Genomic DNA, 121896 nt, shown 5'->3' on the forward strand with positions numbered 1-121896 from the left:
TTCAGGGGTTCGAGGGCTTCCCAAGGTGAGGAACTGTGGAGAGAGTGTTCTTGAGAGTTTACAGAGATGGGTAGTATATGAGGAGTATTCACTGAGGGCAGCACCCTCTGTGGCGGGCAGATGTAAAACCCAGAGCCTTGGGTCTAGGGGGCTCTCAGTTCAGCAGAGGTGACTTTGCAGTCCAGTGGCATCACATAGTAATAAGATGGAGTAGCTCATCGTGGAGTATTTGGAAGTCTGTGGGAGGTGACACTTCAAGAAGGGTCATGGTCCCTGTAGCCAACTGAAGGAAGACAAGATTGGGGCCAGGATGAGGAGTGCTTCAAGCTCTCCTTCCCAGTGTCCAGCTTTCTCCCCCTGAAGCTCTGGCTCCTACGCATCCTTCCTGCCTTTGCCTGCTCTCCTATAAGAGGCTGTCAAATGAATCTTCCTCAAACACTGCTTAGAAGGTGGCATTGACCTGCTCCTAGCTCCCTGCAAAATAATACCCGGACTTCTTGGGTTGGCCTTGAAAACCCCGCAAACTCACCAACCCTGTCCTTCCCCAGATGCACCTTGGAGTTCCTTCTGGAGGGAATGTCTTCCTTCTCAGTCGAAATCTGACCTCGTTCAAGCTTGAGTTCAGGTGTGGCCTCAGTAAAGCCTTCCCTGTTCTGGCCTGTTAGACGTGACCCCTCTTTGGGAGAGGCCCCTTTCTGTCTCTCCTGGAGCCTCATACTACTCCTTTGTAGTTTAGTTATTCATTGTGATTTTAGATCCTTTCTGTTTCTTGAGGACTGAGGCTTAGTCATTCTTGTGTTGTGGCAGCATCTAGCATGGCACTCTGCACCTACCAGGCTCTTAAAAGACACTGTGCAGTGACCTGACGAATGTGTGGCCAGCTCTGTGGAGCTGCATTCAGGCAGGAGTCCAGGACAGGGCTTTCTGGAGCTACCAGCCTTTTGCTGGGTCTTGCTGGGGGACCAAGGCGAGTGTAGAGGGACTCAAGGACCCCAGAGCATTGAGTGCCCTGGGCAAGAACCTAGAGGTTGAAAATGAGCACCTATGGGTAGGGACTATTTGACACGCATATTCCTCCTGCAAACATTCACTCTGCAACAAAAGAGGAATGGCCTTTTTTGGAGAAGTTTCCAGGGAAAGTGCTGATCACTGGGTCTGAGAACATGGAGATGGAGACAGCTTTCACAGAAGAGGAGAGCTGAGGGGCTTGCTCGGAACAGTGGCCCAACTCTCTCAGAAGGCAGGGGCCAAGGGTAATCAACTAGGGGTTAAGGGGTGCAGCCTGATGAAAGAAGGAAACCCATAGTAGGGCACTTCTTCTGTGTCTTGCTGATGTGCCCTGTCCAGCTGAATAGTCTGTCATGGTGGTTGAACACCGATTTTCTTTCTCTCTTTTTTAATATTTATTAGTTGTTTTAGTTATAGGTGTACACAGTATCTTTATTTTTTATTTGTATGTGGGGCTCAGGATCGAACCCAGTGCCTCAGGCATGCTAGGCAAACTCTCTACCTCTGAGCCACAACCCCAGCCCTGAACACCGATTTTCATAACTCTGATTGAAGGGACCTAAAGCCTTGTCTTTGCAGTGTTTCCCACTTTTTTGTGGGGGGATACTAGGGATTGAACTCAGGGGCACTCAACCACTGAGCCACATCCCCAGCCCTATTTTGTATTTTATTTAGAGACAGGGTCTCACTGAGCTGCTTAGCCCCTCGCTTTTGCTGAGGCTGGCTTTGAACTCAGCATCCTCCTGCCTCAGCCTCCTGAGCCGCTGGGATTACAAGCCACCGCCTCTGGCTCTCACTTTTTATCGTTGTACATGTTTTGGTTCCTGCCTGTGCCTGTCTTTAGCGTGACCAGGTTGTGTTGAAGTGCTGTCTGTTTCCCCATCAACATGCTTAGCTCTCCAGGACGGGGTGTGCTGGATAGGGACCTGTGGAAGGGAGGGGCAGTGGGGAATGGTGCCGGGAGGACCTTGGAAAGTGATGGAGACAGTGCTTGTGGGTCATGGAGAGATGTTCCTCTTCTCTTTGAAAGGCTAGAGTGGAGTGCCTCCTCCAGGGCCTCGTGCCCACCCGACTGGCACATCACAGGAGCGTGGGGTGTTTGTCCCTGGGAGAGCCGGTGGTGGAGCTCATGGTCATGGAGCCCCACTGAGGTTGTGGCTCTGCTCTCTCTGCAGCGGGAACCCAGCATCGACCTGCTACAGGCCTTCGTGGAGCACTGGAAGGGCGTCACACACTACTACATCGAGAGCACAGGTGGGGCCGCTTCTCCCCAGCCCGGGGGGCTCCTGGAGGAGGACTTGGTCAGAGGGTCACAGTGTAGCTGACATCCACTGCCAGAGTTGGGGCCAAGCCCGTGGAGACAGGGAACAGACAGAAGGGGATACAGAGCCCTGGTTGCCTATCTTTGTGGCGTGGTTGCAGACTGCATCCTCACCTTTTAGGAGAGGAGCTGTGTGTGGGATGAGCAGGGACACGGGGGTTGGGGATCTCGTTGGCCTGACTGCAGGGTGAAGGTGGCTTCACTTGCCTCAGCTTCCTGCTAGGTAGAACCTCCAGGCCTTTATCCCCCGAGTGCTTGTGCCTAGGGTTACTGGTGAAAAGAAATGGAACGCATTCCCCTTTCCCTGGGCCAACCTAGGGACATGTCCCTTGTAGAGATCTGGGACAGGAAGAGAACCAAAACCAAGGTCTGGCCTATGCCTGGGTCCTTTTCTTTAAGCTGACACCTTAGAGGGCCAAAGCCTTGGGTCATTTGGCCTCTAAGATCACTCACTGAGGGGCAGAATCTGATTGGTTGCTTTGTAGTCAACATGCCTGGATTGGTAGATGCAGAATGGTTGCCAGGTAACCAGATCCTGCATCCTTAGCTTTCCACCTCCCAGCGTTCAGACTGTGTGATTCCAGGCTACAGTGTTCCGAAAGCTTTTTTCCAGCCTGAACCAGCCCAAGAAATTACAAAGTGGCCTTTGGGCACTCTTATGACCCTCTGTTAGCTCAGGGTTCTCAGTGTCAGCACAGTTGACATTTGGACAGTATTGTTCTTGTAGAGGGGGAATGTTTTGTGCAGTTTTGTCTGTCGAGCAGCAGTTCTAGTCTCCACCTCCTGCCCCTCCATCATAACAACCATAACTGTCTTCAGACACTGACCCCCCCATACACACACACCCAGTTGGGAACCACCCCTTTACAGCTCTCTTAACAGATCTGCATCCAATTTTTAATTTCCAAAATGGTTCCTAGACCTGAGGCATCCTGAGAGGATGAGGTAGGCCACCTTGCCGAAGAACCTATGCCTTAGAGGAAAGCTAGGGGGTGCTCCAAGGCAAGTCCCAAAACTTTCTCTATAAGAACCCAGCACCCTGTGAGGCTGACTCCTGAGCCCCCACCAACCAGCTCCTCCATGATGGTGGAACAGGTTGGGGTGGTGTGCAGACTGATTTATGCTTTGTAAAAAAAACGGTACTGTCCTTTGTGAGTGGAAAAGGGGCATAAACAGGCCCCAGGAGGTTGTCACTCAGGAAGCTGCTAGAAATAGCCTTATATGTGACAGACCCCTAAGCCCTCAGCTGCTCACTGAAGCCCAGAGCAGACAGGCAGGCAGCTTCTAAAATGTCTGTGGGCCCATGATGTGTCCTTGTCTCGGATTTTGTAGGAAAATTACCCTGTGATAAAGTGCTGGGGCCATATCCTGGGCCTCATCCAAAAGGACTTTTAAAATATATGAACTGTAAACTTCCATTTCCTGATTGTCCCCAACCCCTTCCCTCATCTCCCAGGTGTGACCTCCCCCTTCCGGGTTCTGCAGGAGAGGGTACAGTTTTTAAGACAAGTGCCCACTTTCATCCCACTCACCCTTGCTTCCTAAATCTCAATTAGATGAAAACACCCCAGTCAAGAAAACAGATATTCCCTGGCGGTTGAGGCAGATGCTGGACATCCTGGTGTATGAGGAGCGGCAGCAGGTGGCGGCTGGCGAGGCAGGGCCCTGTCTAGAATACCTGCTGCAGCACAGGATCCTGGAGACCCTATGCACGCTGGGCAAGGCCGAGGTGGGTATGCCCAGGGAGCCTCCAGAAACTTCCACTCTAGCCAGCCCCTGGATTCCAGGCTTTTCTACCCTGTCCCACCCAGTACTCACACACACTAAGGGTGAGTGAGCCAAAAGGAAGGGGTTACTGTGGCTGTCTTACTTGGGACATCCCACCTCCTCCCAGGGACTCTTATTCTTTTTATGCTCATTCAGCAAAGATACACTGAACACCTGAGGTGTGCCGGGCTGTGTTCTAGACACAGCAGTGACAAGAAGAGAGGAATCCTCATGGGTGAGGGGCCGGATAACTGTGTACAGTTGGCCCTTGTTATCCTAGGGGGATTGGTTCCAGGACCCCACTCCATCTCCCCTTGAATACCAAATCAACGGATGCACAAGTCCCTTATTCTAGAAAGGGGTCCTGGATCCAGTGTCCCATGGATATACCAAGGGAGGACCATGTTTGCATATAACCTATATGTATCCTCTTGTACCTTTAAATTGTATCTGGCCAGGTGTGGTTGGTATACATGTGTAATCCCAGAGACTCTGGAGGCTGAGGCAGAAGTTTGAGGCCAGCCTGGACAACTTAGCAAGACCTTGCCTCAAAAAATAAATAAATAAATAAATAAATAAATAAATAAATAAAAAGGGCTGGGGTTGTAGCTCAGTGGTAGAGGACCCCTAGGTTCAATCCCCAGTACTGGAAAAAAAAAAGTCATCTTTAGATTACTTACAATGCCTAATACAAATTTAAGTGCTGGCTGGGCGCAGTGGCACATGCCTACAATCCTAGTGACTCAAGAGGCTGAGGCAGGAGGATTGAAAGTTCAAGGCAGGTCTGGGGTTGTGGCTCAGGCCCTGTGTTTGATCCTCAGCACCACATAAAAATAAATAAATAAAAATAAAATAGTATTTAAAAAAAAAAGTTCAAGGTCAGCTTCTGCAACTTAGCAAGGCCCTAAGTAACGTTAGCAAGACCCTGTCTCAAAAATAAATTGAAAGGTTTAGGGATGTGGCTCTGTGGTAAAGCTTCCCTGGGTTCAATCCCTGGTATCAGAATCAAAATAAATGCTATAAAATTAGTTGTTCTGCTGCATTGATTAGGGAATAATGACAAGAAAAATGTCTGTACATCTGCAGTATAGATGCAATGTGGGATTTTTGCATTTTAATAGTTTTGATCTAAGGTTGGAGGATGTGGAGGGCCAGCTGTAGTATGTTTGATAACTTCTCAGTTATGAGAAAACTAAGGCAGGAAAGGGGGTTGGAGCACAAGGAAGGCAGGTTTGAAACATCATGCAAGGGAAGGACACTTTGTGAGAAGGCAGGCTCTGAGCTATGATGATGAGGAAGTGAGCCCATGGTTTTCTGGGGAGTAGCGTTCTGGGCAGGTAGCTGTGGCCTCGACTGACAGGGCGCTCTGTTCCCACCCCCAGTACCCCCCAGGCATGCGGCAGCAGGTGTTCCAGTTCTTCAGCAAAGTCCTGGCCCAGGTGCAACACCCCCTGCTGCATTACCTCAGTGTCCACAGGCCTGTGCAGGTGAGGGGCCAGGAAGCCAAGGGGTATCTGGGTAGGAGGCCCTCCTTCCCCACCACCCTACACCCCTGTTTCTGCCCTGTTACCCTTCCAGAAACTTCTCCGACTTGGTGGGTCAGTCCCTGGATCCCTCACAGAAAAGGAGGAGGTGCAGTTCACCAGCGTCCTCTGCTCCAAGATCCAGCAGGATCCAGAGCTGCTCACCTACATCCTGGAAGTAAGCATTTCTGCAGAGAACGGGAAGGGGAAGACCTGGAACCCCGGGGGCAAGCCCCCTAAGCCCTTTGAGCAAGCAGGAGAGGTCACAGGCAGCTTCTCTGTGACTCCAGGCTGAGGCCCTGTCCCTGCACTCTTAAGGGAGGTCCCAGGGGAATGTTCTCCACTGTGACCTGGCATCCCTCCTTCTTTGCAGGGTAAAAAAATCATCAGTAGGAAGAAGGCACCCAGAGAGTCTACTGCCCTGTCCAAAGACTCAGCCTGCCACACGGACAAGGACCATTTCCACAGCAGTGCTCCTGACAAAGGATCCCAGCTGGATGGGGAGCACTGTGGGGCCCAGGCCTTGAACAGCCACCTGCCTGCTGAGACTGAGGGGCCAGATAGTGGGACCGGGGAGAGCACCCTGATCACCTCCCTACTTGGACTGTGCAAGAGCAAGGTGCTGGCCATAGAGATGACAAGGGTGGAGACAGGAAGGGGTGGGGTGAGTTGTTAGGAGGCGATCTGGGGTTCAGATGCATGTTCCTGATGTATGTCCCCATCCCCTTAGAAGAGTCGAGTGGCCCTGAAGGCCCAGGAGAACTTGCTGCTCCTGGTAAGTGTGGCCTCCCCAGCAGCTGCCACCTACCTGGTGCAGAGCAGCCCCTGTTGCATGGCCATCGCAGAGCACCTTTGCCAGCTGTACCGATCCCTGCCTGCCTTCCTCGACCCCGCAGACATCGCAGCTCTAGAGGGCATCAGCTGGAGGTAGGTCCTTGGCCAGGAAGGCCGCTGATTTCTCTGGTTTTCCACATGGGATGGGAGTCCCTGCTGGCCACCTTCTTCTTGAGGTTACAGAGAATCCCCAAGGGCTTTGTCAGCCTTCTGGAAGCTTCACTTTTGCAGTCTTGATCACAAGGCCTGCCGTAGAACTGGTCCCAACAATAGCGGCTCCAGAGGAGGAGGAGAGGGCCCACTCCCAGCTGTCCTTGGGGAAGATCTTGAAGTTTTTCTCTCGCCCTCCAGACTTCCCACCTTCCACTTCCCTAGGTTACCCAGTGCCCCATCCGATGAAGCATCCTTCCCTGGCAAGGAGGCCCTGGCTGCCTTCCTGGGCTGGTTTGATTACTGCGACCACCTTATCACAGAGGCACACGCGGTGAGCAGGGGCGGGCCCAGCCAGGGCGCTCTCCCGGCTTCCCTTACCATCCCATCTCGAGGACAGGTGGAGCAGTGACTTGGTTGCCCAGGGCCAGGAGCCAGCAGGGTCCCTGTGAGCCCAGCCCTTCTGTCTGATATGTGGGCACTGTGAAGACAGAGATTCCCAGGGAAATTGTGATGGGTATGAACACAGTGGAGACACGCTCTTTGGCACTCAGGTGGTTGCAGATACCTTGGCAAAGACTGTGGCTGAGAAGCTGTTTGTGGAGACTCTGCAGCCCCAGCTCCTGCATGTGTAAGTATCTGTCCGGTTTCCTGGGCCTTGGCCCTGCTCTGCATCATGCCCACCACACCAAGCCCCTTCCTGTCCCTTTAAGACTAGGTAACTCCTTGGCTAGAGTTGGGTCTGTGTACTTCACTGGTTAAAGTTTGCCAGGCCTGCCCCTGACGGCACATCACTCTGAGTTACATGGACTGAATGACAGCCTCCCACCCCAACTATATGACATCAGTAGGCACAAGGACATAACCCAGGACACATGAACCAAAGAAGTAAGGAGAGCAGCCGAGGGTTCTGCAGCACTGCTCCCATTCCCGCCCCCTGCCCCTGTGCTCTCTCCACCTAGCTCAGATCCCCCCGCCTGGCTAAGGTGCCCTCTGCCCATAGATCTGAGCAAAGCATCCTGACCTCCACCGCACTGCTGACGGCCATGCTGCGCCAGCTCCGCTCCCCCGTGCTGCTGCAGGAAGCTGTGGCCTTCCTCCTGGGCCCTGACCAGCAGCCTGCAGCCCTTGAGGACAACCCCCGCACCCTGTGTTCACACCTCATCAGACACTGCGACCACCTCTCCGACGAGGTAAGACAGAGGGACGCCTGACTCTGCTCACCCCCACCCTGCCAAGGGGGTCTCCTGAGCACTTCTTCCCATCTTCATTAGCTTGCCCAGGAGATTCTGCCTCTGAGGCCTTGAGCCCCTCAAAACAATGACAAGGTGATTGGCGGCTGAGCTGTTTTTGTTACCCAGTAATTTTCTGTGACAATATACTCTTCGTGTTGCTGTGTGTTACCGTAGTTTTCCCATTTACTTGGCTTGTTGGAGGCTTAAACCCTCTGTGATGTAGGGGAAGCTGATAGTCCCATTTTTAGATGGGGAAACTGAGGCAGTGGCCTTGCCTCTGATAGCACATCAAATAAGTAACAGAGCCTAGGGATGTAGCTTGGTGGTAGATTGCCTGCCTAACATGTTTGAGGCCCTGGGCTCGATTTCCAGCCCCACCCCACCCCCACCACACAAGGTCACAAAATGAGGACTGTACCCAGCTTTCCTGGTTCCTGGGCCACCCTCCATAAACTTCTCGCCCCAAAGCCTGCCATCTTAGCCCCTGGCCAACAGCAGTGACCCCTGCCTTAGAGGACTTTTCTTTATCTGGGCTAGCAGTTCCTAGACACTGAGGTGGGGGGCACCCTGCCATCCCCTCTTGCTCCAGATCAGCATCGCCACACTGAGGCTGTTCGAGGAGCTGCTCCAGAAGCCCCATGAGCAGGTCATCCGTGACCTGGTCTTGTGCAACCTCGACGGCCGTCTGTACGTGGCCCGGGGCTCACCGGAGCCCGAGAGTTATGAGGACACCCTGTAAGTACAACTGGGAGGCCGGGGGCTGCCCAGGACCCAGCTCAGCCCTCAGCACACCCACGAGCAGCCATTCATTGGTGCCGCCTGTGTGCTCTGGCTGCAGAGACCTGGAGGAAGACCCCTACTTCACCGACGACGGCTTCCTCGACTGCGGCTTTTCACCTTCTGCAAAACCTCGTACCGCTCCTCCCACGAGTGCCCCTGGCAAGACTGCAGTTACGGAGATCGTCAACAGGTGGGGAGCAGGTTAGGCAGTCGGAGCCTCTTGACCTGTGTTCTGTTTTGGGGTCCAGTGAGCAGGGGAGCCCAGGGAAGCACCTCCACACCTAGGCTCTGTCTCCCAGTTTCCTCTGCCTGGTGCCGGAGGAGGCCAAGACCTCAGCTTTCCTGGAGGAGACTGGCTATGACACGTATGTCCACGATGCCTACGGACTGGTAAGTGGCAACTCTGCAGTAAGTACCCCTCTTGTCCTTCCGAGACCTTGGGTTGACAAACTCCTTTGGTGTCCTGCCCAAGGGGCCCCAGGCCCATCCCTCCTGCATTGGGTCCCTCGGCTGGGCCCTTCAACTGTCCCCCAACTCTCCTCCTTTCTGCTTCAGTTCCAGGAGTGTAGCTCCCGCGTCGCCCCCTGGGGCTGGCCCCTGGGTCCTGCACCCCTGGACCTCCATGAGCCCGAACGGCCTTTCTTTGAGGGTCCCTTCCTCCAAGTGCTGTTTGACCGCATGGCCCGGATTTTGGATCAGGTAGCCAATAGGATTGGGCCCCAGAAGAACTGCAGGTTGGGTCCTCTGAGTCCTTCAAGAGAGCAGGGGCTAGCCACAGGGCTTGACGCCCATCTCTGGGTCTCCATCTCCATGGCCCCTCGCCTTTCCCCAGGCGGGAAGCCCATCTTGCTTCTGCTTCACACGCCCTAACATGCTTTGGCCCTCAGCCCCAGGGAATCCATGACACACACACATCACGTGAGCCTCCCACCCCCGCACACGTTCACACCAGCCAGGCGCCTTGCTGGGGGAGTGAAAAAATGCTCACCACCCCCTGCCAATCCTCAGTATTGTCCATCTCATTCCCTACAGCCATACAGCCTGAACCTGCAAGTGACCTCAGTCCTGTCCCGGCTCGCCCTCTTCCCCCACCCCCATATCCACGAGTACCTCCTGGATCCCTACATCAACCTGGCCCCTGGCTGCCGGAGCCTGTTCTCTGTGCTTGTTAGGGTAAGAATGTTGGGGAACAGGAAGGAAGGGATCAGGGAAGGGGGCTGGGGGCTGGACACTCTTGCCAGTCAGGGAGAGATAGGTCCCCCTGCTCACCCCTACGGCACAGCAGGGCCAGGGGAGCCTGCAGAAATATGTCTGGTTCCCATCTCAGTCCTCTCTGGTTCCCATTCTAGGTGATTGGAGACTTGATGCAAAGAATTCAGAGGGTACCCCAGTTCCCAGGCAAACTGCTCCTGGTACGCAAGCAACTGATGGGCCAGGTCCCTGGGGAGCAGTAAGTAACCGAGGGTAGTGGTGCCTCGGGGAGGTAGAAGGTTCCTCAGGTCGGGAGCGTGTCTGGCCACTGGGTCAAGCCTTGATATTAGGTTGCCATGCTAGGCACATGCCTCTGCCACCCAGCCATGTCCCCTGTGCCGTCTCCCCTCAGGCTGGACCACCAGATCCTCCTTCAGGGTGTGGTTGTACTTGAGGAGTTCTGCAAGGAGCTGGCTGCCATCGCTTTCGTCAAGTTTCCCCCACATGGTCCTCAGCTGAACCTCTCCCCACCCCCTGAAGGGCAAGTCTGAGCCAGGAGCATGACGGGCAGGTGAGGAGACTCCTGTCCAAACCTCTGCTCAGAAGCTGCCTCCTGCCTGGCTCCGCTGCCACTGCTCTCCTCTGGGTTGCGGGCCTCAGCTCCCAGGCCAACTCTGGGAGGCCTTGACCTGTTGACCACATGGGCCAGGGTTTCAGGGAGTGGGCTTCTGAAGTGCCAAGGAGCAAGAGAGAGAGATGGCTTCCCAGGCATCAGGGTCCTCGGGCCTTCTCGGAGAATGTGAGTGGTGGCCAGTGAGCGCCCAGACCCTGACCCTTCTGTGTTATGGGACTGTTCCCTCAGTGCTGTCCCTGTGTGGTCAAGGCCATGACCTGTGACAGATAACTCCATGGGCAACGGGGACTGAGCTCCTGGCTCCCAGGAACCCAAGCCAGAGAGATGGGGACCAGAAGCCCTGTCACGAGGCACCATGGAAGCTGCTGAAATTTGTCATTTTTTCTTGCCTTCTTGGCTTGAGCTGTGGAGAAGGGGCAGAGAAGGGGACTGTGGGGGATCCCCCTCTTCCTGCCCTGCCCTACTGGAGACTGTTGCAAAATTCCCAACTGCTTCATGGCACATGCCCAAAGCATGCTCCGCACCCAGGCGGGGGCAGCCACTAATGAGAACCCCAGAGCCGTGGCAGCCAGGGCAGGTGGGCGCCTTGGAGCTGGGGAGCCAGGTGCCAGTCCACACAGCTCCAGCTGCTTCCTCTCTGGCGCCTTCTGAACCCGTCTCAGCAGGTCCACAACACCTGGGCAGAGAGGTCAGTGACCAGGGGAGGCCATCCTTGCTCTCCAAAATCCAACTCCCGCTCAATGCTCCCAGTGGAACAGCTGGAGCACAGGACCTCAGGGTACAGATGGGCAGGACACCCCTGCCTCCAGACCCCCGAGGCCTGGTGGGGAGGGGCCGAGGCACAGGCAGTTGGTTCTGGTGTTCTTCTCCCTGTGTGCACTCCACGGCTGGGTCTGCTACCCCGCCCGGCCGAATCTGTCTCAACCTGCAGGAACACGGGCGTAGCCAGGCATTACCTCACAGCGGGACTGCAGTTGCTGGCTTCGCTCCTGGGCAAGGAGGAGCAAGCCAGAGCCCCTTTCGCTTCCTTTTCCTGCCCATGCCGCTTCTAGAAGCCTGGCACAGGTTGCCAAGAGGTGACATGAAAGAGGAGGGAACTCAGTGACCTCTACCTCTCCCGCATTCCTCCAGCGGGGGAGGACTCTTGCTGCTTGGAAGAATGCCGTGCATGTGTGCACAGGGTGTTGGTGTGGCAGGAGAGCAGACAGTGGCTGGATCGGGTCTGGACACAGATTCTTAAACTGTTCGAGGGTCTGAGAGTCCCGGGCCTCTAATCAATGCACTTTGGCATTTGCACGGTGTCTTCCCCCAGGTAGCACAGCAATAAACAGTGTGACTGCGTGGACTCGATGGCTGTGTTCTTCTTCAGCCTTCTCATCCCCTACCCGGGCTTCTCTGCTAATTTGGGCCCATCTTCCACCCCTAAGAAGACAGGTTCAGTTCCTTTTCCAGCACTGGCGCATAGGTGGGTGGTAAATGGAGACAGGCTCTGGCCGCGCAAATCCGATATTCCTCCACACCTGCCAGGAACTACTCTCTTGGCTGAGCCACACAACACTGTTTCTACTCAGCTCATCTACAACAGCCTGCCAGCCTGGGAGGGACCAGGAGGGGACAGGCCATGTGGGAGTATCTGGATGCAGGTCTCCTTTTCCTGGATTTGTTGCGTGCTGCGTTAACTCTCCTCTCGTTAGTGAAGGGCAGGCCTGATATTTAACATACTTGTCCTTAGATGTGTCTAGAGGGGAGGGCTCCTCTGAGAGGTCACCAACAGCATTCCAGGGTCAGGCAGGCAGAGAACTTAGAGAAGGGCCCTCCTGTGGCTCTCAACTGGGTGCACATTAAAATCTAAGCTGGCCTTTTTTCTTCTTTTAAACCCCTGAGCTATATCCCCAGACCTTTTTTTTTTTTTTTAATTCTAAGACAGGATTTCACTAAGTTGCTGGGGCTGGCCTTGAACTTGCGATCCTCCTGCATCAGCCTCCCCATTTGCTGGGATTATAGGCATGTGCACACCTGGACCCTTTTTAAAATGCCAGTGCCCGGCCTGTCTCCCCCAGCAGTTAAGTCAGTTTGGGGGTGGGGCGGTAGGGTATGGAAGTTCTCTATGTGACTCTCATGTGCTCCTCGTGTGGAAAACGACCATGCTGAATAGTGGGTGTGGACTGGAGTGGCAGGGGAGGGAGGTGTCTCTCAGACACTCTGAGAGTGAACCAAAAAGGGTTTGGTTCATCATTCACAAGATGTGTCTCAGAGGGGCTGAGGATTTCAGCCTCTCTCCAGAGGCCAGAGAGACAAGATGGCAGCTGAGAGAAGGCAGGGGCTGGGAAAGGCCAGAGTTCCCCTGGGTAATTACCCAAAGGAAAGCCCATTCAAGTGTTCACCTGCATCAGAAATCTACTCCTTAGATGTGGTGATCAGCACAGGATATGTTTTCTTTGTTACTTTGGTTTTCCCCTAAAGTTCTTTTATTTGAAAATACACACATACACACACACACACCTCCTGCTATGATCTGGCAGGAATCTGAGAGGAATTGAAGAAAGGGTTTAATACAGCTTGGGCTGAAAATATAAGCAGGCAGAGGCGAGAGGGAGTGGGTAGGCTCAGAGCCTGGGAAGCTCAGGCAGAGGCAGGGGCGGTATTTCCGGCTCCAGACCCACCTGCATCTTCCCAAGGTCCCAGCTGCTCAACTTCTGGAGGGGTCTGAGCTGTTTTCATGAAGGGTGTGGCCCCTCCCAGTCACATTCTGCCCAGCAAGACAGAAGAGATGGCAAGAGCCCTGGTGGGCTTAGAGGTTGCAGTGAACAGCAGGAGGTACCAGCCCCAGCCACCCTGTTGGTGCACTGGGTGGAAGGGGGGACGCCTGGGTGGCTGTGGGTGGGACAGAGGAGCAGCAGGTCTCCTGAACAAGAGCCTCCCTCACTTCACCCCCCCAGAGACATTTAGGCAGGAAAGGCAAGGTGAGCAACATCTATTTACTCCGCAAGGGGCTCTCCCTCAAAGGCCTCCCTACACCCTCCTCCAAGTTGTAATTGCTTGAAAGAATCAGCATGCAGTCCTTTACCAAGGTGGGCACAGAAAGTGAGGAGATGCCATTTGGGGATCAGAGTGCTCCTCATCCACTTAGGGAGAAGCATTTGTGTACCCTCGAGGCAACTAGGTGCTTGCACTCTAGACTTGCTTAAAAGGCACTGTCCCTTTTAGTGCAGTGCAGGAGCCTGTGGCCTGTTCCACAAAGTTTCCCTGAGAATCAGGAAAACTGCCCCTGCTCTCTGTGCAATCAGACTGCCAGCCTCCTGCCTGCCTTGGAGGGAGGGAGGCAAAGTCTGATAGAGAAGTCCTATTGCCCAGCTCTTGCCCACTGCTGGCACCTCCCTATCTGTTTAGTGGGACAACAGAAGATTCCTGGAGCTTCTGTAGGAGCTGGGTTTGTAGGTCTCCCTCCATCACCTTCCACCAAGAATAGTTCTCACCCAGAACCTTCGGGGGCTCATCTTGGATCCCTGGGTTCCGAAAAGCCACTGTCACCAGCACATTCAGGCAGATGCCATCTGTATGTTCTTTGCCCAGGTGCTGCAGTCCCAGCAGCCCCTTGGTCTCCACTGCCAAATTGTGCAGGGTCAGACACTCCTGTAGCAGCCGCAGGACAGCCACCTTGATGCCACCCCTCTGCTCCATGGGGGTAAAGCCACAGGCAGTGATGGGCAAATGAGGCATCCCCACTGTGCCCACCAACACCCACACTGTCTGTACATTAGTAAAGGTGGCCACCAGCCGCTGGCAGACCACACTGCAAGGAAGCTCTTGGGGCAGGATGAGAGGATGCCTGGCTTGCTGGCGGTACTGGGCAGCTAGCTCTACCAGGTGCAGAATGTCATGGGCTCGTAGTGGAGTGGGCAGGGAGATCCGTGGGTACCAGGCAGCCTGCAGGGACTCAGCATCTGCCTCCTTGGAAGTCTTGAGAATCCCACCTAGGGGAGATTTGGGGCACAGGGAGGGAGGGAGGGAGAAGGTATTAAAAGAAGCGTGGGGACTGGCAAAGTAAAAGAACGCCCAAGAACTCCAGCCCCGATCTGGGAGGCCATGAGCCCTCAGGCTGCAATCAGCCAGCACCAATCTTGTACCAGTCAGAACAGGGCTGGCTGTGGAAGGGCTCCTCTCACCAAAGGACAAGCTGGGGGAAAGGTGGCAGTTGGCCCCTTCTCACATGCCACCAAGTGGGCTGTACCTGTGGGGCGAGCAAGGAACACGAAGCGGATCCAGGAGGGGCCCCGCTCTTCCACCAAGAGCAGTGTCACAGGCTCACAGTGCAGGCCAGCCTCCTCCTTCACCTCCCGCTGCAGTGCCTCCACGATGGTCTCCCCAGGCTCCATTCTCCCCGCAGGAAGGTACCATGACCCCCGGCACTCCCTCTTGGCCTCCTGGATCAGTAGCACCTCATCCTGAGGGGGCAGAGAGAATCTTCACCCCCAACCTGGCTGGCAGTCTGGGGCTCCAGAAGAGCAGCCCAACAAGCAACTTTCCCACCCAGGAGCCCAAGTGGATCTAAAAGGTGGAAGCCCAAGACTCCCTCAATGGTGGACACCTTCAAAATGCTGAGCTGTCCAGGACACTGGCCTTTGTGTGGCTGGGGGCTAAAGAAAAACTTTCTTTGTAATAATTTATGCCTCTGTGAATTCAGAAAGACTTCCATTTCAGCAAGGGGCTAAGATGCCTGGGAGCTGCTTCAGGGGCTGGAGATAAGGCCCTAGAATGAGGGTTCCACTTGTCCTGTACTGATTGGTGTTTATATATATCACAGTGTAGCTGTCACTTTCCCCTGGGGTTTACAAACAGCTTGTGGCCAGTCCCTACTCTGGGAACTGAGCTTTGAAGCTAGCAGTCACCCCCATCTCGTCCCATGTGACCCCTCCCTATGGCCTTGGCCACTTGTAACTGTCATTACATTGACTTGTACAGACATCAGCCCAAAAAAGAACTCTCAGAGCGCCAGAGACCTGAGTGTAAGGGCCTCATTCCATTCCTTGGAAGTCCTAGCCAGCCATTAGAGGGTCCCACTCCGTGTCACCCCATCCTAGACTCCTGGAATGGAGGGGGGATACCAAAGCCTCCCGGCAAGGAGCTGAGGCCTACTGAGTGGGACCAACAGCTCGCGGGCCTCAGTTTCCGCCTCTGTCTATCGGGACAATCGCAGGGCTCAGATGCAAGTGTGACAGTGCTTTGTAAAACTGGGAAGCGCCACGCACAGTGCAGTGGTGGCTGCGGCCGTTGGCTCTCGGTCCCCACCTGGGCTGGCTGCGCGCTCCCGAGGCCCAGAGGAGGGCCGGCGGGCGGACGCTCACCTGCTCGTTGAGGAACACGGCCAGCACCACGTAGCAGACGTTCTTCCGCAGCCGCACGGGCGCGGGCGGCTCACCGGCTGGCCCCGAGTCACAATTCTGTACGCGCAGCCCCTGGCCCCCCAGCACGGCCGCCAGCGCACCCGCCAGATCTTCCGAGGCCATCGAGTCGCCTGGCAGGCGGCGGCCGAGACCCCGCGGACTCCAGAGCCCGGTGGGCGGGACGGGCGAGCGGGGGCTCCTTCGCCCACGTCCCCTCCCCTGCAGCCTCCGCCGGCGCGAACGCGGAAGCGCCCGGCGAGCCCCGCCCGCTGAGAGTCTGCGTGTCACCGCGGCCCGCACGGATTGGCCGGCCCGAGTCGGTCACCGAGGGGGCGGGGACAGCCCGTTAAGGGGCGGGGCTCCGGCCCGGGGCTGTGGGGACCCTCGCCGCGCTTCGGCCGGCTTGCCGTTCCTGTCTCTCTCTCGGGCGGTCTCCCGCCGCCAACCCCTCTAATTCCTCCAGCACGCACTTGTCAGTGCGGGTTCCGACGGTGACGTCATCCTTCCCGCAGGGTGCTGAGCGCCCGGGCGGCCAGTGGCGGTGGCGTCACAAGCCCGATGACGTCACAGAGGCCGGGACCCGCCACTTGGACCCACTGTCCAACTTTCATCATAAACAAATTAGGGCAAATTGCCCGAGATGATCACCTTCCAAATAACTTTCTTCTTACTTCGGTTAATTGTGCTAAATGTCAGGTGGCCCGTGGACACAGACTAATGCCTTGGAGATTCTGATCTAGTTGGAGAGATGGACACAGACATTTCATAAAAAGTCAACTAAGGGTTATAGGCTAAGTGCTAAATCATTGGTTTGGGCAGAAGATTTGCCAGACGGAGGCTCAGAGGAGGGAGAGGGCAAGACTGGGATGGTCAAGGTGGGGCAGGGGTGGGAACCCGAGGCAGGGATTTGGGGCTGAGAAACAGTCTGGAATCAGCGGCTCAGCCTTGGTCAGAGGGCCCCTGCTCACCGCATTTCCTATGCCGTGTACTCGGCCTCTGCTGCAGACTGAACCCTCGGAGGGTACGGGCGGTGCCTTCCCACCCAGCATGCAGGGCCTGGCGCATGGGGAGCAGGGTGTGGGTTGTTTTGGCCAGCTCCTGCTTCTCTCCCAGCCTGACCTTTCCTCTTCAGAGCTTCCTTTAACCTTCTCTCAGGACAGGAAGGCAGAGCCAGCTGGAAGGAATCTGCAAGCAGGCCAAGGCTAGGCTCTGCACCCCATCTATCCGCCCCTTCCCTCCTCTCCCCTGCTGGCTTTGTACACCTCCCTTTTGAGGGGACAGTGACTTGGTGGTGCTGACAAAACTCTGGACTTCTGGATGGCTTGCTCTTGGCTGGGTTGGGCCTCAGTTTCCTCATCTTTAGAGTAGGGTCATAACAACCCTTGGTCCACAGGGTTGATGAAAAACCAGGACACCTTGAGAGGAGTTATGTGACCTGCCCAGCACTGGGCACCATCACCAGGCAATCCCACCAATGATCCAGGCTGAGTCCTTGCAGCCATATCACTTGTTACTCCTATACAAAGACCTGGCCTCGTGAAATGTGCATCTATGGCTGCCGTAGAGCGGGTCTTCACTCTCAGGAACACCCGACCTCCGTGGATGCTTCTTACATATTGGTGCTGACTGCAAGGTTCCTAGAGGCAGGGTGCTGTGTTGGCATGCCTCATGAGCTCACAATTTTTGGAAGCACTTGCTGAACACTGCTAGCCCCAGCCCTATCTGAGACCTCTCACCCTACAAACATTTGGACTTATGGGCAAAGTCAGGACCCCAGGGCAAAGTCAGCAGCTTGCCAACGCGCGTTTGCTGTATTTATATCCCTCAATTTTCCCATCTGTGAAGTGGGGGCAGCGTTGGTCATAGACTCCTTTCTGCCTCCCAGGGATGATTTGAGAGAGTGAGGTCATGTCTGGGCAGGGCTCTGTGAGCTTCGGAGCATCCTAAGATAAACACCAGGCGCCCCAACTGCCTGGAAGAGCAAAGACAGCCACAAACCGCATGTCCATTCCCCCACTGCCATTGGGTAAGCACTTCTCTCCTATTCAGTGGGCCTCATCAGCCCTATCACAAGTCACACTTGAGACAAGCCAAAAAAAAACTAAAAAAACCCCTTGTAAACTTTATTGTTGTTGTTGTTTTATTTTGAACCAGGGATTAAACCCAAGGACACTTAACCATTGAGCCACATCTCCAGCCCCTTTTTTATATTTAAAGTCAGGGTCTTACTGAGTTGCGTAGGGCCTCTTTAAGTTGCTGAGGCAGCTTTTAAAAAAAATTTTTTTTTTTAGTTGTAGATGGGCATAATGCCTTCATTTTATTTATTTATTTTTCTGTGGTGCTGAGGATCGAGCCTGACGCCTCATACATACAAAGCAAGCTGTCTGCCACTGAGCTACAAACCCAGGCCAAGGCTGGCTTTGAACTCTCAATCCTCCTGCCTCAGCCTCAGCCACTGGGATTACAGGCAGGTGCCACCATGCCTGGCGTCTCGTAAACTGTTAAGGGCACACAGGGGTGGAACCAGCCCTTCCAGGTCTGCTAAAGAAGACAGAGGTGGTGCTCCTCAAAGCTTTGGGAAAAAGAGAGTAGCCCAGCCGTCCGCCTGGGACAGAGGGGAAGAGCAAGTGAGGGAGGGAAAGAGGCTGACACAGGAAACTCCGAGGCCTCCGCAGAGTCTCCATTCCCAAAGGGGAAAATACTGCAGAAGTAGGAGGCTGCGCAGGGGTGTCCTGACGGGAGTGAGGCAGGGGAGGGCATGCGCACGCACGTGAGTGTATGAGCCCATGAGCAAAGAGGCTGGGGGACGTGGTCTCCTCTGGGACACGGGACTGAGATGGCAGGCTGTGGAGGACAAGGGTGTCTGTGACACTAGATATTACAGAGCAGCAAACCCTGTTTCTTTTCAGAACAGGGAGGGTGAGGAAGTGGCCCAAGCTACAGGAGGAGGAGGAGGTCTGGCTATAGACACTGGCTGCAGAGTGGGCTCTGCCACTCACTCCCCACATGACCTTGAGGGAGCCACGTCCACCCGCTAGGCCAGCTGTCAAATGAAGGCATTGTTGGATCCCAGAATAGAAAAGTCATGTTAATGGCAAACCTGGTGAAATCCCAGGGAAGTCTGTTGCTTTGCTGGTGGGCTGCATCAATATTAATGTCTCAGTTTTGATAAAGACACATGTTTATGTAAGATGTTCCCGTTGGGGGGAGCTGGATGAAGGATGACTGGGAGTTTACTGTGCTCTCTTTGTGAAGTGACTGCAAATCTAAAATGATTTCAAAATAAAAGGTCTGGGCTGGGGATATGGCTCAAGTGGTAGCGCACTTGCCTAGCATGCGTTCGGCCCGGGTTCGATCCTCAGCACCACATACAAACAAAGATGTGTGCCCGCTGAAAACTAAAAAAAATAAATAAATATTAAAAAATTCTCTCTCTCTCTCTCTCTCTCTCTCTCTCTCTCTCTCTTAAAAAAATAAATGGAAGTTTGCATTTAAAAAAATTAAAAAAAAAAATAAAAGGTCTGAGGATTTTATAAGGAAAAAGGGGAAGCGGGCCTCAGATGTGCACACCCCGAGTTCACTTCCAGCTCTGAGACTGGCGCATCTGTGGTGTGTGGGCCAGGGAGAGACTGAGGACAGAAGGTGGACAATGAGCTCCGGACCTCAGCCAAACAGAGGTCCCAGGGCCTCTGTGGGGGCACAGTGCCAGAGTACCCCAGGCCAAGGCTCAGGGTCAGTCTCCAACTGGGCTGGCTCTATTCCCAGGCCTACTCCTAGAACAAATGGACACACATCCACCTGCTGTTTACAAAGAATCGGACCACACAGGACCCCGAGGTGCTGGAACCCTCCGTGGGAGAGGAATGAATTTCAGAGGACACAAGGTCTTGTGGTGAGCCAGTGAGCAAAGAGGCCTGGGGTAGGTGGTCTCCTCTGGGAGATGGGCAGGCAGGGTGGCGGGGAGGGGTGGGGTGGGCAGGCAGCCTTCCCTGCTGATGAAGTTCAGAGCAACATCTTTCCCAAGAAGGACCCAATATTTTGGGTCCTGGGTTGACACGAGGACAGGGGTAGAGAAGGTGAACTACAGGTAGGAATGTGTCACTCAGTGCTACTTGGAACACAATCAGCTATAAAGTGTATATTTTCGGAGAGGACAGAGAAGAGGGCAAGTTCATTTTTAAACTCCAGGAAGGTCTAAGACTATAATATAAACGAAGTGACCTGAGTCAGAAAACTTGGTTCAAATCCCAGTTCTGTCGCTAAAATTGCTGTATGACCTTGGGTGACTTACTTAACCCAAACCTGCCTGTTTTTTTCTTCTGTAAAATGGAAAGAAATCATATCTATCCCAAAATAGTGATAAGGGATTAAATGAGATCATTTAAATGAAAGAGATTAAATATATTCAATGAAAACAACAGTACAGTAAAATATAGGAGTTCCTAATTTTTTCTTTCCTTTTCTTTTTTAATCCCAAGAAAAAGTGAAAATAACCAAACCCTCCAAACAATGAACAAACCTAACTTTTTTTTTTTTTTAAATGAAGGATGGTTATATAAATCATGACACAGCCGTTTGGTGGAATATAAGTAGCCATTTAAAATGAAGGTTAGGAAGCAACATAGAAAAATGATCACAACACAGTGTTCAGAGAAAGAAACCAAGTACAAAACACACCAATTCAACCACGTCCACAACAAATCCCTGGAGAAATACGCACAAACACTCATAGTGGTTGGGTTGGGGTGAGCAGGGGTGGGCTTGCAGGTAACTTTCTCGTTTTCTAGAATGTTCAGAAAGTAGGTTACATTTATAATAAAAAATTTTATTTAATAATAAAAAAAAAACAATCCCCGAACCACAGCAGGAACAATTAGGTGTGACAAGAGCTGGCTGAGATACACAGGGGAGGGCGGAGGGAGAGCCACACCAGAAGGGCCAAGGGAAGGGGCGGGCAGGGGCGGAATGGCAGTGAAGCTCAGCCTTGGGCACTGTAGCCACCAAGGGCAGTCAGCTGGGCAGGGCTTTCCTGGATTTCCCTCCAGGTCAGGGCAGACAGAAGAGGAGCGGTGGAGAAGCTGGGGGTTTGTCGGGAGCAGTGGGGCTCCAGAATCCACAGGCCAAAGCTGCCCAGGGAGGCCACTTCAGTGCTATGCCCAGGACTGTGTATCGCCTGCTGTCACAGTCAGGAGCATTTTCAGGGGGCAGCTCCCCGGAAAGCTCCAGGAACCCAGACTCCCGGAACAAAAGCAGGCAGTGGTATTTGAGGTCCCTGTCACTGGGTCCCCAGTCCCCACCTGCCCCTCTTGGCCTCTGCTCTAGAGCACATTTCCTTGTCTCCCCTCCCTCCCTAGGCCACGTGGCCTGCAGGAGCAGGGCCAACCAACTGGCAGCAGTCACAGAACAAGAGTTTAATGGAAATCACGAAGGTGGGAGGAGGGGGCAGGGGTGGGGGGCAGGGGTGGCATCACCGGTGTCCTCTCCAGCCAAGCCAGGCAGGCCCTGATGCCATCTCCTCCCCACACTTCACGGCTCTTCTGACAGGAGGGAAGAATTTTGGTGGCCCCTAGTCCAGCATGCCCGAAGTGGGAAGAGCTGCCCGGAGCCCAGGGGGGACACAGGTGTGATAAGCAGAACTGCAGGTGAGGCTGGGTGGCAGGGCACGAGGCAGCAGAAGGAAGTGTTGCTTAGGCCAGAAGCAATTCCCGAGGTCCCCCAAAGAAGGGCTGTTTGTCTCCCGTGCTGGGGCGCAGGGATTGAAGGGACTCAGTCACCCTTAATACGGGCCTGGTACCATGGAGGAGGCGTAGGGGTGAAGCAGGTGCCAGCCTGCAAAGGGCAAGTGTGAGCTTCTTCGGTGGCACTGTGGTTGTGGGTGTTAGGGCCCAGGCAAGGGTGAGGAGTGGTACCCTGCTGGGGCCACAGTGGTGTTTGTGGGATTGACCCAAAGTCCCTAATTCCCCCGGCGCCTTCCCTGGCTGAAGCTGTGCCTGGCGAAACTGCACCCAGGTGGACACCTGGATTACCTGCCTGCCACCTTGCCCCACCCCCATGTCCCCTATTTAGCCTCCTCTAATGTCCCCACAGCCAGCTTCACTGCTTGGAACACAGCCCAGTCCATCTAGGAAAAAGAGAGAGGACAAAGAATTTTCAATCACATTCCGGGGCCCACAGCTCCCCCTCCCCCCGAGAAAACCCTCTTTCTGCACGGGCAGACTGACTTCTGGCCTGGCACAGAGCCGGACCTGGCCTGTCCACCACAGCTGTGCCCCAGGGGGGTTTGGACGGCACACCCAGCCTGCTGGCAAGGGTCACACTCACTTGGGCATAAAGCAGGTGGCAGTCTGGAGGCAGGCTGGTTCCCTGGTGACAGAGCTGAGCAGAGAGGGCAGAGGTCTCAGGGGACAAGAAGTGCTGGGTGACGCTGACTGTGCTCACCAGGCCCTGCACCTGTGCCAGGGAGGGCGGGCAGGAGGGTCAGTGCAGGCTCAAGGTCATGCATCCTGTCCCTGCTTCTGTAGTCCCTGAGGTCCACTTCCTCTGATGACCCCACCCAACTCTCAGAGAGGAGAGGACAAGGATACAGCACCATGTAAACAGGTGTCCTAAACCAGGCCAAAGGGATGCCCGAGGGCCACTGAGGAGGCCAAGACCAGAGCACCCCTCTGGGGCGTGTCCCACTTGGACTTGAGGACCCAAGGACTCCACAGCTTCTCTGTCGCCTCCTCCCCACTGCAGGCCATGGCTCCTGCCCTCTCGCTCTGGGGCCTGGAGAGAATGCTATGTGACCCTGGGGGTTCTCTGTCCCTTGCTTCTGCTCCCCTGATCTCCCCACGGAGCCCTGCCCACAGGGGAAGCACCTGGTGGGGTGCCCCTGCGGGCACCAGCACGGCCTCTCCGGGAGCCTGCAACAGGGTCCAGCAGTTCACACCCCACTCCTCCCGCAGGCGCCGGCGAAGCCCCGCGTCCAGGTAGCAGCTGCCTGGGGCACCGGGCTCCAGGGTCCCTGCCTCGGCAGGGCACACCTTAGGGAAGAGAAGGGGAGATGAGCCAGAGGTGAGAGGGAGGGGGCCGCGGGAGGAAGGGGACATGGGCTTCACAGAAGCCAGGGTGCAGGAGCTCGGGGACAGTCAGATCTTGAGAGGCAGGCAGCAGAGGGCACGGGATGGGAGGAAAGGGGCTGGTGGTGAGGGCTGGGGCAGCTCAGGGTGTCACAACAAACATTCAGCTGGAAGGAGCTTAGAGGAAAGGATTAAGGACACTGGAGTTGAGGGTCTAATCCCTGCTTTCCTGGGGCCAGCTGCCTTTCCCAGCCTCTGTGGCCCTGGCTTGGTCCCTGGTCCTCTCTCAATGGTGCTCCTTTCTTCAAAACCCAGCAAGATGTCCTGCATAATCTCCCCTCCTCAACGGTCCACACCATGGCATCTGTGACTGGCCTGCAGTGGCTGCTAAGGTGGGGGACAGTCCTGGGGAGAAAGTCTGAAACACCCAACGCGTCCTGAGATCCTGGATCCAGAAGCGCAAGGCCACACAGAGGTTCTGATTCTCAGTGGGTGGACAGGCTTGCCTGCTCAGACCAGGGCCTCTGCGGCAGGAACTGCTATGGGGGCCGACACCAGCCCAACCAGAGCTCCTGGGGCAGGCAGGGACTCGTGGACGCCGCAGGAGGAGGTGCCCAGGGAACACCTGCTGAGGTGAATGCCAGCATCATGCTCCAACTGGCCACCAGCTAGATCCACCCCCTTCAGCTAGGACCTCAGCCATCATCCCTGGGCTTAGAGCTACCAGACTGGGCTGAGGGGGGGAGGGGAAGACTGGTGAAGCAGACTAGACCCTAGAGAGTGCCAGCCAGGTGCCAAAATGTCCTTGCCAAGAGATCCAAGTCCATCCTGGAGCCAGAGCTGTGTGTTCCCAGGCCACCCAGTGAGAACGTCCCCTCTTAGACCTCTCCCATGAATCATCGTGTTGGGCCATTCAGGACTGCCCACAGCCAGCCACACCCTGGCCAGACGAGGCCATCTGTTTATGACGGGTGCCTCTGTCTGCTCCCTTCTGGGTGTCCCAGCATCGGTGTGTGCCTCTGCAGAGGTGTGCAGGACGTGGTGGACAACACCCCCTTGGCCTCTGCGTGTCTGTGTGTGCCTCAGAGGGGTGACACTTTGTGGAAGTCTTTTCTCCAGGATAACTGGGGCTCAGCTGGACTCTGCAGCCATGAGGCCCCTGTCCGGGCTGGGTCTCTCCTCTACCTGCCCCTGGTCTACCGCCCTCAGCTCTCTACCTGGCTAGACCTCCCTTGGGCAGTCTCTTCTCATTTCCTGGTGGAGCCGTAAAAGGGGAGCAGCAGGGCTCCCCTTAGCCTCTGCCAGGCTCACCCTGCCCCAGAGCCCAGGAAAGGGAGGCCGCTGGCCCAGGAGGAGCAGAGAGGTGACCTGGGTCGGAGCCGACCGAAGCTCAGAGCTCAGCTTCCCCGTGAGCCTCCATTTCCTGTCTACAAAATGAGTCAGGGCAGGGGGAGAGTAATGGGCGGACATTAAGGTACAAGGCCTACCGTAGCACAATGCCCAGCCTACATCAGTAGGTCCCTGCTCTCCTGTCACACCACCTTCTCCTTTGGAGCCCCTCCACAGAATGGGGGTCCTCGTCTGCCTTCTCTGTACCTGTTTGAATGACTGGGGCAGGCCAGCTCCCCGTGGGGGCTGGGGTGGGGAGCAAGCACAAGAGACGGGCACGGGGTACACAAGACAAGCTCCCAGCTTCCCTCCTCACCATCTGGAGAAAGCGGCGGATGCGCTGGGCGTCCTGTGCCCGGAACACGTGCCACACGGTGCTCACCTGGCTACCGGGAGACCAGAGCCCCTCCCCGTCCAAGCCTGAAAGGAAATCTGCAGGAGAATGATGGCTCAGGTGGGCCCAGAGCAGGAGGAGACCGACACTTTAGTCACTAGCTTGTCCCTCGTCCTGTCCCCAGCCCAAGAGCCACCTCTTTTTTCTTTCTTTCTTTTTTTTCTTTCCTTTTTAAAAAAAGGTGCTGGGAGTTGAAACCAGGGCCTCTCACATGATAGGAAGTGCCACTGAGCTATACCCAAACCCTTTTGAGACTGGTCTCACTAAGTTGTGATCCTCCTGCCTCAGCCTCTCAAGTAACTGGGATTACAGCATGTGCCAAGGCACCTGACTGACCCACCTTTCTGTGCCCGGTGCCAAGCAGGAAGTGGTGCCTCTGCATGAACCAGGATGCTGACCAGGTCAGCCACCTCCACACAGAGGTTCTTGGTCCCCAGATGTCCACGGTGTGAGCTCACGCCTGTGTGGAGACAGAGAATGGATGGTTTGGAACAGAATAAAAGAGCACTATGGGCCTCAGGACCTTGGCACAGACACCAGTGTACCCCAAGATGACAGATACAAGGTGAGGGTAGGGAGTGGCCAGGACAGGCAGGGCACTGCACTCACCATGAGCTGCCCAGAGCTGGGGCTCCAGCAGATGCAGGGCAAGGCCAGGTGGGAGGTAGGAAGCCAGGTTGAGTTTCCCGCGGTGGGCACAGTACTCGGGGAGGGGCAGGCTGGAGGCGAGGTTCTCCACCCTGTGGGCAGCGGGCTTTGCGCTCAGCAGGTCCAACCCAAGTGCCAGAGGCCCCACTAGACACCCCACCACCACACTGAGTGACTCCCAGAGGGCAAGCTGGGAGCAATGAGGTCCCAGGGGATGGTGGGGGTGTTGAAGGAGGGGTGGGTGGATAAGGGACAGATGGTGGGGGAGAAGACAGGGCTGGCCCTTGGGATCCCGCACACCTGCTGGTGTCCTCATCTCCCAGAGCTCGGTGCAGCAGGAGGACAGAGCCCTCGTCTGACTTGGGGCGCACTAGGGGAGAAGACAGAGTGGCGCTGGCCTCGGAGGAGCTGGCCCTCGGGTCCCAGGGACAGCAACACATGGGTGCAGCCCCTGTGCAGGGCCCCACTGCCCGCCACCCCACATCAGGAATACTTACTCTCGGGCTGAGAAAATCCCTCCCAGAAGGCTGTGCTGTCCAGGCTGGTGGGCTTGGGGGGACCTCGGGGAGTCAGTGTCTGCACCTGGCCTCCAAGCGCCCCCAGCGCCCCCACGTCCCACAGGTGGCCTCGCAGTGTTCTCTGAATCCCTGACACCAACACGGGCTGCAGAGGGAGGGAGGAAGGCAGGGCGCGGGGAGGATGAGAGGCAGCCCTCCCGGAGCACTGGCAGCTCCAGGGCAATCCGGAGGTGCAAGGGGACAGTGGGCCTAGGGATGGGGGCCTGCAGGCGGGCGAGGCCCGGAGGGCCTGAGGGGAGAGGCCGACACTCACCTGGCCCTGCCTCCAGTGCTCCTGGAAGAGGTGGAAACCCCGCCGAGGCCTGGGCTCCTGGAGCCACAGCAAGGCCCCCGGGGGCTGCAGCCGCGGCCTCACTGGTGAGAGGGGCAGGCTCAGGCCCTTGCGCAGGCCTGGCCCTGCTCGGAGGCCCGGCCCCAGGGCTTTCTCCTGGATCTTGCGTTCCACCACTTGCGCGATGATACTGTCCAGGATGTTGGTGATGCGGTCATCCTGGGGGCAGGGAGGGAACGGGGCAGGAGGGCTCAGGACCTGTCGGCCCCACAGGGAGGCAGCCCAGTCTCTGGTCCCAGGCTCCCAGCCCTCCCTCCGTGCCCTGGCTCACACTGGGCAGGGCCGGAGTAACAGGGGCAAAGGCCATGTGGATCCGCTCGTGTCCCAGGCAGAGTTTGACAGCAGTCGAGGCCAGCAGTTCACAGAGAGAGGGACAAGGCAGGGGCCCTCGGCTGGCCCGGTCCTCTGTTGGGGTCTCAGTGGAGTCTGGGGTCTCTGTTGGGAAAGAAAATAGCAATGTCTGCTCTCCTCACCAACATCCCCCGTGCCAACTCTGCTCGTGCCTCCCACCATGACCTTCTGCCACAGGCAGCTCCAGAGCCTCTTGAAAAGGGGGCCTAGAACCAGAGTCTGACTGGAGAAGAGGCTGGGAGACCCATCTCGAGCAGAGTGATGGGCATTACTGGGAGTAGGGGTGGGAGGCTGCTTTCTTTCTTGTTTTGGGGGGGTGGGTACTGGGGATTGAACCAGGGGTGCTTTACCATTGAGCTACATCCCACCCTTTTTACATTTTATTTTGATACAGGGCCTCACTAAGTTGCTGAGGCTGTCTTCAAACTTGTGATCCTCCTGACTCAGCCTCCCGAGTTGCTAGGATTACCAGGATGTTGCCATGCCCAGTAGGGGTGGCTGTTTTCTAAAGCAATTGCAGATTGTTCCTGGACATTTCTGCTGCCTGCTGTCTCACTGCATCACTCTGTCCAAGGGGGGGTGGGGAGCCGCTCACCCTCTTTGATGTCCTTGGTCCTGTTGAGGTCCCCATTGCAGGAAGGTAGTGGAGTTGAGGGAGTTTTCTCTGTGGGCTCCTTCTGTTAAACCCCCAGTGCAACCAGAGATTTTTAAAACGGCAGCTACAACTCAACTCAACCCACAAGAATTAATGATGGACTCCTGAAAGTCCCCAAATTGTGTTTACAGGAGTAAAGTATTACAGGACATAATGTAAGGAGAGAAGCAGCTACTCATGGACTTCTCCTTACAGTATGATTTAAAGTACAAGAACATAAATGCAAATAAAAATATTGACAAAGGACTGGAAAGAAATATGTCAAAATGTTTATGGTGGCATGTGAGGTCATTATCGTTTTCTTCCTCATGCTTTGTACTTTCCCAAATTTCCACAGGAGTATGTGGCACGGGGTCTGATACACAAAACACGCTTAGAGAACTATTTCTTGAATGGATAAGTTTTATCATAAAAAACATGAACTTCATAAAAACTTTGTACCATGCTGAGCACCTGCTGCACTTGGTGCTGGGAAAACTGAACTAGAAGCAGCGTGAACTGGGGGGCTGGGGCTGGGGCTCAGTGGCAGAGAGCTTGCCTCGCACATGTGAGGCCCTGGGTTTGATCCTCAGCACCACATAAAAATAAACGAATAAAAATAAGATATTGTGTCCATCTACAACAACAACAACAACAACAAAATTTTTAAAAAACAAGCGTGAACAGGAAGAGGACTCGATGCAGGCAGGGAGTGAGGTGGGTGTAGAGGTAAGGTACCAGATGCTGGCGCTCACTGCTGGGATGCTAATCCCCAGGCGAAGTAGGGAAGTAGCCCAGTCCCATTGGCTTCCGAGTCCCTCTTCATCCCCATCAAGAGAGAAGGGCCAAACCCCTTGCAAAGGTCAGTCACTCGCAGGCACACTTACCCCACCCTGGGGCCTACTGTTAGTCTTTGTGAGGTGAGCCATGCCCTGGTTCTTACCTGCTGACCCCCATCTGCAGTGGCCCACACCCGGGCATCAGTTTGGCAGGGGCAATGCCCCCGGATGTCGAACTTGACCCAGACCTGGTGCATTGCAGTGCTCAGTTGGGTCAACACTGGGGGTAGAGAGGAGAGTAGGAGGTTGGGGGGGAGTGCAGACCAGCAGCTTGGCCTCAGCAATGGGAAGGACATGGCACCAGGGTGAGGGACAACCAGACAGGAAGCTGGTCTCCCTCAGGACCCACCCACTCCACGCTCCACCCCTCCATGATGGCTCACCCTGGCTAGAGACAAACTGGGTCAGCATCAGAGAACAGGCAGCGTGCCCAGCCTCCTGGGCACACTCCTCCGTGGACTGCTCCGGAGAGCCTGTGGGGTGGGAAGGGAGACACTGCAGGTCCAGAAAGCAAGGTAACCATGGGTTAAGGTCAAGGAAGAAGGCCAAGGACATGATATGAAATCAGGGGCTCAACAAGCCATAAAGCTTGTTGCTTTCTGGGAAACTTGGGCACACAGTGTCGTAGGATTCTCTGCCTGCCGAAAGCAGAGGCTTTCATATGCATCTTTGCAACAGCTCAAAGTGGTCATGTGGGAGAGAATGTTCTAGAATGTTTGATTCTGGAAATTTTTTTAGCCATATCTCTTGGAACACCGAGAAACTTCAAGACCTCAGGTGATTGGGTTGAGGCAAGGAAATGAAAACTGAGAATCATGAAAAGAACGGATAGAGTCAGAAGATCTAAGTCTAAATGCTGGCCTTAACACTTACTAGCTGCTCGGTCTTGGGCAAATCACTTAACCTTTCTGAGTTTTTCTTATCTGGAAAACGGAGGCAAAAATACCCACCTCACAGTGTTACAACAGGTTTAAAAAGATGCAAGCTGAGCAAAATGGGAGGCATAGAGTAGGCACCCGACTTCTCTTAAGGGTGGGCAAGGATACAGGCGTGGCCCTTGATCTGGGGAGAGGGAAAGTTCTGCTCTAAGGGGCAATGAGCCTCAGTGGCTCAGGCCAGGGCTGGGCGGGGCAGGGAGGCTCTTTGGAGAGAGGCAGCCAGGAAATGGCCACACACCCTAGAGCAGGCCCACAGGGCCTCCCTCCCCGCCCACCCACCACCCACCCCCAGCCCCTGGCCCCTCCCTACCTGCTTTGTCCCGGGCCCTCCCAGCACCGGACATGCGACCACAGGCCACACACAGCCGGTGGCTGCAGCGGGGGCATCTCCAGTGGGTGTTGAAGAGTCCATGGTGGCAACGGCTACAGCAGCGTGGGATGCCCGGGCTTTCCTCGGTCACGGCTGGCCCCAAGCCTGCTGACCACAGGAGAGATCAGGGTCAGGGGACTGAAGGCGATGTCCTTTCAGCTTCGTATGGGAAGCCTCCAGGCAGAGGGGGGAGAAGCAGGGAGCAGTTTCCAGCGAGAGCCACCTGGAGGAGGGAGACAGTCCCCTTGATTCCCCCCAACTTAGCAGTCCCTGACAAGAACGTCCCTGCAGGAACCACCCCCTCAGACAAGGCCACCCCCCCAGCCATGGCCCTAGCTTCCCAGGCCTGCCCCGGGGACCCTCTGAATGAATAATCCATGCCACTTCCAGCACGTGCCTTCAGCCCCGCTCCCTGCCTCCCCAGCCCTGCTTGCTACCAGAAACAGACAGACATGGTCACTGCTCCAGTGGCCTTTCCTTCAGGGGACACTGTATTTTCTTTTGAAGAGGAAATCTTAAGAGGCCACATCTGTCTTTACCCAAAGGAGTGGATTTTTTTTTTAAGAGCAAAATTTCAGATTAAGCCATGATTGACAGGTAGAAAAGGAGCGTGCACATTCAGCAAGCACCTGGGCTGGGTTGGGGACTCCAGGCTGCTCCGCACTGGGCCCCTGCCCTCCCAGCATTCACACTCCAGGCGGCGAGATGGACCCGCTGACACAAGATGACTAGGCACCACAAGGAAGGTGTGGTGGGGCAGCTCCAGGAGTGGGCCCCAAAGTATGAGTAAGTCTTCATGCACCAGGTAGGAAGGGAGGGGCAGGGTACTCCAGACAGGGAACTGCCAGTGTCAAGGCCCCAGGGGGTGGACGGCTCCGGTGATCCGGGAAGGGAAGGAGGGATGGGTGTGCATGCTGGAAATCCAGCCTGGGAACAATAGGAGCCAACAGGAGCAGACAGTGGCCCGCTGAAGAAAACATGGGGTGCTGGCCCTTTCTGGGGCAAGAGGAGCCACAAATGATCTCTACAAACACCCCTTCCAGTGACGGGCAGGCCCAGGGCTGCGTGATTACAAAGACCACTCTGGTGCTGTGAGAGGTGGGCTGGAGGGACAGCCTGAGCCTAGAACTCCACCAGGCGCCCTCCAGTCTTGATCATCAGCCTGAATCCCACCAGCCTCCTGGGCCCATGAGCCTCACCACCCCAGGAAGCCTCCGGGCCCGCCTCCCAGGGTTCCTGCAGACACTTGTACTTGGCCTTGTTTTCCCCACAAGCCCTGAGGCTCTCTGGGAATTGGGCTGGACCAGGATTTACACTTCCCAGCATCCCCCACCCAAGCCAGAAACCTCAGCGTTGACTAAGAGACGGACTCAGAAATAAGGACAGACGAGGCAGGAGCTCTTCTGAGGTCACAGGAGGCTTAGGAAGCCACGGCGGGGGTGGGGGATGGAAGGGAGGTCCAGCTCACCCTCACGCTGCGCCCAGGCCAGGGCCTCCCGCTCTCTCCGCAGCAGGCGGCACAGTCGGTCCCCCAAACCACTCAGCAGGTGCTTGGCGAGGCCCATGCTGAGTCCAGCTTCCAGGCCAGACCCTCCACCCTCCTCAGGGCTGCGCAGGGAGTCTTCCTCCGGCTGCTCCCCTCCCAGAGGCAATCTGCAGACCAGGCAGAAGCCCGTGAGGAGGGAGCCCCGGGCCAGAGGAGGGGATGCGGGGAGGCCAGGGCCAGGCTCACCTCTGTGCTCGCTGGGAGTGGCAGGTCGGCCCACCCACCTCTCCAGCTGCCTGGGCACAGCTTTGGCATTGAGCGATGCCCGTTGACAGAGACGGGCAAGGTATGTCCTGAAGCCCAGGGTCCTTGAGGCTGGTCCTGCCGTCTCGGGATCCTAAGGAAACAATGCAGCTGGTCAGGAGTTTGGGGTTCTGGGGCTCAGGCCAACCCTAGACCCCTGTTTCAGCACCCACCCTGTCCATGCATACAGTCCAGTCCCTTCCTTGCCCCAGGCCTGTGAGGCCTAATTCAGAACCGGCAAGAGCGGGCCAGGGAGCCAAAAGGTCCACACACGAGGCTGAGCAGTGGCCTGCCCTCCTCTGGCCTTCTTCCTGACTTGGCCTCTCATGCCCTGGCATGGACGGAAGCTGAGGGAAGGGGTGTCTGGTGTCGGGCCCAAGGCTTTGGGCAACTGGAGCGACGGTCCTCACACAAGTGCGGGATCCTTCCAGTGTCGAGTCTGGCTAGCTCCACGAGGGTTTAAGTGATACGGCTGGCCGAGTGACAGCGCGAGGAGACAATCCCAACGCAGACAGACGATGGAGGGCTCCAGAAAGTGAGAAGGCTGGAGGGTTTCAACACAGGCCACAGGTGCAGTAACCCAAGAAGGCGAGGAGGCCAACCACTTCCCAGGCCAGACGAGGCCTGGGGGGTGCAGACAGACCCGGGCCGGGCGCGGAGGTACTTGTTCAAGGCCACAGACAGTCCTGATCCACACCAAATAGTCCAGAAGGCGGAGAAAGTAGGGGATCCTAAAGAACTGAGGCCAGGCCAGCAGCGCCGGAACCCTCTGTGAAGGACACAGTGTAGCGGCAGCGTCCAGGATGTGCCCAAGGTCCTTAACAGTGAAGAGTTCAAGCTGAGCCTCCATGGTCCAGTTGGCCAACAGGCAGGACAGGGATCCTTCCGGACAGGTGACGCCAATCCAGGATTTGTGGCACAAATAATCATAGCCATGAACATTGATTGTTTATTAAGAGCCACCAATTCTATCATGCCCTTGATGTGGATTATTATAGTATTTAATCCTGGCAGCAGGCTTCGTGAGGTAGACACATCTTTATCCCCATTTTATAGATGACACAACTGAGGCCCAGAAAGGTGAAGTTATTTACCCAGGGTCACACAGCTACTGATCAGCAAAGTCAGGAAGCAAGCACTTTGAACCCAAAGCCCATGCTGCCATCAACACACCACGGCTTGGCAGGAGACAGGGAGATGGAAACCATTGGCTGGAAGGCGGTAGGCTCTGGCTGTAGATGCTGAGAAGCCCCAGAGAGCCACAGACACTGAGGCAGGAAACCTGACAGCTGGGTGTAGTCCAGCCTCAAAGCACCTATGGACCTTGTCCCCTGCAGAGCCCCAGCCCTGCTGCTGCTTGCTCCCCAGTCAGGCCACGGAGCCTCCACCACCCCTTACCTTTCTGTTCCTCCAGCTGTTCTGCCTCTGCCTTGCTCCCTATTGATGTGTCCAGCACCTCCTGCCACACTCCAGTCCCCTGCCCCGTGGTGCCTGGGAAAGGGTCAGGTGGACGTTTGGGGGTGGGGCCGCCTGCTGCTCCCTGGACCTCAGGGCTGCCTGCCCTCTTGAGGGCCCGGAGCCGGGCAGCTGAGCTCTTCTCATCCCCAGGACAGTCGCCTGGACACCCAAACTGCTCCGAGTGCCGTGTGAGCCATGTCTTCTTCAGCTTGGTGTGGTGGCTTGGGGGGCAGGCCCTGGGACCAGGCACCTTGTTCACTGCCTCTCTGGATGCGTGGGGCCCACTGGTACCCCCCTCCAGGCTCTCCTGGCACTTTCCACAAGAACCAAGATCCCCCTCTCTAGCGGGTGGGTGGGATGAGCAACAGCCCCCCTGGGTGGTAGGAGGCCTAGGAGAGGGGCACCTTGGGGTGGCTGGTGGCCCCAGGGGGTACCCAAGGCTGCCACTGCCTGGTATAGCCCAGACGTTGCCAAGAGTATGAACCAGGCCTGGGGGATAAGTGGGCCAGTGGGGCGGGGGAATAGTGTCTGGATGCCCCAGGAAACGTGGGCAGAGAGTCTGCTGCCTGCCAGCTCTGGTCTCCCCATCCCTCTGGGGCAGTGAAGGGCCTTCTGCCTCTCGGGCTCCCTGGAGGTGTCCACCAGGGGCTGAGCCCAGCAGGCCAGGTTCCAACGTGGCCACGGGTTCCTTTGCCACCCTGAGAGTGCTCGGATCCTTGTGATAAAAGCCCTGAGAGTGGAGAAAGAGTTCAGTTAGTGCTGGCTTGGTTCCCAGGGTTTAAAAGGACAGGCAGGACCAACAGCAGCAGTTGTCATGAACAAAATACTGCTGCTGTGAAACCACCGAACAGCTCACCAATCGGGTGATCAATGGCACTGCCCGGGGTCCCCTGAGTGGTTCCTCGTTGCCCTGGGATCCCCCTAGAGCCTCCTCTGGGATTTCTCAGACTTCACCACAATCCAACAACTAATGTCAGCTCATGGCTGACCCTGCCAAAGGGCATCCAGGACCTATTTAGGTGATTTGGTGCCTTGACCCATATTAGTTTTTAAGTATTTTAAAATCTTAATCTGGGCATGGGGTTGCCTATGGGTGAGAAACCTTAGGTACAAGTTATGAGGTCCCAGCATATCCCGTTCCTAGATACAGAGAGACCTTGCCTATCCTGCACCCCAGGACAAGGCCACGCATATGAAGGGCAGGGTTTCCAAGGCCTTGGCCTGGGTGGGCAAAGGGGAAGTCAGTGGCTGCAGAAGCCTGAGGGCAAAGGAGGGCCAGTAAGACGAGCTGCTGGGGCCGGGGGCAGCTGGTTGCACGGGCTGACTCCAGGGGACAACTTTGGACTCCTCCAGGTCATCAGATGGACCGGCAGAGTGGTATCATTAAGTATATTGTGTGTCCTGAGCCCCAGGTGACTACCCTCTGCTCCTGCACTCACCTTGCTGCCTAAGCTGAAGGCGGAGGGCACTTTGGGCTGGCCCCCGGAGTACACCCAGGGGGGTGGGGCCAAGGGCCAGTCACATGGACGCTCTGGGGGCAGACTGGATACGAAGTAGGGCGGCAAGCAGGTGGGCACCCAGAAGGGAGCTCGCTCCAGGATCTTGGTCTCCAGCAGGAAAGGGCAGTGCACAGGTCGGAAGGCCACAGGGTCACTCTTGGGATGGCCACCGCTATGCTCAGGAATAAAGGGGCCATAGCGAGGTGGGCATGCTGGCCCGCAAAAAGCTAGTGGATGGGCCAGCATCGCCTCTTTCCAGCGCAGTCCTTCCTTGCTGCCCAGCCAGCTGGCCTTCTTCTCCCCATTCCGGGGGCCCTCACCCTCTACCAGTGGGAGTGTGTCCTTGGGGCCCTGGGGGAAGCCAGGAGGAAACCAGGAGTCTGGGGTACTCAGGATGCCCCTCCAGAAGGGAGCGGGCTCTCCCAGGCACAGTGCCCCACGGCGCAGGCTATCCCGCGGTGGAGTACCAGGCTCCTGTCCCACGATGCCGTTCTCAGGGGCTGTCTTCTCCCAGGCTGGGGTGTCCTTCAGGAAGCTGGGCGTGCTCTCCATCACTCTCCTGCCCTCATGGGGCTCTCCCAGGGAGGTCCCTAAAGCATTATCACCAAAGCATGAGTTCCTTGGGCACAAGCCCCAAGCAATTTACCGCTGGCACAGAGCAGGCACCGCCCTGGCAGCACCGAAGTGGCTCAGACCAGTAAGGCAAGTACCAGTCCACAGCTGGGCACCATGCAACCTACCATGTGTGGCCTGAAGGATCATGTCTGGGTGCGATGCCCCAGCATGGGGAGCTCACTCCTTCCCCCAAATTCTGGTCCCCACCTGAATTTGAGGGGCCAAGTTCAGCAGAAACTACCATTTCTAGGGTGACGTGTTCTGGCCTCACAGAGCCAGAAATCTGATCATGAGCCCTGGAGAAGAACAGGGAGCAAGAACCCAAAAGTTCAACTCTGTGGAAGGCAGGAGGACAGACCATCGTCACCTGCTGTGTGACCTTGGGCAAGTCTTGTTGTTCCTCTAAGCCTCAGCATGCCCTGGGATAAAATGGGGCTTAGGTTTCAGGGAACTCTTCCCAAACTGCAGCTTGTGGTTTTGGGGGTGCTGCTTGCCAGCCTCCGCCTCCAGCCCCAGCTAGACAGGACTGGGACTCGGTAGACTGGAGTCACTGGGAAGGGCAGGTAGCCAGGGCTGCTCGCTGCAGTCTCCCTCCACCTGGGCAGCCCTGAATCTGCCTTCCGAGGCTCCAGTTTCTTGGCTTTCTCCAGCAGAGCCCCAGGACCACTGCCTGGTGGCTAGGATCTGTGGTGGCTGGGCTGGGGAAGAGTGAGCCAGCAGAAGATAGGGGATTAAGAGGTTGCGGCAGGGCTGGTTAAAGCTGCCCTAGCTCAGCCAGCAAGGCCAGCGCCGGGGTGCCGCTGGTAACTGCAGCCTGGCAGGGGGGAGGGAAAGAGGCGGGGAAAGCGGGCTGGGCCCCAGAGAGAGAGGCAAGGGAGGGAAAATTGAACGTGTGTGCGAGGGACCAGGATGACAGGTGGCACCAGAGCGGCAGCACTCTCTTAGCGCAATTCTTTCGGCCGGCGGGTGGAAGCCCAGCAAGGGAGATGAGGACCGGTGGCACAGGGCGCCTGGGCTCTCCGGAGCCGCCGCTCCCATCGGCCCAGCCCCTAACAGGGAGCATCCTAACTTTTCGATGTGTGGCCCGGCCCAGAGAGGCACGGAAAACCCATTCCCTGCGTGCGCCCCGGGCTCGGATCGGAATTCCCCCGCCGGGAGAGTACCCGGACATTAGGATGCCGCGGTGCCCCCCTGGCGCCCCCTTTCGGCGCTTACCTGGGCTTCACGGACAGGGCGCGGCGCGGGCGGCGGCGCTCCTGTTGGCCGGCGCCGGGCACCCGCTCCCCATGGGCCGGCTCGGGGCCTCCCGGCCGACGGGCGAAGACGCGTTCTCCGCTCTCTGCTCAGCGCGCTCGCGCTCTCTTTCCCCCCGGGCGGCGGGGGCGCTCTAGGGCCGCAGGTTGGAGGGGTCGGACTCCGGGATCTGCAGGATGCGGCACACGGCGCGGATCGGCCGCACCAGCTTCTGGGCCGAGGCCGTGGGTTGCGCCATGGGACGCCGAGACTCCGTGCTGCGCCTTGGGGAGGGCCGGGCCGGGGCTAGGGAGCGGGTGCCCCCGGAGGGAGAGAAGGAGCTGGGCCGGGGGGAACGCGCGCCCCGGGTCGGAGATGGCCGAGTTGGGGGAAAGGTCGAGGGGCTGGGGAAGGGGGTCGTGCCTGGAAGGGGAGGCCGATCCCGTGACCCAGGAGAGAGGCACCAGTGAGGGCGCAGCACCGCGCAGCGCGGCTAATGGAGGGAGAGCGCGGCGGAGAGCGCAGCAGGACCTCTGATCGCCATCGCCAGACGCGCAACTGAGAGTGGGGAAGCTGCTCCGCCGGTTTCCTCCTCCAGCACCCTGCGGGAAACAGGAGCCCGTGATTCGGCGGCCCCGCCTGGGCCTGCCCCCTCCTGAGCCCCGGGGGCTTCCGCCAACGCCCCGGCGATGCCACCGGCTGCGCACGGGGAGAATGAGCCCTTTGTTCCCCCCTCCCCCCGCGGCACCCGGGCGCCTGCCGAGAGAGGCTCCCCCGGGGCAGCGTGCCAGCTTCCCAGCCGCCCCACCCTCCCGTGGGCCCGGCCCCGGAGCCTGGCAGGCGGGCAGCACCCCCACTATAGGTGCCAAGCCCGGGAACTGGAGCAAAGGGCGGGAGGGGCCGGACCAGGCCACGGTGGGGCGGGGTGCCCCCCGGGGTGTTTGGGCGGGGCGGCTGGGAGGGGGCAGTGCCAGAGCTGGCAGGGGCAGTCGGGTTCTCACGGGTCAGCGATGGGCGCTCCGACCCACGCCAGCAGGGCCTGTGCCTGCTGGACCACTCTCTCCCGGTCCTCTCCAGCTCTGGCACGTGGGCACACCCCTCTGGTTGGTGTTGCTCTACCTCATCCTCACCTGGCCAAGCTACTCTTCACTGTCCCCCACCCAAGCCCCCTCCCAAGGCCCAAATGGCACAAAGTGCTGTCCTTAGAAGTCAGAGAGGGACTGATATCTAGTCTAAGAGCCGTGGTTTCACCAAGTGCCCAGAGAAGTGATGGACCAGAGAGGCTCCATCACACCAGGCACTCGGGTTTGTAGGGTCAGCCGCATCCCCGGTGTTCCTAGTGCTCCCAGGCCTGGTGCTGGAGAGGAGCCTATGGGAGTGGCTCCTGGGAGGGAGCAGCGAGTAGGAGAGGAAATGGGCAAACAGGGCACCCTCCACCCGAGGAAGCATCCCGGCTCCTCTGCGGGGGTGGTTCCAGAGCACAGACACAAACAGACAGATTCAAACACACACAGACAGATTCAGACACACACAGAAACCCACACGCCCAACGGGCGCTTCCCTTCCCCGCAGGCACCCACCTCCTGCCCCTGGACTCCCCTGCCTATGGAAGCCATCCTCAGCCTGCCTTCACCCACCCTGAAACAGAGGGGACACCCCCATCCCACTCCCCTGTCCCATGGAAGGGATGAGTTCTCGAGGCCTCTAGCCTGCTCCTAGGTTATAACACCACCATGGCTGGACAGGGGAGCCATGGGGAGCTCAGAACCTTCTTCTTAAGAGACTGGAGCAGAGGCAGGGAGCCTTTCACCAGTTGCAGAGAAGAGGAAGGGTCCTTGGGAGAGGGGATCCGGGGTGAGGGCACTAGACAGGACTTGGGCCATGTCTGCATGGATTCCCCAGCCCCTTGCCACCCCCAGAGGCTGGTTCTGTGGCAGAGTGAGCTGGTAGGGGTTGTTTACATGTCTGAGTTATTCTCACTCCCTCCTTCCCCAGCTCCCCTGGGGGCGGCCAGACCTAAGTGTGCCAGGGGAGTCCATGGCGGAGGGTCTAACAGGGACTAGGACCCAAGGCCCTGCACTTGGCGTCCTGCTTCCAGATTGGCTCCAGGTTGAAATGGTGGGCTGAGGTGCCTGTGGTCTGTCCCTCTGGCCTGCCTCCTCAGAAGCGGAGGCTTGTGGGAGAACCCGGGGGAGAGAGCTGTGGCTTGGGGCCTGGAAGAGTCCAGAGTGGGAGCTTGGGCTGTCCAGAGCCCTGAGGGCTTGTTGGCTTGGGCTCTCATCCCCAAAGGGGATGGGACTGTCCTGGGGGATCAGAACAGATACGCCCCCTCCCCACCCCCAGAGGCCATGTCTGTCTTGTCAGGTCACAGTCCTTGGACTGGACCAGGGCTCTCGGGCCGGCTCCTGGCATGCCCAGGGGCTGATGGGAGTGGGGCTGGGGGAAGGACCCCTTTTCCCACCCCCACCCAGGTCCCCATCCTGCCTCAGAGTCCATGCCACAGGCCACAGTCCTTGTGCCTGCCTGTCCTGAGCCTGAGGATGGAGCAGAGCTGGGGAGCCACAAAAAGACACAAACACAGAAGGAGAGCGACCCAGCACATGCACCGTGGACCTCGGCAAGCTGACCAGCTCCCCCAGACACCCGTGGGCCCAGCCCCAGCCCACACCGACCCCTCGCGCACTGACAGTCACGCTGACACACACACTGCTGCTGAGAGCCACCGCAGCGCCTCAGCCAGCTGCCCTTTTGCCACCCCAGAGCCCCTTACCTGGGCAAGCACAGTGCCCCTCGGGTGGAGCAGCCCCCTGCCCAGGGGTGGGCAGCAGGCAGGGCGGGGGAAGGAGCCCCGGAGAGTCAGGCCAAGCTGCCACTAATCCGGGCGGGGAGAGGGGGGGCACCCACGTCAGAGCGGGGACTGCCGGGTGGAGGGCATCTGAGGACATCCCCTCCCACACACGTGGCCGTCTGGGCACCTAGCCCTGCTTCCCCAGCCCCTCCATCCTTCAGACAGCTGAGGCCGGCCCCCCACCCCCTACCCCTGTGGCAGTGTCTGGGGTGGGGGGCCCGGGGGAGGGGGCTGCGGGAGAATTCTCCCAGGACCTGGGGGGAGGGGAAGGGGAAGGGAAGTGTGGAGATGCTCTGGGAGCCAGGAGGAAGCTCAGTGGCAGAGGCCACCCCCCTCTCACCCACCCACCCACATCCTTGACCTAATTCCTCTTCTGGGGCCCTCCTCCTTCCTCCAACACCCACCCCCCAAATGAACCTCCATTCTGCCCCAGGGCTCAGGACCTTCCTGCCCAGCGGCACCAGCTCTGGAGCCCAGGACCCCCGGCAGTGGGCATCCTCCTTCTGCCCAGGTTTTGACCCCCTCCCCAGCTCCTGGGTCCCCCAGGCCCTGGTGCCGGTGGGGGATGGGCGCAGAGGCTGAGTGCTCGTCCCCGCTATCCCTTGGTGGCGGACGGTGCCCACCAGGACTCCCCTGCTCAGCCTGGGCGGGGGCTGCCTGGGGGTAGAGGCCGAGCTTGCTGCAGTGACCGCTAAGACACAGCGAGTGGGCCAGTGAGCTGTGACATGGAGCAGGAAGGGGACCAGGCCACAGAGGTGCCACAGGCCAGAGGGACAGGGTGGGCTGAGGCAGGAGGTAGAAGAGCTACCTGGAAGGGCCAAGGGATGGAGGGAGGTGGGGCAGAGGGAGCAGGAGAGACCAGAATCCAGGGCCACCTGCCCCCAGAACTGGGAGGAAAGGGATGAGCCCTGGCAGCAGGCCAGGACAGGACCCAGCAGAGGGGCAGGGTGCTAAGGGGGCTGCCCTTGGTGGCTTCAGGTCCCTTCCCAGCCCCGATCCTGCCAGGCACACTGGTGGCAAGCAGACTGGGGGGTGTGGGCAGGTGAGAGTACTGACTACCGTCCCCCGAGAGCCCAGGCCAGAGGGCTGAAGGGTGGAATGGGGACCCCATCCAGGAGTGGCCGTGATGGGTGGTCCTCAAGAGGCATCTGGGCTCTGAGGGAAGCCCACCTGTACTCAGTGCCCCGAGCCTTGGTATCGCGCGTATGGCTGACCAGGAATGCCCTAGAACTTGGACTTCTCACTCCTTCCCCTCTGACCCCAGGATGTTGTATAACCCATACAACTGGAGTCAGCCATCCATCCACCTATGTCATGGAGACCCTGGTGAGCCCCAAGGTGACGTAGGACACAAAGACCAAAGCACAAGGCCACTCCCGCCCTGGAGGAGCTTATGGTCACTTACTGCATTTGTTCTTCTAGTAACACTCTTTCAGGCTGCTTAGCTGTCAGGCCCTATGCTGGGGCTGTAGGGTGACTACTAGGGAGAAGGACAGGTTAACAAATTATAAGATGTTTCTAATCCTGCCCTGGGAAAATCAGGGGGACTTCATGGAAGAGGTGATACTTGAGTGCAGAAGTCAGACAATAAGCAGCACTTCCCCACTGAATCACACACTCACAAAAATATTTCACTTCAGTTAAACCACTTGTTCTGGGCTGGGATACAGCAGTAAGATGTCTATTCTTCATGAAGTCACAACACAGTAGGGGAGAAAATACAATGTGCTCAAGGGGAAAAGAAAAGTACATGCAAGAACAGAAAGCAAGAGGTCCAGAGGAGCTAGCAAGGCAAGGCAGGGTGTGCCTGCGGAGCGCTTCCCAAGCAGGCAGGGGACAGTGGGCTGGGGAGACAGGGCACTCTAGGGGACAGTGGGCACCGGCTGGCTGTGCAGAGCCGGGACCAAGTGGAACACAGAAAGCTTCACCAAGTCTGCGGAGGGCCCGTGTGACCTGCCCACTGGGAGGAGCATGTCCTGGGAGCAGGCAGGTGAAGCCCCAGCCCCTGAAATGCCCGCACTTCGGCCTCCCCCGGCCCCCTTCTTCTGAGCCCCTGATTCCTTGGCCCCTTCACCATTTGTTCTTTGGTTTGGGTCTGCGGAGGCTGCCTCCACTTCTGCCTGCAGCAGGAGGCGTAGCCCCCAGCTCCCGGCAGCACCACCCGCTGCAGCTCTCAGACTCCCCGTTTTTCATCTGTAAAATGGGTACAGCCCCTACCCGACAGGGTGGCTGGAGCATTCAAAGAAACCATCCCTGTGAAATTCCCAGTGCAAGGTCAGGCATGCAAAACGTTCCATACACGTTAGTCTCCTTCTCCCTGCCTCCCAGGCAAGGAACAGCTCATTTACTTGGGTTCTGCATAGTGATTAAGTACATCGACTCTGGAGCCAGACGGCCTGCCTCAAAGTCCAATTCTGTCACTTACTAGCTGTGTGACCTTGGGCAAATCACTTGTCCTCTCTGTGCCTTTCCCCCCCCCCCCTATTTGTGGAATGGAGATGATAACAATGGTTCCAACCTTCTGAGAGGGCGAGGGCGAAGATTAAATTAATATGTCGGGGGCTTGAAGCAGCATCTGGTGTGCCATAGCCACACTCTAGCTGTGTGACCTTAGTCTTTGCATCCCTATCAAATCTAGCAATATGGCTGGTCCCAGGTAGAGGCTCAGTACGGATTTTTGGAATGAGTTAATGAGGTTAGACAACACTGTGGTGCCAGGTAAGGCCACTTAGGAAGCCACTGAGCACCCACATGTGAGGAGCTAAAGCACCCCAGGAGATTAAGTGCTTTCTCCCAAATAAAACCCAGATAATCCCACACCAAGAGTTAATCCTCCTCCTCTCAGGCCATCCAAGTTCTCAGCCCTTTCCCCTGCCCCTCATCCAGCACTCTCACCCACCTCTTTGCTTACTCAAAAGCAGAAAGGAAGAGCAGGCGTGGGGGTGGACAGGGGGTGTCACAGTGGTGACACCAGGAGGGCTGTCCCAGGGATCAGAGGGGGGGCGTAGAGCCAACCCAGCCAAAGAGCCTGGTCTCAAGAGAGCAGTGGACGCTCCGGGGATGGCGGGCCACAGACCAGCGACCACAAGTAGCAGGGAGGGCCATGGGAGGAGGCCCCGCTGGAGCTCTGCATCGTCTCTGCGGACGGCCGCCAGCAGCCAGGCCCTGGCAGGGCGAGGCTCTGGCCAGGCTCCCAGCCCCGCCCTCCTTGACCTGGAAGCTGGGGGCAGCCCAGATCCCGGCAGCTGCTGCCCTCTGGTGGCCACTGCTGAGAATGCCAGCTGCCCCTGAGGTACCTGTTGATGGAACTCAGTGGCTGGGGAGCTACTGGGAGGTGATGTGGGACACCCCTACCCCAAGCTCAGGACCTAGGACTACCTCCAACACCCCCCTCGCTGCCCACTTCCCCTCCACCCCTCCACTCCCATGGCTCCTCCATGGTTGTAGCTTCTTGGCCAGGCCCAATCCTGGGCTCCTCTTTTCAGACCTCTTTAGGTCTCGCCGTCACCCAGGACTCAGAGACTCCAGAGCTCATTCATGACACCAGTGACACCTCATGACTACTTGTCAAGACGGTCTCATCTGCACTGTGTGCCCTCGGCCTCGGCCTTGACCTTGGCCGTGCCTGGCTGGGCTATATGACTTAGAGTGTGGAGGGAGGGGTGGGAGATGAATCAAGAGAAGCAGAACACCTTTAGTATTTATTTATCAAAACATTCACAAGCCTGACCTCATTCACAACACAAAACACACAGCAAGGGCACACACCCGGGGCCTGGAGCAGGCTGTCAAGTACTCTGGAGGACAGGAAGGAATGAACAGCTGGTGGGCTTTTGATTTCATCTGTAGCGGTTTTGGGGGGCTCTGGTCCCATACCTGAGAAGGCAGAGGGCGGAGGAAGGCAATAAATAGAACCCTGGGCCCGGCCAGCTCTGGCACTGTGGGTGCGTCCACAGCAGGACGCACAGCCTCTGCCCTGGCTCTAAGGCAAACGCAGCAGCCAGGAGGGGTGGGACCCAGGTAGCCGGTGCAGGCCAGCCAGTGTGCAGCCAAAGGAGCCCTGCACCTAGCCCGGCACCTGCAGGGCCTGAGGTAAGACTGGGCTGACTCCGCAGATCCTAGCTGTCCATGTCTGAGGGCACAGTCTTTTTCCGTGTTCGGACCTTCAGGGAGCGTGAGGTGCCCTGGGGAGAGAGCAGGTATACTGTGGGAGGTGTGGGCTGCGGTGTGGCCCACCCACCACCCTTACACCCTCCTTGCCACTGACCTCCCGGGCCAGCGGCTTCCTCTTGACCACACGCAGGCTCTGGCTTCGGCTCAGAGGCTTCTCCCGGGGCCGTGCTGGTGGCTGGGGGACTACCTCGGTATCCGACCAACCCCCCTCCTCTGTGTCACTGTCCTGCAGGCCCCCTGCCCGGTACCCTGTAGAGAGGGGGGAAACAAGCCTGGCCATTTACACAGTCTGAAGGCCTGGGACCAAGCCAGAAGTCCCTAGCCCTGGGGAGGCCATCACTCTCGAATGACTCCCAGTCCCTCTGTTTACTCACCAATGGGTGGCCTCCGGCGGGGTACCTGATCTTCCAGGTAGAGGGGGTCCTGGTAGGTAGGGGCAGGGGTGTCAGGGATGGAGCGCAGGTCCTGCATGGAAAAGCTCCGCAGGCGACCGGCCAGTGCGCCCTGACTCTGTGAGGGAGGAGGAGGCACTGCGTCACCTGCAAAGGTGGGGGCTCTGGGGGGAAGGGGCTTCAGTAGGGAAGTCACCCAAGGATGTGAAGGGCCACCCTGCAGCTAATCCCTGGGGCACAGGGCTCGGAACTGAAAGCAACTCAGCAGCCTTCAGCCCCTGGCCACTTGGCAGAAACAGGAAACTAAGGCCACAGGCACAGGAGCAGTCATTCCTGCTCCTTCAGCCAGGAAGGTCTGCGCTTCCAGCTCCTGCTCCTGCACCTCCACCTGACCTGGCACCCTAGCCCTAGCCCTAACTGCCACCTCTCGCCTCCCTGGCAGAAAGCTGGATGGGGTGGGGCAGGGGGCAGGGGGCTGGGGCCCACAGCACCTTGGTGGCAGCCTGTACAGCAGCTGATGCAGCAATGTTGAGGCTGCGCTTCCCAAGGCTGAGCACTGTCTCGTAGCTGCGCTCTTTGGCCTGAACAATGTACGTGTCGATCTCCTGCAGAGCCGGGGGAGGAGAGCTCAGGAGGACAGCCAGAGGAGTCTCTCTGCCTCCACAGACTAAGCCACCAGTGATTGTCATACCTTCCGGTCACCCTGACCCAGTATGCGCAGTCACAAAGGCCCAGAATGCACCAAGAACGGGGTTTCCCACCCATTTACCCCCCACACACACACCTCAATGAGGGGCCATTCCCCACCCCCAAGCCAATTTCCAGCTGGCACTTCACACCACTGGTCATTCACTGCACCCATATGGTCAGCCCAGCAGACAAGGAGGCCAGGCCTTGTCAGGATCCCAAAGTCAAACAGCCGCAGCCCTGATGTTGGAACCCAGGTGTCCCTGCATCCTGAAGCGGGGTTCGGGGTTCTCTCTCCCCACATCCACCGCTAGGTCTCCCTCTCTACCTCCCCCAGGGTACCTTCTCATGACGGGATAGGGACGGGTGGACGAACTTTCGGTAAAGTAGGCTGGCCCCCTTCGTGTAGGGCGAAAGCAGCCACAGAACAAAGGCCATCTTGATCTCATAATAGAAAGGGAACCTGCCAGAGCACAGAGGGGCAAGATGAGCCCAGCAGCCAGGCCAAGGGTGGGACACCCCTGCCCCGTGGCCCACTAACCCCTGTGCCCAGACCAGGAGATAAAGATGTCTGTGAAGGTCTCGGCTGCCATGAAGATTGCAAAGATGATCCAGTACATCATCCACCGAACCTGTGGGACACAGAGCACAGAGGTCAGCCTCAGAGCCTGTGGTGCCAACACCGCCCCTGGCTGGCCCAGCCCAGAGATTCCAGAGAGCCTGTCCAGCTGCATTGTTGCATTCCCCCAAGCCTGGCTAGACAGGAGCCTCTGCGAAGCTGCCACTCATTCCTGTGCCTACCCCAGTGCATTTCACCCACTGGCACTTCCACAGCCACCCAATGGCCTGCCCTCCTTCCACACCCCTTCAACAGGCCCATTCCTTCCTTCGCCACTCCACTCAGGATGTGCAACACTAGTGGGCCCTGGGAAAAGTGGCAGGCCAGCTCAGACCCTCCACACTCAACAAGCCCCACCACACCCCCCAGTCCCCCTTAGGGCTGTCATCCCACCCCACCTTAGCTAAGCCCTCCTGCCACCTCTCATGCTCACATATTCACGAATGTTCTTGGTCTTCACAGCCTTGTAGGACGCATAAGCTGGATACAGCATCCCAAACACCAGTCTGGAAGAGCAGCCAGGGGAGTGTGAGGGGCAGCATGCTCCCCCCCCCTGTACCCTGACAGGTGGCTGCCTCCCCCTACTGGAGTGCCAGGGGCAGGACCAGCCCTGTTTTTCCCGCTTGGCTTGCACAATCCGCAGTGCCTGAGTCAGTGCCCTGGAGGCCACCTCTCCACCCTGCTGTTTACAAACATCCCAAGCCTGCCCAGGCCTGCACCTGTGGCCCATGGGTACATGATGGAGAGAGAACACAGCTACCAGACAAGGTGGGCGAGAGCATCAGGCTGTCCCCTCCCCTGGATATGCAATCAGGCCCAGAGCCACCAGACCTGGCACTGCCAGGCTGCAGACAGGGATATTTGAGCCAGGCGCTGGAGTACTCAGAGGTTAAGGGTAAGACTGAGTGAGGAGGCTGAGGCAAAGTTGGTCAGTCACGTGACTGTTCATATGGCAAGCAGGCCCTTGGATTCCCCACCCTCAGTGTGCCTATTACCTTGCTTCTGCCCTGGCTGGGATCTGCCTGTGGCCCTCAGCCCCAGGCATCTGTCTGCAGAATGTGTTTGCGAGCATGTGGGTAGGGTTGCTTTAGGTCAAGGATTCTGAGGAGGAGTGGGTCAAGGACGCGGTGCCCAGGTGCCCCGTGCAGGCCCGCAGGTCCGTTAACCTTTGCGGTGTTGGGGGGAGGTGTGAGGAAGCTCAGGAAGTTCCGTCTCCACCAGCTTCCACCCCAGGGGCAGGCTGACACCCGCGGAAAGAAGGAGTCTGAGAGTGGCCATACTCACACCACCAGGCGACAGATCATCCAGGACACCATCCTGACAGCCTTGGGGACGAGGGGAGGGCCCCCAAAAGACGCCCTGGAGGGCGCTCACGCGGGGGCTGGGACGGGGGCTCAGTGGTGGTGCAGGAACCCGAGGGTCGGTCCCGCTGTCCCCTGGCAAAGTGGGGCCCGCCGCCCACTGACTCCGACCCGGCGGTGCGGAGACCCAGGAGAACCCGGAGACCAGCGGGCTGGGAGGCGGTGGGCAGGGAGGAAGCGGCTGGGAGCGGGCACCGCGGGCGCGCTCCTCCGCCCAGCCGCGCGGCGCTGCAGTTGCGGCTCGGACCAGCTCAGTCGCCGAGAACCCGGTGTTCGGCCCTTGCTGGGCGCCGCTGCTGGTCCGCGGCCCGGGTGCCGGGTCTCGGTCTACGCTCTTGCGGGTCGCCGCGGTCCCAGCGCGGTAGGCAGACGGCACCGGCCTCCGGGGCGGAGTCTGCAACTCACTTGAAAGTTGCACGGAACTGGGTCCTGCCCAACCCCAGGGCTCCGGCGCGGGGCGCAGGCGCAGTGCGGCCCCGGAGGGGCGGAGCCAGGTCAGGGAGTTGAGAGGCCGGCCCCTTAAAGGGCGATGCTCAGCCGGACTCGAGGGTGGGGCCGCAGGGTAGAGCAGCTCTCCAGTTGGGAAGATTAGGCGGTGGGAAGGTGCCACAGAAAGTGGGAGAGACAAAGAAAACCTGGCCTCCAGAGTTCTCACGGCTCTTCACTAGCTTCTCCCAATGTACTTCCTTCTCGCCTCATTTTTTTCCCCTCTGTAAAATGGGATAGGGCATGAAATGTGTGGGGTCCACCCTGGAAGCCCAGGCACAAGCTGGCAGCAAACTTGGTTGAGCGCAAGCAAGTTCCAGTGTTACACCACTGTAGACCGAAGTCAGTAAGCACCGCGAATCTGAGGGAGTCACCCCCCAAGGATCCACTTCTCTCTGGGGCATCTTTCCACGGCTTACACACCTGGACACGACTTTAATGTACCTTCTTCACTAGAAGTTTGAAATCCCATCTGTTCCTCTGAGTCAGGAATACAGATATCCCTAGGAACACCACAGCATCCACGCTTGCGGTTTTGTACTGCTTTTATGTCCACGAAGTCTTAGTTTTTGCAAAGATCCCCTTTACCATCTGGGAAATATGCTTGGTGAAGTCATTTGGCCACTGTCACCCAGTGGTGTTTGCTACTGGCTAATGCTAATTATATGGCCTGGTTAGTCTTCGGAGGGATCAGCAGTGGCCAGTTGTGAGTGGCCCTGGAGGGGGACAGGGAACTGGAGAAGTTCCTCTGGGAGAGAGGAGGACATCGGAAGAAGGGAGACGATTCTAAAAAGAAGGCAGCCTTTGCTGCCTTTACACCTTCCCACGAGGGATTTCATTCTTTATGATAATACCTGCTTCTTGCCTCAGCCGCTCCTTCTGAAAATGGGGAGAACAGTGTCCCCCTGTGCTGTGCTGAGGAGAGGGTGAGCGCAGAGCTGCCCCGGGGCCATGGGAGCAGAAACACATACCACTTTTTATTAGAGCCATAGTTAACACCCACCACCTATGAAAAGGATGGGGTAGGTAATGATGGGAGTCAGGGAAAGGAGGCTTTTGGGGGATAAATAAACACACAATGATTATATGGTCTTAATTATTATCATCAATTTTATTGGTATTGCTGAGTGTGAGAGCCAGTAGTGAAACCAGCCCACAGGAGAAACTCTCCCGAGGAGGATGCCTTCCTCATGTTCACCCACCCCAGCCCCATCCCATGCTGGAGGAACAAGAAACACCAGGGATCCCATCAGGAAGGTCCCAGCCACCATCCAGCTAGAGGCACAGACATGGTTCTTAGGAGAAAAGTATCCCTGGTCTCCTTGAAGGAGGAAGGATGTGATTAATGGTAAAGGGGATCAGCTGGGAAACAGTAGGGAAGGGACATCCATTCCTCAGGAGGCACATGCGAATCCAGTCCTTTGGTACATCTTCCCCACTGGCTGCCTTCAGGAGCCGCACGCCTGAGCTCATCCACTAAGAACAGCTCTCCTGGCCCATCCACGTCCACCTAGCTGGGATGGTCTCTTACATAGCGACTCCTGGTCCCAATGTTTGTGCTTGGGAGATCTCCAGGACTCTGATTTCTGTGGCCTTTGGTCCTGAGCTATTGACACAGTCACCCAGTTAAACTGGGTTGCTAAGCAGCTCTCTGGACACATGAATGAGCCCCAGGGCAGGTGACCAAGCAGCCATGCAGCAAAAAGCTGGGCATTCAGGGACCAAGGGAGAGAAATGTCTCCCATCCTTGGGGGAGCTCTCCCCTGGAGAGAGCGGCTGTCACAAATGATGTTTACCTTTCAGCTGGGCAACGCAATGTCAACGCGTCTGGAAGACTCAACTCACTGTCCCTGGCAACCTCTCCCAGGCACAGGCTAAGGGCCCATTTCCCATTTGGAAAAGCAGGACAAGCAATCCCGAGATGATGAGGTTTGGGAACTCTAGGGTGCCTGCTTAGCCAAGAGCACATGAATGAGGTTTGAGGAGGTAGAAACCCAGACCAGTCATCCATAGTGGGTGTGGCCAGGAGCAGGGTAGCTGGGCATCTGAAGTCAAAGGTCAGATGTAGGGTGCAGGGGTTTTCTCCAAAGATATATTGCCTATCACACAAAGCATGCCTCTCAGAGTCACCTGTGTATCTCATACATTCCCACAGACCAATACAGATCACAGTTATGTGCCACATACTCTATTCAAAGAGCCTTATATATCTTAATGTATATAATGCATTTAAATTTTATCATAGATGACCCTGTCAGGTATATATCATGACTATACCTATTTTATAGATGAGGAGACTGAGACACATAGGCAAAGTCACATGGCTGAGTGTTACCAGCTGCTTTTGCTCAGCTAGTCACAATGTCAAATGGCCACATCAGGATTCCAAAAAGTAAGTCTCCCCACACCTCGTCCCATACTCCCCCAAGGATGGAAGATATTTCTCTCCCTTGGTCCCTGAATGCCCAGCTTTTTGATGCATGGTTTGAGCCCAGGGGCACTCTACTACTGAGTAGTAAATACAGCCCAGCCCTTTTTATTTTTTATTTTATTTTGAGACAGTCTTGCTAAGTTGCTAAGACTGGCCTTGACCTTGACCAAAGCCTCCTGCCCCAGCCTCCTGAGTCACTGGGATTACAGGCATGTGCCCCTGCACTTGGCTGGAAGTTTTCTCATCTGCTTTGCAAAAGGAGAAGTTGCTCAGGGAAGCCAATTGACTTGCTTGAAATCTCACACCAAGCAGAGGAACGGAGTCCAAATTCACACATGTGGGATCCTGATGGCAGAACCCAGGGGACGTTCTGCCGGACGACACCATCCACAGTTGCATGGTTCCCTGCTATCTGGGAGCTCCAGACCTGGTGTCCATCCCCCGTGTCCACAAGTATTCCCTGGAGTGATCAGTTAGGGGGTGGATGACCTGTGACACATTTGTGAAATATGTGACACATAAGAGACCAAAGGAGCCCTGGATAGCTAATGAGGTCCTGCAGAAGGGAAGTGGCCTATCCAGGGTGACACAGCTTGGTACCCGCTGCCCGAGGAGATATTGTCTCCCCCAGGTTCTATCCCCTCCTGTCTATTATCCTGACATGGACCCACACAAGGCAGCAAAAGGCATCCATTCACTAAAGACCGTAAGTGGCAAGGAGGTGACAAGGAGAAGGGGGGCCCTGTCATTCACCACCGCCATTTTGCCATACCCAGTGTGCTGTCTTCAAGACCCCCATCTTCCTAGTGCCCTCAGCGTCACGTCCAGCCTAGCCCCATCTAACTCGTCCCTTACTCCCGCTTTGTCATGGGCTCTCCACTCCATTCTCAGACATGGAGAGAAGCACTGACTGCCCACAGAGCCCTGGGTGTGTCAGTCAGGACGAGGTCCCAGAGGACCTCAGTGTCACCAGAACAGGGGGTCACGGAAGGTTCTTGGTCCGGGCATGACATGATGGAAGGATGCTTTAGGGGGCTGGACTGAGGATGCGAGAAGTGGGTGGGCAGGGAGGCGTGTAAGGGCTTGTGACAGCATCGAGGAGGGCTGGCTTGACCAAGGTGGTAGCCGAGAAAGGAAAACAAGTGGTGCCCATCTGAAGATTCTTGGGGACAAAGCATGGAGAGGAGATTTGGAGATTAAATAATAAGAGAAGAGAGTGATGTTACTAGGACTCCAGGATGCTTCACGTCGGGTGGAGGGTGGCGATAAAGGACATTGCTCATAGAGGAGTTGGGGGCAGCGGGTGGTGAGACGGACAGACTGCTGAGCTACTCTTTGCCATCATATGTCTGACCTCTGACAGAGGGACACACTCAAGTCTCGGTGAGTCCCAAGCCTATAATCTCCAGGAAGGAACATTGGCTGTGAGTCAGCCCAGGTGGAGGAGATTCGTCACCTTGGCCCAGCACCTGAGTGTCATGGCCATGAACTCCTGACCCTAGCACCAGCTGACCTTGGGGGTCCACTTCTCTGAGGGAGGGGAGCCAGGAGAGAGAGGGTCTGGAAGCCAATGCAGACTCCTGGGTGAAGCAGGGACAGATAGCCCAGCCCTGGCTCTGTTCCCAATGAAACACCTTGATGACATCTGAGAGCTGGCAATGGGGTGGAACTTTTTATTTGAAGCAAGTGAATCATAGCATTGCCCCCAATTGCCCCGGGCATCCTGCCACAAGGAGTCCCAGCAATCTGGACACTCCCCACCTCCACCAGCCTCGCTCACAGAGCTCTGTTCCCAGTGCACGGCAGAGGGCAGCAGAAGCCTGGCTCCCGGGCAACCTGAGCAGGCCCCTCACACGCCCACTGCTTGCCTTCACCGAGAGGCAGTGGTCCTGGGGTATGCCTGTGTGAGTGGAGGGGTGCCAGGGCCCCGAGATGCTCGAAGCCAGGATCCATTCCTGGCACTTGCACAGGTGGCTCAGGTGCCCCAGCTTCTCTGGCTCGGCCAGCTCTTACACGCCCCAAGGAGCAATCGCAGTACAGATCCACATTCCAAAGATGGGGAGAGCGGAGCGAGGTCCGAGCCTGAGGAAGCAACAGCTACAGAGGGAAGAGCAGAAACAAAACTTTCATCTCAGCGGTTTCCAGTCCCCAGGTGAGCTGGCATTCAGGTCACAGAAGGAAACTCCAAGATGAGGGTAGATGGCACTGGGAAGAACCCAGGGGTGACTGCCGCTGCTGCTGTTATTGCTTTGGGGCAGAGGAGCTTCATCCTCAGGAGGCCACACCAGAATCACAGGCTCGCCACCATTCTTTTCCTTTCCAGCCTCAAGGTGGGCACACTTGGGTGAGCAGAGGAGGAGCAGTGACGTGGGCCCCTCTAAGAAGAGTGCCAAGGAAGGAACAGAGGTGAGCCCCTCGGGCAGCGCGAGTCCGCATATGTGCGCACGCACCTGGACATGTGTCTATATGGAAGTGGGAGTGTGTGACCAAGTGTGTCTGCAGGTGTCCAGTATGCATGCAGAAGGGGCCCAGCATGGGTGGATGCACCTGGAAGAGTGACAGCTGTGGCCAGGGTTGCAACACAGAGTTGGAGCAGGTAAACAAACACTTGGAGCACCCACGGGAAGGCTAAGCAGAAGAACAAGAGGGTGTTCTCCTCCACATGCCCCACCCACCAATCATGTGCATGAGAAAGGGGGTGTGGCCTCTGGGTGGGGGAGCCACATGTGCACACATACTAGAGGACCTGGGTGCTGGGGTGCCTGGTGTATACATAGGTGCTCGTGCTGACTACATTGACGAGGAAAGGCTTCCCTGGGCTAGTCCATGATGTGTGCCTGGGCTCACGAGTGTGTGTGTGTGTGTGTGTGTGTGTGTAAGGGCACAAAAGCAGGTTGGCCACATGTGACTTCACAGGCACATGTGCTGCTCATAGAGGCCCCCACCCAGCCTCTAGCGCCACCCTAAGGAACCCGGAGGCCTGGGTACCCCTCTAGGCACTGAGATCCACCACGACGTGTCGATACACCAGTGTTTGTCCCTTAAAGCTGGGGGCCAGGAGCAGCTGAGCATCCCCAGCAGGCATGTAGCAGAAGGCCCGGGGGGCCTGCACAGCCAGCTCCTGGAACCGCACAAACTTCTGTCTTCCCTCGTCCCACTGGTAGATCTGGGTGAAGGAGAAGTCGCTGCCCAGTGCCAGGTAGCGCCGGCCGCCCACCAAGAAAGGCTGCAGGGCCAGCGAGCCCCGGGAGGGCAGGGCCTGCACCTCAGAGAAGCGGGTGCCCTCCCAGCGCAGGATCTTGGAGTCACCAATGTAGCGGCTGAGGCACAGGTAGCTGTCGCGGCCGGCACGAAAGTGTTTTACAGCCTGGGCATCAGGCACCTGAGTCACTTCTCCCTGGGCCACAAACTGCTTCTGAGTACGACTCCATTGGTAGATGACAGGTGCCTGGGAGCTGCTAGACACAATCAGCCGTGGCTTGCCCTCGCCATCCACAAACTCTAGGTCAGTGTCCCGGTGCCAGGCGTGCAGGGCCTGGTGGGAGTAGAAGCCATTCTGGTTCCAACGGTAGAGGCTGGTGGCACCTGCCTTGGAGCTGTCAGCCACAGCGAAGTACCAGTCCCCATCTATGCGGAAGGCCTCCAGGTCATTGGGCTTGCGCACTCGCTGGGGATCTATGTCCTGCAGCTTGGTGAAACGTGTGGTGTTGGGATCCCAGTGGTAAATGTAAGAGCCACCAAACAGCTGGGCCACAACCACATACAGCTGGCTGTCCACCACCATTGGCTTGCAGTGTACAGCTGAGGGGGCTGTCAGGACAGAGGGAGGCGAGGTCAGACAGTGTCAGGTAGACCCTGCAGCTCCCACTCCATCTTGCTCATCAAGGAAGACCAGTCCCCACAACTCCGGGGCCAGTGCTGCCACCCTCCTGGAATCATCCACCCAGGGCTCAGGGCTTGCTCATTTCTGATTGTCCACAGCCAATTGTCAGCTTTAGTATTGCCCTTGCTCCACCCTTGCCCTCAAGGTTCAAATACAAGCCAACACTGAGCACAAAACAGGTGTCCCTAGATATTGATCGAGTATTTAACCACATGTCAATTTCTGAATTATTACTGCGTGTAATCACTTGCACTAAGTGTAAACACATATTACCTCCGTTAATCACACAGAAAAGGACTCTATTGTTTTGCTCATTTTACATAGAAGAAAACTGTGGCTCAGAGAGAGAAAGTGAGTTACCCAAACTACCTCATTGGCAAGTGGCCAGTTGGGAGGGTGAGAAACCCTAGGCGCACCAAAAGGACCCCTTGATGTTTAGATAGTGGTGCATGAAAGCACATTCTCCCACCTTTGGAAGGGCTTTTACGTGCAGGGATGAATGCCCATGTGTGCCGTACGCACAACCAGCTCTGTCGGAGCCCTTCTCAGGCACAAAGCTCACCTGGTGTGGGGCCCCTCGTCTCCACCTCACCATCCAGGCTTCATCCACTCTCCTCCTCATCCAGACCCCACCTTTCCCTGGAGAAGCTGATGCAGGGCCTCAGACACACACTCACGTACAAAGCTGTTGCACACCTTCTTGACATTGTACACAGGGTTTCCTGCCACAACACCCTTTCTTTTTTTTTTTTTTTCTTCTCCTAAGTATCTCTCAGCCTTCAAACCTCAGCTCCAACTTAGCAGATTCCAAAGCTGAGCTCATCAGCCTCTCCTGTCTTCTCCTCCTCTTTCCCTCTGTCTGTCCTCTCCATCCTTCAAGAGTGCTTGCCTAACATACATGAGGCTGTGGGGTCCATCCCCAGTACTAAAAAAAATTTAAAAATGAGGCAGCTTGGGCATCCCCTCTGTAAGCCTTTCTTGATTGCACAGAGCATTGTGTTTAAAGCCTCCTCTTCTCATCTGCCTCCTGTACAGATGTCCCTGTCAGAGATCATGTCTCATCTATCTCTCTACCTGCCCAGTGGAATTCAACCATGGGTCCTACTGCCATATTCCCCCAGCCGGGGCCGGCACAGCCTGGTCAGGCACAGGTACCTGGGATTCTGTCATAGTCTCGGAGCTGCCTTTCCACATAATCCCACTTCAGGATGGTGCAGGCACTGGCGCCGGGCTGGGCCAGAGCCAGATAGAGGTCGCTGGAGTAAAGGAAGGGCTCAGCTGACACTGCTGGGAAGGACAGGGTCTGGTAGAGCACAAAATCTGCAGGGACAAGAGGTGTGGGCTCAGCACCAGCGGAGGTAGCGGCCACTGGGTGGATATTGCAGGGTGGGGTGGGCTGCTCAGGTGGGGCCAGGGGCCTGCCTCCTACCAGTGGTGATGCAGTCAAATTCCCGCAGTGGCAGGTCCTGCACCTTGTGCTCCTGGAAGCGGGGTGGGCTGGCGCAGTAGATGGGAGCCACGGTGGTGTTGGTGTGTGACAGCCACTCCACCAGCCACTTCACCTTACAGTCGCAATTGAGCGCGTTGCCCCGCAGGTCCCTGGATCATGAGAGCAGGGCAGGAGAGCACAGAGGGGACGGGCTCTGAGCTGCTCTGCCTACCCTGCCCTGTAGGCTTTCAGAAGCAGGTCTTGTCAAGGCTACTTGGGGTTGCTCATAGGCTGCTTTGCACCAGGCAGAGAGAGAGAGAGAGAGGCTCCCCTGGGGAGGATGCAGCCCCGTGTGCACAGGCTTGGCTGGAGGAGTGTAGGCTGTTGCAGCTCCGCTGTCCTCCTTGGCCAGGTGCCATGTGCAGTGGACAACCTGCACAATGTATGTCCCATTTCTGTTCCTCCAGCCCACCCGCAATTCAGGGCTTTTCTTTTTTTGTATGAATAATGATAAATGATTGTGGCTATGCCATAGGACTTAAATGTAGACTTAAACCAAACAGACATTTTAAAAGCATATTTTGGGGGCCTGAGGATGTAACTCAGAGCACATGCCTAGCATGCATGAGGCTCTGGGTATAATTCCAAGTACTGAAACACACACACACTCTGAGTGTCTCATGTGCATTTTGAAAGGGCCCACAGGTGACTTGAGGAACCCCAATTTGGAAGGCTGCTGTCTACATCTAACTCAGCCTCACTCCTCAGCCCCCAGAACCCAAGCACTCCCAGCCTCTCGAGACCTTGTGACCAATTCTGACTCCCACACCACTCCCTCCAGGGGTGCTCCCTCTGTGGAATCCTCAGAAGAGTTTGGACTTGGGCCTTACAAGTCACTCAGGATGTCCAAGGGCCGAAAGATGTCTCTGGGCAGTGTCTGCAGGTTATTGTTGGCCAATGAGCTGCAAAAGAGATCTCTGGGTCATCTGAAAATAATGACAGAGGCCAAAGGCCAGAGAGATGCAGGGCTTTGGTCAGTGTGTGTATGCATGTGGGGTACTCACAGGTGTGTCAAGGACTTGAGTCCCCTGAAGGTAAACTTGGACAGTGCCCAGATGTCATTGTTCTCAATGAAACTGGAAAAAATGAGAAATTGCCTCAGCTGCTAGTCAGGAGTCCAGACATCCCCCCATCCCCTGGGGACAGTGATTTCCCTCATCCTAATCCAGATCCCAGCTGAGACAGGCTTCCACTGAGTTCAGTGTCATTAAGCCTGTAGCAATCAGGCTGAGTGGTGCAGGCAGAGGCATGGAAATGACCCTCTGCTAGGAGAATTCACGGGCTCTGGCCTTCCACCCCCTCCAACCTTCTTGTTCCACCTCCCCTCCCAGCCCACCCAGACTGGGCTCCCTCCTTCCTTCTCCTTTCCCATCACCCCTTTTCCTCCCACACACAGGTACTGCAGGTGTGACAGTCCTGTGAAGGCGTTGTCTCCGATCAGCGTAAACTTGTTGGAGTTGAGTAACCTGGGGAGACAAAGAGGAAATTAGGGCTTCCAGGGTTGTGCCTGCTGCCCTAGCCCTCTGTCTCACCCCTGGGCTTCCCCCAAGATCTGGCAGCCTGCCCCCGCTATACCTCAGGAGCCTAGCAGAGGACCCCTGAATTACCCGCATGGCAAGAGCAGGTGGGAGCCTGTTCTGAATCCAGAAGCTCTCAGGTTCCCATTTACCCCTAAAAATGGTAGAGGGGCAGAGTTCTCCTGCCAACCTGGCTCCTGGGCTGCCCTTGTGACCTCTCCTCCTTGGCTCCTCACCCTCATCCCAGCCCCCTCCAGCCCTTGATGACAGCTGTTCTGTCTTTGCTCCCTTTCAGCTTCAAGCTCTTTCTTTGAACTCCAATCCCTGTCTCTAAGATGCCGACCCCCAGTGTCCACTCTGGCATTGGCTCAAGCTATTTCACCCAGTTCCCTCAGGACTCCAGAGGAGCTAAGTCCCTGCCCCAAACCCCACTTTCTTGGCTTCGGCCTGTCCTTAGTCTTCTTTCTACCTGCTGCTCTGACTCATGACCCCAGACTGCTCCACCTTTTGTGGCCTATCCTACAGGAGCAAAAGGACACCTGTATCCTCATCCCCAAAGGCTGCACCACCCACTCTCCCTCATCCCAGCCCAGCATCTGTCCTCTTCTACTGTGCCCCCGCCCGCCCTTCCGCAAGGCCCTGTCCATACAAGAACTGCAGCAACGGCAGGTGAGAGAAGGCTCCATCCTGGATCTCTGAGAAGGCAGCATTCACGAGGGTCCTGTAGGGGACACTTTAGTCATTACTGTGGTGAGTCTGCAGGGCCCATGAAGGTGGATAGAGCAGTGGCTTCTCTTCTCATGGGCCCTGCTCCCACCACCTGCATCTGTCCTTCCCTTTACCTCCCAAACTCACTGCCCTCTTTCTCCATGCTCCTCCCCCACTACCTTCAGGAGCGCGGGTGACCCTAGGTTCACCTTCGCTCTCAGCCAAGCGAAGGTTCCATTACCTGCACCATCCTCATCATCCAAACACCCCCAGTGCTGGTGCTGTGGAGGGATGGGGTGCTGCGGTGGGGGAGGGGCCTGGCATCCTGCTCTCAAGGACTGGCAGCTTCTCCAGTCCCACAGGCAAGAGAGGCGGGGGGGGGGGGGAAGCCTTGGGGCCAGTTGCTGCAAGTGAGGCTGGCCCAGCTGGGTGCACAGCAGCTGGCCTGGTGGTGTGCCAGGGTACCCCAGGGCACTCTCACTTGTCATCCCTCCCCCTGCTGACATCCCTCCTCCCCCTTTTCTGCCTTTGGTGTAACACCACAGTCAGGGGCCTACGTGCTCATCTAAATATCCCTTCCACCAAGTCTAAAGCCGTGCACACAGTAGGTCTCACTGCTACTGGTGGTGGTGATGATTCACCCTTGACCATAAACTCCTGCTTTCTTCATCCATGGCTGCTGAGGCTGCAAGACTGCAGAGCTCTGTACCGCTGGGCCTGGAAGCCCCAGCCCTGCGGACCCCTGGGGTCCTCCTGATCTTTACACTCTGAAGAGCAAAGCAGGATTTCCCCCATCCACTTCCAGAGAACCGGTCCTTGCCCTCCTGCTCCCATCCCCAACCCCAAGGACAGGTGGACACTCACAGGGAGATGACCTCGGAGGGCAGGTTCCTGGGCACTGCCTTAGAGTCCACACAGAAGGCGGTGTCCCTGGTGCAGGAGCAGCTGGGTGGGCAGGGGGGCGTCTTGGGGGGCCTCTTGGCACTGACTTGCAGCATTAGGCAGAAGCCAAGCGTGGACAGCGCCAGCAGCCCAGGCCCAGGGCCCCGCCTGGCCCGCAGCCCCGCCATGCCGCCTGCAGGTTCTCCCTCCAGCTACCCCCCTCCGGCGCCCCACGGCTCCCTGCAGGTTGTGCCACCCGGGCGGGCTGTCACCTCGAGCTACGGCAGCTCGGGCCGCCTGCCCACTAGGCGCAGCGGACTCGTCCTGCCCTGGGGCGCCGGCTGCGGTACCCTCCCCTGCTCGCTCCCGCGAGCTGGCTCGGGAGCGCTGCGCGGAACCCTTAGCTGCAACCGAGGGCTGCCGAGGCTGGGTGGATGCGGACTGCGGCGGGTGGCGGGGGCGCGCGCGGGGGCGGAGCGGGGAGGCCTGAGCCTGGGAGCAGCGGAAAGAAGGAGTGGTTGCACCCGGTGGCGGTGTGCCCTATAGGGCTCTTTGCGGCCATCTGCCTGGATCTGGTCCCTGGTTTCTGTGTGTGAGTGCATGTGTGTGAGCGTATACATGCGCATTGTGCGTTGGGGAGACTGTGTACACACCTGTCTCTGCATGGGGTGCAAGGATCCATGTGCCTGGGTGTATCTGCGTGTGTGTCTTGGCTGTGAGGGGACATACAGTTCAGGAGCATGTCATAAGTGACACATGTACATCTAGGTTGGCATGAGAGATTAGAAGCTCAAGAGTGCTTGTATATGTACTCGTGTTTCCCCACGCCACCGAATAGATTGCCTTTGAGTCTGGGCTGCAAGGGGGAAATGTAGCCACTGGAGCTGGAGTGGGAAGGAGTAGAATTCTGGAACATTTCTCACTGAACAACCACAGCCTATAGGAGCTGGGAAGTGCCTTGGATATGTTCCTGTCTAGCCCTTTTTTTCACAAAGGAGGAAACTGAGGCTTGGAAAGCAGCCAAGCTCCATATCTCTACTGTGTGCTGTGTACTGGGCATAATCCTCAGCCCTCTTGAGAGAGAGGATGCTAACTCCCTTTTACAAATGAGAAAAGTGTGTCTCCAGGACCAGAAGTCCAACTTCAAAGTTCACAGCAGTCTTGTACACCATGAATTTTCAAAGGATGGCTCTCAGAGCCCACTGGTCCTTGAGAATCTTCCATCGAGTCTTTGAGATCAAAATGCTTTTAGTAGCCAGGTGTGGTGGCACACACGCCTGTAATCCCAGCAGACCTTGAAGGCTGTCAGGAGGATCACAAGTTTGATGCCAGCCCCAGCAACTTAGTGAGGCCCTGTCTCAAAATAAAAAATAAAAAGTGCTGGGGATGTGGCTCAGTGGTTAAACATCTCTGTGTTCAATCCCTGGTACCAAAACAAAACAAAACAAACAACAACAAAACCCAAACACAAACAAACAAAAATGCTTTTCTTAACAAGAAGATGTTATTTGCCTTTTTCACTTCCATGCTTTTATAGGAGTACCTGGAATTTTCCAGAAGTTACATGACATGTCTTCTATTAAGCCCTAAATTAAAGAGATTCGCAAAAATGCAAAACAGTGACACTTTTCTAAATTTTTGGCAAAAAATACAGGTATTTTCATTTAAAATGTACATGATTTGTCATAACACAAATAGGTTTGTCCTTACTATTTAAATAAGTGTTTTTAAATTCCTCAGCAAATACCAATATAGTAAATCTCAATTGATTTACTCACATAAAGCAAAAGCTCTTTGGGGTCCTCAGTACTTTTTGAGAATATTAAGGGATACTGAAACTAAAAATTTGAGCATTGCTGCTCTATACCATGACATCTCCAGAGAGGGGAGGGAGACTGAAGAGCTCATGGGTACAGGGTAAGAGAAACCTGGAAGTGAGTGCTGGGCTTCAGTGGAGAGCTCTGTCCTCTGTCCACGTCAGTGTAGGAACCAAGACTGCTGGTCCCCATCTGAACTCAACCTCTGCCAGCAGGGTGGATGTCTCTGCTCTGAGCTTAGGTTCATGTTCTTCCACCCAGGAATGCCCCTGCCCCTTGACACCCACTTGTCGCAGTGTCCAGCTGTCTGTGCTGCCGTCCCCATGCCAGCCTGGGGAAGCAGTGGGGGTGGGGAGGGTGGCTGGGGCAGCTGGGCAATGATCCCCACCCGTCCCTGGCACAGCTCTGCCCAGCACACAAAGGGCAGAGTGAATCTTGTCCCAACCCGTGCAGCTGAGGAGCTGGGAGGAGGAGACGGAGAGGCACACACAGAAGGGTGGCCACCATGGGGCTCTCCATCACCCAGAGCTCTCAGAGGGCAGCCCAGAGACAGATGCAAAGGAGGAGTCTAGGTCCTGTGCATAGCTAGTGAGGGGTTCCCTGGGGGATGATGCAGGTGATGATAATGATGATGACTAGACTTTACATCAGTGATGACATTGGAGCTTTCCAATGACCTAGGGAGGTAGAGGAGACGGGCAGTAGTAGTCCCATTTCACAGATGAACATATGAAAACCTAGAAAAGCAGAATGACTCACTGAGTCACTGTCAGTGGAAGCACTGAGACCACCACTTATCAAAGGAAAGAACTCTGGACTGTCCAGTAGGAGGCTGCTGCTCTGTCTGGTGACAGTCTTGTGGTTGCATATAATTAATTACATGTGGCTATGTGCTTGCTTCTTGTCCTTGGCAGATTCACAGGAGCACCAGGAAAGCATGCTTTTTTCTGTTCAGGAGGGCAGCCTGGTTGGGAAGACAGGGCAAACAAAAGCTCCAATGTGGGTACTAAGTGGCAGATAAAGGTACAACAGAGAAGTGAGAGGATTTCAGAGGAGGGACAGCAAGGTCACAGAGCAGCTGCCTTGGCTCTTGGCCTTTTAGGGTCGGTGGCATTCAGATGGCTTAAGAATAGGCCTGGAAGACAGAGGTTGGTCTGGGGGTCTAGGTTGAGGGCTGTAGATGACCAGCTAAATGTTCCTCCCACTTCTTCCTCCAAGGAGCCCGAGACCTCTACCAGGTGGTGTCAGCACCTGAACTTCATTTATGAAACTTGACAGCACCCTTCGCCAGCCCCCAAAGATAAGTTTTTTATTTTATTTTATTTTTTTAAGCCATGAAACTGTGAGAGCTACAACCTGCAGCAGAACAGAGGACCTGGGAAAGAGAACTGAGGCTTTTTCCCGGAAGTACTCATGGCACCTGCTCAGAGCAATCCCCATTACCAGACATTGCGGCCCCCTGAGATGCCCACAGGGACCCCGAGATGCCTGCAGTTCTCCTTGGCTTTCCTGCTGGCCTGGCAAGCTGCCCACCTGGCTCAGGCCCAGTGCGTGTGAGTCAGCCATCAATCCCAAGGTTTCCAGGACAACTGGGGCGGGAGAGCAAGCCTGGGGGGCAGCAGGGTGGGCACTGCGGGGGAGCTGTCGCCTACATCTGGCACCTCCATACAGCTGAGGCCAAGCAAGAAGACACTTGCTCCCCCTCCCTCTCCTTCCCCCTCCCCTCCCCTTCCTCCACTCATCCTAGGATACTCTTCTGCTGGAAGCTTAGACAAATATTTAAAGGGGCAGTTGGGGGTGGGAGGAGCATGGTAGGAACAAACATTTCCTTCCCTCTCTTCTTCCCCTAGCAGCTCAGGGGCTCTCAGCTCACATGCCATGCTGTTGGACAACCTTGAGGCTGAGGCCCTCCAGCTGGAGAGGGATTCCTTTGGGGACAGGGGAGCCTGCCAGGGCTGAAGAGTAGGGGGCCAACTCCTGGTCAAAGGGCAGGGACAAGGTGTGAGGGAGCCTGGAATCTGGGTGACATTTTAGAGTTAAAGTGCAGCTGGTTCTCTGTATCCATGGGTTTCACATTTGCCAATTCAACCAAAAGTAGATGGAAAGTATTTGTGGGAGAAAAACACTGTCCGGGCTGAACATGTTCGGATTTTTTTCTTTGTTATTATTCCCTAAGCAATCCAGTATAACAACTATTTGCATATCATTTACATTGTATTAGGTATTATAAGTCATCTAGAAATGATTTAAAGTATATGGGAGGCTGACTGTAATCCCAGTGGCTAGGGAGCCTGAAGCAGGAGGATTGCAAGTTCAAAGCCAGCCTCAGCAACTTAATGAGGCCCTAAGCAACTCAGGGAGACTCTGTGTCTAAATGAAATATAAAAAAGGGCTGGGCGGGCTGGGGATGTGGCTCAAGCGGTAGAGCGCTCCCCTGGCATGCGTGTGGCCCGGGTTCGATCCTCAGCACCACATACAAACAAAGATGTTGTGTCCACCAAAAAACTAAAAAATAAATATTTTTTTTAAAAAAAGGGCTGGGGATGTGGCTCAGTGGTTAAGCACCACTGAGTTCGATCTCCAGTACCAAAAAAATAAAAAACAAAGTATACAGGAGGATGTACATAGTTTACAAGCAAATGCTATATGCCATTTTACATAAGGGACTTGAGCATCTACACATTTGGTGTATATGTGGGGAGGGTCCTGGAACTCATCTGCAGGGTCAGGAGGGATTGCTGAGTAGGAGGACAAGAGAGTCGGGCCAAGAAAAGGAGGTGTTGCGTTCTGGGTCACACATTCATGAAAGTTAAGGACTTTGGAGACCACCTGGCCCAGCAAGCGAAGGGGAGCCCAAGAGATAGGGTGAGGCCAACTCCAATGAGTCCAGCTCCAAGTTACTGATAGATTGAGCTGGTGCACTAAGCAGCAGGAATGGGTAAGAGTAAGGCAGGGAGAAGGAGAGGGAGGTCTGGAAAGTGGGTGGGATGTGGGTACATACAACTCTCAGGGCACATTTAGTTTTGTTGGTTTGGTCCTGGGAATTGAACCTCGGGCTGCTTGACCGTGGAGCCACATCCCTAGGTCTTTTTATTTTTTATTTTGAGACAGTCTTGCTACACTGCTGAGGGCCTGGTTAAGTTGTTAAGGCTGGCCTCTGACTTGAGATTCTCGTGTATCCACCTCCCCATTTGCTGGGATCACAGGTACACACCACCTCACCTGGCTGTGTTCTGTTTTGTTTTGTTGGTACTAGAGATTGAAACCAGGGGCACTTAACCATTGAGCCCCAGCCCCAGCCTTTATTTAATATTTTACTTTGAAACAGGGTCTCACTAAGTTGTTTAGGGCCTTGCTAAATCGCTGAAGCTGGCTTTGAACTCATGATCCTCCTGTCTCAGCCTCCCGAGCGGCTGGTATTATAGGCATGTGCCACTGTGTCCATCTGGCTGTTTTGTTTTTGAGATGAGGTCTTGCTATATTGTCCAGGCTAATTTCTAATTTCTGGGCTCAAGGGATCCTCCTGCCTCAACCTCCCAAGTAGGGAGACCGCAGGAGTGTGCCACTGTGCTGAGTAGCATCCAAGGATATAAAAGGAGTCCAGAGGGATAGGGTGATAAGCCAGCAGGCAGTGTGGGCTGATTCAAAGACAAAAGATTGGGACCACTATCAGCCCTGTACAAGGATGTCCCAGCCTAGGAAAGCAGTGTCAGGCATGCAATCTGTCATCAGAAGCTTGCAGCTCTTAGACCAGCCCAGAGCAAAGAATAACCCCCGCCCCATCCCCACGAAGAGTTTTCCACCAGTGGGGACAGATTCTCCAGAATTAGGAGATGAATGACTGGGGGCCAGTCTGAGGTTAGGTGCAGGATGTGTGGGAGGTGGCAGGCAAGGCAAACAGGAATTCAGCCCTTGGAGAAATGCACATTGATGGACACTCCACTCCAACTGATGTCAAAGCCCCTCCTGCCTTCAGCAGAGCCCCTCTGGGTCTCCTGCACTGCTTCCTGTGCCCCCTTTCTGGAGCCCATCACTATGCTCAGGGAAATTCTGTTGGGAACTGGGGCCCTTAGCTGGGAGAAGTTCACCTGGCAGCAGACAGAAGGGAAGCACAGGGCTGTATGGGCAGGTGCCAGCAAGAAAGGCTGGATGCCAGGAAGACACCCACGGCAAGAGGTGCAGGTGGCCTCAGGGCAAGTTTGCTCAGCTCACCCAGGTTTGCTCTTGCTGGGGCCAAGAGGACTCATGTGCCAGGCATAAGGGCCCTTGGGGGCTCTTGCAGCTGGCTTATCAGGACCTTGGCTCTGGAGGGCCAGGAACAAACAGGCTTCAAAGCCGGGGGCTTGGCTCGCAAACAGGGGACCAAGCCCTTCACTTCTGTCCCCTCTCCCTGTGGGACACATATAAGACCCTGGTCCCAACTGCGAGGTGAGGAAAGGAGAAGGCCTGCAGCAAGATGGATGCAGGCAGCAAGGAGGTCTTGATGGAGAGCCCACCGGTGAGTGTGGTCAGCTGTGTGAGTGGGGGGTGGTTGTGTGCACAGATGTGTACTGGGTTCCGCCTCCTCCATCCTTCCTGGGTCTGTTTCTTCATTCATGTTCATTCACTCAACCAGCCTAGGACAGTGCTAAGTTAGGATGGGGACACCAAGACCACTGGCACAGAGTCCTTGGGGGAGAGAGACAAGGAAGCCCACAATTCCGATAAAAAGGGGCTGGGAGCCACCACAGGGGTCATCGGAAAGGGCTCTAGAGAGCACTGACAAGAGCCACTAAGTACTTGGGAGATTATAGGAGGGAGTAGGGGTAGGAAGAAGTAGTAGCATGGATAAAGGCCTGGAGGTACAAGAGCCTGGATCATTGGGGAACAGAGGTTGCCACAACTGGGGTTTGGGGAGTCTAGAGGAAGTAGCAGCGAGCCAGGCTCTCTTGTGTCCCTTCTAACCTGGGGGCTTGTTGGAGTGCGGGCCACCTCACCCCAGCAGGCTCCTCTGATCTCAGTCTCCTGTGTAGATCCACAACACTGGCTGTCCAGCCCTGAGAGGGCATGGGAGTGTGTCCAGTTTGTGCAGGGAAGGGAGGGGACATCCTCATGACCTCACACTTTTCTCCCTGCCTGCCATCTTGACAGGACTACTCAGCAGGCCCCCGGGGCCAGTTCCGCATCCCCTGCTGCCCAGTGAACCTCAAACGCCTTCTCATCGTGGTTGTGGTGGTGGTCCTTGTCGTTGTGGTGATCGTAGGGGCCCTGCTTATGGGTCTTCACATGAGCCAGAAACATACTGAGATGGTGAGCAGGCCTGGGATGGGGTGAGCAGCAGGCACAAGGCAGGTCAGAGAGGCTGTGTGGGTTGGGCACATAGGAAATCACCCAGGGGAGTGGTGGGGAGCAGGCAAGGACAGAGACGGGAATGGGTGACACCTGACCTAGCCATTTCCAGCAGGCTCCTGTCCCCCAGTGTGACAGCCAGTTCCCTCTCTCTAGCACCTGGTTCTGCTTACCTTCCCTGAGCTCTCAGGAAAGAAGGAATTTCTTTTGAGTGAAGGAACCTGAGGATAGGCAAGGGTGCTGAAGGGGCGAGAGGGGAAAGAAGACTGTCATGCCACACTATAACCCCAGGTCCTCGAGATGAGCATTGGGGCACCAGAAGCCCAGCAACGCCTGGCCCTGAGTAAGCATGCGGGTACCACTGCCACCTTCTCCATCGGCTCCACTGGCATCATCGTGTATGACTACCAGCGGGTGGGTATGCCAGTCCAGGGAACCAGTGACAAGACTTTGCTAGAGCCAACCAGCTGTGCTACTTCACTGCACCCATCTCTCCCTCTCCCTTAGCCCTTTTGCCTCCCTGGGGTGCCTGAATCCCAGACTCCAATGTGACTCCCTATGTGCTGTCTAGAGTGAGCTGGCTGAGGACCAGGGTTGGGGAGCCAGCGAGGCAGGGACTTTCCCAAATGACCTCTAGCATTCCATGCGCAGCTCCTGACTGCCTATAAGCCAGCCCCAGGAACCTACTGCTACATCATGAAGATGGCTCCAGATAACATCCCCAGTCTTGAGGCTCTCACTAGAAAGTTCCAGAATCTACAGGTAGGTGTGTAGGTGAAAGGAGTGGTCTGTCTCCCTCCCAGCACTGCAGGGAGGAGTGTTTAAGGTGACAGCTATTTGTCACCTGTAAAGCACCGCTTCTCTTGGGCTGCCAGGTGAGTGTCCCTTTATACCCTCAACCAGCACCATAGCTTCCCTACTGTTCTTAGCTGCCCACGGTCAGGGTACTGACCTCAGCTGAGCCCACATACTCCCTGTGGGCTTCTGACTTCTGGTACTATACTTGTGGGGAAACTGAGGCTTAGGGAGGCTGCCCAACATGCCTGGGGTCCCCCAAAAGGGCTGCATGATGAGAAAGAAACTCAGTTTTCAGATTCCAAAGTAGGTTCTCTTTTCAGGCCAAACCTGCAAACCCTAAGCTGGGCCAGGAGGAGGGGCATGAGGGAGGCTCTGCTTCCTCAGGAGGAGACCTGGCCTTCCTGGGCCTGGCCGTGAGCACCCTGTGTGGAGAGGTGCCTCTCTACTATATCTAGGACTTCCAGGTGAGCAACTGTGGCTGCCAGGGCACTGAGCAGCAGCGGGAAGGTCTTGGGACTCTGGCCATGTCAGCTGTTCAGACACTGGGGATGCCCAGAAACCAGTGGTCCAGGGAGCTCAGGGGAGGAAGGCTCACAAGACATAGGCGTGGGCACCCCCGGGGCTCTCTCTCACACATGATAAACAACGCTGTTGCTTCACAGGATCTGTGGGAGCGAACCAGGCAGGAAAGATCTGCAAGCAAAGGGGAGAAGCTGCTCTGGTTCACACCCCAGGGACTGACCCTGGAGAAACGGGAGCGAGGGTGTGGGATGTGTGGGGGGGTGTATGGGGGAGAGGTGGTTCCTCTGGGCCAGGGGATTCCTATCACAAAAGAATAAAGCAACTGATTGAAAAACAAAGGGTCCAACTTGTACCTTCCGACACCTTCGAAGTCCAGAGAGCTGGGGCCGGCTCGGGGATGGGGAGGGCCTTGGGGGAACAGTCGGGGTTTTGCCGTGTCTCCTCTGTCCCAAGAATTTTGGGGACTCAGTCCATCCCAGATTGGGGAGAGGGGGCAGTGGGGAAGGGACCCGGGAACTATCCACGGGCGTGAGGCGCCCTCCAGTGGTGTGTCCGGAGGGAGGGGCAGAGACAGAGACAGCGAGAGAGACCAAAAGAGAGGGCGAGATGGGAGAGAGCGAGGGTCGGAGGGAGGGAGGGAGAGACGAGAGATGCCGGCCAGACAACGATCGCAGACGGAGGGACAGAGGCTGAGGTGGCGGAGAGTCCTGACAGCGTGTCCCGCCGTCGGGAGGGGCTCGGGCCGGCGGCCGCGGGGCAAGTCGCCGCTAGGGGGCCCCTGGCGGGAGCGGCGGCCGGCCGGGCACCCCGGGCGCCGGCGCCCCCTCCCCGGCCCCGCGCCCCTCCCGGGCGGGCGGCGCGGCTCCCTGCCCTCCCCGCCCGGGCTGGCGCGCTTCCCGGCCGGGCCGAGCACAGTCCCGGCCCCGAGGGGGGCCGAGCTCGGGCGAAAACCCGCCCTCCAGCGAGCTCATTTCCCTAAGGCGGGGGGGCGGGGGGCGGGCGAGAGAGAAAGGAGCGAGCGCCGGGAAGGGCGAGGGAGCCGCGGAGCAGGGCGAGCGCGAGCCGCTGCGAGCGGGGGGCGGGAGACAGGAAGCGGGAAGGGAAGAGGTAGGCAGCGCGGGGGGAGCGGGAGCGAGCGGGCGGCCAGCCGCCGGGAGCGCCTCCTCCTCCTCGCCGCCAGAACTCGGTTCCCCGCCGCCGCTCCCGCGTCCGGGTGCGACCCGCCACCACCGCCCGCCAGCATGCCCGGTGTGGCCCGCCCGCCGCTGCCGCTGCTGCTCCGGCTGCTGCTGCTGCTGCTGCTCCCGCGCCCCGGCCGGCCGCTGGACTTGGCCGACTACACCTACGACCTGGGAGAGGAGGACGCCCCGGAGCCTCTCAACTACAAAGACCCCTGCAAGGCGGGTAAGCGCCCCCCAGCCCCCCGCGGCCAGCCGGGGCGCGCGGAGCCGGGTGCGGGCAGGCCGGGCCGGGTAGGGTTTGGGGTTGGGGGAGGACAGTCCAGTGTGGGAAGCCGGGAGCTGCCTGGTTGGCAATGCAGTGGGGAACAAAAGAACGAGGGAAAGAGGGAGGGGGAAGTTTGGGGGACTTTTAGGACTGAAGTTTTGCTGCTGTTGGTGGACGGCGCTGCTGCTGCCTCTTGCCCTCCCAGAGGATTCCTGGGGAAATCTCCCTGGGTCCGAGAGAATCCCGCGGGCAGGGAGGTTTCCTTCTGCAGGAAACTTTTCTGGTCAAACTCTCTCTCTGTGTGTGTGTGTGTGTGTGTGTGTGTGTGTGTGTGTGTGCGCGCGCGCCCTCGCTCGCGTTCTTTTCCCTTCTCCCCCATCCCTCCAGCTCTGCGGAACACTGGTGTTTGCCAGCCTGTCTGTCCGTCTCCCCCGCCCTGAGGCTGCACATCTGTCTAGGTTGGTGCCTGGAGGCCTGCAGCTCCAAGGAATAGGTCTCCCAGCCGCCACCCCATTCCAAGGGGAAGAGTAAAGTTTTCCAGGGATTCTGTGGGATCTTTCTCCTAGCCTTTGGTCCTAGCCAGCAGCAACAGCTTTCTGGGACTCAGGAGATAGCTGTCAAAGTCAGAGAAGGAGGGGACACACCTGTGTCCCTGTGTGCCAAGAGGGCCCTGCCAAGGCCAAGATGGGGTGGAAAAGAGGACACACAAAGAGAACTCAGATATTCAGCATCAGCCTTCTTACCCTACATACAGCAGAGGCCAATTAGGTGAGGTCAGGGCCACAAGAGAGAAAGAATGTGCGTTGTCCATGAGGACCCTCTGTAACCCCTTTACTACTTCTGGGACCAGAAGAGGCCTGCCCCTGGAGTGACCAGATGGCCAGGCACTCAGGCCATTGGCCTGATGGGATGACCCTGAATAGGCTGCTTGGAATGCTCAGGGGATGAGATATCAGAATTTTTCCTCGATTTCCTGCCTCTGTCTTCGGCCTGTCTCTAAATAGCCAGAGCCAGGGTCATGGTTCCTAGAACTGTAAACAAGGGGATGGGTGGGGGCAAGCCACTCTAGCCCTGGCCCTGGAATCCTGGTCAGGCACACTCCTTGCCCTCTCTCTCCTCACTTAGGGTGGAATGGGAGACCTTCTTCCTCCATATCTGCTGGCTGTGGGCAAGCTGGGATGTGAGCTGTCATCTTTCTTGCTAGGTGCATGGGGTGAAGAGGAGGCAGAGTGGATAGGTCATGGGCTCAGGAGGCAAGCAGAGCTAGTTTTCAATCATGGACTCATTAGCTCTCCTTCTTGGGAAAGGTAACCATCATCTCTGACCTTCGGTTTTCTCACCTGTAAAATGGGACTGTTAATATATCTCTCCATAGAGCTGCTGGTAAAGACTAAATCTGAGAACATATTATCACTTACCACATAGTAAGCACTAAAATGTTGGCTTCCTAATCCCCTGTGTTTTGTGCCTCTGACTCCCACTTCATTTTAAAATATATATATTTTAGGGGGAATGATCTTGGTTTTTAGGAAAAAGTAATGTCTCCTTGACACCACCCTTTTGTCCCTTCCCCATTCGATGCTCTACATTTCTACATTCCTGATGCCTAACATGTCCCAGGCCTGATGTTGTGGGAGGTACAGAGAGGTGCCAGTTAGGTCCCTGCCTTCAAGGGTCTTATAGTCCAGCAGGGGCCAAGAGTTCACAGACATAACCAATAGCACCATCCAAGGTATGTGAAGTGCCATACTGGAGGATAGGAGGCCCCTTGCTCCCTCTGTAGCCCTGTTGATGGGGACTGCAAAGTGATTAGAGGGGCCTGGGAAGGTCTGTGGAGCCTTCATGGAGAAGCTGGGGCAGGGGTGGGGGAGGCGAGGCCTCAAAGAATGGGTAGGAAGCCATGCTGATGTTGGAAATGGGAGCGATTTTGGGAACAGCAAGAGGCTGAGGGCTGTATCCTCAGTCTCAGATTTCATGCTAGGGTGGGGCTGACTAAGTTGGAACTTCAAACAAGGGCTCTGGAGAAAGTTCTCCACCAGGGTGAATTGAGGCTGGTGGGGAGCTGGGCCAGGCTTGGGGGTGGCCGAGAGGGCCCGAGAGCCTGACAGGGCCAAGCTTCAAGGTCAGATCAGGCCTCCCTCTTGGGTGTGACTGATGCTCAAGTCCCATGGCCCACCCCTGGAGGAAATTGGATTCTAGTTCCTGGAAACACACACACCTCTGCTGAGCCTGGCCTGCCACCCCCGAGCTGTGGGTCCCCCGGCTGCCCTCTCTGTGCTGTCTCCTCCTGCCTGGCCTTGCTTCTTGGCCCTTTTGCATCCAGGCTCCAAGATGCGGAGGCGACTGGCAGGCACTGGCCTCTACTTCCTTTGAATGTGGCTGGTGGCCCTGCTTACCTCTGTTTGCTCCACCCTCCCCAGCTCTCTCCTCCTCCTTCGCCTGCCTCACTTGCACTAAGGACCAGCCATGAAAGCCCCTTTGACTCCCATAGCCTACCTTGCTCTGAGGATAACCAGGCTCTGTCATTTGAAGTTTCATTTGAAGTCACCTCTGACAGTTGCTGTTTGAGTTATGGTTACTATTGCAGTAAGGGCAAAATTAAGGCCCTTGATACCCTGGAGAAGTTCCTGGACCTTCTGTGCAGCATCGTACAGTGGACAGGAAGCTAGGCTGGTCTGTTGGTGTGCTCAGAGCAGTTTCCTCAAGCCCGCTCTGTAACGCTTGCCCAGGGAGATTCGAGGTAGCCCCGATCTCTTGTATATTGGGATAGTAAACATCAAAGGGGTCCTTCTCTACAATTTCCAACATTGCCAGTGACCCTCAGGGATCTGGGAGAGAGTTGGAGGCAGAAATTGGGGCATAGTTCATCCCACAAGCAGAGAAGTCCATGGGACCTGACCCTGAGCCAGCGAGGCCCTTGCTTCCACCCTGACCTCAGCTGGCAGCTTGGAGGTCTGGGGGAGGTGCAGTGGGCAGCAGCTCCCCCAGTGCTCACCACCACCCTTGCCCTAGTGGCCTTGTGGCCCAGCTATGGACTTTAGGGTGTCTTGGGGGTGGGATGTGAGCACAGTCTCTTCTGTCAGAAGACCACATCCCGCCTTCCAGACACACTGAGTCACCCACCCACCTAAGCCTCTACTTTCTGAGTCACCCTCTCTTTTAAGTGCCCCAAGGGAAGAGGAAGACTATTCCCTGGGCTCTGGATGGAGGGGACTAGTGAGATTCCTCAGGAAGAAGGCATTCCTCAGGATTCAGACTCCAGAGATTGAGGGAGAGAGTATTGGGGGAGGGTGGCAGAGGAGGGATGGAATGGCCACTCCCCAGGCCACTGTGGACTTCTTAAGGAAGGATATCTATACTGAGAGGCCTCAGCTAATCTCCCTCTCTCTCTCCCTCTCTCACGCATGTGTGCACCCCCATGCATTTCTAGGGCACCGTTCTCCTTTGGGGAGTGTGGCCTGTGAACGGAGTACACACCTGCAGTTAGAACTTGCACAGGGAAGTGGCTGATTGTGCACATTTGTTTGTGTCCTTGCTTTAAAGCGGGTCTGTTCGCCTGTGTGTGTTTGATTCCTGAGTAAGCACAAGTGTAAATGTGCTCCTGTTGGCCAGTAGACAGGTGATGAAGTTCATTTGCATGTTTGGGGGTCCCCTCAGTGTGTCCTCCCCCACCTAGAAGCCTGTCCTATCCTGCACCTATGGCTTTGGGTCTCCATCACACCAGCCAGGTTTCTCTCCCTGCCCTGGGTGAGGGGATTCGGAATCCAGAGCTCACCTTGGGGACAAAGTTCCTCCCCCGGTCCAGGCACATGGATGTTGCTCTGTCCCTTTTTCTGTTCCCAGCCTGGCTATGGAGAGCTACAAGTGCTCCTGTCTGGTTTACAGCCAGAAAACAAAACAAAAACTTTTGATCCTGTTTGAAAACAATTAATATCCTGACCCTGACCCCTGGGCTTCCTTTTGGTCAGGAGGGGCATCCTGGACTCTCTGGCCTCCAGATTCCCTAGCTCCCCAGGTTGGGATCCCAAATGGGTAGGCCCTCAGGCCTGGCTCTTGGCCATAAGGCTCTCCTGCCACCTCGCCCCTACCCCCACCCCGACTGGGTTCCCACGCATTCTTCAGCCATGACATTCCCACCACAGGGCGCCTGCTCCCTGCTGAGCACCACAGCTGGGCCCTGTTCCGCCTTCTACTTGCCCTACCCCAGGTCCACACGGTCCTGGTCCCATATGCCAGCAAGGTTCTGTGGCTTCTGTCCTTGGGTTTCTCTCAATTGGGGTACAAGTGTTAGGGACCAGCATGCCCAGGGAAGGTGTAAAGCTGACCTTGAGCTTCTGGGATTGGCATTGAGGTGGCATTGACCAGTTAGTAGATGCTTACTGTGCTCTAGATTCTGTTCTAGGAGCCTCATTTGCATGGCTTAGTTTCTGCATGCAGGATTCTATCATTAGTCCCTTCTTTTATAGAGAATATTGAGGTTTAGCAGAACTTACAGTGACATTGGCTAGGAGTAGTGAACTGGGAGTCAAAGACAGGTCTGTCTGACTCCAAAGACCTTGCTCTTTAATGACAATGTAAAGTCAATCTGAAAGTCCAACCACATGAGTCCAGTTGCCCTCTGTATCCATAGTTCCACATCCATGGGTTCAGACAACCATGGATCAAAAATATTTGGGAAAAAAAAATGTTGTCTGTATTGAGCATGTACAGACATTTTTCTTTTTATTATTCCTTAAATAATACAGTATGACAACTACTTACATGGTTTTTACATTGTTACGTATTACAAGTCATCCAGAGATGATCATAAGTACACAGGAGACTGTGGGTAGGTTCTGTGCAGATACTACAGCATTGTATATAAGAGACTTGAGCATCCGCAGGTTCAAGTATCTGTGGGATCCTGGATGAATCCCCCGAGGATGACTGTGTGTGGTAATGCCCCTGGGTATGGACGTGGAAGCCTGGACGTGCAGTGTGTGTGCAAAGGTGCAAATCATGCAAAAATGTCGTGGTGTTCATGTGGTACATGCACACCCGGGTGATGCTGGCATGTATGAATGTGCTGCCACCTCCCTGGGCCATACCATCTATCCCAAATCCTTATTGAGGCCACTCTTGCATGTCAGCTTAGAAGCATCTTCTGTTGCTAAGCCAAAGCCACAGAGGAAGGCTGTTGGGTGACAGAAACTTTCTCAGGGGCTGGAAGAGATCTGGACCAGTTATAGGCAGGTGCCTTCTCAGATTCAGTGTTCGGATTTCTGCAGCCAGGGAGGTGGGCTGGCATCTGGCCACAAGTTTATCTCTCTGAGTGTTTGTAATGGGACACTCCTAGGCAAAAGCCCGCGATGGAGTGTGGCTTACTGGGCGTGTTGTGGGTGGGCCGGGATTAAATGAACTCATTAATGTGAAAGCACAACGTAGTTTCAACAGACATTTACATAAGGTGTCATTACAGCTACTATTACTGGCTTAGTGAGTTCAGAGCACGCTGCTGGTTTGTGTGTGTTGGAGCTTGCGCCTGTGTATTTTTTAGGACTATCTGTGAGTCTGTATTTTTTTGTGGATGTGTGTTTCTAGGGAGTGGCTATTTTTGTGGATGTGTACTTACAGTTTGGGTTCTAGGGAGGTAACGAACTTGAGTGCAGCAATCCCCGGACTGGGGATGGGGAGCCTTATTACAAATCCAGCCTTTCTGGCAACCAGCAGCAAGGTCTCAGTTAAATCTGCTCCCTTCTGGGCCTCAGTTTCCTTCCCTGTAAAATGGATGATTGGCTAGGTGACTGCTAAAGTCAGTCCCCATTCTGTTGATCTGTGTCTCAGGGAGTGTGTGTCTTTGGCATGTATCTGCAGGTCAGAATACTGGCGTGGTGCTTCATTCATTCAAAAAAGCATCGCTGAGTGCTTTCCACCCAAAGGCCCCGTGCTGGGCACCACTTGCATGTGCAGGGACCTATGTGTCTGACCTTGATGGCTCTGCATTTGACAGCAAGGGTGTGAATGTCACCATATGTTCATTGGAACACTAACCACATGTGTCTGATTCTCTGTGTGATGAAGTAACTGTATATGTGTCCACCCAGTGGGGCCAGCTGGGGAGGAGAGACCTGTGTGTAAGGCCTCAAGGTTAAAACAATTTGTGTAATGCTGACCGCCTGGCCTGTGCAGTGCTCTGCCGGGATGAGAAGCAGATGTCACCATGGGCGGGGCCACAGGGAAGCTGCTCTGGTTGCACCTCCAACTCGCACCCCTGGCTTTAGCCCAGCCCTTGTGAAGCTCACAGCTGGGCTCCTTCAAAGTGGCCAGTTCTATGGCTTCTGCTTCCCCTTGCTCTAGACTTCTCAAAAAAGAACACAGGGGGGGCTGGGGTTGTGGCTCAGCAGTAGAGCATTCGCCTCCCATGTGTGAGACCCGGGTTCGATCCTCAGCACCACATAAAAATAAATAAAATAAAGATATTGTACCCATGTATAACTAAAAAAAAAAAAGTATTAAAAAAAAAAAAAAGAACACAGGCAACTCAGCCCATGACTCCAGAAACGTCTCTTCCCAACACCAGAAATAAAAATGGCCTGTTGGGGGAGGGGGGGTCTCTTCCCCTGGGCCTTTCTTCTCCAGAAAGGGGACTGAGAATGGGAATCACTTGAGAACTGTTAACCCTTTCTTGCCAGCTGGGAAACTCCCAGTGTGTCTACCTGCCCCAGTTCTTATTGCATTGTATTATAATTCATGTCCTCCCCTTTATTTGATTGAAATGGCATCTGCTGTGTGAACACCACATTCTTGGCACAGTGCCAAAGTTATGAACATACAAACAGACTCTGTTAGTCAGTTTTCTGATACTATAACAAAATAGTCCAGATAATTGACTTAGAAAATAGGTTCATTTAGTTCTTGGTTCTGGTGTTTCTAGTTAAGACGGTGGAGGACATTGTTTTGGGCCTCTGATGAGGCAGCAGCAGCACATCATGGCAGAAGAATGTGGCAGAGCAAAACTGCTCACCTCATCAGTTAGGAGGCAAGGAGAAAAGGAAGGGACAGCCCATAGTCCCCTGTAAAGGCACACCCCTAATGACCTAATGGCCTCCCTTAAGGGCCCACCCCCTAAAGGTCCAAAGCACCTCCCTTTAGCACCTCCTTGGGTACCAACAGCCTTTAGCACAGGGACCTCTGGGGGTGCATTTATGCAGACCATAGTATAGACGCTACTATCTTGCCCCAGTGTATTTTCTCCAGAGCGCTGTACTCCAAACCGTCTGGAATTCTCTAAGTCAGTATCTAGGCACTTGTGGGTTATAGAAGGCGGGCTACTGCTCTGTCTTGCTAATCTTTGGCTAGTGCCTGACCCAGGTGCTGAGTGTCGACTGAAGAATGAAGGAATAAATGATACACTGTGTCCTTGTGGAGATCACAGCCTGGTAGGGGTTGGTATCCACTTTGCCAGGATTTTATTTTATTGTTTTATTTTTTGTGGTGCTGGGGCATCGTGCATGCCAGGCGGGCACAGTGCCACTGACTTACACTCCCAGCCCTTTTTCTTTTTGGAGACAGGGTCTTGCCCTGTTGCCCAGGCTGTTCTCCAAATCCCTGGGCTCAGTGGTCCTTCTGCCTTGAACAAGCATGGTGTGTATCTCCTACCCTGCTGTTGCTGGTCTTTTAGCTAAAACTGAGCATGATCTCACAAGAGATTCTAGAAGCTGATCTGTCACTGCCCTTGTTTTTCTCCTCCAGTGGCATTTGAGGGTCGGAGTTGCTGTGGGGACTGGGCGGGTGTGCCCACAGGTCAGGGCTATCACATGCTGCACCCAGTCCCAGGTAAGAGAACTAACTCAGCCCCTGACCTCTTCTTTTTTTCTTTAGTTGCCTTTCTTGGGGACATTGCCCTGGACGAGGAGGACTTGAGGGCCTTCCAGGTGCAGCGGGCTGCGGATTTCAGGCCACGCATGGCCCGTAGGTCGTCCATCAAAACAGCAGGTACAGGCCAGCCCTCTGTGTCCCAGAAATGGGTTCCAGACTTGGGGAAACAAGGGATCCCCCTGTTCCCAGCCAGAGCCTTCCAGCTCAGAGGCCATGAACTTGATCCCAGCACATGGGCTTGTCTTCCTTTGGAATATCTTTATCCTTCCGCAGGAGGAGTAGGAAGTGTGGTCATACCCAGGGCCTAAGAGCCCCCAGCTTCCTGCTTACAGCTTACAAAGTACTTTCAGAGGTGTTGTCTAACTTGACTGTCCCCAAATACCTTCAGAGGTGTCTGTCAGGACAACTCCTGGTTTAAACTCAGAGAGGTAAAGCAACTTGCCCAAGATCATATAGCTTGTTGGTGGCATAGAACCCATCCTTCTCTCTCCAAATCTGAGCCACTGTGCCCAACAAGTAATCCCCTGGGCCTGCTGGTCCCACTGCCCAGCATCCTCTGGGGCCCTTCTCAGGAGCTTCATTCATGACTTTTCCAACCGTCTCCTGGACGTGATGGTGCACCTCCGCGTTCTGTGCCCTTCCTGCTCGGTACCTGGGTTGTTAGTATCTCTCCATGCCACATGGGAATTGCTTCCACGGCTCATCTCCCCAGCTGGACCTACAATCCTCAAGGTCAGGGATGGTCTCTCTCTCTCTCCCTGGTGATCCAAGCACCTACCAACTCCTGTGGCACTTGTGTGTGGAGAGGGGGAACGGAGGACTGAGGACCAGGGCTGAGTTGGCTCTTCTCACCTTCTTACTGATCTATGGAGGGGCAGCGGCTTGTCACTGCTGTGCTGCAGGTGGCCTGGGGCAGGTCCCGACAGCCCAAGGGTGGAGATGCCTACCAGGGCCTGCCCAGCAGTCATCCTGACAGCAGGAGCGAGGATCTTAGTGTGGGCAACCTGGGAGTAAGGGTCAACTAACCCAGAGGGCAACTGGCATCAGAGAGTGACCTGGTGGCCTGGTGACAAGGGAGGCTTATATAACCTTAGTGGAGACTAGTAAGAATGGTGCAGGGGAAAGCCACACAAAGCCAACTCATGAGGTGACTTTGGGCAAAGCTTTGGCTTCAGTTTCCTCATATGTCAGATGTAGGTAATGGCACTTGCCCCCATCCCATAATGCTGTGATGTCACATGAAAATGTGACTCTGAGAAACTTAGAGAAAACATAAAGTTTCACATGCTCCATAGATACCAGGTTTTGTTAGATGAGAAGGGACATTTTCCAAATCTCAGATCCCCTAGGTCCTTACAGTTCCTAGGAAATGAATGCATTACTGTTCTCCTTTGCAATCACAGCCATTCTTGCCATTGATGGTAGTTATGAATAGTTATAGCATAACTTCACCATAATTGTAGAACTTTGTATTCTGTGTAGTCCCTGAAAACACTGAATTAGCGAATACTGAATCATTGCTCCAGGGGAAACGTGGGCTCTGCCAGCTTCTGGTCACATTTTTTTTTAAACTGGTCACCACATGACCTTGTCTTATGTGTATTTCATTTAAAGACACCTTATTTAATACATAGTTGATTCATGAACTCACAGCCAACAGCACTGACTCAGGCCTGAACAAATTTATCTAACACATGCATTTCTCTGTAGAACACTTCCCAGCCTTCTTGCCCTTGGGGACATGAGGTAGCACTTTATATTACACTTGAGAACTATTTTAAACGGCAAAATCATCTACAAGATGCACCAAAATGCAAAGAACATGGCACTCAATAAACCTTAAAAAGGACACTTGTTTATAGTAGGGGAGCTGAAGCAAAGCAACGTCACCTCGGTCAGCCTCAGCGGGGAACGCACACGCTGGGTAAGAACTTTTACCCTGCTCTGTGCTTGGCCACAAGTGACCGTGAAAGCCCTGAGAGTTGATTTGGGGGTTACAAATGAATTTTAGCAGGTAGGCAAATTCACAGATACAGAATCCACAACTAAGGGGGCCCTGCTGGGCTTTGTCTCCTCCCTCTGCCCTCCACCCACCTGCTGCCAAAGCCTTTCCTCTTTTAATTCCAGGAAACTCTTCTGCCCCTGGCTGCCAGGGAGCTAGTGGGCAGCCTCAGAGGGAATCCCAGGGGAGATGGAGAGGCAGGCCCCGGAGCCGGCGGGCAGCAACCTCCAGACCAGAACGTGTGTGGCCTGATGGGGTCATCCCCTTTGTCATCGGGGGAAACTTCACTGGTGAGTGTGCTGCTGTGGGGCCCAGGCACCGCCTGCATCCGGTCCTGGCCTTGCTACTTTGGCCTGTCTGTGGCAGTGTGCTCTCAGAATGGCTGGTTCACTCTAGCAGCGCGTGGAAGTGGGCCACCTGGGCACTGTGATAGCCTGGCTTCCTTCCTCCCGGCAGGCAGCCAGAGAGCGGTCTTCCGGCAGGCCATGAGGCACTGGGAGAAGCACACCTGTGTCACCTTCTTGGAGCGCACCGACGAGGACAGCTATATTGTGTTCACCTATCGACCCTGCGGGTGAGCAGGGACCCACGGGCACCGCACTCTTGGCCATGACCCTCCCCCAGGTTCTGCCCTGGGCTCTGCTACTGCCCTCAACTGGTGCGCCAATCCCCTCCCACCATGGGGCATCTCCCTGTTGTGACCCTGGCACACAGCCTGGGCATTGGGTGCTCAGGGACCCCCCCCACCCTTCCACTCCCCTGCCAACCTGGCAGCCTGGCCCGGCCCCTGAGTGGATGCACTCCCCCAGCTCGGGACCGCCCCCCTGAGCTGGCCCCGCCCTCCAGGTGCTGCTCCTACGTGGGTCGCCGTGGTGGGGGCCCCCAGGCCATCTCCATCGGCAAGAACTGTGACAAGTTCGGCATTGTGGTCCATGAGCTAGGCCACGTCATTGGCTTCTGGCACGAGCACACAAGGCCTGACCGGGACCGCCATGTCTCCATTGTGCGAGAGAACATCCAGCCAGGTAGGAAGCACCTCCTGCCCCAGCCCCACCTCTGGGTCCCCTTGTGGGTGGAAGCTGCACCTGCTGACCTCGGCCTGGGTCAGGACACCCCCCCCCCCCATCTGCTCAAGGCTGGTAGCAGCTGCCCGGGTGCAGGTTCAGCTGGCCTGGGGGGTGGAGTGGGGGTAGCAGCAGCCCAGGCCCGGATGCTCCTGCAGGCCTTCCCCTTCACTTTTCCACCATCTCCTGCCCTCTGCCAGTTCTATCTTCTAGGGTTTTCTTCCCTGTTTTCCTCAGCCTCCCTCTCCTGTCCCCTCCCGCCTACCGGCTCTGTCCGCCAGACATTCTCTAATCCACTGGTCCCTTCCCATAGTTCCTTGGGCCCACTTCCAGTAGGTCCCTCCATTCACTGGCTTCTCTCTGGATAGGACTCTTCTGCAGAGTCTCCCCACCCCGAGGCTGCCCTTGGCCACTCCCCAGGCCCTCAGGTAGGGGGCCTTCGGCAGGTACAGGGAGGACACAGGCTCCTGCCTCCCCGATACCATTTTGCTGGTCTTCGCAGGGCAGGAGTATAACTTCCTGAAGATGGAGATCCAGGAAGTGGAGTCTCTAGGGGAGACTTATGATTTTGACAGTATCATGCACTACGCCCGGAATACCTTCTCCAGGTGAGAGATGGGCTGGACTCCTGTGGAGCCGCCCAGCCCTGCCTTCTGGAAGCCGTTTCCTTTTCACCTCCTGCTTTGCACTGGCCCACCCTCTGCCGCAGGCCTCAAGGGCAAGGGAGTGCTCTGGGGGGGGTGGGGTGATGGCCCAGCCCAGGCTCTTTGCCTGTCACTGAGCACACCTGGCTTCTACCCTGGACCACCCCCACCTCCAGCTCACAAGACACCCTCCTCACCCTGCCCTGGTTCCCAGAAGACACAGCCAGAGCCCCTGAGGGGTGGCCCTGCCTCCCATCATTGAGCGTGGGAAGTGACCCGTCCCTCCTCATGGGCCTTCCCAGACTGGCCTTTCCCAAGCCTGGCTCTTTCCTCATCCCCTATCCCTGTCCAGGGGTTGGCCCTTCCCCCCTCTTCTCAGAGCTCCTTCTAGACACACTTTTCCTGCCTCCAGACCTGAGGGAACCAAGGCCAGGGAGGAGTAGTGAGGTCACTCTGCCCTCCACACCCACAGACCCTCTGATATTCCCCCTCCCCTGCATCCCCACCCCCTGCTGCGATCTGCCCAGCTGGGTGTGAGTCAGGGGCCCTGGGGAGGCAGGGCTGCCTGCTCCTCCTTCCTTCTGCTCCCCCCACATGCAAACACCCGGGGTTCAGCTACCAGGAACTGGAGGACAGGGACACTGGTGGATTGGGAGTTGGTGGGACTGTCCCTGTGGTCTGGGCTGGCCACGGTGGAACCTGCCCTTGCCCTTTGGCCTCGCTCCAGGTGCTTTCAGACAACGCCCTGTCATCAGGGTGAAGCGTTGGCCCTGGTAGTGAATCAGGGGAAGTTCCCAGGGGCTGAATCAGCCTGAGGGGCCACCAAGGCAGGAGCTGGGTGGGGCTGCAGAGATGCCCAGAGGATGGATTAGGGCCTGCAGCTCTTCTGAGGCTGGGGCACCTGGAGGGTCCCCAGGGCATCATTGGACTGGGTCTCTGACCTCCCAAAGCATACCAGTTCCTGTGGTATGGCTGCCACGGGGCAGGGTGGCTGCTGGTCAGTGGGCAGCTTAATGACAGGGTGAGACATCTCCACCCGTCCCTGACCCTGCCGAGGAATGTCTGGGCTCTGGCAGGGTCGTGACCTGTGGGGGCACGCTGGCGAGCCACCTCTCCTTCCTCACCTACCTTCCAGTGGATTCCCACTCACACTCTTCATTTCCTCCCAGGGGTATCTTCCTGGACACCATCGTTCCCAAGTACGAGGTGAATGGGGTGAAGCCTCCCATTGGCCAAAGGACCCGGCTCAGCAAGGGGGATATCGCCCAGGCCCGCAAGCTCTACAAGTGCCCAGGTCAGAGCAGGGAAGGGACAGGCCAGGTGGGTGGAGGGAAGGGCCTGGGGCCACCAAGAAGGTCGCAGCTGTAAGTGTTAGAGGAGGGTGTTGGGAGAGGCATGTGGAGGTTGTGCCAGGTCTCACTCAAGGAACCGAACTGGATCAGGTGGTATGGGAAGCTGAGCCACATCCTGGGGCTGGCAGAGGAGGGGAGGGTCAGGGGCTCAGGACTGGGGGCCAGGGAGAGGGAGGAGTAGACAGTAGGAGTAGAAAAGGGGGAGAACAAGCCACTCCGGGGGCGCGAGGAGGAACCGAGGCCCACCACAGGAGCTTGACCTTAACTCTGGAGCCCATGTTGCCTTGATGACAGGGCATCCCGTTACCCTGGCAGCAGTGGGCCCTGGGAGGTAGGATGGTGTGCCCATGCGAGGAGGAGGGTGGATTTTAAAGGGACAGGACCAGCCCCCCTCGTCAGCCCTTCCTCTCTCCCCCAAAGGATGCCGGGGCTCGGGGGGGGGGGGGGGGGTGAGCCAGAAGGCAGGGGAACTCGGCGCCTGCAGCCCGCTGTGCAGTCATTTCCTTTCCTTGACAGCCTGTGGAGAGACCCTACAAGACAGCACAGGCAACTTCTCTTCCCCTGAGTACCCCAACGGCTACTCGGCCCACATGCACTGCGTCTGGCGCATCTCAGTCACGCCCGGGGAGAAGGTAACCCAGGACCCTGGGAGTGGGAGAGCATTTCCTCTGAGGAGCCTCAGCCCAGGGATTTCTCCCATGTGGGGTCAGTGTGGACGCCGGTGACCACAAGTCCCACGGGGCACAAAATGAGGAGGGGCTTCTGCCCATTGGCAGCCCTCCTCCCCCCTCAGGGACCTAGTCGGCACCCCTTTCCAGATGGCCTTGCTGTGAGCATCTGCCGTGCAGGGCCGCTGGACTACCCATCTCTTCCTGAGTGCTTTCCTAGGTGCTTGTCACCTGGTCCCTTGCCATTCTTTCAGCCACCCTGTGTCTTCATTTCACAGACAGGCAATGAGGTGCAGGGAGGTTAAGTAAACTCGCCCCAGGTCGCGCAGTTGACAAGGAGTGAGGTGGGATTTGAACCCTTGGCGGGACTGGGTTCCATCCCAGCCTTGTCCTTGATAGACTGGGTGGCCTTGGATGAACTGCCCTTGTCGGAGGCTCTCATCTGCCTCGTCAGGGCTTGGGCCAGGGGCTCCTAAGGGCCCTTGCAGTTCTGATGAGCTGTGGTTCGGGAAGAGTTAAGGGCCCAGGCAAAGGCCTCCCACAGCATGCTCCCTGGTACTGGGACCCGACAGACTTGGCCCCAGGGATCTGACTTTGTGACCCTGGGTCTCTCTCTCTTTTTCTCCTCTGCCTGTCACCTGTGTATCATTCCTGATCCAAAGAGGATGCTCGGCCTCTGTCCCTCTTACCTGGGGGTGAGCCTGGTTCTCACAGTTGCTACCTTTGTGGGGCTGGCTGGGGTAGACTGTGACTGCCTCAGCCATCCTCCTGTAGGAAGTCTGCCCTTCCTGCGGCTTACGCAGGCAAGCAAGGCGGACACCGAGTGGCCAAGGCGCCCCAGAGACCAGTGCAGCGTCCTCTGCAGGGTCCACTAGCCTGGTTTGAATTCCTGAGGTGATGAGGGGCTCACTACTTCTCAGAATATTCTATCCATTCTCTAGCCAGCTCTTAATAAAGAGGGGACCCATTATCCCTGAAATCTCCCAGTCCTTCCCTCCAGAGCAATTCATTGTAACTCGTCTTCCTGTTTCCCAGTCAGCCCTCCCAGTCTGGGAGGCCACTCTCCTGCCTCCTCACCCATGCATGGACTTGTCACATGGAGTCTGGATTTCTCCGCACTCCTGGACCCATCGTGTCCTTCAGAGTCTAAATGCTCCCAAGAGTGAGCTACAAGATTTACTCTCCTTGTCTGCAGTGTGGAGTCCCACCACCCAGCAGGTGGCTGTGCCTCTTACCTGTGCCTTGGCTCCTTTGACAAGCAGGTCTTCACGTCCTCTTCCTGCTCTCTGATCAAAATGTCAAACAGGACACAAACCAAAGCAGATCCCAGATCTACCTCAAACTGACATGGATCCATTCACTTGCAATGACTTGTGACAATGTCATGACTTAACATCATTACCTGTTGACGGGGACGTGTCTCCTGAGACCTCCCCTTTGTCATCTCTCTGTCCCTGGCACAGGAAGTGGTTAATAAGCACCGAGTACCTAAGCTGGACTGTCTTAGCAGCTGACAGCCCTGCTCTGCCAGTTGGTAAAACCGCTTTGAAAAGGGAGAGAAATGTGTTTGCTGGGCCCCGCCATCAAGTTCTTCTTTTCTAAATGGTCACAGAGCATCTGTTTCGTTGGGGACTGACATTCAGCTCAGTGGTTTATAATTCCCGGAATCCACTCCTAACCCCCTCCCAACACTCCCAACACACCCACACCCCACTTGAAGATGGGGAAAGCTCCTGCTCCGAGTTCTCAAGATTACACACGCTGATCACATCTGCAAGTTATTTGAGTGTCTTCTGATGTCATTTGTGAGCCTAGGGACAAATGCAGTGAGAGAGGTGGTCACTGACTCTTGTTCTGATGCATTATTGAACAGTTTCTTCTTCCTCTGTGAATGATGCTGAGGTTTAGTTTTTGCAATCTGAAGATCCTTCTCACGTGGGACATACTTTTATTGAGAACTGAGTAATTTTGTCTTCTCTCTGCGCTGGCATTTGGCCATCTTTCCTCAAAAGGGAATGTTCTTCTCATTCCAAATCTCACTTAAAATTGCAATCCTTTCTGCTATTTCCAACTGACCGAACCTGGCTTCCTTCTTCCCTCTGCCAAGGGTCTTCACTACTCCAGCCTTTGGAAATATCACCTGCAAATCATAATAATAACAAAAAACAACAAACAATTATTGAGCATATGTTTAGTTCTTTTTTTTTTCCCCTACTGGAGATTAAACCCAGGGGTGTTTTACCACTGAGCTACATCCCCAGCTCTTTTTATTATTATTATTTTTAAGACAGGGTCTCACTAAGTTGCTTAGGGGCTTGCTAATTTGCTGAGGTTGGCCTCAAACTTGTGATCCTCCTGCCTCAGCCTTCCGAATTGCTAGCATTCCAGGCATACTTCATCATGCCAGCATGTGTTAAATTGTTTACATGTGTTGACTTTTAATTAATACAACAGTGTTATAGACCTAGTTGTCCCTGTTTTGGGTATGAGAGAATGGATTTGGAAGATTTAGTAGCTGGCCCAAGATCACACAGAACCTAGATGATGACACATGAATCCGAGATCCCGTATGGTATGTTGCTCTAAAACCCTGTGGTATTTCAATGATTCCTTTGGTGCTCTTCAGCTAATGTGTGCCTGGTAGTCTGGCACTGGGCCAGACACCAGAGACGTTCAGATGTCAGAGACAGTCCAGGCCCCAAGAAGCATGAAGTCAGGTAGGGGATTGCTTTCTATCCTGCTCAGGAGTCTGGCTTAGTCAGCAGGGTGAGGCGGCTTGGCCAGGATCAGCTTCCTTCCCTGTTGTCCCTGGATGCATGTGCCCCAGCTCTCTAGTGGACACCTGGCCCTGCCCCAGGAGCCTGTCTGTGCTGCTGGTCCATTCCCTCCGTAATTCCCAGAAGACCCTCACCAGTTCTCAAAAGCCTGTGTGGAACACCAGGGGAAGTGAGCTCAGGATAAAAATTCCATATTGACCAATGTTTGGTTGTAGAAATGCATCGAATAGAAAGCAGTCTAGCTGTGAGTGAACCCAGGCTAGCACCATGGGGACCTTGACATTGAAGGCTGGTGGGCTAGAATAATAATGGCCCCCTTTTTTTTCCCTTTGCTGTTATCCTTCTCCTTTTGCATCCCACTTAAAAACTGCACTGTTTTAGGGCTGTAGCTGTAGCTCAGTGGTAGAGCGTTTGCCTTGCATGTGTGAGGCACTGGGTTCAATCCTCAGTACCATATGAAAATAAATAAATAAAGATATTGTGTGCATCTACAACTAAAAAACAATATATTTTTTTTAATTGCACTGTTTTAAACTGGCTATGCCCCGTCTTTGTTATTATAACAATGACGTGCCAGGCAAAGTCCTGGGCGTCTTACACACACCACCTCGCTATTCCCCAAAATTTTAAGAGCTGGGTGCTGTCATCGCTCCTGGGTAGATGAGGGAATTGGGGCTCATAGCACTTGGGGAACCTGCCCAGGTTTACTCAGGTAGCAGTGGTGCCACTGGCACTTAGTTCTGCACTACCTGACTCCAAAGTCTGATCTTTCATCAGTGAACTTTCAGTAGAGCCACCTGCTCTAGTGGTGGACTTTGACATCTATTTTGGCTGCTGGGAGGTTGTTTTTCATTTGCTGCCCAGTATTGAGCTTATTGCCAGAGTTTGAATGACAGGTGGATCTTATACAATTGTGCACGTCACGAGTATGCCAGACATGGGAAAGAGCCTTCTTTTAGGATCCCCCAAGTCTCTGCGCACAAACCATTAGCAGTTGAGCCAAGGACCCACAGCGGTTCCCAGGCAACAAAGCAGAGGAGGAGAGTGTTTTAAGGATCTCATGGTCAGCAGGCAAACAGTGCAGGGAAGCCAAGAAGATAAGAACTGCAAATGTCTTTTGGAGCTGGCAGCATCCCCCGCCTGCCTTCAGAAGTCCCTCCTGTTCTTCAGGGTCCAACCCAAATTCCTCCTCCTTTCCCATTGCCCAGCCAGGCAGAAGCGACGCCTCCCTCTTCGGCAAAGCCTTTGCTTTTTGGGTGCTGGAGGGCATGGGGCTCTGAGGACTAAGGGAAGGTGGATGCTTGTTCTCAGCACAGTTGCTGAGCAGACTTGACCAGCAGACCCCGGGAGGCCACATGGGAAATGGTGCAGGGTAGAAGTTTAAGAACCAGAGTGTCTGGGTTTGATTTCCTGGCTGTGCGATCTTGGAGAAGTTGCGCAACCTCCCTGTGCCTCTGTTTCCCCACCTCTACAGTGAGCCTCCTGCAGGTATCCCCTTCACAGGGTTCAAATGAGGATTCAACAAATTAGTCTAGCTCAAGCGCTTAGAGTAGTAAGTAGCCCATGGTGAGAATTCAGCGGATGTTAATGTCTTTTCTGTATTCCTGTGTGTTAAACAAGGAAGCCCTAGGCAGCTGCCCTAGGTGCTACTTGCCTGTCTCTATGTCCAGGGTTCTCAACGGACCCAGTTGAAATAACAATAGATCTTAAAGCAACTCAACTCTAATGGTGGAGTTCACGCTTATTGGCTACATAATTGTGCCAGACCCTGCTGGAAACTTTCATATGAATCTAATTCCCCTAAGTCCTGTGAGGCAGGTCCTATAATCATAACCCTCTTAAAAGAAGGAAGCCGAGTGCCGGGAGTTCAGGGGCCTGCCTGAGGTTGCATGGCGAGGCCACGTTGAAGCCCGCAAGTGGCCGAGGGTTGACATGGCTACCAGCACAGGGGGCCTGTGCTGAGCAGCGAGGCCTTCTGTCAGTCCTTCCCGGGCACCCAGCAGGGGTGAGGAGACCTTTGCAGTCATGGGTGGCCTGGGAGCCCCTGTACCCGTATCATTTGATCTTCCAGCTCCCCAGGGAGCCAGCGTGACCACCTCCATCCTTTACACAAACATGCTGAGGCTCTAGGACGCCGAGCCACAGGCCCACAGTCACCAGGCAGGAAGTGGTGGAGCTGGCCAGGTTTTCTTTGGCAAAGGAACGTTCCCCTGCCACCAGGGCACAGCTGTTTCCGCGTGACAGAAGTCGGTACAACTCTTAATTAGACACCTCTGGTCTCAATATAGCCGTCGCCGGGCCTCCCTGGAGGATGCTGCTGACCACCCGTGCAGGTCTCTCCTCCTGAGAGGGTGACCTGGGGCTCCTCCTGTGCCTTAGGAGGTCCTGGGTGGGCCCTCTGGGCTCTGTGGCCAGGCGTGGTTTCTTCAGATGTCATCCTCCCTGGACAGGGCCAGGCCTGCTTTTGAGAAGGAAGGAAAAACAGACGCTCACAGCTGTGCTGGGCACACAGTGAGGAATCCTCCGGGTCAGCTGCTGCCATGTTTTCTGGATTCCTAGGTGTTCAATGAGGGACCCCTGTCCTCTTCCCCAGCACCCACGCGTCTCGCTCTGCCTCTAGGGTTCTCCTCTGAACCACTTCAGATATCAAAGTACCTTCAGCAAACTCAGCTCGAGTAGCAAAGTTCACGTGTATTGACAGCTCTCGGGAGCCAGACCTGCCGGGAAACGTGCACGCGTTCAGTTCCCAGGCACCCGGCGGCAGGTCCTGGGGGGCCACGGGCAGGAGTGGCAAAGGGTGTCCGTTTGGGAGCCAGGGTGCCCTCACTCAGCCCTGCGCATTCCTTTTTCCATCCAGCATCTCTTTTAGATATTTTTGTCATTCGTTAGATACAAAAATAACACATGCATGCTGTGAGATCTTGAGCAGTCCAGAAATACATACGTAAAACAGTAAATATTCTCCCTTTGATCCTCCTCTGAATCTCACTCCTCGGGGGTGACTAAGCATTGGGAGCACTGGTGTGTCCTCACAGACCCTCCTAGGTGTGTGTGTGTGTCTGTGTACCCACACCCATACCCCCCCCACACACATACCCCCCCCACACACATACCCATACATACACACACGCGCGCACACACACAGTCTTCTGCACCTTGCCTCGCGTTTAACTGTCACTCACGTCCTGGTTCCGTGTCTGCTCTCAGGGACTAGCCCATTCATTCTCAGGAAGCCCTGACATCCACCGTCTTCATTTCCCTTCAGTTAATTTTTCAGTCACCTGCCTGCAGGCCTCTACTGATGGATGTTTGGTTTCTTTTTCAAGTTTCCATTATTACCAAGAATACTTCAGTAAATACCTTTATACTTCCACCTTTTTACATTTAGGCATGTCCTTACGTAGAGTAGGTTCTTAAAAGCAAAATTCCATTTGAGGAATATTTATTGAAGTCCCCGTAGTTAAACAGATGAAGTCCTGGCCTTCTGCTTTAGCAAACACAAAGGAGACTCAGACAAAAGCAGACAAGTAAGTCACTGTGCAGGAGGGAATCAGCCTGGGGAGGAAGGAGAGGGTGGGGAACACTGACTGATGTGGGTGGTCAGGGAAGGCTTCATTCTCCTCTGATGGGTTGGGGTAGAAACCTGCAGGAAGTGAAAAAGCATGTAACAGGCAGCTGGGAAGCACTTCCAGGAAGCAAATACAAAGGTCCTTAGGTAGCTGTGGTGTATTTGAGGGTGGGTGAAGTCAACTAAGAATGCAAGGAGAAGAGTGGAGGGAGGTGGGGGTCAGAGACATAAAGGGAGATAAATGGTCCTTTGGATTTAACTCTGGGTTATGTGCATTAAAGGATTTCAAGTGGGAGAGATGTGGTCAGGTTTACATCATAAAAGCTCTGCTCTGATTGATGCTGTTGAAGGCAAGGTACTGAATAAGGACTTTATTTCAGAAAAAAGATGATACTGAGGCTGGTGATTCCTCCCTAGAATGAAGAGGAGAAGCCAGGCACCTATCATTCTAACTGCTTGGAGGCTGAGGCAGGAAGATCACAATTTCCAGGCCAGTGTGGGCAACTTGGCCAGACCCTTCTCAAAATAGAAAGGGCTGGGGATGTGGCTCAGTGGTAGAGCATCCCTGGGTTCAAGCCCCAGTACCAAAAAAAAGGGAGAAGAGAGGCAGGGTGTGGGAGTGTGCCTGGCCGCAGCTGGTGGTCTGGAATCCCAGCTGGCCTGGCTGCGTGTCTCTCCAGCTACATGAGGCCTTCAGGGTACAAGACTGAGGAGGCAGCAGGCCGGAGGGAACCAGGCTGTGGTCTTCAGTGAGTACGGTGAGGAGGAGGAGGAGGAGTAACAGGAGTGAGGCTGAATGTAAGGAGGTACTGACGGGCTGGACCAGGCTTGGGTTGGAGGACTGCAGTGCCAGCCCTCTGCTGCCTCCTCTGTGGTCACGTTTGGTCATTTTCTAAAGAGATCACAGGTTGCCTCGTGAGGTGCTGTCTGGCTCCATAGCAAGGGCTAGAAAGGACTTGCAGATTCAGTGTTTGAAAATGCTGGGACTCAGGACAACACTGAGGACGACCCGTGACGCTCATGATCATCAAGAGTGATATTTAGTTCCCTTTCTAAAACATGACCCCACCCAGGTCTAGCTCAGGGATCCATAATTCATAACAGGCCTGCCAAATGTATGTAAACTGATACATGAAAAAGTAGTAACTTAAGAAAGAAAAGAAAAAGGAGAAACTAAGAACTAAGGTTGGCGAGGAGAGAAGGGACAGGTGGAGTTGCGAACAGGGAAAGTGCCCGGCCAGTGGGTGCAGGGTCCCTAGGTGGCAGGTAGGAGAGTTGGGGGAGTGGATGGAGAGGAGGGCTGGGTGGGATCAGCGCTTAATGATGGTGCTGGGCCCTGGGGCAAGGCCTCTGGGATATGGCCCAGGAGGGATAAAGAGAGGGTGGAGAGAACTTCAGGGAACTGAGAGATGGAGGTGGAAGGATCATTAAGGTGGGTGTTAAAACTACCCAGCATGTGACAAGGCCATGGGAAAGTGCCCAGGGGCCAGAAGCTCTTCCTTGACCCTGATACAGCAAGTGCCAGGACCTGCCTGGAAGTCATTTTCATCCTGGCCTCCCCTGTATGCATCTTTTTTGGGGGGAGTTGGATACCAGGGATTGAACCCAGGAGTACTTAACCACTGAGCCACATCCCCAGCCCTTTTTATTACTTTTTTAGAGACAAGGTCTCCTTGAATTGCTTAGGTCCTCTCTAAGTTGCTGAGGCTGGCTTTGAACTCATAATCCTCCTGCCTCAGCCTCCTGAGCCGCTGGGATTACAAGCCTGCGCCACCACGTCTGACTCACTGTCTGCATCTTAACTTTCTAATAAGGCGGAGGGGAGGCCTCCTGTCCCCTTTATCAGGGAAGCTCACTAACACAGAATAGAAGGGCCCCTCAGGCCCTCAAGTGTCCACTGCACAGGCCTTGTAGGTCCTAAGGAACGCCCTGAGTCCCTGCTCCTGAGAACTCTGACTGCACAGCAGGCTCGGGGCTCACTCTGGATGCTACCAAGGAAGTGGTTTCCCTCCTGGGACAAGGGCTAACTGCTCTCCAGTGCTTACTGAGCATCTATTTGCTAAGAAGCTGCAGCGGGGAAACTTAGGACAGTGCCTGTCCCAGGGAGTGCCATAGCAACTTCAGGCTCTTATCCCTGTTTTGCACACCAACTGGCTGAGGCCCAGGGAGGTTGGGTGGTTTACTCAAGGAATGCAGGGCTGAGGCCCAAATCTCAGGGAGCTGGATCCTCTTAGGTATATCTGGTCCCTTTCTATCCTAAGCTCCCAAGGGCAGGGATATATCTGAAGGGGAGGATTCAGATCTAGTATTCCCTGCAGCAGTTAACACACCCGGAATTAGTAAATATGTGCTGACTGGTGACTCAGCCCACTCTCCTGCCTCTCCCCTCTGGCCCCTTGTTCCCATCTCAGACACCCTTCTGCCCTCACACCACCCTGGGCCTGTCCTGATGAACACAGGGGCTCTTGACCATTGAGTCACATCTAAATAAAATCTGTATTTTATTTAGAGACAGGGTCTCCCTGAGTTGCTTAGTGCTTGCTAAGTTGCTGAGACTGGCTTTGGACTCTCGATCCTCCTACCTCAGCCTCAGGAGCCACTGGGATTTCAGGCACGCGCCAGTGCTCCCGGCCTATTCTGTCTTAAAGATGTTGCAGTTGATCCTGACCTTAAGGAGAGCCGAGTTAGCTATCTAGACCCCGACATGAGGGGACAGTGCAACAGAACTCCTGGTCTCATACAAGCATTTGGTAATGGGGACAAAGGGCATGCATTTTCAGTGGAGACTGACACGGGCTGTCTGGGAAGAATACTGACCATAAATGGCAGGCGGTTAACTCTTCCTTAGTGACCCATGTGGTTTGAGGCGGGCAGTGGTCATGCAGCAGGCCTGGGAGGCCAGAGCAGATGGGGAGCAGTGTAACGCTTCCTCCCCTGCTTCTCCTAGATCATCCTGAACTTCACCTCCATGGACCTGTACCGCAGCCGCCTGTGCTGGTATGACTATGTGGAGGTCCGCGACGGCTTCTGGAGGAAGGCGCCCCTCCGAGGTAAAGCACAGTGCCCAGCAGCCTCCTCAGCCACCGGTTCCCCCTAGAACTGCTCACATCATGCTGTCTTCATCCTCCTCCAGGCCCCTCGATTCGCAGGGGTGACACCTTGGCGCAGGACCCAGGAGTCCTGGCATAGATAGTCCAGATTAGCTGCCGAGCACTGTGACTTCGGGCAAGGCCCACCCCTGGTCCAGACCTCTCTCCTCAGCGCAGGCTTCAGGGTCTCCCTCAGAGGGCAGCTGTCACTGTATTGATGGGGGACATCAGAGTTGACAGAGAGAGAGAGCCAGATAGGCTGTTCTGTGCATCCCCAAAGCTCCAGGTTCTCTCCCTTTTGGGGGCAATTTCAGAGGCCCTGCTTTCTGTGTCTGCAAGGCCCCATGATGCAGCCCTGCTCAGTAGCAACTCATTATAAACCCACTGGGAAGGCTTTTAACTCACTTCAGAGGGCATCACACCTGGAACAGCGGCCCGACCTTGTTTGCACAGGACACTTTGTCCCTGGGAGCAAGTGCAGGGCAAGGAAGTCAGTGGGGACTAAGTAGGTCAAAACCACAGGATCACTGAAGATGCTTTAATGGTCATAGAATTAGGGCAAAGCAAGTCCCTTGTTCCTAGAGGACATCTGCATCAAGTCTAAGGAGCTGTGTGACATTCCTTCTCCTGTGTGGACGTTATCCTGAGTAGGGCTGCCTCTCAGCCTTAGCACCTGTGCCAGAAGCAGTCCATGCAGTCTTTTTTTTTTTTTTTTTTTTTTTGAGATTACAGGCATGCACCACCATGCCCAGCTAATACCTCTATTTTTTATTTTATTTATTTATATACGGTGCTGAGGCTTGAACTCAGTGCCTCACACTTGTGAGGCAAGAGCTGTACCACTGAGCCACGACCCCAGCTCTACCACAGTCTCGTTAGCTCTGTTTTCCCCCAGTGTTGGTGTTTGAATAGTTCTCATTAGTCACACAAAGCAGCTGTCATTACAACACTTCCTCCGTAGCTATGTTAGGTCTCCAAGATTGCAATTTCTTTCTCATAACTGACATTCCTAGGTCAGCACCCTCTGTCCCTTGCCGAAAGTTGGGAAACACCCAGTCTTATTAGGAACACACAATTGGCCAACCTCATCCCTTATGTTGACATTTGGGTTTTATATCAGCAGAAGTGTTTCTGACTCAGTCCATAGATTCTAGGATTTGTTTGGGGTGCTGGGGCACCCCCTGCCTTTGATCCAGTGCCTGTAAGAGCATATCATAATGTGCAGAGAAAGCGATGTCCCTTTCTTGATTGTTACTTCTTTTCATGGAGACCAGGCAAGGCAACATAAGTGGTGAGAGGAATATGCTTTTTAAAAAGGACCATAGTTCCCACGTGGTCAGGTATTAGGAGGACCAGACCCCCAGAAGCAGACTCACATCCTGTCTGAGGTATTTCTGGGTGTTCAAAGCTAAGCTTCACCTTGGACAAGCCATGAGTCATCCAGCAGCTCTGTGGTCCTTGTGCGGTAGGATGGTTGCTGATAAGGACAGAGCCCTGAGCCTCCCAGAGGGGTGGGGCTTCTTGGAGACGGGTGTTGGGGCTCAGGAGTCCTCTGTCCATGCTGTCGGCAGGCCGGTTCTGTGGGGGCAAACTCCCGGAGCCCATCGTCTCCACGGATAGCCGCCTCTGGGTGGAGTTTCGCAGCAGCAGCAACTGGGTTGGAAAGGGCTTCTTTGCCGTCTATGAAGGTACTAGGGGTGGGGGGAGCTATGGGTTCCTTGGGCACCCTAGAACCATTTCTTCCTGGCACCTGAGGGTACAGTTATGGATCTCCCTGGGAGAAAGCAGAGGGTGGGGTTGTTGGGGCAGGCTGTGGGGTCAGGTGACACCGGGGGTATCCCCCGGGGTCGGGAAGCTGGGGGCGTGGGAAGGGCTGGAGGGGTAGGAAGGGGCTCCCAGGCAGGGCAGAGTGTGTGACTCACCACCTGTCCCCCTCACCCTGTATCCCCAAAGCCATCTGTGGGGGTGATGTGAAAAAGGACAATGGCCATATCCAGTCCCCCAATTACCCAGACGACTACCGGCCCAGCAAAGTCTGCATCTGGCGGATCCAGGTGTCCGAGGGCTTCCATGTGGGCCTCACATTCCAGTCCTTTGAGGTAGGCCACAGACCGTGTGGTCTGACCCGTGAATCCTGTGTTGGCGCCTGGGACAGCCCACCTGTCTGCAGGCTCCCAGGGGCTGGGGCCCTGGCAGCCAAGACCCCTCTCGCTGATGGAGCCCCTGACCCCTAGATTGAGCGCCACGACAGCTGTGCCTATGACTATCTGGAGGTGCGCGACGGGCACAGTGAGAGCAGCACCCTCATCGGGCGCTACTGTGGCTACGAGAAGCCCGACGACATCAAGAGCACATCCAGCCGCCTGTGGCTCAAGTTCGTCTCTGATGGATCCATTAACAAGGCTGGCTTTGCAGTTAACTTTTTCAAAGGTGACTTTTCCTCCTCTGCCCCATGTCCCTCCTGTGGCCAAGCCACCTCCTCATTCCTTCTTCACTCACCATTTGACATGAAGACCACCAGCAATGCAAATGCCAGGAAGATGCTGGGCACCCTCTTTTTTTTGGCATTGTGGATTGAACCCAGGAGCACTCTACCATTGAGTGACACCCCTGGTCTTTTTTATTTATTTTATTTTATTTTATTTTTGGCAGGGGGAAGTTCTAGAGATTTGTAACCCAGGAGCAAACGGAGCCACCAAGCCACATTCCTAGCCCTTTTTATTTTTTATTTTGAGACAGGTTCTCACTAAGTTGCTTAGGACCTGGCTAAGTTGCTGAGGCTGGCCTCAAACTTGCAATCCTCCTGCCTCAGCCTGCCCAGGCCCCGGGTTATAGGCGTGCCACACCGTGCCCGCTGTTAGGAGCTATGGGCAAAGTAGGGAGAAAAGCCCAAGAAGAAGACGAGGTTGGAGAGACCTGGGGAGAAAGTAAGGCAGTGAGGGTTTTTTCAGTGTGATCTTGGGCAGGGGATTCTCCCCGAGACTCAGTTCTTCACCTGTAAAATGGACACGAGTTTCTTGGAAAGGACTGAAGGAAAAATAAAAGAAGTCCTTTGGCAAAGAACAACAGCACACAAGAGGCACTAGGGAGTGGTGGTGGCTGCCCGGCCAGCCCAGTCTGTGGGGCAGAAGCCCAACTGAGCGCTAAAGCAGAGCAGGGTGGCTGGCAGTGCCAAGCAGGGAACCAATGTACAGGGCAGGTGCCCTGGGCTCCCCTGGGTTCTCAATAGGTATGCACTGGGCAGGGCTCAGCTGAGCAGACTTGGGAGACATACCCTTGTCATTCCTTCCCATGACAGGTGGCCATGGGAAGCCTGAGGGACCCTGGCCTTGACCCCAAGCAGAGGGCAGGAAGAAGGGGCCAGGACCTGACACCCTTTTTCCTTTCCCTGCAGAGGTGGACGAGTGCTCTCGGCCCAACCGCGGGGGCTGTGAGCAGCGGTGCCTGAACACCCTGGGCAGCTACAAGTGCAGCTGTGACCCTGGGTACGAGCTGGCCCCAGACAAGCGCCGCTGTGAGGGTGAGTGCCCACTTGCCTCCCAGCCCAGTTCCCATCCTGTGACTCGGGACATTCCCCTTCCTGGAAAAGCTGGAAGCATTCCTAGTACTCTGTTCCCAACTTTGGGGTAAGAAACACAGTGGCATCGTTGCCACATAGGATATGCACTGGCTTCGGGGTTTTTTCTTCTTACTGTTTTGTTGATGCTGATCATGACCTGGCAGTCGATGTCACCACACACCAGAGGGGTGAATCAGAGTGTCCTGATTCACAGTTTGGAAACCACTGGTCTGTGACAGGCACTGAGTCTCAGCCTCGGGGTGCGTGTCCTCAAGCTGCTGGTGACAGCACTCCAAGCTGAGGGCTCCAGCTCAGGCTGGTCTCAGTGCACCCTGAGTGGCACCCCCCATCCTGTCCCATGTGCTTCCCAGGTCTGCTCACGGCACTGCTTTTCCAGAGCCCCTCCCTGCCCTCCTCCCAGACCCCTGTCTATTCTCTAGCAGAGAGGATAGAAATGGCCCCAGTACACACCCGGGGTCCTCTCCTCCTCCCTCTAGGCTCACCTCTGGAGACACCCACCCTCACCTTTCCTCCTTCCTGTCTGTCCCAAGCCCTTGGGCTGTCCCTCCTTTCCTCCTAACTGCAACCCTGGCCAGGTGACAGGCCCCTACCTCGAGTGGGGTCTCTTGGCCATGATGCCACTTCCTGTGTCCCCTCAGCTGCCTGTGGCGGGTTCCTCACCAAGCAAAACGGCTCCATCACCAGCCCAGGCTGGCCCAAGGAGTACCCTCCCAACAAAAACTGCATCTGGCAGCTGGTGGCCCCTACCCAGTACCGAATCTCCCTGCAGTTCGACTTCTTCGAGACTGAGGGCAATGACGTGAGTCCCCTCTGGGGCCAAGGGGGACGAGCTCAGAGACAGCCTGCGTCCTCTGAAAGCGGTCCAGGCGGAAAGTCTGTGGGAATGTGGAGGAGACTGCCCCCAGTTGAGGCAGGTGAGAGTGTAGGACATTGTCTTGGAGTCTTGCGAGTAAGGAAGAGCTCGGGGCCCACAGGGCATTATAGGGCACCCAGGAGGACCCCATGTGGAGAGCAGGTAATAAAAGGCTAGAGAATCTGTAAGACGGCAGCTTCCCTGGGGCGGTGGTGGCCAGGAGAGGTGTCCCGAGGAAGCAGCTGGAGCTGGGCTCCCCACAGGTGTGCAAATACGACTTCGTGGAGGTGCGCAGTGGGCTCACGGCTGACTCCAAGCTACATGGCAAGTTCTGTGGCTCTGAGAAGCCCGAGGTCATCACCTCCCAGTACAATAACATGCGCGTGGAGTTCAAGTCTGACAACACAGTGTCCAAAAAGGGCTTCAAGGCTCACTTCTTCTCAGGTACCCCAGGACTCCCCGGCTCCCAGCCCTGCCTCCCCTCAGAGGACAGGGCTCCCCTTCCTTCTGCCTCTGCACCCCTGTATTCCCCAGCCCTCCCTGGTGCCCAGCCTACCCGCTGCGTCCCCACTCACAACCACCACCAGGCCAGTCCCTTCAGTGTCTGAATCCCACTACTCCTGAGCCCTCGTGGTCATAATGTCGCCAGGCCCAGCAAGTGCAGAATATCTGCAGAGAAATGAAGTGTGAGGACATTCCAGGTACCCAGGGCCTGCATGCCAAGGCCTGAGAGAAGGCAGGTCCTGGGGACAGGGCTCAGTGTGGCTGAGAACAAGGGGAAGAGGAGAAGAGAAGGTGGACTGTGTAGGGCAGATTATCCAGCATTCACCGGACTTTCTAATCAGACCCAGCATAAGTTAACGCTGGGGCCTTCCTCCATTAGTCCCAAAGCCTTCCCATTCCCCTCTGCCCTTGCGGGTGGGAGGCTCAGATCCGTCAGTATCCCTTGACTGAGCTGCCCCACATAAGGCTTGGCTCAAGTCCCTGGGCCCCTGTCTGGGTGGTCCAAATGGTCGTCAGTCCCCACCCACCCCGCCCAGCCTCTCCAGCTCGACCTCCAGGGTCCCAGAGGCCTCTTCTCTACCTTATGACTCCCCTAGCCTTTGGCCCAGGGCTAGACTGTGAGGCAGCTGGTGTCCTCCAAAGGCAAAAGGGCTGGAGCTCAGGCAGTCAAGGGCAGGAACTCTCTGGAACGGAGCATGAGGAGAGCAGGAAGCCTGCTGGAGCAGGTGGCTTGGGGAGGAGTGGTCAGGGAACCCTCACCCCAACTCTCCTGGTGGGCCGGGCCTAGGGTGGGCAGGAAGCTCCCGGCTGCGTCCATGCCATTTCCCTTTCCCCATGCCTCTGCCGAGGGTCCTGCATCCTCAAGCCCTCTATGTGGCTACTCTGCACCCTGCCTGCCCTACCTGGATGCCATGCACCTGCCCTGTACATTGGTCCCCTGCTTGGCACTGCCAGCCACCCTGCTCTGCTTTAGTGCTCAGTTGGGCTTCCGCCCCACAGCCCCTGCCCCACAGCTTGCTGAGACCCTCTCCCTGCAAGGCCAACCCCTTCCTTCTCTGGGCCCACCTAGAAGTCCTAGAAGGTGTTTACCAGAGGGCCGGGGGGGATGGAACACCTGCTCAGGGGCTGCTCGGCCCCGGGAACCATTACCTGCTTACTTGTCTCTTCCTGCCCTTGTGTTGCTCCGGTCTTGGAGGGGGCGGGGCCAACGCTCACATCCCGCCGGCCTGGAGTTATTGCTCTGCCCCCGACACTGCATGACACCGTGCCTACCCACTCTTAGCCATGCATAAGACACAGGCAAGCACGTTTGCATACTCACACGAGCGTGCGCATACACACACGCACACACACACATGCATTGCCCCATGGCACAAGGAACTTGGAGAGGACCCTCACCAATGGGCATCAAGGTTTAGCCCTCAGGGCCTGGGGCTTCTGACTCGGCCCCCCCAGGAGGGGGCTCTTTGGACTTTTGGGACACCCATCGAGGAGACCCTAAACCAAGAAGGAGAAGCAAGAGCCTGAAGACCTTCGGTCTGGCCCCAGCATCTCCAGGGCCTTTGGGCACTGTAGGGTGAGTGCCATCTCCTTGTCGGCCCACACCCACTTCCCTTTGCTCCTGTTCCTCCTGCAATTTGTTCCTCAGGTGCCAAGGTGGGGCTGCCCATTCCCCCTAGCCTGTGCCAGAGTCCCTGCCCTGGATGATGAGTCCCCTCCCTGGGACTGACTTTTCCTGACTCAGCCACCCCTCACCCACTCACTCAATCATCTGGAAAGTATTTTTTTTACCCATTCTGGGTGCCAGACACCAGATTAGGTATTTGAGGTGCAAACACAAGCAAGGCATGGGAAGACATCAAGACGTCTTCACTCAGTGTAGAGCTGAGCCCCAGCTCCCAGTGTCCTGAACCCCAGGACAGGGAATGGGGTGCCTCTCACCCCACCTTTCCCACAATTGGTGCAAAGGCAGTATCCTCAGGACCTCGGGCAGGCTCCCCGTAACGTGCAGAGAAGCATCCATTGGGAAGGGACTTGGATCCCATCTGATGACCCTATATTCCTGCAGGCCCCAACGGGTCTGACCCACCTGCATATGGATGAGAAGCAGGGCCCTGTGCTCAGGCCCTCAGGTTCCTCTCCTGGGAGACCAGAACAGGGTCGCGTCACAAATCCCACCTGGCTGGTTGAATGCCAGCCGGAGTCTTTCCACCACATCTCTGGAATTCTGGGCCTCCTTTGTGCCCACACACCTCGCCAGGATGCCCACCTCTACACTGGCACATCATCCCCCAAATGACCACAGGGAGGCCTGAGAATATGTGGCTATGGCATTCACATGCCTGACACTATGTGTATCTCTGTCATCGCCCCATGTGTGTATGCATGTGCTTGTGTGCAAGGGGCCCCCAGCACATGAGCAGCACCATATGTGAGTGGGCAGCTAGTGAGCACTTACATATGTCCTTGCATCCTTGTCTAGGTCCCCAGTAGCCACGTGTGCGGGCGTGTCTGACTTCCCGTGTGTGTCTGCATCAGTGCGCTGTGTTGGAGGTGTGTGTCTGTGTTGGTGGTATGAACCGCATGCACGTCTGTGCTGCCGGGTCTGGACAGCAGCACATTCGTGCTCAGGGCTGTGCGGCAGCGTGTCTGTGGGCTTGTGTGTGAGTGTCTGTGTCTGACACTCTGCAGATGCAGCCTCAGGAATGAGAGTGTGAGCGCAGCTCTCCCAGCCCCCTGCACACACCATCCCTACCAACGGCTCCTGTTTCTCCCCGTCCCATCCCCAGGGTGAGGGGTGCACGCCCCAGCTCTTGCTGTCCCTCCAGGCCTTCTCCTTGCCACAGGCTCCCTCCCCTGTGCTGTGCCTCATCCCACCTGCTGACCCAGCCCTCAGTGACCTGGCTGCGATGACATGGCCGCCCGCATGTGTGTCCGCTGCCCTCCCGCCCCTCCTGGCCCTGCCTACCTGCCTCAAGGCCCGGGTCTGGTTTTCATGGCTTTCCCTCTCTGGTCCCTGCCCTCCACCCCCACCCCTTGGTCCCTTTTCTCCTTCTCTCTGTCGTTTCAGAAAAGAGGCCACCTCTGCAGCCCCCTCGGGGACGCCCCCACCAGCTCAAATACCGTGTGCAGAAAAGAAACCGGACCCCCCAGTGAGGCCCCCCAGGCCTCCCAGACCCTTCGTTACTCAGGAAGCTCACCTCGGACAGACGGAGTGGGCTGGGGGCTTCGGAGCCCACCCACCCCCTGCCTCTGCTCTGCCACTCTGGCCACCTCCTCTGGCCGGACAGAACTGGTGCTCTACTCTCCTCCCCTGTCCCCCTCAGCCAACAGGGGAACCCTCCCTGCCCCCCTCCCATTTTGATGGTGTCTGTGACATTTCCTGTTGTGAAGTAAAAGAGGGACCCCTGCGTCCTGCTCCTTTCTCTTGCAGTCTGCTTGTCCGTGTGTCTGTTTTTCCACTTGTCCGTCTGTCCAGTAAGCAGGTAATGGTAGAAGTCCCGATGCTGGTCAGCTCCAGACCCTCCCCCGGCCCTCCCTCCACCCCACTTGCACCTTCTCTCCCCACAGCTGGGCCCCGCTCAGCTGTCTCCGCTTGATGCAGTGCCCAGGACCTGTCATCGCCTTGGCCTCCCACCCCCCAGCCCCGCTGCCTGTCACTGGCTCTCGCGCTCTCCCAGTGGGAGGCAGCCCCGCCAGACCTCCCGCTTCCCCTGGGGCCACCAGACCTCAGCCTCACACAGACCAAGATGCCCTTATTTGCCCCCTAGACAAGGACGAGTGCTCCAAGGACAATGGCGGCTGCCAGCAAGACTGTGTCAACACATTCGGCAGCTATGAGTGCCAGTGTCGCAGTGGCTTCGTTCTCCATGACAACAAGCACGACTGCAAGGAAGGTAAGGGCTGGGGGACACCACGCTGACAGCTGGGGTGACCAGAGCTCGCGGGGTACCCCAGAATACGTGGGGTGTCGCACAGGTAGATCTTCACACTAGAGGTGGGAACCCATAGTGTCACCTCCACCCACCTTGGTTGAGACTCACAGAGCACGTGCCCTCTGAGGTCACCTCACTTCACCTCCCACCTCCCCTTCCCATGGTGGGAGCACTGGTGGGCTCTCCCTGTCTGAGTCAGGAGAGGCGCTCACAGCTGCCTGAGGCTCTATTCTCAGGCTCCCCCTGAAGCCTACATGCAAGACTTTCTCTTTGTAGTGACCCCCTACCAGCACACAGGCCCAGGAGGAGAGGAGGTAAGAGCACAGATCCTGGAGCCAGGTTGCCCAGCTCCGCTCTGCCACTTAGCAAGCCGTGTGCCCTTGAGCCACTACCTACCCTCTCTGTGCCTCCTCTGCTCCTGTGCAAAATGAAGGTCATAATCATCCCTACCTCAGAGGGCACAGGGGAGCCCTGAAGTACTCTGAGCAAGCACAGTTGTGAATGTTTCCATTTCTGATCCCTGAGGCACCCAGAACAGGGCTGCCATTTCACTGTGAAGCTCTGCATGTGCATGTCGAGTATCGCTAATCTGAAAATTCAAAGTGCTCGAAACTGGAAACTCTGAGCACCCCCAGGATGCCACAGGTGGAAAATTCCACACCTGACTTCATGAGATGGATCCCAGTCAAAACACAGGTGCATTGAAAATATTGCATAAAATTACCTAAGGTGTAGATGAAACATGAATGAATTTCTTGTTTAGACCCATCCCCAAGATATCTCCTCACCTATATGCAGATATTCTAATATCAGAAACATTTCTGGCCCCAAGCATTTTGAATAAGGGATACTTCTTATGTATTTAACAATAGTGTTCAGGTGGTCACAATGGTACACACCTGTAATCCCAGTGACTTGGGAGACTGAGGCAGAAGGATCACAAGTTTGAGGCTAGCCTCAGCAATTTATTGAGACCCTCAGCGACTTAGTGAGACCTGTCTCAAAATTAACAAGAATTGGACTGGGGATGTTATTTAGTGGTAAAGCATCCATCCCCAGGACCAAAAAAAAAAAAAAAAAATCAGCTGTCATGCCATCACCCATATCATTCAATACCTGTTAGGACACAATATAGCATGGTCTACTCCAAGTCATTAATTGCATGTTCCCTGTCTGCTGAGCATGTACAATTCCAATAATACAACATAGACCTGTCTGTGACACTGACCATGTGACTTGGGGTGAGTCACTTAAACCTCTCTGAGCTTCAGTTCCTCACCCATGAAATGATAAAGAATGGCCCTCAGGGCTGGAGTTGTGGCTCACCGGCAGAGCGCTTGCCTCGCACGCACGTGTGAGGCAATGGTTTTGATCCTCTGCACAACATAAAATAAATAAATAAAACAAAGTAAAGGTATTTACCCATCTACAACTAAAAAAAAAAAAACAGCCCCACTCTGCAGGATACTAAGCCTTCTAGACATTGCACAGTGTGTGGCAAATGACTCTTCCACACCTGACTTAATCTTCACCATGATTAAGTGGACACCCCAGCTTGGTGCAGTGGTGCAATCCTGTAATCCCAGCGGTTCAGGAGGCTAAGGCAGGTGGATTACAAGTTCAAAGCCAGCCTCAGCAACTTAGTGAGGCACTAAGCAACTTAGTGAGACCCTGTCTCAAAATAAAAATAAAAGGGCTGGGGATGTGGCCCAGTGGTTAAGTGCCCCTGGGTTCAATCTCTTGTACCCCCCCCCAAAAAAAAAATAAAAGTGGAACCCAGGTGGAAATAAAAGCTGCAAAGCTGAATAAACAGAATCAATGCACCTCAGTGAACAAGAGTCAAGGACTTTCTGAGTGTGGCGCTCATAGTCCTTGGAGTGCTCACGTCTTTTAGCTCAAGGGGCCTTATCTGTTCTTGTCTGAACTGTATTCTGGCTCTGTAGTCTCCATGGAAAAGAGGTTTGATAAAGAACAGCATCAACCAGACAGCCAGGAAAAGGTGTTCCCCTCCTGGAAAGATGGCCTGCTCATCTGCTCATCCGCTCATCCGATTCATTTGAGAAGCACTAGGGCCCCTCACTCGGGTGCAGGATAATGACGGATCAGTCTATATCCCCTGGCCCTTGGAGCACCCAGGACTGTGCAGAGTTCTGTAGGAGACTGGAGAAAGGAGTCCCTGTTTCTGAAGCAGATTATAGACTAGCTGGGGAGAGACATCAGTGTACAAGGCAACAGCGGGGAAACTGGTATGGAAATGGTGTGGGCACAGTGGCCATAGAAGCTACAGGTGGGTGATGAGGACAGGCCTCAGCTCAACAGCAGAGAGGCAGGAGCTCAAGCTGCTTGCACCAGGGACTTGCAAGGGCCCTGCCCTGGGGCCCCTGTAGGATGCATTTGGGGAGCCTCTGACTCAAGGCCCAGACTGTCCCCTTTTCCTTCCGATCCTACAGCACAGTGGCTGCCCACTTACCCTCAGAGGGACCTGCCAGAGAGTGTGACTATGAATAGTGATCATCACTTTTCAATATGCATTTGGGAGGCCGTGCTCTGCAGAGGCAGAAGTCAGATTGCTGTGGACCGAGGAGACATAAGTAGTGAGAAGGGGGTAGCCAGTTTTCCAGAAGTTTAGCTGAGAAGAAGAGGAGTATGGAGGGGTCATTGCTGGGGGCACAGAGAAGAGTTCTGCGAGGTCCATGGGCTATAGAACTGGGAGAGAGCCTGACAGTGGATCCTTTGTGGTGGGAGGGTTCCCTGGTGTGGCCAACAATAAGCTCTAACTCCCAGAAAGATGATCCATGCTGATGGGGAGAAAGGACAACTTCACTGAGGCCACAGGGAAGGAGGGAGGCAGGCAGGTTCATGTTGGAGGGCCCTGGTGTCCTCAGGAGGAGGAGGAGGGCGGTCTGCAGCTCAGGTGGAGGATAGTTGAGACAAGGGCTCAAGGAAAGGAATGAAAGTTTTGGACAATTGCTGAAGACCGGAGAGATGGAGCTGGGAAAGGACAAATCCAAAGAGGATCCAGAGGTCTGGGGCCCCTGTGAGGTCAGAGACCACAGATGGGGTTTTCTAAGTTGGAAGGGCAGCACTCAGGGATGCCAGTGTGGATGAGTTGTTTTGTGATCAGCCATGTAGTCTAGCTGGAGAGGGAGGTCAGCAAGCCCTCCAGGTCCGTGGGGGCCAAACCTGTGGATTCAGCCACCCTCCAGCGGAGAACACAGGGGCCTGTGACGACCCTGCCTGTCCTGAACGCATTCAGACCTTTGCCATTGTTTTGGAAGCAATGCAATGTTAAGGACTCGTACACAGCGTTTACACTGTGAGGTGTTACATAAGTGATCCAGAAATGATCTAAAGCGCACAGAAGGATGTGCATAGGTTCTATGCAAATACTAGGCCATTTTATATAAGGACTTGAGCATCTGTGGAGCCCTGGAATAAATTCCCTGTGGTACTGAGGGACATCTCTACTGGGAGAAAACAGAAAGGGAAAGACCAGGGAGGTGTCTCTAAAGTAGAGTAACCACCGTTGGCAAGGCCAGGGCCGAACACGCTGGGAAACAGCAGCAGCCACAGAGACGGTGAGGTGCTGGAGGCAAAGCCCAGGGTGAGGCTCTGAGGAAGGGAGATGAGAACCCACGGGACTGAGAAGGTCCAGGGACACAGAGCCTGTGTTGGTGGGCCAGCCACCTGCTGGTGGACATCACCCAGGAAGGTGGCAGGAGTGGGGAGCAGAGGAAAACGGAGTCAGGTGCCAGAGTCTCCTGTGGCCAGTGGAGGGCAGTTTCAGGATGCACGTGAACCCACAGAGCTGGGAGAGAGTGTGTCAGGGTTCCCTGACAGAGGTGGTGTGGCCACATGGCCACAGAGGGGTCGGGGTTGGCCCCAGAGAGCAGCTTCCTTCGATGCTCACCTAAGGCCTTCGCAGGAGCCAAGCAGTTAGACTTGCCCTGGGCACGGGTCCCGGAGTGAGAAAGAAACCATGGGCATACTTAGTTCATTTTGTAAGCAGGGGACAAGAGACAGAAGGAAGGAAGCGCTTTCCTCCTAGGAGACATCAGCACATGGGGCCCCTCAGAGCCCCTCCACCACTCATATATCCACAGCTGGCTGTGACCACAAGGTGACATCCACTAGCGGCACCATCACCAGTCCCAACTGGCCGGAAAAATATCCCAGCAAGAAGGAGTGCACCTGGGCCATCTCCAGCACCCCGGGGCACCGGGTCAAGCTGGTAAGGACCTTGCCCCCCATGCATGAGCGCCCCTCCCTCCATGCCAGGTGGCTCTGCTTGCTTCTGTCACCTCAAAAGCACTATTGTGTCAGAAGTGCTGGCTGCAGACACGGTGGCCTGACTGAACCCATGCCCTGTCATCCCTGCAAGGACAAATCAGCTGGACATAGGCCCCCTTCCCAGTGCACACTGGAGGTGTTCCTGCATTACCCCATTCCTGAGTCCTCCCTCAGCGGCATCCCCCAGCCGTGGCCACTCCCGTGAGTGTACATGAGCTGGGGTCCAGAGGCCCAGGGTGAAGCCACCCATTTCTACCCCAGCTGCCCCTGGCCACATCCTTACTAAGCACTCCTGCCTCGTGCCTCCCAGACCTTCTTGGAGATGGACATCGAGTCTCAGCCTGAGTGTGCCTATGACCACCTGGAGGTGTTTGATGGACGCGATGCCAAAGCCCCTGTCCTTGGCCGTTTTTGTGGCAGCAAGAAGCCTGAGCCCGTCCTGGCCACGGGCAGCCGGATGTTCCTGCGCTTCTACTCGGACAACTCAGTCCAGAGGAAAGGCTTCCAGGCATCCCACTCCACAGGTGAGGCCTGCCTCAGGCAGCACTGCCCTCCTGCTGTCCTCTGCGCTGTAGGCATTGCCGACCTAGGTCTCCTAGCCAGGCCCTGCAGGGGTGGCGTTTACAAAGGGCTGTGAGGACCCAGACAGACAGAGCCCAAGAGGCAAGACAGTGTGTTCCAAGGACAGGCCAGAGGGGCAGAGGGAGCACTAAGGAGGGAGGTCAGGAAACAGCAGTAACAACAGTACAGGATGTACAACAGTACAGAGTCTCCACTGGTGGCACATAGACAGTGCATCCTCCCTCCCATACCCCCACCCCCAGATGCACCCATTCATTCACTGTATGGATATTTATGAGCATGTGATGTGTGTGTGGCAGCATGCCAAGCTCAAGTGGCAAAAATGACCTTGGCCCTTAAGGGGCCCACTCTGCATTCACCTGCCTATTTGACCCCCATGGGCTGAGCTGTCCCTGTTCCAAAAGACGGGGGTGGGGGGGCTTGTGGCAATGAGTCAGACATGAGCCCTTCACCCCTGTGCCTGACCTCCAGGAGCCAGAGAAGTCAGGTGCGGATCTACAGCATGAGACACAACACAATAAGGGCACAGCGAGGGCACTCGGGCCCAACTTGGAGTAGTTGGGCAGGGACAGGGGCAGGGGCAGAGGCCTCAGCACGGCTCAGGGCGTGCACAGGTGTGAGTGTGTGAGGTCTGCAGCAAAGTGGGAACCCTGGGGCTGCAGAGAGGCTGGAGCCCATCCTGGGAGCCTATGAGCACAGACCAAGGGTGTCAGCTGCAGTTCTCGGGGAGCCACCTATCATCAGGGAGTCCCCAGAACTGAGGGGTCCACGGCCTCCCTTCCTCCCCTCTAACTCCACCCTGACCCCACCCCCTCCTGGGGTCACCAGCACCAGGGCACAGGAGAGAGGCCTGAGGGCATTGGGCAGAAGGAGGCTGCCAATGACCCTGCCCTGTGTGTTCCTGTTTGCCCTTCCCAGGCGAGGGTCACAAACCAGAGGCCAGAACTCCATCTGGCCTGCAGACTTCAGTATTTGGCCCACACATTGTTTTTTAAAATTTTGAGCCAGCACTTAAGAATCAGGAGTTTCCACCTAAAACCAGCTATATAGCTTCTCTCCTGAAAATGGAAGCTCTGGTGACACTGAGCCACATTCTTCCTTGGCAGCTCTCAGCTGGGGCAAATTAACAATGTCCTCTAGAGACCAAGTGTGCCTTCCCCTGGCCTAGGCCACCTTCCACCTGGAGCCTCACCCCAGAGCACCCCAGCTCCTCATAGCCCATAGCCTGAGGCAGTATAGCAGGACACTTGCTCAGCCAAGTCCTGAGCCAGGTACCACCCACACTGACCACATGGCCTCCCTCACCAGCCTGGTGTGATGCAGTGTCCAGCACAGGGTGGTACTCAGGGGGCGGTGGCCAATTTTTTCGTCCCCTGCAGAGTGTGGGGGCCAAGTTCGGGCAGACGTGAAGACCAAGGACCTTTACTCCCATGCCCAGTTTGGTGACAACAACTACCCCAGCGGGGTGGACTGTGAATGGGTCATCGTGGCTGAGGAGGGCTATGGTGTGGAGCTTGTGTTCCGGACCTTCGAAGTAGAGGAAGAGACCGACTGTGGCTATGACTACATGGAGCTCTTTGATGGCTATGACAGCACAGCCCCCAGACTGGGGCGCTACTGTGGCTCCGGGGTGAGTGCCCTCCATTACCCTCCACCCCTCTTACCCCAATCCTGAGACCCAACACTAATAGAGGAAGTGTCCCTGGAGGCCTGGGGTGCTAGGCTGAGTGGCAGCACATGCCTGACCATCTGTAGATGGTTGGGGGTGCTCAGAGAGGCCACCCTACCTGGACCATCCCCACCCAGGAAACCAAGGTCCTCTCTGGACAACACAGAGGTCTTTGCAGCCTCTAGGCCAGGTCCTACTCTGGGCTAGTTTGGCTAGTCCCATAGGGTCACTTCATCTGAGGAGGGGATAGTTTCTCCTGTGTTCCTTAGCCCCTTGTCTCTGTCCCACAGCAGATTCCCAGGGCCTGAGTAGGGGGCAGATAGTGGGTCCAGAGCTAGGATGGGGGCCTGAGCTGTGTCGCTCTCACCAGTCCTGGATGAATTACAGAAACATTCTAGTCTCTTCTTCCCCTGCCAGTTTCTCCCCTTAGTGAGAGGCCAGCTTGTCTCCAAGCCATTGCTGCTGCCATCCAAGCAGGCCCTGGGCACCGCTTCTCTCTCCCTGACACACACTTACAGGAGGCAGCAGGCAAAGTCAGCTTGACAGGCTTCTAACCAAGGCCATGTGCTGGCCCACAGGTGGATGTTTTCCTCCCAGTAAGAGAGCTTATGGCTCTCTCGCTCACGCTCCCTATTTTATTTTTTTTTATGTGTGTGTGTGTCTTTTTAAATCTTTCTCTCTCCAGAGAAAGCTGCCACCCCTTCCCTGTCTCTGTCTCACACCAACACATGTGTGTACCTTCCCACGCACTCACATGCACTCAGACAAGCTGCCTGGCCCCTCCCTCTCTCGTGGCCATCCTCAAGGGCAGCCTGGGTGCCCCCGGGAGGGCTAAACCTCCAGGAGCGGCGGCAGCTGCTGGGTCCAGCATTGGCCGCTTACCCCCTTCGGAGCAGAGCTCTATTCTTGTGTGGTCAGCGGGACTGGCCAAGGTGGAACAGCAGTGGGAAGCAGTGTCCACCCCCAGCCCGCCCACCCAGCTGTACTGGCATCTGCTGGCTAACTAGCTCGGGCCCCTCTCTGCTTTGCCCCTTCCTCTTCTGAGTCACACATTAAATGGGGTGTCTCCAGGGGCATCTTCCAGAGACCTCTCCCAGGTGGGGCTCAGGGGAGGGGTCCTGGGAAGGAACCCTTGCAGGGCTCTGTGGCACAGTACTGGAAATATCCCAAGACGCTCAGGAATGATTTCTCCAGCTCGAGGGCCAGAGCACTGCTGTAGCCATGGAGCCACCTAGGAAGGGTATCACCTGGCACAGACCACTGCCAGACCAGGTGTGACAGAGTCCAGGTCTGGGAGAGACTGCGTCTGTCCCCACTGCTCCCTCCATGTCCTCGCAGCAGAGAAGTGCTGCCCCACCTTCTCTGAGTCCACTGGGACAGCAAGAAGGCGGCCCCCATGCTACGTCCCACCTCTGCATGTTTCCACACTCCTCCTCTTGCCTGGCCACCCCCTAGGCCCATCTATGCTGGAAGAGCTACAGCTTTCGCTCCCGTGTGCAGTCCAGGGACTTGAGGCCCAGAGAAGAGAGGTGGCTTCAGGCCTGCACTACCCACTAGTGAGGGACAGAACCGAGTTTAAAATGGAAGCAGCCTCTGAACCGAAGACATGCTGCCCTCTCCAGGTGTCCCATTAGACTGCCACTAGCATGACACTGTTTCAGGGGCTGGGGGAGTTTGGGGTCTCGGGGAAGGAAGAGAGCAGCCGGGTCCCCCTCCTCCTCCTCATGCCCCACGCCTGTCCCTTTCTCCACCAGCCTCCAGAGGAGGTGTATTCAGCCGGAGACTCTGTCCTGGTGAAATTCCACTCAGATGACACCATCACCAAGAAAGGCTTCCACCTGCGGTACACCAGCACCAAGTTCCAGGACACACTCCACAGCAGGAAGTGACCACCGCCCTTGCACGGGGCGGGGACGGCAGTCCTGCTTCCCTTGGTCACCTGGACTGGACAGTGGGGGTGGTGGGCAAAAGTGACACCCCATGCCTCACCCTCAGGCCCCAGGACCTGCGGAGCCGACAGGCCAGGAGAGGGTGTCCTCCGGAGGTGGGGGACTTGGACTGCTTTGTAAGCCGCTTCCCCACCACGCCCCGCCAGAGTGAGGGGCCAGGGCCAGGGAGCCAGCGCTTCCACCGAGACACTTGAAGTAACCATTTCTCTCTGGGGCCCCCACCTGGTGGCAAGAGGGCCTGTCAGCAGAACACTGCCACCTTCCTGCCATCTCCACGTGCTGTATTGTGTATAGCCAGTGGCCGTAATCTCCATTGTAACGTACCTTTCCCACCCCTCTTCAGCCTTGATTTGGTTTTATTTTGACCCCCACTTCCTCGGTTCCTGGGGCAAGAGTATCTGTGCATGTCCCCTAGGAGCCACAGTGGGGCGGTGGCCAGGAGAGTGGAGAAACAAGGCAGGGCTTCTCAGGCCCGCTGGCTGGTCGGCCACACCGGCCCCCCCAGCCAATAAACTGAAAGTGTTACAGCCAATTCCCTGTGCCAGATGCTGTCTGGGACGTGGGGGTGGGGGGTCTCCTTCCAGATGTGCAGGCTCGCTGGGTGTCCGAGGCCGGCGTGTGGCCAGGACACCTGGCTTTGCTGGCTCTCCTTCCCTCCTGTGATGGTGAGATTTCACACTTGGGCATAGGAGCGCACGCGCACACACACATGCCTGTAAACTGCAGGCTGCAGGCACGTTGCGCGCACACACACACTGTTCCTGGCCCTCCCACACAACAGGAGGGTAGAACGTTCTATAAAGAGGCTGTCTGGGTGGAGGGAGGAGGTACATAGAAAGGTTTGGGGTGTGTCTGTCCATCTGGCTTTCCTTTCTCGGCTGGAGAACGAAGGGCTGTGAGGGCGGCTGACCAGAGGAGCCCACTGGGAGCCAGGAAACCTGCATCAGCTGGGATGGGGCCAGCGCTAGCCTCCTGGCCTCGCAAGCCTCCCCTGTGGAGACACTTGCTAGGCAGCCACTGAGCAAACATTCCAGCCCCGGCCCCTCTCCCCCAGACCCAAGGCTGCAGTCTCCATCCAGCCCCTCCTTCCTGACACTGCCCTCTCTCCAGCCAGCTGTGAGGCCCAGACCTGTGCCTCCCAGAGGCCAGGAGAGAATCCACAGCCCTGCTCCCTCCCTTCCAAGGGGGCTCTCCTCCCCCTTCTCTCCCTGCTCTCAGGGAAATAAAGCAGAAAGAGGACAGAGAGAAGCTGCTCTCCTGCCTGGGCTGGCCACGTTTGGACTCTGGAGAGCATCAGACAGCCTGTCCAGCCCCCGGCTCCCAGAGAACCTTCAGTGGATGGTGAATCTCACGCTACCCTGAGGCTCCTCCCTGTCACAGGGGCAGATGCTGTGCCAGATCTGTCTAGACTCTGGGGATCGCCCCCACCAGGGAGCAGTGCAGCACAGAAGACCCCGTGTTGGCCCTTTAAGTAGGAAGCAGTAGTGGGAAGCAGAAGGTACACCCACTACCTCATCTTCCTGGAAGCCAGACAGGCTGGGACCCTCTCCTCCGGGCCTGGCCTCAGGTAGGATCTTGCAGCCCTGCAAAGGGGAGGGAGAGGCCCAGAAGGGTACTGCTCATTACAGCAGCAGTGAAGGCCCAGTGATGATGATGTCACAGCCACTTCTTGCTCTCTTCTCTGATAGGGTTGCTCAGGACAGCCTGGAGGACCATGACCAGGATAGAAGCCCTCGGCAGTGGGAGCCTCCTGGCCGTGCTTTCCAGACACTGTCCACCAGCTTGGCACTGGCTGCTCCTTAACAGAACTTACAGTCATTGGCCACAGTCCTTGCTCAAAGGCCATATGCCCAAAGGAGCCAAGATCATAACCCTGTCCTGACAGCGGGGCTGCAGTCCACAGAGATGGACCCAGCCCCTACCACAATCAGGCTCCTTATGAACCCACATAGCCTCACCAGGCTTATGTCCAAGACTCCGGCACCCAAGCAGACTCAGGCTTCTCAGGAAGGAGCCTCCTGGCCCTCACTAGGCCCACCTTCAGAGGCAGCCAGTGGCTACAGCACCCCAGGTCCAGGGCGGGCCCAGTGGGGGAGGTTCAGTACCAGTAGTAAAAGGTGCAGAGCATCCGGGACACCCACGCCAAACAGAAGAAGCTCTGCGGGGGGCTTAGGTAGAGGTCCTGAACTGCAGCGTGGGTCCAAAACCACCCCAATAGTGGCCCCAAATCTTGAAGGCCACTGAGTAGGTCCTTAACAGCAGTTTAAGGTCCTCTGTCACAGTCAACCAAGAAGCAGGGGGACAGGCCTGTCTGGATGGTCAGATGTCCACCCCACATGCTCGTAATCAGGGCGATGGGCAGGCTTTGATGGAGGGAGGAGGAGAGGAGGGCAGGGAGGAAGCAGGTGTGGGAACAGAGCTCTCCTCAGGCTTTGGGAGACATTCAGGAGGCTGCAGGCCAGGAAACTCTACAGAATTCAGGAAAGTATCGAGCTCTCCAGAGTCAGCCCACCCTTACCTCCTGGCTGCGTCAGGGCTCTGGACGAGGCCAACCGCAGTGCAGCTTGGGAGAGCCATGGTAAGGGAGATTCAGTGACGACTCCAACCATTTCCCAGCCCCTGTCTCCCTGGGGTCCCGCTGTCCTCAGTGCATAACTAGCTGTGGAAGAGCCATGCTGAAGCTGCCCCGACTCTGACTCCTGGCCTTAAACCAGACAGAGATAAGCACTCCCAGAGCTCCCAGACTTCTCCCTCTAGGACCACCTCTCTAGCCCTTGGCACAGAGGACAGCCCAGGTTGGCAGTCGGGAGACCTGGCTCTGCCGCACTTAGCTCTGTGACACGGCCAAGTGCGCTTCCTGCCATAGTCAGAGGCGGAAGAGAAACCCCAATGTCTAGGCTCCAAGGCAGCTAGAATGCAGGGGTCCAAGTTGTCAAGTGGCTAGTACCCTTGAGAGAGGTGTCCAGGCTTCCAGGGCCCACCCCTGGCTTGACTGTCAAATCAGGAAAGTTGAGAGTTTACTTCTCACTCCCTAGTGCTGTTCATTTCTGCCCCCACCCATCCACCTACCTCTCAGGAATAAAAAGGTCCCAAGCATGAGAGCAAATATAGCCCACTGTGAACCCTAGCTCTACACTGGGTGGCTATGTGACCTTGAATAAGTCACTTAACTTCTCTGAGCCTATTTTTTTTCATCTGTAAACCTGGGATGATAATAACACTTGACACAGTTATGAAGATGGACCAAGGTGAACTTTGAAGAGAAAACTGTCACTGCACCTGACAAACAGCAGACTTCTCATAAGTGAACCTACTTTCCTCTCTCAGAGAGCTTTCTCATTTCAGGGCTGCAGTTCTCCTAGGTTAAAGGAACTCTCTGGGTACACTGGCCTTGGGGCTCAAATGCTTAACCCACAGCCAGGAGGGGCTTGTGGGGCAGCAGGGAAAGATTTCTGGCCAGCTGGTAGCCTTTTTGGGCACCTCGGGTGTCACACCCTGTACTTGACTGTCCCTGCGTGCGAGGCTGATTCTAGAATCCATGAAAAGCTTTGCTGCTCCAGTTTGCAAAAAAATACACGTGATGGACTCGGAGTGCTGGGGAAGAGGGCAGCCAGATGTTCTCCCCAGAGACCCCCAAGACCCCCAACCCAGACTCCTGCCAACCAGAGCTGCTGCTTCTGCCCCACACCTCCCCTCCCCCACCAGGACATCTGGTTCCAATCTCCTCCAGGTGCTGCAGCCACGCCATTTTATAGCCCATCACCTCAGCGGGGCTTCTGGAAGGCGTCCCTCCATTTCGGGGGATGGTCCCTCCTCATCCCTTTCCTGGAGACCCCAGCCACCTCTTTTCCTACCAGGAAGAAGAGACACATCCTTGAGGGACTCTAGCTGGCCCCCTCCTTCCTTCTGCTTTGTGGAAGGCGTGGGCTTTTACCCACCTGGACTAAGAGGAGCGAGGCTGGCCTGGGAGGGAAGAGCCAGCAGGGATGTGGGCACACATCTGAGCAGAGGGGAACGTGGGAGCTGTGCGGGGGGGCACCTGTGTGCGTCCACGTGTTTTTGTTGGGTGTGTCCGTGTGTTTGTGGTGCTCCGCAGAACACCCCACCTGTTACCTGCTTTCTGGCCACTGCATGTCCCCCGCTGCCTGCATGGGAGACAGCCAGAGTCCAGGGGGAGCCCTCACGTGGGCACCCTCTGGGGCCTCCTGGGTTTCCTCTCAGCCTGGCCAAGGGAGTGTGTGTGTGTGTGTGCGCGCGCGCGCGCGCCTCACACGGAGACCTTCCTCCTTCTATGGGTCAGATTAGATAGACCTCTGGTCAGAACGGAGCCCAGGGCAGACTCTGACAGATGTCCTGACCCTGCTCCATCTGACAGGTACTTCAAGCAGCCCGAGGCTGGCCTTGTGCTGGGGAGTGGCCATCTGGACAAAGGAAGTGGAAATAGCCTTCTGGAAGAAACTGCACGGGGCCTTTCACCTCCCCCCTCTGCCCTTGTGCCCCACTAAGAGGACTCTGGAAGCCTATCCACTTCCTAAGAAACCCAAAGGGCTCTCCAAAGGAAGACTGAACCTGGAGCCTCTGGAGAAATCTGAGCACCAAGATCTGTCCTGTGGCAGGAGGGTGCACCCCAGAGTCTCTCCCCAACCTCGGAATCCTAGGCTAAAGTGCCGCCCGCTGTGTCTTTAAAAATAAGCCTCCGAAGCATTCGTGACTCCACAGCACCCCCTGGAGTTTTTCAGTAACTAGCACAGCCTTGGCTAGCTGGCAGAGGTGTAGAGGGAACCTTAGGGCCACGTGTCTGAGACCACCCCACCTGTATATTACTGTCCAAGGGGCCTCCTGACATTCACTAGGGAGGCAGGCCCAGGACAGTAAAATGGGAAGATTCAGGTTTCTGCATCAAATCCTGGGCACTGTGACCTATGGGTGCACGACACGGCATCCCTTTTAATTTCCTGTGTCTTAGTCCCTTCATCTGTTAAGTAGAATGGCATTGTCTAGGGCCATTGTGTGGACTAACAGGGCTGATGTGCGACGCGGCCCATCCCCTGCCAGCCCGCCCTGGGCCTCAGGAAGTGGCTGCCGTCCTTCAGCTTTCCTTCCTATCCTAAAAAGACCGTGGTCCAAGGCCGGATGACACATGTGAACCTGGCCCTGACTCAGGCAGTGTTGGTGAGATGCCTCTCTGACTTTTCTGGATCGGCTCCTCTCAGCCAGGACCATTTTAATAAGTCCATAATAATAGACGCAGAGGTGACTCAGATCTGCAGACGAGGAGCCCTGCCGGTGGGGGAGGGGACACCCCTACTCTCAGGAGAGGGAAATCTAGTGGCATGGCAGGCTGCAGCAGCCTCAAGGGCTTCAGTGGGGGCCCCAAAGCCCAGGGACCTTGGTGAGGCCTCCAGATGACCACAGGTCTTCCTCTAAGAGGCCCCAGTGTCCCTGGGGAAGCATAGGGTGGACCCAGATGACCTCCAAGGTCCCTTCCAAGCTGGAGATGTGGTGATGCATTCTGAACCCCGCTGCCTACAGGAGAATTGGGTTTACCCTTGGCACAAACTCCAGTAGCCTGTCCTGGTAGGTGGAGTGGGGGGCATCCCCATTTGAGCTCCTCTGTGGATAGTGCAGTTTACCCTCTCCTCCCCACCCACCCCAGGGCCCAAGAGAGGCACCTGTGCTCTCCGTACCCCAGGTGATGGTATCAGGAAGTGGGGCTCAGGGTGGGGCCTCATGAATAGGATTAGCACTCTTATAGAAGAGGCTGAAGAGCTTGCTCGCCCCTCCCACCATGGCAGGACAAAGGTGGAAAGATAGCTGTCTGTGCCCCAGAGAGCAGCCCTCACCAGCACCCAAACTGCTGGTGACTTGATCTTGGACTCTTCAGTCTCCAGAAGTGCGAAAGGAAATTTTCTGTTGTCTCTAAGCCACCTGGTCTCTGGTCCTTCTATATGGCAGCCTGAACGGATTAAGGATTAAGACAGGCGGGGCCCTCTGGCCATGGTGGTTTATTGATGCACATCGCAAGCACAGCACAGGCGCCCAGGAAGGACACGGAGCCAGGGGAGGGCAGCAGGCCACCCCCACAGCAATGCCGTCAGCACAGGGGAAAGGGCCTGGGGTCCCATGTCCTCTCCTTCTCCACACATTTCCCAGAGGCCCCAGAGCTCCTGACCCGCCCTGAGGAGGGAGCTGACTGCAGCACTCCCCAGAAGCTGGCCATCCACCTGCCCCTCACTGAGGTATGGCCTTGTTGGCCTGTCGGCCCTCTGTTCTTCATTGCAGAAATCAAGCTGTTCATCCATGTCCCTGTCACTTCTGCAAGAGTCACTGAGGCTGCTGTCCATGACCTCGCCAGAACCTCCCCTTTTCTCCAATGTTTTGCTTGTTGTGGGGAGTCCACCTCTCCACCCCCATGCCCCATACAACAGCAGGAACTGGGGAGAACGCAGGGAGCCCAGGGGGGCCCTCACCACGGCCTCCTGGAGAAGTGGCCAGGAAAGCAGACAGGACAGGAGGTGGCTTATGAGGTGGAGTGGCCGAACCCACAGCCTGGGTCACACACAGGCACAGGACAGTCACGGCACCATGGCAGAGCGAGCGAGTGAAGCGCACAGCCAGCTGGGGTGCCAGGGCGCTGCAGGCGACCTTCAGTTCTTCAGTCCCATGTCAAGCCCCACTAGGCATGGGGCAGCCTGCTTCCGGCTGGGAAAAGGGTCTCAGGGGTCTGTTCCCCCCTCCTCGACCCTGGCAGCTGCTGTTCCAGACCCCAGCGTTCTCTGAGCAAGGCAGAAGGTTTGCTGGGGAATGTGCCATCTCCACACAGAAGAAAGGAAAATCCCAACAGCCCCGAGCCCCCAAAGCCAGGAGAAGAAAGAGGGCCCCTTTTTAGAGTGTCGAGGACATACGAGTGGGAGGTGGAGGAGGGGAAGGACAGCTCTCCCATGCAGGAAGAGGGTTATTTAGGGCAAGGAGCAGCTAGGGTGTGACAGCGGTGCAGGCGGCTACTTACAGGAAGGAGGGAGGGGGCTGGCCTGGACGGTAAGCCCCCAGGCCCAGTTCAGTAGGGAGGGGGCTTTCTGGGATGGCCCTGAGTGGGGGGGCTAAGAAGGAGGCGCCCCACAGCTCTCTGCATCTCCCTGGAGGCGGCCAAGCTACACATGGGCTTGCTTCCCCAGAGATGCTTCCCCAGGAGAGCCTGGGAGGCGGGCAGGACCCTGGGAGGTGGAGGCCTGGATAAGGCAAAGAGCCAGAATGGGAAACGAGAGCAAAGGGGGAGTTCTCCAGAAATCCAAACCACCCACTGGCCTACCGAGGCTGAGAAGCCTTCCCGAGAACACCAGGCCTGGGGTTGGCCACGCTTACCCAGAGGACCACCATCGTTGCCTCCAATGCCAAGGGGTGGGGGAGGGGCTAGTGGATGGAGCAGAGGGAGCAGGGGGGCAGGGAGAGAAAGCCAGCTCCCTGAGCCTGTGCCACCCACCTCCACCCTCCCGTCAACTCTCCCCAGCCCCTCAGCCCCCCGGGAGTCCCTAGCGGCCCACACTGATGTTGCAGGTCTTACAGCTGGGGTCTTTCTTGGCGTCGGCAGTGGACAGACTCATGAGCTGGTGCCCGCTGATCTCCCCCAGGGTACCCAGGGACAGGTCAACAGGCTCGGTGTAGATGATCTCCAGGATGAGGTCCTGGGCGTGACGGAAGACCAGCTCCCCGTCCTCCACGCTGCAGGTCAGGAACTTGTTGCAGGCAATGTCCAAGAGGGGCAGGCGGTCGCGGCAGAAGCGGTCCCCCAGGGAGCCCTTGGGTGCCAGCACCAGTATGGCGTAGTGGTAGGCTGTGTACATACAGTAGAAGTCCGCAAAGTAGAGGTTGGTGCTGGGGTTGAAGAGGCGCTGGGCAGGGATCTGGAAGCGCCAGCGGCCATAGGGGGAGTCCTGGGGGGGCTGGCCGGTGTTGAACTCGGTGTTGCAGCTGAAGAAGACCCCGTGCAGCATGCCGCTGGTGGGCGAGCCGTGGCTGCCGCTGTTGTCCTTCAGGTAGGGCTGCAGCATGTTCCCGCAGTGGGTCCTGCCCACCCAGGAGAAGCATCAAAGGGGAGAGACAATGCCACTGGTTAGCTGCGATGAGGCTTGGCTGCTGGTTCCCAAAGCTCCCCCCAGCCAACAGCTTCCACCAGTCACAAATGGAACATTCCAGAATGCAAGCACAAGGAGGGCTCTGGAGATTAGCTCATGCAGCCTGCTTCTTCCCAGCTGAAAACCCTTCAAAGGGGCTTGATTGAGATTAGCAAGGCCCCTCAAGAACTGGTCTTTCTGGACTCATTGCTGCCTCTGGTACCTGCCAACACCCCACCCCCACGGGGGGCACCCCCAGCCATGGGCTCTCTTCCTTCTATACCTCTGCAGGGCTGTTCCCTCTGCCTGGCTGCCCTTCCCATCTTCCTCCACCTGGCTTGGCAATTCCTAATCATCCTTCAGGGTCCAGCACAGGGGTTCCCTGTCCTCCTCTGAACTTCCAGAAACATGAGGTACTTGCAATTCAATCAAGATTTGGCTACCTAGTGTGCTCAGGACACTGACTTTTGCTCAATGATTACACATACTTATGACATTAAATCCTTCTATTCTATTTCTCAGACAGACTCTGGGGTTATTAAAAGGATGGCTTGTGCCTTAGCCTTTATATCCAGGCTCCTCGTAAGGAGCTTGGCACACAAGGGTGCTCCCTGTCTCTCTCTTCCTGGCTGGTAAAGGAGTCCAAACCAGACCACGGCCTCTCTTTTTAATCCAAATAACAAAGGCCCCAAGGTCCCCATTGCACTGGGTAAGGACCAAACACCTACCCTAGCTGCCTGTAAGGATAAAGACAGTAATGGTGGAAATTCACCCCCTCCTAGCTTAGAAGGACATGGACTTGGAGCAGTGTGCTCAGGCATGGGGGAAGGTAGACTAGTCCTGTCCCACCACACTCTCACTCGGTCCTGGCTGCCCTGAGGGACAAGTGACTTTCTGGCTCAACTGGTCAACTGAGGCCCCCCTTGGCCTCAGGCTCTTCATCTGTACACTGAGGGTGTTGGATTGGACCATCAATTTTCAAACACTTTTGGACTACAGAACCCCTCTTTTTTTTCCCAAAGATAAGTATACATAGATGGGTCATAGGCTCATAAAATTGAGGCTGCTCTGCTGGACAACAGGTTTAGGGCCTACTAAGCCCCACCTCCTGATTCCCCCTTACACCAGCCCCTCAGCAGCACCCTGGGATTTCCCAAGGAGCTTCCCTGACTCCTTGGCACCCAGCTTAACCAGCCAGCTGGGCTCTCCCCAGAGCCCTCCATGCTCAGGTCTCTTTCATTTTGCGTCGTCCTCGTCACCTCCTCTGTGATCCCAGGCCCTGAATTGGATAGACCTATGGTGACCTATGGTGGTAGACCCCAGTGAAGGAACCGTCCCAGGGTGGAAATCAAACCCAGACCTCATTTACCCGGGCTTGTTAGCATGGTGCTCTGCCAGGTGGCCCCGTCCCGGAGTCCTCGACCTTCCCTGAATCCAATCCCAAAGTAGCAGTCACTTCTGTGATATGAGGGCAGGGGGCCCTGGAAGAGGCTCTAGCAGCCTAAGATGACCTGGACAGCCAGGGCAGCAGGCAGAGGAGCTGGAGGAGGAAGGAGAGGCCTGGCAGGCCTGCGGGGGCCACAGCCACCCTACCTGGCATGCTGGAAGTACTCCTTGTGATGATTGCGGTAGAAGACAGAAAAGCGGAGCATACGACCAGCGATCTGCTCAGCCTTCTCCTGCAGCTGGGCCAGGTGCTCCTTGGCATAATCTGCAACAGTCCGGGTTGGGCGAGGTGAGCCGAGGGCCAGCTGCAGGGTCACCGCCTCTTCCTCTCCCCCCACTCTGGCCCAACCCCCAGCATGCTCACCAGTCAACCTCTGTCTCCTGGAGCAGCAAGGGGACCAGACAGGCCCCAGCAGCAGCTTGGACTCAGATGGGAACAAGCCAGCTGGCTGCAACTGGGAGTGTGGAGAGCTGCATGCTGTCTATCCTTGTCACCTCTGCGTCCTCGCTACCAGAGGCTCAGGGTTCCCTCAGCCCAGAAAAGGCAGGATGCCCTGTTGTCATGCTAGGGGCCTCAGGGGCTTTCATCCCAGGCCATGCTCACGTGAAAGGGGGACCAACAGGCAAAAGAGGGAGGAAGGCAAGGTCCCTTGTGGAGGGCCCCCCAAATCCAGCAGGTGGGCGAGAGGCTATCTCCACCACCCGTGTGAAAGCCATTATGATGACAAGTTGGCATGGAGAATTGGAAAAGTAAGCCCAGGCTCCATAAACAGAATGTTTAGGCAGAACAGAGGCTAGGACACTGGCTGTCTGCTTGAGTCTTTCAGGAGAAACAGAAGCTGGCACCAGGAGAGGATAATCGAACCTTGGGTTTGGGCCTGGGGCTCTGGGGCACAGTCAGTCTGCTGCCAGGCTGGACAGTGTCTTGGTACTAATTAGAAAAAGGTGCCCTTTCCTCATTGCTGATGCATCACTGGTCAGGGCGCTTGGTTGGCAAGAGAAAGGGGGACTGGACTGCAGCCATCTCCAGCTCCCCAGTTTGAACCAAACTCCCATGCATGTGCATTTCTGAGAAGGAGCACCTCCCTAGAGTAGGTTTGCAGTGGCTCAAGGAGACTTGGGGCATAGACCTTGGCAGAGGATGGAGCCAGCAGCCTTGGAGGCCCCAGGGCAGAGAATGTTCCCTGTCCCTTCCTTGTGATAGGAGAGCAATCTGGAGCAGTTCTCACATGGACACCAAAGGGATAAAATATTTTGGGGCAGATCTTGGGTCATCGGTGGCCAAGCACACACAAGCCCAGAGTTGGTTTATGCTGGAATTTGCAAGGTAAGTTCTACTAAGAGAGCTTGCAGGGACCATTTTTATAGGCTTAGGGGAAACTCAGAAAAAGAAAAATGTGATTGTCCCACTAAGTGTCCATTGATGGATCATTGATAAACAAAATGTGGTCTATCCATGCAATGGAACGTCAACCAGCCTTAAGGAAGAAGCAAGCGATGACACCCTACAGCCTCTGTGTACCTAGAGAAGATCCCACTAAGAGAAACAAGCCAGTCTCAGGTGAAAAAATCCTGGATGATTCCACTTATCTGGGGCACCTAGAGGAGTCAAACACCATAGCGGGAGAATGGAGAATGGCGGTTGCCAGGGCTGCGGGAGGGGAACGGGGAGTGACAGTTTAATGGCTGTAGAGTTTCGATTTTGCAAGATGGAAAGCTTCTGGAGAAGGCTTGCACAACATGGGATATACTTGACACGATTGCACTGCACACTTCGAAAGGGTTAAGATGGCAGACTTTCTGCTACGTGTGTTTTATGATTTTTTTTTTTAAAACTAGGCTGCGCTCAAGCCAGAAAAGTAACTCCATCCCTTTACGGAGGTGGCATTGCCTACAGGAATGTGGGGACGCCTGTCTCTCATTAGAGAAAAGACAGGCTCTGTAAGGGAAGAGGAGGACCCTGCCCACATGTGACCTCCCTCTGGCTGCAGCTTAGTGCCCAGGGCACAGCAGGCATTTGCAAGTGTTTTCTGGATGAAGACCCCCCTCTTGACCACCACTGAGCCAGATGTGCCAAGGAAGCAGGGCAGTGATGTGACCGCACAGCCTCACCCCCTGTACAGAACTCCACCGTCTCGCTCCAGCCGGACACCAGGTACTCCCCATCGCTCTGCTTCACCGCCGTCTGCACCGCCACGCTGTATTCTGTGCGGGGGCTCAGAAACCAGTGGCCTCTCACTGTCATGGGCAGTGGCACCGCCTTGGCCACGAGCTTGGTGGGGACGTCCTGAGAAGGGAGATACAGACGGAGAGCCAAGGGTCAACCTGAGGGCCACACCCAATCTTGACATTCTCCCAGAATCCTACTCCCGAGAGGGCCTCCTCTTCCTCCTGGGGAGGGCCCTTCTCGGGGACACAGGGGCTTCATGTCCCGGCTACCATTTTCCTGCAGAAGCAAGCAGAACCACAGAGGCTCTCCAGGTCTCTACTCTCCTTACATCCCCCTGGTGCCCTGTTCTCTTGGGGACGGAGGGAGAAGGCCACTTAGGAGAAGGCCTCAAAGTTGAAGGCGGCAAGACCTTCATTTTCGAGGGAGACTTCGAGAGCTCTGCACACTGCAGTGCTGTCTCCACGGCAACGGCAAATGCTGAGAAGCCAGGGAGGAAGGGAAAATATGCCTTATTCTTTGGGGGGGAGGGTTAAGGGGGTGGTATTGAACATTCACATCACCGTGGCAACTGGCCTGCCAAAAGACACCCAGATCAGGAGAGCCAGTTCCAGAGAGAGAGAGAGAGAGAGAGAGAGAGAGAGAGAGAGCGAGGGTGAGTAGCCCACACTGCTGCTGTCGTCCTGAGAGCCAGCTTCTTCCCACCTCACTCTCCCTTGCCCCTCTGCCAGCTGGAGGAGATGAGAGGCTTCCTCCCACCCGCCCCATACGGGCTTTTAACCCAAGCAAAGGACACATCTCGAGGACCCTCTCACAGTCCTTTTCTAGACCAAGTAAACAGTTGGGCAGCGGGCAGGTGAGGGACAGAGAAAATGACAGGGGCCTAAGGGAACATCAAGGACCCAGCAAAAGGGGACCTACTGAGGGTCCCACTGCTCACGTAGTCAACAGCAGGGCTGCACCTGAGCCCAGGGTTTGTTGGAACCTGAGATGTCATCCCCACATGTGATGTCCTCGGCCCCATCCCACCAGCCCAGGGTGCTCTGCCCGACTGAAGTCCCAGTCATGACGCTGATAACAGCATTCACGCTGTGCCAGGCATCGTGCCAAACACCACGCAGACATTACTCATGGAATCCTCTCGACAACCCTGGGAGGCGGGGTGTGATGATTCCCTCTTCACCAGGAGAGGAACTCAGGCTCAGAGAGGTCAAATCACTTTCCCAAGATGACGCAGTAAGACTTTGGATTTTGGTTGGACTCCGACCCCTTTCTCTATGCTACCTATTATCCTGCCTCCTTCAGGAACAGAGGTGGGGAAAAGCACCCCTGGGCACCCTCGACTCACCCTGTGCTTGAACTTGTTGGAGTTCTTATTCTCCTTCTTGTTGAGGTCAATGAAGTAATGGGTGACTCTCTCCAGGTCACTGTCCTCCATGGCCCAGGAGATGCGGAAGGAGTCGCAGGTGATGTTGTTGATCTCAATGCTGTGGGGAGTGGACAGCAGCTCCATGCTGCCCTCTGGTTTGGCTCCTGTGGGGACTGAGAGCGAGGGGAAGGATCAGCACCTCCTTCCCACCACGGAGCTTTCTGGAATGTGCTGCTCCCAACATCCCTTGAGAAGTGGAGCCTGAGAATACATCGAATGTCCCTGCCCCATAGATCTGATAGGAAAGATTGCATGGGAGGACTGGAGGGCAGGGACTCAAGGTGGGCTGGATGTCTCTGGGGGGGCTCTTTGCTCTCCTCCGAGGGTCTGTGGAGCAGAAGGTACCTGACAGGTGGCAGAGGCAGTGGGAATGCTACAACGCTGGGCAGGGACAGATTTATAGCAGATGGAGCCGAGGAGGGAGGGGGCCCCAAGCCAGCAGGCGTGAAAAGAGAAAGGGTGGAGGTGGAGAGGATGGGAAAGAGGCAGCGGAGGAGAGAGGAAGCACCTGCTGAGGGGACGAGGTGAGAGGAGGGGACAGAGAGGAGAGGACAGAGGCTGGTAGCAGGCCCGGCAGCCAGGAATCCTCAGAGGCCAAGACCCTGCGGCTCAGGCCTCTCTCCTCCCTGGGGACAACTCAGTGAGGGCCCCCACAGCGCAGGCCTGAGAGGACACTCAGGTGCGTGTGGATCCACCCAGGGTGGAAGGGGCAGCGTGGATCACTGCCTGCTTCAAGCTCTTCTTTCCACCCATGACTTTTTTGACACTCTCTTTTGGCTGATCCTCACTTGACTCCTTGAATAATTAATTATGTTTCAACACTGATGTCTATTGGGGGCCGACACGTACTGCATTTCACAAACGTTATCTCATGTGAGACTTGCAATAGGTGCGTGCTATGATTATCCCCATTTTACAGACAAGGTAACTAAGGTTGGGGTGCTAGCATCCCAAGCCACACAGCCAGCAGATGATTTGCACTCTGGAGGCCAAACACTTTATCATTAAGGGTGAGCTAT

General features: G+C 56.0%; 9 protein-coding genes and 1 long non-coding RNA gene across 14 annotated transcripts in view; 3 read left to right on the forward strand and 7 right to left on the reverse strand.

Annotated features, from left to right (window-relative positions):
* Window positions 1-11793, forward strand: part of Fhip2b (FHF complex subunit HOOK interacting protein 2B) — a 13596-nt gene extending 1803 nt beyond the window's left edge. For both annotated transcript variants that reach the window (XM_071610561.1, XM_071610560.1), the window contains exons 2-17: window positions 2184-2262; window positions 3886-4058; window positions 5479-5583; window positions 5675-5797; window positions 5993-6238; window positions 6350-6546; window positions 6829-6937; window positions 7158-7234; window positions 7607-7796; window positions 8428-8573; window positions 8677-8808; window positions 8918-9008; window positions 9174-9317; window positions 9651-9791; window positions 9968-10068; window positions 10222-11793. In XM_071610561.1, the coding sequence (XP_071466662.1) occupies window positions 2184-2262; window positions 3886-4058; window positions 5479-5583; window positions 5675-5797; window positions 5993-6238; window positions 6350-6546; window positions 6829-6937; window positions 7158-7234; window positions 7607-7796; window positions 8428-8573; window positions 8677-8808; window positions 8918-9008; window positions 9174-9317; window positions 9651-9791; window positions 9968-10068; window positions 10222-10360 (2193 nt within the window). In that variant the 3' untranslated portion in view covers window positions 10361-11793. The remainder of the gene's footprint in view (window positions 1-2183; window positions 2263-3885; window positions 4059-5478; window positions 5584-5674; window positions 5798-5992; window positions 6239-6349; window positions 6547-6828; window positions 6938-7157; window positions 7235-7606; window positions 7797-8427; window positions 8574-8676; window positions 8809-8917; window positions 9009-9173; window positions 9318-9650; window positions 9792-9967; window positions 10069-10221) is intronic.
* Window positions 5183-6517, reverse strand: LOC114085723 (uncharacterized). Its single transcript, XR_011707184.1, has 2 exons — window positions 6428-6517; window positions 5183-5791 (listed from the first exon to the last, which is right to left on the reverse strand). It is a non-coding gene; the product is annotated as an uncharacterized lncRNA (long non-coding RNA).
* Window positions 11794-12968: 1175 nt separating the features above from the next.
* Window positions 12969-16069, reverse strand: Nudt18 (nudix hydrolase 18). Its single transcript, XM_027927075.2, has 3 exons — window positions 15789-16069; window positions 14675-14888; window positions 12969-14417 (listed from the first exon to the last, which is right to left on the reverse strand). The coding sequence occupies exons 1-3, from the start codon at window positions 15948-15950 to the stop codon at window positions 13822-13824; spliced, it is 972 nt and encodes a 323-aa protein (XP_027782876.1). The 5' UTR covers window positions 15951-16069; the 3' UTR covers window positions 12969-13821.
* A 4318-nt stretch (window positions 16070-20387) lies between these two features.
* Hr (HR lysine demethylase and nuclear receptor corepressor) lies at window positions 20388-36073 on the reverse strand. 2 transcript variants are annotated; one of them, XM_071610562.1, is made up of 19 exons: window positions 35937-36073; window positions 34047-34696; window positions 32548-33337; window positions 31093-31243; window positions 30829-31013; window positions 29301-29468; window positions 28436-28525; window positions 28157-28272; window positions 27175-27256; window positions 26500-26663; window positions 26151-26387; window positions 25817-25982; window positions 25620-25689; window positions 25281-25411; window positions 25012-25131; window positions 24594-24709; window positions 22688-22852; window positions 22149-22277; window positions 20388-21948 (listed from the first exon to the last, which is right to left on the reverse strand). In XM_071610562.1, exons 2-19 carry the CDS (start codon window positions 34656-34658, stop codon window positions 21886-21888), a joined length of 3555 nt encoding a protein of 1184 aa, XP_071466663.1. In that variant the 5' UTR covers window positions 34659-34696; window positions 35937-36073; the 3' UTR covers window positions 20388-21885. The 2 variants fall into 2 exon arrangements, with proteins under 2 accessions (XP_071466663.1, XP_027782925.2); XM_027927124.2 differs by having other exon boundaries at window positions 29301-29465; window positions 35937-36072.
* Window positions 36074-36096: 23 nt separating this feature from the next.
* Hrurf (HR upstream open reading frame) lies at window positions 36097-38834 on the reverse strand. The gene is made up of 2 exons (XM_071610563.1): window positions 38725-38834; window positions 36097-36556 (listed from the first exon to the last, which is right to left on the reverse strand). Exon 2 carries the CDS (start codon window positions 36211-36213, stop codon window positions 36109-36111), a length of 105 nt encoding a protein of 34 aa, XP_071466664.1. The 5' UTR covers window positions 36214-36556; window positions 38725-38834; the 3' UTR covers window positions 36097-36108.
* Window positions 38835-42824: 3990 nt separating this feature from the next.
* Window positions 42825-46445, reverse strand: Reep4 (receptor accessory protein 4). Its single transcript, XM_027927026.3, has 8 exons — window positions 45958-46445; window positions 45107-45179; window positions 44610-44686; window positions 44397-44517; window positions 43859-43972; window positions 43350-43485; window positions 43070-43224; window positions 42825-42986 (listed from the first exon to the last, which is right to left on the reverse strand). Exons 1-8 carry the CDS (start codon window positions 45987-45989, stop codon window positions 42921-42923), a joined length of 774 nt encoding a protein of 257 aa, XP_027782827.1. The 5' UTR covers window positions 45990-46445; the 3' UTR covers window positions 42825-42920.
* A 5498-nt stretch (window positions 46446-51943) lies between these two features.
* Lgi3 (leucine rich repeat LGI family member 3) lies at window positions 51944-57618 on the reverse strand. The gene is made up of 8 exons (XM_027927227.2): window positions 57413-57618; window positions 56490-56561; window positions 55718-55789; window positions 55328-55399; window positions 55154-55225; window positions 54264-54433; window positions 53990-54154; window positions 51944-52761 (listed from the first exon to the last, which is right to left on the reverse strand). Exons 1-8 carry the CDS (start codon window positions 57616-57618, stop codon window positions 51944-51946), a joined length of 1647 nt encoding a protein of 548 aa, XP_027783028.1.
* A 6082-nt stretch (window positions 57619-63700) lies between these two features.
* On the forward strand, window positions 63701-66078 carry Sftpc (surfactant protein C). The gene is made up of 6 exons (XM_027927141.3): window positions 63701-63745; window positions 64378-64536; window positions 64867-64989; window positions 65227-65337; window positions 65694-65837; window positions 66036-66078. The coding sequence occupies exons 1-5, from the start codon at window positions 63704-63706 to the stop codon at window positions 65826-65828; spliced, it is 570 nt and encodes a 189-aa protein (XP_027782942.1). The 5' UTR covers window positions 63701-63703; the 3' UTR covers window positions 65829-65837; window positions 66036-66078.
* Window positions 66079-66901: 823 nt separating this feature from the next.
* On the forward strand, window positions 66902-108249 carry Bmp1 (bone morphogenetic protein 1). Of its 3 annotated transcripts, XM_027927028.2 has the most exons (20): window positions 66902-67299; window positions 75202-75315; window positions 77326-77490; window positions 77657-77774; window positions 78047-78225; window positions 78767-78872; window positions 80078-80202; window positions 80777-80892; window positions 90221-90323; window positions 91934-92050; window positions 92316-92461; window positions 92597-92792; window positions 93757-93882; window positions 94581-94741; window positions 95059-95239; window positions 99070-99195; window positions 103338-103465; window positions 103835-104048; window positions 105486-105736; window positions 107530-108249. In XM_027927028.2, the coding sequence occupies exons 1-20, from the start codon at window positions 67137-67139 to the stop codon at window positions 107662-107664; spliced, it is 2970 nt and encodes a 989-aa protein (XP_027782829.1). In that variant the 5' UTR covers window positions 66902-67136; the 3' UTR covers window positions 107665-108249. The 3 variants fall into 3 exon arrangements, with proteins under 3 accessions (XP_027782829.1, XP_071466665.1, XP_071466666.1); XM_071610564.1 differs by lacking the exons at window positions 103338-103465; window positions 103835-104048; window positions 105486-105736; window positions 107530-108249 and adding an exon at window positions 99511-103329 and having other exon boundaries at window positions 67047-67299; XM_071610565.1 differs by lacking the exons at window positions 99070-99195; window positions 103338-103465; window positions 103835-104048; window positions 105486-105736; window positions 107530-108249 and adding an exon at window positions 98370-98875 and having other exon boundaries at window positions 67047-67299.
* Window positions 108250-115253: 7004 nt separating this feature from the next.
* Window positions 115254-120961, reverse strand: Phyhip (phytanoyl-CoA 2-hydroxylase interacting protein). The gene is made up of 4 exons (XM_027927225.2): window positions 120797-120961; window positions 119394-119568; window positions 117429-117546; window positions 115254-115788 (listed from the first exon to the last, which is right to left on the reverse strand). The coding sequence occupies exons 1-4, from the start codon at window positions 120959-120961 to the stop codon at window positions 115254-115256; spliced, it is 993 nt and encodes a 330-aa protein (XP_027783026.1).
* Window positions 120962-121896: the final 935 nt, after the last annotated feature.

Source organism: Marmota flaviventris, chromosome 3, assembly GCF_047511675.1.
Source record: "Marmota flaviventris isolate mMarFla1 chromosome 3, mMarFla1.hap1, whole genome shotgun sequence".
NCBI classification, from domain to species: Eukaryota; Metazoa; Chordata; class Mammalia; order Rodentia; family Sciuridae; genus Marmota; species Marmota flaviventris.

Excerpts from the sequence above, each read along its gene's own strand:
- Nudt18 (XM_027927075.2), bottom strand. The coding sequence starts at position 15,950 with ATGGCCTCGGAAGATCTGGCGGGTGCGCTGGCGGCCGTGCTGGGGGGC. Across the intron at positions 14,889-15,788 it reads CCGTGTTCCTCAACGAGCAG|GATGAGGTGCTACTGATCCA; the intron begins GTGAGCGTCCGC and ends CTGCCCCCTCAG. Across the intron at positions 14,418-14,674 it reads GTTCCTTGCTCGCCCCACAG|GTGGGATTCTCAAGACTTCC; the intron begins GTACAGCCCACT and ends AATCTCCCCTAG.
- Hr (XM_071610562.1), bottom strand. The coding sequence starts at position 34,658 with ATGGAGAGCACGCCCAGCTTCCTGAAGGACACCCCAGCCTGGGAGAAG. Across the intron at positions 25,132-25,280 it reads CCAGCTCTGGGCAGCTCATG|GCGTGAGCTCACACCGTGGA; the intron begins GTGAGTGCAGTG and ends GTCTCCACACAG. Across the intron at positions 21,949-22,148 it reads GCCACCTGCTTTATGCCCAA|ATGGACTGGGCTGTGTTCCA; the intron begins GTGAGTGTGACC and ends TCTTTTTCCTAG.
- Hrurf (XM_071610563.1), bottom strand. The coding sequence starts at position 36,213 with ATGGCGCAACCCACGGCCTCGGCCCAGAAGCTGGTGCGGCCGATCCGC.
- Reep4 (XM_027927026.3), bottom strand. The coding sequence starts at position 45,989 with ATGGTGTCCTGGATGATCTGTCGCCTGGTGGT. Across the intron at positions 45,180-45,957 it reads ATGATCTGTCGCCTGGTGGT|ACTGGTGTTTGGGATGCTGT; the intron begins GTGAGTATGGCC and ends CTGCTCTTCCAG. Across the intron at positions 43,225-43,349 it reads CCGCCGGAGGCCACCCATTG|GGTACCGGGCAGGGGGCCTG; the intron begins GTGAGTAAACAG and ends CCCTCTCTACAG.
- Lgi3 (XM_027927227.2), bottom strand. The coding sequence starts at position 57,618 with ATGGCGGGGCTGCGGGCCAGGCGGGGCCCTGGGCCTGGGCTGCTGGCG. Across the intron at positions 56,562-57,412 it reads CCCTCCGAGGTCATCTCCCT|GACCCTCGTGAATGCTGCCT; the intron begins GTGAGTGTCCAC and ends TGTCCCCTACAG. Across the intron at positions 52,762-53,989 it reads AGACTATGACAGAATCCCAG|CCCCCTCAGCTGTACACTGC; the intron begins GTACCTGTGCCT and ends CTGTCCTGACAG.
- Sftpc (XM_027927141.3), top strand. The coding sequence starts at position 63,704 with ATGGATGCAGGCAGCAAGGAGGTCTTGATGGAGAGCCCACCG. Across the intron at positions 64,537-64,866 it reads GCCAGAAACATACTGAGATG|GTCCTCGAGATGAGCATTGG; the intron begins GTGAGCAGGCCT and ends CTATAACCCCAG. Across the intron at positions 65,338-65,693 it reads GAAAGTTCCAGAATCTACAG|GCCAAACCTGCAAACCCTAA; the intron begins GTAGGTGTGTAG and ends TTCTCTTTTCAG.
- Bmp1 (XM_027927028.2), top strand. The coding sequence starts at position 67,137 with ATGCCCGGTGTGGCCCGCCCGCCGCTGCCGCTGCTGCTCCGGCTGCTG. Across the intron at positions 78,226-78,766 it reads GCGAGAGAACATCCAGCCAG|GGCAGGAGTATAACTTCCTG; the intron begins GTAGGAAGCACC and ends TGGTCTTCGCAG. Across the intron at positions 92,462-92,596 it reads TCACATTCCAGTCCTTTGAG|ATTGAGCGCCACGACAGCTG; the intron begins GTAGGCCACAGA and ends CCTGACCCCTAG.
- Phyhip (XM_027927225.2), bottom strand. The coding sequence starts at position 120,961 with ATGGAGCTGCTGTCCACTCCCCACAGCATTGAGATCAACAACATCACC. Across the intron at positions 117,547-119,393 it reads GGTGGAGTTCTGTACAGGGG|ATTATGCCAAGGAGCACCTG; the intron begins GTGAGGCTGTGC and ends GGACTGTTGCAG. Across the intron at positions 115,789-117,428 it reads GAGTACTTCCAGCATGCCAG|GACCCACTGCGGGAACATGC; the intron begins GTAGGGTGGCTG and ends CTGGGTGGGCAG.